The 144179-nt window shown below is 38.9% G+C and overlaps 3 protein-coding genes across 13 annotated transcripts; 2 read left to right on the forward strand and 1 right to left on the reverse strand.

Annotated features, from left to right (window-relative positions):
• The first annotated feature begins 14171 nt into the window (after window positions 1-14171).
• UTP3 (UTP3 small subunit processome component) lies at window positions 14172-15922 on the forward strand. The gene has a single exon (XM_058547232.1). The coding sequence runs from the start codon at window positions 14435-14437 to the stop codon at window positions 15857-15859; it is 1425 nt and encodes a 474-aa protein (XP_058403215.1). The 5' UTR covers window positions 14172-14434; the 3' UTR covers window positions 15860-15922.
• Window positions 15923-26276: 10354 nt separating this feature from the next.
• On the forward strand, window positions 26277-113410 carry RUFY3 (RUN and FYVE domain containing 3). 10 transcript variants are annotated; one of them, XM_058547228.1, is made up of 18 exons: window positions 26788-26841; window positions 75451-75624; window positions 76694-76811; window positions 77664-77765; window positions 87590-87713; window positions 88865-88926; window positions 90167-90232; window positions 91499-91568; window positions 95077-95169; window positions 96473-96556; window positions 98829-98996; window positions 99486-99583; window positions 103976-104095; window positions 105164-105263; window positions 107000-107064; window positions 109722-109749; window positions 110528-110596; window positions 113069-113410. In XM_058547228.1, the coding sequence occupies exons 2-18, from the start codon at window positions 75465-75467 to the stop codon at window positions 113210-113212; spliced, it is 1671 nt and encodes a 556-aa protein (XP_058403211.1). In that variant the 5' UTR covers window positions 26788-26841; window positions 75451-75464; the 3' UTR covers window positions 113213-113410. The 10 variants fall into 10 exon arrangements, 9 of the variants coding, with proteins under 9 accessions (XP_058403212.1, XP_058403211.1, XP_058403214.1 ...); XM_058547223.1 differs by lacking the exon at window positions 26788-26841 and adding an exon at window positions 41323-42157; XM_058547222.1 differs by lacking the exon at window positions 26788-26841 and adding an exon at window positions 59467-59500.
• Window positions 113411-122201: 8791 nt separating this feature from the next.
• GRSF1 (G-rich RNA sequence binding factor 1) lies at window positions 122202-133811 on the reverse strand. Of its 2 annotated transcripts, none has more exons than XM_058547234.1 (10): window positions 133417-133811; window positions 130773-130935; window positions 129548-129703; window positions 129006-129149; window positions 128208-128343; window positions 126105-126289; window positions 125191-125312; window positions 123889-124024; window positions 123463-123538; window positions 122202-122480 (listed from the first exon to the last, which is right to left on the reverse strand). In XM_058547234.1, exons 1-9 carry the CDS (start codon window positions 133759-133761, stop codon window positions 123489-123491), a joined length of 1437 nt encoding a protein of 478 aa, XP_058403217.1. In that variant the 5' UTR covers window positions 133762-133811; the 3' UTR covers window positions 122202-122480; window positions 123463-123488. The 2 variants fall into 2 exon arrangements, with proteins under 2 accessions (XP_058403217.1, XP_058403218.1); XM_058547235.1 differs by lacking the exon at window positions 133417-133811 and adding an exon at window positions 133131-133177.
• Between the last annotated feature and the right edge of the window lie 10368 nt (window positions 133812-144179).

The following is a 144179-nucleotide window of genomic DNA, read 5'->3' on the forward strand; positions in this document are numbered from 1 at the left end:
AAATCAGCTCCAAAAACACAGCTTCTAAAATACGTTACAGGGTCATCAGGAACACAGCTTTTACACCTTCTCCATATATATCTCTACCTCCCATACCTTCCAGACACTAGACAATACAAAAGTAACTTTTGAATCAACCCAGAAAAATAAACTGAGGGAAGATCCTATGACCCCTGGAGGAAAGATCTTCTACCAAGAGAAGCTAACAGCAAAAATGATCTCCAAGAAAAGTGAGGCAAGATAAAATATTCAAAAGTGGAAAATTCTTTATGTGTACATATATACAATATAACGAAGATATAATTGTTACCAGTTTAATTTTAAACATCCTAAAAGTCCCAAAACATCCTATAGTCACTCAAAGTTCACAAATCTGTTGTACACAAAGTTACTCACAAAGATTAAAGAGGGAGTTTTTCTATGACAAAAGTCAGCTAAAGTCCTTGATCTGAATGGCAATCTATTCCTCCCTACAAAGGTCCTGGCTGGGTTGCTCTGGACTTCCCAAAACTCCTGTAGAGCGCTCTCTCTCCAATTCCATAAGAGCAGATGTAACTCACCAAGAATCATTATTAACAACAGTTGAAAGGTATGCTTAATAATGTTAAGGAGAATACAAGCAATTACAACTGTATTTATAATGGTTTATTTCTTAAACCGAGTAGTAGTATATGGGTGATTGCTATACTACACTTTACAACTTATATATTCATAATAAATTAAAAACAATTAAAGTCATCAAAAAAAAGGCCAATTATCACTCCAAACAATGCATGCCTATCCCTTCCCTTTCAGAATCTTAATCCTGGATCTGTTTTGTAGATAAAGAATTAAATAATGGCTCCACATTTTGTATAGTATCATAGGTTAAGCAAATGCTTAGTATTAAGTGCAGAATTAAGAACACTAAACTTTATTTCCAAAATAACTTTTTTTTTTTTTTGTAAGGAAGATCAGCCCTGAGCTAACATCCATGCCAATCCTCCTCTTTTTGCCGAGGAAGACTGGCCCTGAGCTAACATCCGTGCCCATCTTCCCCCAGTTTATGTGGGACGCCGCCACAGTATGGCCTGACAAGCGGTGCGTCAGTGTGCACCTGGGATCCGAACCCGGGCCACCAGCAGCAGAGTGCGCGCACTTAACCACTACACCATGGGGCTGGCCCCTCCAAAATAACTTCTAATTTTTAAAAGACTATATAAATGCATTTTACACAATCATACTTTTGTGCAAATTATTTTGTGTTCCTTTCTGTTACTTGTATATTTTATATACCAATTTCCAAAAATTGGTATAGAACACATTTTAACCTTTGAAATAGTTATGTAATATTCCATCATGTTGATATACCATAGTTTGCCATAAAGTCTCTACTACCCCAACTGGGGTTACCACATTTACTATTATATCAAAAACTATATTTCAACAAATTTATGTTGCAGACCTAATATGTGTCTGACATGTTGTGCCCTTGATGACCATGACCAAACAGGCCCTGCCTTCTCAGAGATTATACTCTAATGGAGAAGACAGATAAGAAAAATAAATAAAATAATCACAGTTTGTGATAAATGCCATGAAAGAAATAAGCAAAGTAGTGTGACAGGGAGCATCTGGGGTATGGTTGAGGTAGTCTACTTTAGAAGACATACCCGGGAAAGGCCTCTCTGAGGAGGTAACATCTAGGCTGAAACAAGAGCAAATGAGAAGGAGCCTGCACTGGCGCCATTACAAGTTACCACAAATTGAGTGGCTTAAACCAACACAGAGGTATTATCTCACAGTTCTATAACTTGGAAGTCTGGGTAGGCTAAGCTAATTCCTCTGCTCCAGTTGCACAACGTGGAAACCAAGGTGTCAGCCAGCCTCGCTCATATCTTGAGGCTCTGGCAGAGAATCTACTTCCAAGGTCATTCAGTTTGCTGGCAGAATTCGGTCCCTTGCACTTTTAGGGCTGAGGTCCCCAGTGCCTTGTCTGCTGTCAGCTGGAGGTTGTTCTCAGCTTCTACGTGCTAACAGCACTCTCTGGCTAGTGGCCCCTTTGATCTTCAAACCTAACGGTGGGTCAAGTCCTTCTCATGCTTCAAATCTCCCTAATCTCTGCTTTTGCCTCATTTTTCCTGCTTCCAGCTAGAGAAAGTTCTCTGCTTTTAAGGGTTCATGTGATTACTTTGGCCTATCCAGATACTCGAGGTTAATCTCTCCATTTTAAGACCCAAACCCTAATCACCAAAGTCTCTGCTGCTACATAATGTTAACATATTCACAGGTTTTAGGAATTGGGGCACACACATTTTGCGGGGCACAATATTCTGCTTACCACAGAGTCAGACAAAATGTGTTCCAAGAAGAAACGCAACAGCAAGGAAAAGGCCCAAGATGGAAAAGAGATTGGTCTGCACAGGACTGCAGCAGAGTGAAGGGGAGAACCACAGTAGATGACACCGTGCACTTCTTTATAAGAGTAACTTTTTTTCCCATTTGAATTGCACAAGATTCGTATCTCTTTTGAATTTTAGAATCAATTTTAGTTATTCTAAAGGTAAACGTGGAGCATAGGCTTCCTAATTTCCAGTCCATTTTACCTCCTACAATACCAAAAGCCATTAATATTATTTTTTTCACATCTATATGGAGAAAGTTCTTCTAATTGTTATTTTTTAACCCTAAACATTTTGGTTCTTGCATGTAGAATTTCTTCAAATATCGATTTTGTATCCAATCACAGTATATGTAAAATTATATTTAGATATCAAAAGCAAAAGCTAAATTTAAAAAGAACTCAAAACATGAGGAAGAAATTGCATCCCAAATTCTTCTTAAAAATTAAAAAATTAAGACACACAGAAACCTGAATTCTTTTTTTTCCCAACAGCTTTCCACGTAGACTTTTAGGGTAGCGTCTTGTGGTTAAATGTTTATGAGGAGAACTGCACCTGTGTTGCGGTCTGTTTTTAAATAAACTTGCACCTGCAAGGGCTTTTCATAGAACTGCTATTGGGATAGCGCGTGTCAGTCATTTGACCATCGTGCGGAGCTCTTTCCCCTCACCACACCACCTTCTGTGCAGGTCCTAATTCACAAACAGCCTATTTCCAAAAATTCATTTGAAAAACAACTGTTTAGATTTCACGATAATTTCTCTAGAGACACCATAGTAATCAAGGATCCCAGGAAACCCCTCAAACAGCAATATGCTCCTTTCAATTCATTAACTCCGATAGTCTGCTCCTTCACTGCTTTAAGAAAATTCGAATCTATTTTCAGGGGGAGGCTTCTGCTCCATGTCTGCTTTCCTTTTCCTGCATATGGTTTGCTAATTCCTGTTTCAGAATCTTTTTTACTGTGTCATTTTCCTCATCATAAATTTTTTTCCTTCCCGCCAATCCTTGTCAAAAATCCTAAAATCTTTAAAACCAATTCTAGTAAGTCTTCCCTGCTTAATGTCATCCCATTCTATTCACTCCAATACTCTGTGTCTTCATTGCTAATAAATTCATCTTATATCTCTGTATATCATTTTACATGAATTGGCATATTACTTCACATTTTTATCACTTTTCTTCATATGTGTATAATTTATCTCTGATACTAAATTAATGCTTTCTGGATGCAGGGGGGGTGGTTCATAAACAGCAGCATCAATTGGCACCCAAAAAAAGATACGAGAAAACACCAAAGGGGAACTATAAATAGTTAGGAAAATGGATGAGAAAACAAAATTTTTCTCACTCTAACTCTTCTATTTAGAGTTTTTACATCATATGTAAGTGCCATACTAACTCTGTTTTCCCTAATAACAAGGAGAAAGAATAAATCCATAGTTGAGAATATCCAATTACTTTTAAAATATTTTATGCATTCTTTCAAGACAATCATAGTAATTCTTCTGTATCTCTTTTCAGGGTTTCAAATAAGTTATTTTGACTCAAAAGATGTGCAATAATCGCTTATTTCCCAACTAACTTTGCAACATTATAGTTATAAATGTATCTTATAGTCTAATAATTTACAATACATAAAACAATACACTGTAAAGATATGTCTTAAGAGACACATCTACTCCATCTACCATCTTCCTACTGAACGAAAAGCAAAGGCTCTGGAGTCAGATTGCCTGAGTTCAAATGGGATTGTGGTAAATTATTGAACCTTTCTTTTCCTTAGTTTCATCTATAAAATGAGCATGACTGTAGTACATACTTCTTAAGACTGATGAGAATTGATAAATGTAAAGCACCTAGAACATGGCTGCAACATATAAACACTCAATAATTTTATCATCTGTTACGATCATTCTTTTAAACATTGAGAAAGATAGCATCTTCTTTCATACTGACATAAATAGTAGCTAAGCTATTATGGTAGGCAGAATAGTAGCCCATCAAAGATGGCCATGTCCTAATTCTCAGAACCTGTGAATATGTTACATTACACAGGAAGGAGGAATGTAGGTTGCAGATGGAATTAAGGTTGCTAATCAGCTGACCTTCAGGTGGGGAGATAATCCTGGATTATCCAGTGGGTCCAATGTAATCACAGGGTCCTTAGAAGGAAGGAGGCAGGAGAGTCAGTGTAAGAGTGAGAGAGACGTTTGAAGATCCTGCACTGCTGGCTTTGAAGTTAAAGGAAAAGACCATGAGTCAGGGAATGCAGGCAGCACTTGGAAGCTAGAAAAGTCAAGGAAATGGATTCTCCTCTAGAGCCTCCAGGAGCACAGCCCTGCTGACACTTTGATTTTAGCCCAATGTCAGACTTCTACCAAACTGTAAGGATTAATAAGTTTGTATTGTTATAAGCCAATAAGTTTGTGGTAATTTATTACAGCATCCATAGGAAATTAACGCAGTTAATTTTTTGACTCATAATTTTCTTGTACAAGTGAGGCAACCACGTGTTTTTATTTAAAAGAATTTCTCGGGGCCGGCCCGTGGCTTAGCGGTTAAGTGTGCGTGCTCTGCTACTGGCGGCCCAGGTTCGGATCCCGGGTGCACAGCGACGCACCGCTTCTCCGGCCAAGCTGAGGCCGTGTCCCACATACAGCAACTAGAAGGATGTACAACTACGACATACAACTATCCACTGGGGCTTTGGGGAAAAAAAGGAGGAGGATTGGCAATAGATGTTAGCTCAGAGCCAGTCTTCCTCAGCAATAAGAGGAGGATTAGCATGGATGTTAGCTCAGGGCTGATCTTCCTCACAAAAAAAAAAAAGAAAAGAACTTCTCTTTAAGACACTGCAATAAAGTTGCCATTATGTATATGTGGTTTATAAGGCTAATGCTGCTTACCTGGCCCCTAATTCAAACGGTCATTCATTCATTTATTCTTTCTTTCAACAAATATCTACTGGCATCTACTTGATGTGGCCGGGGTAGTACAAGTGAACAAGATAGGTGTGACCTTTGATCAGACAGGTTTACAGTCTATAAGGTAATGATAACATATAGTTACATGATGACAAAGTACAATGTGCCACAGGAGCACAGATGTGTGTGTGGGTGGGGGGGTGGCGGGTAGGCAGGGTCAAGGAAAGCTTCCCAGGGGAAGGAATGTCTATGCTGACATTGAAAGAAGAGTAGAAGTCAGGCAAAAAAAGGGACAAATATGGTCTAGGAGAGAATATAATAACAACAACTTGGAGTTGAGAGAAAACATGACTATTTGAGGAAGTGCAAGTTCAACACTGCAATATAAGTCCAGAGACCATATATTTTATGTTTCAACACAACTACCCTTAAGCACCTAGTACAGTGTTGTGTGCTGTGCAAAATTAAAATATTTTACATGGATGTAAATTCGGCATTGTTATACGATGCGGTTGTAGGTTATTGATTTTGTATAGATAACTATTATACTTGATTATTAAACATCTTCATTCAGTCCAGTTCCTTAGCAACACGAAACAAGTTTTCAAATATAATATCAGAATATTACCAGTGATTTACATTTATATGAAAGAAAACACTTAAGTAATGTGTTCATTGTTGTTTTAAATATGGTAAAACAGAACATTAATGGTAGTAGTTAGTAATCACAGTGTGAAGTAATGCTCTGATATGCCAATCAGGGTAGACAAAAATAAGTTGAAAGAAAATAAATAGTAAATAGACAGTTTACCAAAATCACAGAAGAAAAAAAAAGAATAAATCTGCCCAAAATTAGTCAATGAAGGAACAATAGACCAATCTCTGAATGATATCCTTTCATTATACTTTATGATTATTTGCTCATACTCTGAACATACCTACTGCATTCATGCTTTCTCAAGCCCTAAAACAAAACTGGAGAGACGCAACACGGCTGACGCCTCCTGATCCTCCTATTTTCCTACCCTTATATTGGTTGAAATTGATACCATATCTCTGAGTAATCACAGTCCATCAATCTGATGGTCCAAGTATTTTCCAATACACTCTGAAGCAGAAATGCATGTCTCTGGGCCCTACAAGTTTTTCATTAGTGATAAAACATAGACTATGAAACAGTATAATACAATGGTTGAGAAAACCAACTTCACAGTAAGACAGACTTGGGTTTAACCACCAGTTATATAACCTTGGGCAAATTACTTCACATTTCTGAGCCTCATCTGTGAAAGGAGGATAACAACAGCACCTGTCTCATAGACATACTGTGAGAATTAAATAAGATAATGTACTTAAAATACCTAGCACAGTGCTGATACATAATTAGTATCTCTCAATATATTCAATGTTATTGACAATAGCAAGTAGAGAAAGCCTAGACATGATAAAAATGTAAGTCGAGCACACATATAGCTCATTTATCAATCCAAACCTTTTAAATTTGACTCTTGATGACAGATAGTCCTATAACTGTAGTGGCAGGCAGGCAGTATGTCCTTTCTGGTCTACCAGTTCATGTGTGCTAGCTGCTTAAGTAAAAACAATCCAAAATCTTATTTTGTTTGTTTTTAGTTAAATATCAAATACAGTCCCATGTTCTGACTGAATGTGGAAGACCCCCAAATCTCTTTCTCTAGTTCAGATTTTTCTGCCAAGCTTCAGACCCACATATCCTACTGTCTAGAAGACATAAGGCACTTGAACCTCTTCAAAGACACCTGAAATGCAGCATGTTCAAAACTTATTTTCCCCTGTTTCCTGCACCCTGCTAACCTCTTTCCTCCTGAGTTTTCTCTCTTAGTGGAGGTACCATCCTCCACTCAGTTGACCAAAAACACCCGGGAATCACTGTAACTCCTCACCCCTCATACTTAATCAGACACTAAGTCCTCTAATACCATCTTCTAAATAGCTCTTAATCTGTCTACTTTTTATATCCTTATTCCCAGGGCCCTAGTATAAACACTAAAATTCATCACCTAGATGACTGTTGCAGCCTCACACTAGCTTCCTATGTGTAATCTTATCTCTTTCCATCAATTCTCTAATCTTGCCCTGTTTAAAATTCTCCAATGGTTCCCCTTTGCTCTTAGCATAAAATCTAAGTTATCTCTTAACACCAAAAATAGATATAGATCAATCTCGCATTTGCAGACAGCTTATTAAATTCTTAGGTTGTTTTTATTAACTTCTAATACCTTGTTGAAATTTAACGGAGCTTAATTTAACTCTCATTATTTGATTAGCTATTTATCATTACTTACTATGTATAAGTGACTGTATTAGATATTATAAGGGCTACAGAGATGCATGGTAATATATCTGGTCGAAAAGACAAGTATATAAATAGTCAACACAATAGCGAAAATGTCTAAACATAGGAAGAGTTAATGTCTTAACATAGGAAGAGTTAAAGGGCTATTAGATGCCGATGGAAGGAAGCATATCAGAGAATACAGCCTGGAGAAGATACGATTTTAGCTGGTCCTTGAAGGCTATCTAAGAATTCAGATGTGGTCCAGCCTAAGCAAAGGCCAAGAGAAAGAAATCTCAAAAAAAGAAAAAAAACAATGAGTATTTTAGTTTGACTAGAATGTAGGATTCCTCAACGAAAGTTGTAGGAAAGCAGCTGGAAAAATAAGTTGGGGCAAGATAAAGGCAAGCCCTGAATATAGGCCAAGATCTAAGGATTTTATGCTACAGAGAATGAGGGATGAGTGAAGAAAAAAATTGTACATGAACTATGTTTCAAAAGACCTTTACCATCAAAGCTATAATTATCATTGAATCAACAGTTAATATATAAATAATTGTATCTACAAGGTTCCTCATGACAAGAAAAAATCAAAAGGAATTAAAATAATGTTCAGAAAATAATTACAGTATTTAGTTGGATTAGAGTTTGGAAGTGAAAGCAGTGTTACAATTTCATTAAATTCTTCATTTCGTAATTAAAGCTACCAAACCAAGTCATTTTTAACTAAAAGCTATATTTCAGTAGAAGTTCTATATTTTACTTCTAAACCACTTTTAGGATTTCTGTGTCTTTAAATAGACACAGACCTTAGTTGCAAAAAGAATCTGTAACCTACTGGTTTCAGAGTAAGTGGTTTCCGACAGTAATGAAAGCAGATGGCAACTCTACTTCATCTCTTCCATTTTCCTTCTTACATCTAAAAATAATCCTTTCTTTTCTTGCACCTAAAAATAGTTCAAGGAGTTTCTGTGATTATATTAAATTACCTAAATAAGTTGATAGCTACTAACACCAAGAATATATTTTCCCATTATTACTCTCACATCAAATTGTTTTTACTGTGACTATTTCTCTGAGCGTAAAGGAAAAAAGCTGCTTCTTTGACAACTTCAGTCGTCACAATCTAGTCTGTGACGCTGGGATAAAAAGTAAGCATGCATTTAACTATTGGCTTAAGTTCACAAAAGCCATTTATTAAATATTTCATCTTTTAAATGTTACTTTCAAATTAAAAAAAAGAAAAAAAACCTGTGCTGAAGAATAGAGCAGCACAGAAGACATTGCAATTCATTGTTAAAGGCTACTATTTTGCTATGCTGACACTGAGTATAGAAACATATTTACTCAAGTACTGACCTAGATTCTAGGGAATTAAAAAATGACTACTTGGATCCAGACTTAATGGTGCTCCTAGACTTAATGAAGGGAAAGCAGTAAGTACAAATAGTGATACGTATGAAACATCATGGAAACAAAAAAGAAGTTCTTCACCCTGTCTGAGGAGGCCAGGAAAGGCTTTTAAGGCGACATTTAAAATTAGTCTTAAAGAATGAATGAGTTCTCTAGAAAGTAGAGAAGAAACAACATGTGCAAAGGAAAGGAGGCAAGAAAGAGCATAGCCTGCACAAGGTTCATGAGGAAGCTTGTAGATACAATTATTTATATGTTAACTACTGATTCAATGATAATTATAGCCTTGATGGTGAAGGTCTTTTGAAACAGTTCACGTAAAATTTCTTTAGTCAGCTCTCATTCTCTGTAGAATAAAGGCTTTAGCTCTTAGCCTAATATATTTTATACATATGTACGTATACATATGTATACATATGTGTATATATACCCATGTGTGTGTGTGTGTGTGTGTGTGTGTGTGTGTATATATACACACAAGGCTATGCTACACATGGTGGCAGTGAGAGTGTGGTAAGACATAAAATTTAAGATGTGTGTGGGAGTCAGGTCATAAGGAACATGAACTTGATTCTATAGAACCTGGGAAGCTTTTAAGAGACTTTAAGTTAGGGACCTATATGGTCATTTTTTGCCTGCTTATTTGCTTTTCAACTGAACCTCAGATGCCAACACTTAATTATTCTCCTCAGTTCCTGGCACATTACCATTATTGGTTCATGGAAAGTTCTCTCCTATTCCTTCTCATCTCCAAGCTTCACCTCATTCTTTGCCCCTCCATAAGCAACTTTCTTTTGTATTTAATACACATTATTTCATTTGTATATGTTCTTACAAAATGCCTATTGTATTGTTGTGCATGCATTTCTAATTTATGTAAATGGTATTGTATTACATATCCCATATTTTGACTTTTTTCCCTAAGCACATTGTTCTTAAGATTCATTCATGCTGCTATGTGGATATATAATCCACTGTTTTCAATTACTGTGTAGTTAAGATGACCATATAATTTATCATCTAAATCATTAGAGTAAAAGGGGGTGCTATTAATGATTACACTAAAAGAACAGGTTAAATAGGGCTGTACTAGGCAAACCAAGATGTATGGTCACTCTCTGCTCCTAAATTCATGCTGTTCATACATGACATTTTACTGATCTGCTTTTCCAGGGATGGCATCCAGGTTGTCTCCAACTTCCTGCTATTAATAATAGCTTTTCAAACAGCCTCATACAGGGCCCACTATGGACCTGTGTGAGAATTTTTCTGTTAGCCAAAAAGATGTCCGTAATGACTTGTAAATTTCTGACATAAGTAATTATAAGAACACTGAAAAGATGAGCAAAGAGACAGAGGACATTGCAAAGCAATGTTTGGAGAATAAAGAGTGGCAGAGCACTTAAGTTAGAATGGACGGTTTTAGTAGGGGGGTAATGAAAGGTGTGCCTGAAAAGGTTGCTTTGAGGCAAAACTGTGGGAGGTGATATATGTTGTGAATTTTATCTTGATAGCAACTTCATTGAAAGTCACTGCCAGTTTTTGAATGAGGGTGTGAGATGATGGAAATGGTATTCTAGGAAGATGTATCTGATGATGCTGAATGCTGGAAATGAGAGGACCTATTAAGGGAATATTTGAAAGCCAGTATAGCATAATAGTTAGCTTTAGTAGAATGTGGATTCTGAAGCCAGACTATCTGGGTTCAAATCTAGTTCTACCATTTACAAGCCTTATGACCTCATTTAAGCTCCAAGTGCCTCAGTTTCCTAAATTAGACATTATGATGTCTATTATGTCTAAATTAGAGGGTTGAATGTCAAGAGCTTATAACAGTACTTGGTACACAATAACTGCTCTCAGTGTTAACCATTATTGTTATTGCTGCAATAGTCCAGGAAGAAATTGAGATGAGTTTATGGTAATCTAGTGGTAGAATAACTTCAACACCCAGAACTCATGCCCCAAAGAATGTATCCTAATATCACTTAGTGTGTCATTCACAAACCCCCATATTCCACAGTAAGAAAATCTCACAAAGGGCTTAGAATAAGGCAAAAAGAGTATTTTTTTTTAAAAAAACCTGTTGGCCCTCATTATGTGTAGCTTGCTAACTCCCGAGCCAGGCATCACAACAATGTAATGAAGATTCAAGTTGATGACAAATTATACTCGCCACAAATATAATGGTTAAATGTCAAATGTTATTTAATATTTGTTCCTTTTCTCTGGGGACTCAGTGTTTTTCTTTTTAATTGGCATAGGTTTATAATACAATAAAGCCATTAATCTGTCTTTTTAGCAATACAAATTTTTAAGAAAAAAATTTCCTCACCTAATTCTAAGATTAGGCTATGGGAGCTGCTGGAATCGAAGAAATGACTTCTGAAATATTCTTTATCGAAAAGATATGTTAGAGGGCCGGCCCTGTGGCTTAGCGGTTAAGCGCGCGCGCTCTGCTGCTGGTGGCCCCGGTTCGGATCCCAGGCGCCCACCAACACACCACTTCTCTGGCCATGCTGAGGCCATGTCCCACATACAGCAACTAGAAGGATGTGCAGCTATGACATACAACTATCTAGCGGGGCTTTGGGGGAAAAAATAAATAAATAAAAATTAAAAAAAAAAAGATATGTTAGAATGTTAGAACACAACACTCTCCGAATATGCACTGGATATTGCAACTCTATTCTAAATAGTTCAGAAATGTAATGTTTACTATAAACTACTATTATAGTCATGTGATCATTCCCATTAAAAACATCCCAAATATTTTTCTAAATTCTCTACAAAAATATATGCATTTTGGTCCTTAAGTATAAGTTCTAAAATAATTTGCAATAAAAATGAAAAGAAAAATTGGGATTTATGTGCCTAAATAAAACAATGTTTAGATATGATGAAAATTTAATACATTTAAAGCAATGATATAATTACAGTCCCAGCTTAGATGCAACATTCTTTAAGCAGTATTTTCAGAATAACAATCCAGAGGCCATCTCTCACCCTTCTGATCTCTCACAGCACTGGGTTTACATCACACACTGGCCAGTATTTTAGTAATCTGTATGCATATGTTCTTTTCTACCCAATTATAAGCTCCTTAAGGGAAGAGACTGTGGCTAGTTCACCTTTGGATCTGCAACAGTTAATAAGCAATTAATATCTGCAGAATGACAAAAATCTATTAAAATCTACATTAAAAAAAATTAATTCTGTTCTTAACATCAGGAAAGATTTTTATCCACACCTTTTTTATTCATTAAATTGTATTTCCTAAAATCTTCTCAAGGTTTTTAAATGCTTAAGATAACTTTTAGCACTCTGAAAATATTTAGTTCAAAATATCACTTTTCTAAAAATTTGTATTATTTTTCTTAATCTAACGACTCTATACTTTCCGCAAAGAAATTGTAACTCACGATTAAAATTTTAGCAACATATTAAAAGTTCAGCTTCCAACTACTTACATTTGAAGATGTCATAATACCTATCATATGTAATGTAATATGAAAACTTAAACCTTGAATTACTCTAAGACTGTAGGACAGTCCTTTCACACTTATAGCCCTAGTAATACTTCTAAAGACAAGTTTGACTAGTTCTTCCCTTATTACCACCCTCTTCCTCAAATACTTTAATCCCTGCCCTTGGTTTCTTTCATCCACCCAGCATAACCTACTCTCTGGAAAAGGTCTGAAACTCATTCACACAGAAGCAGCAAAGGATTGATAAAGCTGAATGTGAAAGCCTGGTGCCGGAGCCCTGTCCCTGGTTTCTATGCCAGATTTGCTAATGTCATCTCCCGAGTCCCATTTCCACATGTATAAAGTGAAAGCAGTTGGAATTAACGATTCCTAAAATCCATTCCAGCTTAGGTTATCTCCTTTAGGGATGTCTGTAGTCTTATGTATCATTCATTCACGCCGTTTATGCAGCACTTGAGATAAACAAGTAAAACTGTTAAGTTCAATACTTATTCATTAAACAAATATTGATTGAACACTTATTCTGTGCCAGTTACTGTACTGGGTGCGTGCAATACCAGTCTTTGTCCAGATCTACTAGGTGATACAGAACTGAGAAAAAGACAGCTAAGGGAGTTAAAGAGATCAAAGAGGTGATGCTGAGGCTGTCTCTTCAACACAGTAGAAACTTCCCAAGTTGGGGCAGGAGTACTAAACCCTTTTTAACTAAGGGGGATGGCGTGCACAAAGAGAGCGATGTAAAAGGCATGTTGGGTGTTTTCAGCAGCTGAAGGCTGGGTAACACAGGACAAGTGTTCACAGTACGTCTCCCAATTATAATCTGGCACGTTTGGGTGATTACTTGATTAACGCCTGTCCCTCCCTAAACCACAAGTTACACGAGTTGCGGGTACCGCGCCTGCTTCTGCCCATCATTGTTCTCCCAGAGCCTAACACGCTGCCTCGTGCTTATTAAATGTAAAATAATTAATAAAGGGCCTCTGAGAGTTAAAATGTGTCATTTCCACAATACCTTGAAGAATGAGCCTTTTCCACTAAAACCAAGAGAAATCGCGGTGCCTTCTGCAGCCAACTTGAGTTCCTCGGAAAGAGTCAAACCCGGGAGCGGGGCTCTACCTTCCCACCGTCGCCCCTCGGGGACACAAACACCCGTGGAGTCACCGAGCCCCGAGGTCAGGGAGCCGGAGACGAGCGGACACCGCCCCGAGGCCCGCCCTGCCCTCCCGCTCGGACGCCGACGCCAGGATTCCCGAGGCCAGCGACACCGCCGCCCTCTCAGGCTGTGGTGCTCAGAAATGTATTATTTGGACGCTGCGGAGAGAAAAGCAATCTGTTTCGACTTCCGAACTGATAGGCGAAGAAGATGAAAACAATGCCGTAACCAGGACAATCTACACACCCGGACTCGGATCCCGGTCGGAAGCGCCCAGGACATGCGCAGTACAGCTCACAGGACCGACCCGTGCCTCTCCTACGCGTAGAGGTGGAGCGCCCTCTACTGGCCTCCGCGACCTCGCCTCGCAGCCACGCCCCGGCTCGCGAGAGTAAGAACAGACGTCTCTTTACAGGCCACTGCGGAACGGAACTTCCTATACCTATTGTTTCTACACGGAGAGGTTTTTCATTCACCGGAACCGATTGGCGTTAAAGGGCAAAGCGCAAAGAGAGGCGCTCTTAACGTGACTAGGCCTACGGGACCGAGCGGAAGTCCTGGGTCGCACGCCACACGGAGAGCATCTTGGGGGCCGGAAAGAGGTGGAAACTCGTGCGGCGGAGCGGAGCACCCGCGAACTCGCGTGGTGGGAGAGCGCGCGGCTGTCTAAAGAGGCTGTGGTGGAGCGCGTGGCTCTTGCGCGGAGGTCAGGGGCGGCCGGAAGCCGGACGTCGGTGTAGAACCTGAGGCCGCGCGTGATGGTGGGGAGGTCCCGGCGGCGCGGAGCGGCCAAGTGGGCAGCCGTGCGAGCCAAGGCAGGCCGTGGCCCAGGGGACGACAATGAGGACGATTTAGAATTGCCACCCTCTCCCGGGGACTCCAGCTACTACCAGGATAAGGTAGATGATTTCCATGAGGCCCGATCTCGGGCCGTCTTGGCTAAGGGCTGGAGCGAAGTGGAGAGTGGGGACGAGGAGGAGGACGGCGAGGAGGAGGAGGAGGTGCTAGCCCTAGATATTGCCGAGGAGGACGACGAAGATGGAGAGAGTGCGGGGGATGAGGAGGATGACGATGGTGGGAGCTCCGTGCAGAGTGAGGCCGAGGACTCTCTGGATCCCAGTCTGTCGTGGGGTCAGAGGAAAAAACTGTACTATGACACGGACTATGGTTCCAAGTCCCGAGGCCGGCAGAGTCAACAGGAAGTAGAAGAGGAGGAAAGAGAGGAGGAAGAGGAGGCCCAGCTCATTCAGCGGCGCCTCGCCCAGGCCCTGCAGGAGGACGATTTTGGCGTCACCTGGGTGGAGGCCTTTGCAAAACCGGTGCCTCAGGTAGATGCGGCTGAGACACGGGTTGTGAAGGATTTGGCGAAAGTTTCGGTGAAAGAGAAGCTGAAGATGCTGCGGAAGGAATCACCAGAGCTCTTGGAGCTGATAGAAGACCTGAAAGTCAAGTTGACAGAGGTGAAGGATGAGCTGGAGCCGTTGCTACAGTTGGTGGAGCAAGGGATCATTCCACCTGGAAAAGGAAGCCAGTACCTCAGGACCAAGTACAACCTCTATTTGAACTACTGCTCCAACATCAGTTTTTATTTGATCCTGAAAGCTAGGAGAGTCCCTGCACAAGGACATCCTGTCATAGAAAGGCTTGTTACCTACCGAAATTTGATCAACAAGCTGTCAGTTGTGGATCAGAAGCTGTCCTCCGAGATTCGTCATCTACTCACACTGAAGGATGATGCTGGAAAGAAAGAACTGAATCCAAAAGCAAAATCCACCAAGGCCAAACCAAAATCTGTTTCAGAGTCTGCTGCTGCTGGCTCTGCTGTTACAGAGCTTTCTGATGATTCTGATTTTGATGAAGAAGCTGCACTGAAATACTATAAAGAAATGGAAGACAGGCAGAAGTTGAAGAGAAAGAAAGAAGAAAGTAGTACTGAAGAACAGGCTCTTGAAGATCAAAATGCAAAGAGAGCCATTACCTATCAGATTGCTAAAAATAGGGGACTTACACCTAGGAGAAAGAAGATTGATCGCAATCCCAGAGTGAAACACCGGGAGAAGTTCAGAAGAGCCAAAATTCGCAGAAGAGGCCAGGTTCGTGAAGTTCGTAGAGAAGAGCAGCGTTATAGTGGTGAACTCTCTGGCATTCGCGCAGGAGTTAAAAAGAGCATTAAGCTTAAATAGTTTTTGCTTAGCTTAAATTTTTTGACAATAATTTTAGATCAATAAATTTTTATTTTTAACTGGTGAAGTGATTGTATTAATATATATTACCTAACCTTAAATTTTAAAAATTCTTGTTAAAAGGGAAATTTGTTTGGGTTATTGATCTATTTGTCCTTTATGTTAAGGTCCTAGTAAGAACTGTGGGAGCAATATGAAGGTGCTTGGGAAAAGAGATGGTGTTGAAAAAAGTTCTCCGATATTCTGTCAAGTAGTAGCCTAGGAAAATTTCACAGCTAGTTGTGGAACAACAGTCAAACTTAGAACACTTTTATAATTTTTCACGTGAAGAGAATGTACCTTTGGCAATCATTTTATTTTTAAGACAGCCTTAAAATAGTTCTGACATTTCATTTACCAAAGTATAATTCTTGAGCAGGATACTTGTTAACAAATAGGTTTAATGTTAACTCAAGGATTTTGTACATTCTATGTGGTAAAAGGTTGGGAATGAAGAGGACCATTGGTTAAAAGTAGAAAGAGATATGCCTTAATTACATTAATCGTGAATACTTTCTAATTCCTTAAGGTGGTAAATAAGGAAAAAATTCCACTTCCCCTTCTGTACTAGTGATTTGTAGCAGTTTCTGTTTGTATGCTCCATTTGCTGAAAATTTGGTATTACTACTACTAGGTAAGTGACAACTTCAAATAGTAACAAAGTTTAGTTACTCTTGTCTTTACAGTAGGAGAGGGATGTTGAGATGGTGAACTTCAAAATACTTAGGATGATGCCAGGGAAGAAAATTAGAGGACTAGTGAAAGAAAGCACAAAAGACGTCTTAACTGTTGTCACTGTTTATTAAACATTGTGCTAGCTGCTAGAGATGCAGAGGTGATCAGCGGGTAATATTTATTAAACAATTGCCGTTTACCAGTTGTGCATCACCTCATTTAATCCTTAACAATAATTTTGTGATGTGGCACTGTTCTCTCTCTATCACTAATGAGGATGCTGAAATTCTGGGAGGTTAACTTTCTAAAGCACACGTGCTTGGGATTTGGACCCAAGCCGGCTTAATTTGAGCTTCATTCTCTTAACCTCTGGCTTACAGCTGCTTCCTCAGAGTAGCACACACATCAGATTCTTTTATTTTTTGTTTTCTTATAAACAAAAGAGGTAGGTTGAAAATAAAATTAACACTTACTGAGTGCTTAGGTACTTTTGTAAGCACTTTATTTGTACTAATTTCCTTATTCCTCACAACTCTTGTGTGATAAGCTCTATTATCCATATTTTAAAGATGAGGAAGCTGACAGAAGTTATATGTAACTTTCTCAAGGTCATATAGCTATTAAGTGGCAGAGCCAGGATTTCCACCCAGCCTTTCTGGCTGCAGAGCCCTATCCTATACTTCTTTTTCTGATATAGTAGAAAAAGTACAGGTTTTGGAGTTAATTTACTAGGGTGATTTTGAGTTAATTTCTTGATCTCTGACTCATTTTATTCCTCTGGTACAATTATTACACCTTCCTGAAAGAGGCAATATAACAATGGTTAAGAGCTGTGAGATAATAGAAAAAATATATATTGGTCTCTGTCCCAGTTCCTGGCACAGAGCTCCTAAAACCCATGTAAATTTCTGTGTGATAAGAGCACTAGGAACATATCTTTCTAATATTTGGTCTTTGACCCAGGTTTCTAACACAGAGCTCCTGAAACCTTGTAAATTCTTACATAATAAGAGCCCTAGGAGCGTCTTTTGTTCTGAGGCAATTCTGGGTGGGCTCCTAAATGGCTCCTGGATGGGGGCTGGTCACCAGAAAGACCAAGCCATGATTAGAAGCTTGAAATTTTCAGCCCCACCCCCCATTCTCCAGAGAGGGGAGAGGGGTTGGAAATGGAGTTAATGATTGAGTATGCCTATATAAGAAAGCCTCCATAAAATCCCAATAGTATGGGGTTCAGGGAGCTTCCAGGTTGGTGAACACATCCACACCAGGAGAGTAATGCACCCCAACTCCATGGGGACAGAAGCTCCTGCGGTTGGGACCTTCCCCAACGTTGCCCTAACTATCTCTTCATTTGACTGTTTGTCTGTATCCTTTATCATATCCTTTAATAAACTGGTAAACATAAGTGTATCCAAGAGTTCTGTGAGCCGCTCTTGTAAAATTGAACCTGAGGAGGGGGCCGTGGGAAGTTCAGATTTATAGCCAAGGTGTCACCAAGCACAGGTGACAACTTGGACTATCTCCAGGTAGAGTCAGAATTGAGTTAAATTGTATGACACCCAGCTGGTGTTACATAGAATTGCTTGATAGAGGAAAAAGCCACACACATCTGGTGTCAGAAGTGTTGTGAGTGTGGTAGTGTGAGAGTAAAGGAGAAACGCAGGAGGAAAACAGTTTTCCCCAATTCAAGGGCAGACTAGACTATCCCGGTTCCTAAGCCGGCTCCATCACTTAGTACCTATGACCTGGGGCAAGTTACTTGATCTCTCTGTTCTTCAGTTTTTTCATCTAAACTGGGATATTAGTAGTAATACCTACCTCGTACAGTTACTGTGAGGATTAAGTGAATTAATATATGTAAAGCGCTTAGAACAATGCCTGTTGCACAGTAATAAGTGTTGGCTCTTACTAGAGGATTGTGAGAATCAACATCTGGCACATAGGTGCTCAATGAATTGTAGCTAATAGTATAGCGATTCCTATTTATTACAGGCGTATAGAGAATAAAGTGTAGTCATATATGTAAAATGCTTGAGAAATTAATATCCTAAGTTTGGAAGAAGAGGGGAGCATTGCATGAGCACATGAAGGGATACAGAAAAGGTGGGACATGACAAAGCAAGGAAATGAAGTTAGAGGTTGAAAGTATTTGATGTCCTATGTCAAATCCTTGCCATAGGTATAAGTTGTGGTGAGAAAAAAATGTTTTAAAGGAAAGAAAACCTATTTAGGAAATTAGAAAAAAATTAAGCCTGTATATATTCATCCACATATATCAAATATTCCTTCAAAGACTTCACAACGCTTTATAAATATTTATTCTGGAATAGCTAGGATATGGATAGTGGTATCCTATTTTATAAACATAAAGTTTGTTTGACATAAATTAGTAGCAAAAGAAGTGACAAATTGCTGGACTTAAATATTACATCATCCAAATTTTGTAGGTACTTAAACATTTAAGAGCACTGAGATGTGCTGGGTACTATCCTAACACATGAATAATAAATTGTTAACTACTCAATGTGATTATTTTTCATAGAGACTCACTTTGTGAACTCTGGAAAGTCTGACAGATAAGAGTTCCAATAAAGCAGATTACTGGTATTGGGCAACAATACAAAGCAACAACCTGTTAGTTTTATGTCAGCATGTTAAGCTATGGGCAACTACTGAAAATACAAAATACTAAAAATTAAAGTGGAAGAAAGTATCAAATTAGTGACTTACTCTGCCACTAACCAGCTAACTGGCTTTGGGCTAGTCAATTTCTCCAAGCTGCAGTTTCTTACCTACATTCTTATCTATAAAGGAGTTAAATAAAATAAACATCTTTTAATTTTTTTGTAGAAATAAATTTGCTTATCAGACCTCTAAAACTACCTTAATGGTCAAAGCTTTTGACAAACTGGGAAATTACGTTTTATGCTCTTAAAGATAAAAGCTAGCTTAGATAACTTGAATAATTGTATTCACATATCTGACACAAATAAAATATTTGATATATCTGAGGAATGGCTGGAGTTGCCTTTTTCCTTGCTGGTTGTATGAAGTAAAAGAATTTTAAGTTGATATTTAAAGTAATATGTTAACATTACCAAAATGATTCAGGAAAGGTGAAAATCAGTATAATTTACATCTCAGGGATGACAATGATGAACAAGTACCACTATCTAAATAGTAGATGATCCAAAAAAATCATGGAGGAGTCCACTAGAGTTCCAAATTATTCAAACTGAATTCTATTGCTTCAGGTAATAAAATCAGGATTTTAAAAATTCTTTTACATATTCTTTTAAAAACATTTGTATTTTGCCATTGAAAATTTAAGCACAAAAACAGTATAGAAAATTTAACACCACCCAAATCAACAAATGTTAACGTGTTTTAAATTTTGCTTAAAGTGTATTTTCTCATGTCAAAGTTTTTAATTTGATGTAGTTACTTTAGCCATGTATTCCAGATATGTTCTCTTGATTCTTTCAGCTATTCATTTTTTAAGAAAAACAATGTTTTTTTTACATTTGCTTCAAAGTGAAGCTTTAAATGGTAGTAAATATTAAGAATCAGGCCGGGCCTGCGGCCAAGTGGTTAAAGTTCCACACACTCCGCTTCAGTAGCCCAGGTTCGCGGGTTTGGATCCGGGGCGCAGACATGGTCCGCTCATCAGCCATGCTGTGGAGGCATCCCACGTACAAAGTAGAGGGAGATTGGCACAGATGCTGGCTCAGGGCTAATCTTCCTCAAGCCAAAAAAAAAGAGGAAGATTCCCAGCAGATGTTAGCTCAGGGATAATCTTTCTCACCCCCCCAAAAAAATAATCAACATTTTTTTTTTTTGGGTGAGGAAGGAAGATTGGCCCTGAGCTAACATCTGTTGCCAATCCTCCTTTTTGCTGAGGAAGATTGGCCCTGGGCTAACATCCATGCCCATCTTCCTCTATTTTCTATGTGGGACGCCTGCCACAGCATGGCTTGATAAGCAGTGCGTAGGTCCCTGCCCGGGATCCGAACCCTGGAACCCTGGGCTGCTGAAGCAGAGCTCGTGAACTCAACCACTACCCCACTGGGCTGGCCCCCAGAATCAACATTTTTTAAGCTATAAAACAAAACAAAAAACCTAGAGGAAACTAATAAAATGTTCTTCCTTAAGAGAAACAATATAGGGTAGCAATTAGGAGCTTGACCTCTGGAGCCTGAATTTAAATCCCAGTTTCACCACTTACAATGTATCTTTAGTCTACTTAACCTCTCTATGTCCCAATTTCCTCACATTGAATAATACATGATTTAAATAGTTAAACCATATAACACATTTAGGACAGCACCTGGTAGGTAGTAAGTGCTTAGTGTTAGTTACTATTAATCCCTTAAAAAAAACTACTCCATTGAAAGAGTTAATTTTCTCCTTGGTTCTGCCATAATGGTTCTTCAACCAGAATACCTAAGGATCAGTTGGTAAGTTTCAAATGCAGCTTCCTGGGCCCTTCTTCCAAGATTCTGATTTAGCTGGCCTGGTGTGGACCCAGGGATCTCTATTTTTAACAGGTACCTCAGATAATGCTTATCCAGGTGGTCTATAGAACACATTTTGGGAAACACTGCTCTGTGCACACTGATTTCTAGGTTTCTCTTAGCTAATCATGTAGACATATGAATGAATGAAAATTACAAGAATGAAATATGATGTAGTATTACCATGGGACTACAAAACCTCGAGGGTAGCCCCACAAGAATCTGTTGAAAGCAATGGACCTTCCCCTAGAACAGTAACATAGGTCTAATCACATTTTACATACCACGTTGGTGGGTTCCTGGACTCTGAAGCCAGGAGTCCTTAGACCTCAGTTAGGAAACCTTGGACTAGGGGACTTTTCTTTTTACCATTAAGCATTGCTTTATATGGCCTGTGTTAATACATAAACTAGGAGATCACCTTACCATGGGTGGGATGGGATTATTCAAAGTAGGTAGATGACTGAACAGAATTTTATTGGCGTCTAGAATTTTTTTACATTTATTAAATGAGCTCTTTTAGATATACTTAAATTTCTAATCACACCACACTTGAACATACACAAAAAGCGAAATCAATGCCAAATAAATAAGTGTATTCCTTAAACTTTATACTCAGTCCAACTTCTCTGAATCAGTTCTATCCAGGGTCCCTGATGGGCGCCGGGGCCACAGGATCAAAGAATTTTGATAGGATTTTAAAAAAAGGAAAGGGATTTTTAATAAAAAGGTGTGGGAGGTGGGGTCTGAGAACTACTAGAAGAATAATCTGTTGTGTGTTGTAAAAAGGAGAAACTCAAAGATGTCAACTTTGGGAATAGACACATTGGTAGAAGAGACAGACACACTACAGTTAGAGTGATTAACTGCTTAGTTAGGATGCTATGGGACCCCAAAAGAGGCATGGACCTCTCTGTATAAGGAGGGCAGAGAAGATCTGTGTGAGTAGAATCTTGGGGGGAGAGTGGGTGTGGCAATAGGGAGTGCCAAACACGGTCAAGTTTATCCAAAGGCAACAAGGCGAGGCAAGGTAGAAAGATAATACTGGAAACCTGGGGAGGGGTTAGATCCTGAAAGACCTTAAGGAGCTTAGATTGTATCCCAGATATGCAGAAGGCAACCAAGGTTTTTAAGAATCAGTGTGACATAATTAAATCAACCTTCAGAAAAGTAAATTACTCATTCTAGCTGCTGCAGAGCAATGGAATTGGAATAGATTAAAAAGAGAGGCGGGAAAACAGCTAGGAGTCCTTTGCAATAACATAGGCAAGAAAAGATGAAGATTTCAATTAAAGCAGAGAGGAAAAATTAAGGGACAAATTTGACAGATATTTAGAAGAGAATTTGAAGAAGAGCACATGAGAATTAGAACTAACTGTGGATAAACTCATAGAGGGTCAGCAAAAACAACTAACCAAATAGTTTCAGCAACACTTAAGATATTAAAACTCTAAATAGACACAATATATAAGCTCCTCTAGGGTAGGCCTCTTTTTTTTTAAAGATTTTTATTTATTTATTTTTTCCCCCCAAAGCCCCAGTAGATAGTTGTATGTCATAGCTGCACATCCCTCCAGTTGCTGTATGTGGGACGCGGCCCCAGCATGGCCAGAGAAGCAGCGCGTCGGTGTGCGCCCGGGATCCGAACCCAGGCCTCCAGCAGCAGAGCGCACGCACCTAACCGCTAAGCCACGGGGCTGGCCCTAGGGTAGGCCTCTTGAATGCTACTTCTCCACAGTATACACAAGGAACACAACTTGGCTGTTAGCTCTTCATAAAAAAGATATAATTATCAAACTATAAATCAAAATAGTCCCTCAACATGTTTTGTTTTCTGTTATAAAGGTAACACATTCATTATAGACTATTTGCAAATACAGAAAAGTAGAAAAATGGAAAAAAATCCATATTTCTACCACCCAAAGAAAACTGCCATTGTTTGATCTAGACTAAATATATTGCTTAAGATAAATATATTTCTTAAGGGTGCATTGTACTCTTAATAAGAGTATTGCATTAAGAGTAGTGGTTATATTTGTTAAGAGTATTATAGATACAGTAAACATGGAGAGGAGGTATATATTGACTAAATACTTTTGTAATTAATGTTTTGGAAAAATAAGTCAACAGTCATCAAAACCTAGTACATAACGCAAAAGTAAGAACAGAGGACTCTTCAGAGAGCTTTCACACTGAGGCTTTGTATTAACTAATTAGTATAAATAAATTTCTGCATTTATTAAAATCAGAAGTTTAACATGAAGTCTTAAATTGAGTGTCTTGTTTTCAAATAAGACTTTTCTGAAGTACCACACAATGAAAAACAAACAGCTCAAGAAAGCCATTATTTTAGCATCATAATAAGCGTATGTACTATAATGAAAAAGAAATATCAAAAAAAAGGTATCTTTTCTCTGATTACAGCTCTGAGAAGCTTATGCTAAAAGTACATCTATGACATTGATCTCTAAAAAGTTTTGTAATACATTCTAAGTGTCCATCCTTAAGATCACCAAAAGGTTTCAAAAAACCAAACGTGGATAACTAAAAATAAAATGCAGATAGAGTTGAAAAGCACCTCTGGCTTTATTTCACAAGAAAATTAATAGAGCTTGATTCTTATAGTAGCTTGGCTTTTGTCACTTTAAAACAGTATAAGAAGATGATCTGTGCATTTTCAAGAAGGAGCAACATGTTTAGGCTTGTTTTAATAATCTTGGCGTCCCTAAACGTGTGTAGCAGCTGAATCAGCCCTTTATGTCACTAAGGCTTATGCAGGGCTGTGATCACAGTATTGATCCAAAAGCTAAAAGCATAAGAAACTAGGAACTTGGAGTACCATCTACCTTTAAAGAAAATGCTCATAAATAGCCTTGCCTGTAAATTTTAAAGGACTCATATTTCAGCTGATTTTCTATATTCATTACACTGTCATTTAATTAATGACATAAAGCATAAACAGAACTCTTTTTAAAAGTAGAGAGGCATAAAAAACCCAACATACTGCAAGATTCCACAGTATGTCAATGTTCCTAACACCTATAGGTATCCTGGCTAACTAGAAAGGAGAAAGCTGGCAGTTTAGACTCATACTTTGCTACTCATGGCATTTCAGACTTTAATCCAGTGACTCCCTTGGCTGATTATCAGCCTTTCTCAACAGTGATTTGTGAGGACTCTGCTCTCCTTTCTTCTGCCTACAGTGGAATAAGTGTATATGCTTGTCAAATTCTTTACAAAAACATTGCAAAATATCTGTGAAGGAAACTGACAAGAATATAATGATACTTAGAAATTTCTGCATGCAAACTCAAGGTAAAAGATCCAGTTAAGGATGGGTGTTAAAACCATATAATACATCTAGAATCTTTTAGTTTTTCTCTTCAAGGTATTACACAGTTCATAATTTCTAAAAGGCAAATGTTTTTGGATTCAGCCTCACAAAGACCAAAATGAAAAGGCCCAAGAAACTTCCAAAATGCTAAAGATATGATGCAAATGCTTTTTTTCTCAATTGATTTTGTTTTTATTATTGTAAGTTATATGCTGTTTTGCCAAAGTGATAAAATATAGCTAATAATAATTTTACCCTAGGCCAGACCCTGTTTTAAAGGCTTTACTTAGGGTCTGACCCAGTGGTGTAGTGGTTAAGTTCTCGTGCCCTGCTTAGGCAGCCCCGAGGTTTGCAGGTTTGGATTCCAGGTGCGGACCCGTGCGCCCTCTGTCAAGCCATGCTGTGGCGGGGTCCCATATGAAGTAGAGGAAGACGGGCACAGATGTTAGCCCAGGGCCAATCTTCCTCAGCAAAAAAAGAGGAGTATTGGCAACAGATGTCAGCTCAGGGCTAATCTTCCTCAAAAAAATAAATAAAATCTTTACTTATATTTCTTATGTAACCCTCACATCTCTATGAGCAAGTAACATAATCACTTTTGCAAAAGAGAAATCCAGGCTCAGAAGACAAATAACTTACTGAAGTAGGCAGTAGCGCTGGCATCAACAGGTTAGGGAAATCACAGAAACTGAAAATAGACCAAGAAATTTTCTGACTGCTTGAAGTTAGCTTCTCGTAAACATCTTTTTAAATACTTCTTGTTTAAAAGATTTAGTGAAAGTATTAGAAGTCCCGTGGTAATTTCTTGTAATTTCAAGAGTGATTTTCAGAGAATAACAACAATAAAAAGGTCATCTTTTCCTTTCAGAAAAGTACTGTATGACTGTCTCTACAAAGGGAAAGACAGACTAGAGAAAGAGGGAAAAGCAGGTGGGCAAAATCTAACACAACAGTGATTTTTAATTATGAGTCAACATGGATTCTATGCCAGCATTCTGCAACCCGAACACAAAGCTAATCAGGTAATAAATGCGGGGGCACTTTCACGTAATCTAAAGTGAAGAAAACAATAGTAACTGGAAATTATCCTTATTGGAGAAAAACATGTTTACTTATGAGAATTACTAGATCAGCAATCATTGATTCAAATATTCAAAATAAACCAACAGTGGCCAATTACTAGCGAGACATAGGCACTATGAAAGTGAAAACTGGGGACCTGTAATAGACGCTTGTCATATAAATACTAAGCTGTTTGGCTTCAAATGCACTCATGCGCACCCGGAACGCCGGAAAACCAGGGAGTTCGAGTCAAAGCAAATACAAGATTTCTATACAGCGCACACGACAGGGAACAAAAGAGGTGGTGGAAAGAAGACACCCAACTCTGGTTTCTCGCATAACAAGCTCATGAATCAAAACCGGGAATCAACGATTCAAGTTCTGGTGTGTGAAAGGCAAATGATACAGTTTAATACCCGGGGGGAGGGAGGTTCCTTTTGAAATTAGCTTTCGCCTCTTCTTCAGCCCAGATCTTTGTGCCTCCGTGCTACCGATGAAGTTAGGCGGTTACACACCAAAACGCCACTAGATATTTCGCCAGGTCTCCCACCTTTCAAGCACCAGGGGTGGCAAACACACCCGACCGCTTAAGAGGGCCGTGCCGGGGGCGGGTAAGGACGCAGCGCCAGGCGCCGTCTCCTACCCCAGGGTCGGGGGAGAGATCGGCGCTGCCGGAGGGAAGCGGAAGGTGGGAAGTGGGAAGAGGAGCACGCCGCCCCCTAGGGGAGCCGCGCCACAGGCCGGGGCCGGGGCGGGAGCGGCAGTCGAGACGAGGCGGCGGTAGAGAGACCGCGCCGTCGGGCGGGGCCGTCCCTCCAGCTGGCTCGGACCCCGGCGGGGCGGGCTGGAGACGGAGCCGCGGAGCCCAGACGCCGGCCCGTGGCCAAGGAGAAAGGTGGCGGCGGCGGTGCGGACAGGACGGGGCGGCGGCTCCCCGCCGTGACCCTCCGCTCCCCCGCCCAGGCCCGGGCGCGAGTCGGCGGCGGCGGCGGTGGAGGAAGGAGCGAGCATGGCTGAGACCTCGCCGCCGCCCACCGCCGGCGCGGAAAGTTGCAGCGGGGAGCCGGCGGGGGGCGGGGAGCAGCGGCCGGAGGAGCCGCGCCGCGCCCCGGCCGGGGGCGCGGACCCGGAGGGCGAGGCAGGGCCGCCGCCAGCCTCCCCGGCCGGGCAGTCGGAGCCCGACTCGCCGGTGGCCGCCCCCTTCTTCCTGCTCTACCCGAGCGATGGAGCCGCCGGCTTCTCAGCGCGCCCGCCGCCGCAGCAGCAGCGCTCCTGGAGGACCCCGCCGTCGCCGGGCTCCCCGCTGCCCTTCCTGCTGCTGAGCTACCCCAGCGGCGGCGGCGGCGGCGGCAAGCACCGTGAGTGGCGGGGGGAAGGGGGGCCTCGGCCGGGAAGGGGGGCCTCGGCCGGGAAGGGCCGGCCCGGCCCCGCGGAGCTCCGCCTCCTGCTGGGTCCCCGGAGCGGGGCGCGGGGCCAGCGGGAGGCAAGGGTGCTGGGGGCGGCTCTCGGGAAGCTCCTGAGCGGGGCCGCAGGGGGTGGCTGGGGTCCGGGCGCTGGATTATTTACCTCCGACTCTCCCCAGGCCGCAGGCTCCCGCCTGGCCCGGCCTCCCCTCCCAGGCCGGGCCGGGCGCTTGTCCTCGCCAGCCTCCCACGTGCTCGCCGGCTCCCGGCCCGGGGCCCCCGCAGGGAGCCTTCCCCGGAGAAGTCGAGGAGGGGGCGGCGCCCAGAGACCCGGCAGCCCCGCCGGTCCGCCGTCTGCGGGCTCCGAGCGCCGCGGCCGTCAAGTAGGTGTGGCTGCTGCGCCGCCGCCGCCGCCGCCGCCGGGGCGGCCTCAGTTGCACCACTGAATTTTTACGAGGATTCACTCCACACCCGTAAATATCACAGATCCGCGCCCCGGAATGGGAAGGGAAACCAGGAACGGTGCGGCAGATGACGAGAAGGGAATGTGTGGTTTTGGAAGGGCACCTCCCAGGATTATATCGTTTGGTAGGAAGAGGCCTCCACCTTTTAAAACCACTATCACGGGAGCCCTCTGAATGCAGCAGACCCCACTTTGTGCTGGGTCAGTCAACAAATGTTTATTGCTGCTTGTAATGAGCAGGGCAACGTGTATAAAAGACTCTTGGAGGAGTGGTAAATCTCGTTAAAAACAAAGACAAGATCTTCTAGTATGAAAATGTCACTGAAGATACAAGGCATAATACAAATGCCAAATAACTTTGCTGTATGAGTTCTGAAAAAGGAGAGAAACTTGCCTAGGGTGATGAGGGAATCTCTCTCTCACTTTCTCTCAGAGATAGAGCTAGAGATTCTTGTTTAGCTCCAAAGCAAACCTTTTAGCTGCTCTGCACTGCCAAGAAACTCTGACTTTGCCTTTTCTGCCCACTGATCCATCCCCTAGAAAAAGATTAACATTAGTTGACTGCTTCCAGTGTACAAGTGCTGTGATTTTCATAGTTAAGCCTCACGTCTCTGTGAGCCAAATATGATGCCACTTTTTCACATGAGGAAGCTGAGAATCAGCATGATTAAGTGATTTGTCCTGAGTAACAGGGTAAGAGAAGGACTGAAGTTGACCCCGATTCTTCGCCTTCCAGGTTCATGCTCTTTAAGCGAATACCAGACGTCCAAAACTGTCGTGGGGTGGTTCCTCCTAGGTTAGGGTCCATTGGATTCAGCTGGAAGTAGTCCAGTGTCACGGTTTCTTTATTGCTTACCTAGAAAGAGGGCCAACACTGACCGTGGACTGAGTCTTAGTACAACCTTAGTTTATGTGTTGGAGTGGTCTGCACTAATCTCCAGATGGGAGTGTCTAATCATGGCAGAGATGAGTCCTTTTTTATAAGCAGAGGAGGTAAAGATAATATTCTCAACACTGCTTTTCATTTTCTAAGAAATCTGCTTTCTACTTTTTGCTTTAAGCACAGCCTCTTTTTTCTCCTTAAAATTTTTTATTTCTGTGTAATCTGCTTGTTAACCATATCACTATGGAATGAAGACGACACTCCTATCAATTCTTTGTAACTCTGTGTAACAGTTCTGGTACAAGGTTGAGGTAGAATTTTTCAACTGTTGGCCAGTATCAGTTGTGGGGATTATCTGAATTTCAGTTAATTTTGTTTGATTCCTTCCTCTTATTAAGAGTTGGCTTTATTTTTTAAGTATTGTTAGAAAATTGGAGCCTAAGCATGATCAAGATCAGGAATAGAAGACTTAAAGCACAAGTTTCATGGGGTGATCTCTTAGTCTCTACCATAGTAGCAGATGTCTGGCACCATTTGTTAGCACAGAAAGTTCTAAGAGTTCCTCATGGGCCTTATGTGTGAAATAGTTGGTATGTAACTGCTCAGAAGAATTACGGGAAAAATACACGTGTCCCACTTCCACTGTTTTTAAAGACCAGTCACTGAGGACGTTTCATATTAGTAAAAGATCACTGATAACATACTTTATTCAAATATAAAATTGACTTAAAGTAGTTCCTGTTTTGGACTGTGAGTTTTTGTTTTTACCTGTTATTTTTATATGTACTTTAGAACCATGCATACTTAGAAAAAGAAATACTTTGGATATTAATAAAAATACTTCCTTGCTGCCCTGCAGAGTCAGTGCAATATTGCTTTCTAGGATGTACCTGGATATCAGAACTCCAGGTCTCCTGACTGTTCATTTGAACAACCTGAGACCAGACAGTTTTAAAAAGACTTCTCATATCAGCTACCAGGACAGTGCTTGGACTCAACCTCAACACTCAATGATTATTTGCCTCCTCACACCTAATTTTCAACTCTCGCTAATGTATTTGCCAAAGATATATAACAGATATATTAACTTTGAGAGACTGTATATTAAGGCAGTATTATCTTTTTTATTTTAGAAATCTTGATGTACTCAGAGATTTTTAAAGTTAACCTTTACAGTTGAGTTCAGAAGCTTTGTTTTAAATAACACTGATGAAGAACAGCAAAAATGTGTGGAGAGGAGGTACCCTAACTTTTCAGGGTTCATGATGTATACTGTTTCGGTGTAAAATCCTGTGGGAAACAATGTCCATAAAATATTCAGCGTGCTTAAATGCAATGTCAGAGAAGGCTTCTGAGGTGCCTTGTTGGATTATGTCCCTTTTTGAGTCTTTGATTGCTGGTAATCTGCTAAGTTTTTATGCTTCTAGCTTTTAAATCTCATATAAGTTTCTACCATGCCTTTTTTCCCATTGATTTATAAAAATTACAAGTAATGCGTAGATCTATTCTCATTGTTTAGATATTTTTATAATACATTGAGTCAAAGTGAACTTTCTTCTTTGTCCCCCCGACCCCCATCACCACCGTTTATTATCAGAGGATACTGCTTTTAAGTTTGGTGAGTTTTTTCCAGAACTTTTGCATGCGTTCACAGACGTGTGTGTTCATATTGCATGGGGGCTTTTCCACCTGGGTGTATGACCCTGCACACCAATTTCTCATCAACGTATGAGAAGTAGCTACTTGCATGTCACAGTGCGATACTTTTTTTTTTTTTGAGGAAGATTGGCCCTGTGCTAACATCTGTTACCAATCTTCCTCTTTTTCTTTTTTCTCCCCAAAGCCCCAGTACATAGTTGTGTATCGTAGTTGTAGATGGGACGCCGCCTCAGCATGGCTTGATGAGCAGTGAGTAGGTCCGCGCCCAGGATACGAACCGGTGAACCCGAGACTGCCAAAGTGAACGCACAAACTTAACCACTGTGCTACCAGGCCAGCACCCTAGATGCAATACTTTCTTTTTGTTTTGTTTTGTTTTGTTTTGTTTTGTTTTGTTTTGTTTTGTGAGGAAGATCAGCCCTGAGCTAACATCAATGCCAATCCTCCTCTTTTTGCTGAGGAAGACCGGCTCTGAGCTAACATCTATTGCCAATCCTCCTCTTTTTCCCTTTTTTTTTTTATGTCCTCCCCAAAGCCCCAGTAGATAGTTGTATGTCATAGTTGCTCATCCTTCTAGTTGCTTATGTGGGATGCCGCCTCAGCATGGGCGGACAAGCAGTGCATCGGTGCACGCTCAGGATCCGAACCCGTAGCGGAGTGCACGCACTTAACCGCTAAGCCACGGGGCCAGCCCCAAGATGCAATACTTTTAATGCCTTCCTTTTGCGTCCTAACTTAGAAGTCGTCTTGTGGATGGAAAGGATAGACAAGAGATAGCTTCTCCTTGGTGGTGGAGGGAAGAGGCCCTCCTGCCATCTGCACAGTTACCAGCTTCTATTGACAGTTTTTCTTTTCTTCTACCATCTCCCAGAGCTACAGCAAACATTTATGTTTAAGGCAATGCCTTGCAAATAGCCCATATCTCTGCCCTTGTCTTTTCTCTCCCAATTACAGCAGTGTACAAAAAAATTTGTCCCACTCACAAAGAAGCAGCTTTCTTTCTGTGTTTGTATGTGTTGTTTTGAGATAGGAGAAGGGCTAGGAGAGGAATAGAAAGCAGGAAAAAAACCCTTAGGAAGGACTAGCAGCGTTACTATGACTACCCACTTCAAAGTGGAGTGTACCTAACAGTGAGTGCCTTGACTGAGCCCTGGGAAGTGCAGAGAATGAGGCTTCTAGAAGCAGTCAGCTGTTTCTCACAGACATACTTGAAGAATTCATGATGTGGAGGAGCTTTTTCATTTAAATATAAACCCAGGAATGAATATTTAAGGGGAGAAAATCGATTTTATGTTCACGATTTCATACACACAGAAACAATATAAGGATATGTATATGTTATACACATATGTATGCATATATAATTTATGTGTATATGTATATATTTATGTGTATGTGTATATATTTATTCATTGATTTTGGTTTATTCTCCATGGACATTTCTGTTGTCTTTCTCTCTCTCTCTACCTTCTTTTTTCATTGTTTAATAGTACTGTAGAAAACCTTATACCTGGTCAGGAGTTGAATACACATTAATCAGTTCAGCTACTGTAGGCTTCTTAAATTTTGAAAGTACTTTATTCTGTTTTGTAAATATAGAGGTATCTGCCCAAAGCTGGGAGGTATCAGGGGAAGGGTTGAACCAGCAGAACCCGAAACTTCTGAGCATTCACCTTAATACTAGTAGTTTTCGAAACAGCAGATTGATTTGTGACTTTTTTGAGATAGCTTTTTGGTATAATTAATGTAGAGCAGCCTCCCCATTTATAGTACTCTGATTCACAAATCTGTTAGCCTACAGTTCTTTTCCAATTGTGTCGAGAATGCAGAGAGCCACTTTCTAATCCATTAAATGCTGTTTTGTCAAATAGCAGATATAAAGGCCTATAAAAAAAAGGAAAAGAGCCGGCCCTGGTGGCCTAGCCATTCAAGTTCGGCATGCTCCGCTTCCCAGCCCAGGTTCCGTTCCCGGGCGCGGAACCACACCGCTCATCTATCAGTAGCCACGCTGTGGTCACAGCTCACATAGAAGAACTAGAAGGACCTACAGCTAGAATATACGACTATGTACTGGGGCTTTGGGGAAGAAAAGAAAAAAGAAAAAAACTGTCAGAAACGTAGCATCTTCTGACAGTAAGTAATTGTAGATTAGTGACTACCAGAACTGGAGTTCAACACTTAAGAGTACAGATGGCCCCAACTTACAATGGTTTGACTTATGATTTTTCGGCTTACTGATGGTGCAAAAGTGGTATGTATTCAGTAGAAACCGTACTTTGAATTTTGAATTTTGATCCGTTTCCTGGGCTAGCGATATGCGGTGCATACTCGCTCGTGATGCTGGGCAGCAGCAGCAAGCCATAGCTCCCAGTCAGCCACGGGATCACAAGAGTGAACAACTTATAGACTTATATCCATTCTGTACCCAGACAACCATTCTGTTTTTCACTTTCAGTACAGTATTCAATAAATTACATGAATTATTCAACACTGTATTATAAAATAGGCTTTATGTTAGATGATTTTGCCCAACGGTAGGCTAATGTAAGTGTTGAGCACGTTTAAGGTAGGCTAGGCTAAGCTATGATGTTCAGTAAGTTAGGTGTATTAAATGCATTTTGGACTTAATGTTTTCAACTTATGATGGGTTTATCGGGACAGAACCCCATCATAAGTCGAGGAAGATCTGTATCTAAATGCAGGTAGGTCCTTTCCACACACAGCTGAAATGACTTGGGACATCCTGAGCTGCTGAGGTACCTGAGCTGGGTCATGCCCCCATTTCCTGCCTCATGACTGAACAACCTGTCTGCCGCTTGCCTTCCTGATTCGGCTTTTATCACCACTGCTGCCTAAACTCTCATAGTTTGTCTTCCCAGCCAATTTCTCCCCTTCTGCCTCCTTTCTTTTGTTTTTACCTACTCTAATGGCCTGGCATTGTCAAAAAGTCACATCACGCTTCTGATTGACAGAGTAATGATTTCAGAATATTAAATGTAATCTTTGAGTCTGACTTTGTTTTGGCTGCTCCCCTTTGATAATCATAGGTTTATTCTTTATAAACGGAGTTTTCTTTTCTCTTATTTCTGATCTTCACTTCATTCTGGATACCAGAGGATCCTAAAAGGCTCTTCATTAGATAACAAAACTTTTACTGTAGTTCTGTAACCCAAACAATTACGAATAAAGAATGTGACTAATAAGATAATAATAGTACTTAGTGGCTACCATTAATAGAATATTTTTATGTGCCAGGCAGAGAGCTAAAAACTTCACATGTATCAGTGCTTATCAATTTTTTGTCATATTTGTAAGAGGTATTTCTTTAAATTTCAGTAGATAGAAGAGCCAATACATAAAACTACTCCCTTAACAATGAAAACTGAAAAAAAATATGGGAAGAAGGAGTCCATATAGAATTCATATAAGTGGATGGATGCAACATATGTTTTTCATCAGAATATTTTGTTCAGAGTCTCTAAGTGACTTACCTAAGTTATTATAAAATACAAAAATTCTGATAATCTTGTTTGTATTCTGGAGATACAGATTCTGTGGTTTTAGGAAAGGTCTTATCTCAAATTTGAGCACATATCAGAATCACCTGGAGGTAACACAGATTTCCGGCCCTATCCTCGGAGGGTTTGTTTTGTTTTGTTTTTATTGAGGTATAATTGGCGTGTAACAGTATAAATTTCAGGTTTACAACATAATGATTCAATATTTGTATATATTGCAGGTTTTTTTTTTTTTTTTTTTTTTTGTGAGGAGATCAGCCCTGTGCTAACATCTGCCAGTCCTTCTCTTTTTTTTGCTGAGGAAGACTGGCCCTGGGCTAACATCCGTGCCCTTCTTCCTCCACTTTATATGGGACGCCGCCACAGCGTGGCTTGCCAAGCAGTGCGTCTGGTGTGTGCCTGGAATCTGAACCTGGCGAACCTCAGGCCGCCACAGCGGAGCATGCGCACTTAACCGCTTGCGCCACCGGGCCCGCCCCATTGCAGTTTTTTTTAACTGAAGGACAGAATGAATTCATATTCCTGAATAGTTGGACTCCAAAGCTCATGTTCTCAATCACTGTATGCTCCCCCACCAAAGCCTTAAAGAAACCAGTTTGGGTGGAGGCCAGTAAAGGTCCCTGGGTGGGAGAGCAGAGGAAAGGTGGCAAAGAAAGCAACTTTTCAGACTTAAAGACTAGTATTGGCCTCAAAACATATTCCCCTGACTTATTCTGTCTTGCATCTTTTTCCCTTTTTGACTTTTTTTTTTTTTGTGAGAAAGTTCAGCCCTGAGCTAATATCTGCCGATCCTCCTCTTTTTGCTGAGGAAGACTGGCTCTGGGCTAACATCTCCACTTTATATGGGATGCGGCCATAGCATGGCTTGACAAGCAGTGCATTGGTGTGTACCGGGACCTGAACCCCGGGCCACCACAGCGGAGCACACACTTAACCGCTACACCACCAGGCCAGCCCCCTTTTTGTTTGACTTTTAACAGAAATCTGTGTGTTCAAGAGGTAGAGTTTTATAAAGAAGCAAAAAAAGGCATATTTTTCTAGTGTAGGTTATAGGTAGTAAGAAGTCTAGGTGGATGATGATAAGAGTGTAGCAGAATTAACTGGATGAAATAATATTTCCTTGTTGGCCAATATTTTTGAAAATTCCTTAAATAATTAAAAGAGTTGCCGAAAAAATATGCTGCCTCTGTATTATTGCAGAATAGGTAACCTGTAGCTATCATAAATAAAAGTAGAATACCATTTCAATGAATTTTGCAGGACACCACAATTGTTATATTTCTACCCAAACCTTATCAACAGTGAAACTTCTTACAGTGCAAAATGGCTCGTATGAGCTTTAAAATTTATTTTGGGAAGTCAGTAGTGCACCATAAGCATTAAAGAATTGGCTTGAAATTATGTAAAAGGAAATGCTTTTAGAGTTACAAAGCAGTGGTACTTGAGAGGGTAAGTATCATTATGGGCATGCCCCCTGTGTAGCTATGTTTGAGTAATTATGAAAAGTTCGTAGTCTTCCTAAAACATCAGGAGGTGAAGGCTGGTGGCCAAGGTGGTATTCCTCACAGAGCCCTTCTTGGCGACTGTCTGGTTCTAGACTTGCTCCATACCAAATGGAGATGACACTCAACATGTGTCAGAGGAGGCGGCATGGAGGGTGGGGTAGAGGCAGGAAACTTGGAAATCTCATAATCCATAGGAAAGGCGAAATTGGCAGGCTGTGACAGCAAGAGGCACATAGAAAGCAGAAGTTGCTTTAACATGTTGCCTTTTAGAATGTGGTTGCTCTAACTTGACAATCTGTTTAGGGACTCTCCACAGATGTTTATCTGCGTCTGCTGCCTTTTTTATGAACTTAGGAAATCTGTGAATGCTTGGCAAAATTCTGACCGATCTCTCTTCTTCCCTCCTCAAGGCCCAAGAGATGCCCCAGCATACCCTTTGCTCAGATTCCCTTTTTACTTTCCTCTACCTCAGTCCCATGAACATTCATTCTTGCTGACTTTCATTTCATGTGATGACAGGGTTTTGGTTTTTTGTTTTTTTTCCCAGAACTCTCGAAGGCAGATGAACTTATTTTAATGATGATAATGGCTGACATTTACTGACTGCTTACTTTGTGCCGAGCACCATACTAAGCATTTTACTTACATTACTTCATTTAACTCTGAAGTAGTTAATACTATTATCACCATTTTGTCAGTGAAGAAACAGGCACAGAAACAAGTAATTGGCCAAGGTTACTCAGCTTCTAAGTGGTGGATCTAGGACTCCCTGTGGGCTTGCTGACCCCAGGGTCCACATGCTCTCAGCCTCCTTCACCATATCTGTAACTGGAATCACGTCCTGATGGGAAGCTCCTTTTCGGGCAGCAGCAGGCCTTTAGTTCCTTGTTCTCCTCAGTAAAGCCCTATTTGCTAAAAATGAATCAATGAATGTGAAATTCACAAGTCACCAATTTAATAGAGAAAATAGTGATGTATGTAAACAACACTGAATAGCCATCTGTGTAACAGGACTTAGGAATTTCTTAAACACCTGTAATTGTCTGTTTCGTGTCTATTGCCTTGCTCTTCATATCCCTAGTGAATATGAAGTTGGTGCCTTATACATGTTAAAGGAATCAGTCTGTTATGGACAGATGAGTAAAGCCTGTGTTAGAATGACCTGTTTGTTGGTGCATAAATATAGCTTGATTTTATAGAACTTGGGAGTTTTTATGGTTGAAGTGGAAGAGGAGAGTGCAGATATACCTTTGTATACAGAGTGCTTTAGAGTTACATATACCAACAAGTGTCTATTGAGAGTCAGGTACGTGGTAGCTACTATTTTAAGCAAATGTACAATGGTGGGCAAAGCAAGCAAAGTTCTTCTCATGGAGCCTATGATCTTTGTGAAGCTAGTTATTTAGTTTCATTTAGTTTCATTTTATAGCTGAGTAAATTGAGACGAGAAGGATAAATTTTCCAAGATGATCTACTAAGTGATTGGTAGCTTTACATCTGCATTTCATTGCCCACTGCCGCAGAGCCATGAAATCAGTTTTAGTTATTAAGGTAGGAGTTATTTCTAGTCTTATGCTGGTTAATTTTAACAGGTAAAAAGATTATGCATTGTAATACTCCTGGAGGTGTTTGTTTCTAACAAAATAATGGTAACTCAACTTCTCAGGTATAATCATTTTATCATACTTATTATCATCCTTGGCTAATATCTACAAAGTAGTACTGAGCCTGTCAAGTGTATAAACCTAAAATTGTAGAATTCTCAGCATCAGAGGTAGACATAGTAGAAGTAGATTTTTGTCTGAGAAAGGGAAGGAAGTGAGAAGGAAGGAAGTGGGAGGGAGGACTGAGCATGTGAAAAAATCATGATCATTCAATTGTATAATCTTATAATTTAGCAGAAACATCTGGGCTTTTCACCAATGTCATCATGATGATAATTCATCAAGGAAACCCTTTTGTGCCAGCAGCAACTAGTGAAATAGTGGGGTTTTGGGGGATGAGATTTTTCTTAAATTGTCAAACCAACTTGTGAGCTTTACAAACTGATTTATTTAGAAGAGTTGATAAGTTTTAAGAAGCACCATTATGTACAGAACAGGAACTAGGTAATAGGAGGAGACAACTAACTATAAAAGAAAGAAATGAAATAGTCTCTTACCCTCAAACCTGTTAAGAATTGGCATACCTGCAAGAAATCTATTTCTGAAAAGTATCTAGTATCATTTACCAAAAAAAAATAAAATTAGAAATAACTCAAATGCTCACCAGCATGAAAATGGATCAGAAAATTGTTTATACATACAATGGAATATTACCTTATAATACAGCATCCAAAAGGATAAACCACAACTGCACACTATGATGGAGAGGAATCTTAGAAAATGCAGTGTTGAGTGAAAGGCTTAGAAGGTTATATACAGCATGAATCCCTTTCTATAAAGCTTTAAAAGAATGAAGGTAAATATATTGTTTAGGCATCCATATATTTGTAATAATATTTTAAAAATGAGGTAATAATTTACACAAAATTTAGAAGTGGTTGCCTCAAAGGGAGAGGCAGGAATTGAGAAGAGAGGAGGAGCACATGAATGTAAGTTGTTGGTTCATTTCTTCAGTTGGGCAGTTGGGTATTGGTTACATTTTTTAAGAATTAAAATTATACATTGAAGTTTGCTATTTAAATAAGTCCTGAATTGAGTCATTTGAGAAAATAATTCCCCTCTTTTATCTTTTTGCACTTCTGAGTGTATCAGGTGTTCTTAATATGTCCAACTGAGTAAGTGAATGTGGAGGGAGCTGGGTAAAGGGCTTTCTCAGCTCTCTCCTCAGAGTGGTAGTATAGTGAGCAAGTGACCTTGACCTTCACAGGGGTCAGGAAGAATTGGATTCACCCTTTGCCAGCACATAACAGGAAAGATCCACGCTGGCTTCTCAGTTTCTCAGAAAATGCCCACTTATAAAAACCTGAACTAAATGTATAAGGGTGACTAAGTGGAATATATGGTTTGTAACATTAAGGTGTAAAGTGTGAAAGCTGATAAAAATTTCCTCTTCTGCAAATCTTGTATTTGTTGAAATTCATGTTTAGGAAATTTCATGAGGACCTTGCCTGTGTTATTTTTTGGCTTTTGTTTTGTTTCTTCTTTATTTTCCCTGAGTAAAATTCAATCTTTGGGGTGGAGTGCTGAAGTTGCAAAGTCTAGAAGAAAACGTGGACTTCGGGGGCATCTAGACAGAAGCAGCTTGGAATCCCAGACCTGCCGCTTGCTGATTGTGTGATCTTGGGGCATTTGGTTCAACTTGGTTCGACTTCGGTTTCCTTGTATGTAAAGAGGGGATGTCGATATCTGCTTTGCAGGGATTCTTGTGAGGGTTTGATGTAGTATTTATAAAGCACCTCACAAAAAGTAGAGATCCAATAAATGATAGCTACCTCAAGTAATCATTTTTCCACATTGTGTAACAGGGGCATTGGGTGTGACAAATCAGTCTTATAATAGTAGCTGAGTAAATATTCTTTAAAAGGAGTGTAACTTCTAACTTTGAAATGTGAATCTCGCTTGCTTTGAATCATTCATAATGTGGAAAATTCGGGCTGTGTAAGCATCTAGAACACAGTATTATTCAGATCATCATCTTGGATTTGAACTTCACATAGGCCTATTAATTCTGTTTCAGGGCCACAGACTGTACCCCAGCCCTCCTCACAACTGTTTTACAAATATGTGTCATTATTCACAGGTGAGGTCAAATGAGAAAATAGTTCAATACAGCTTATAATTAGCGTATTTATGAGAATATGAGAAAAAAGTTCAAGGTTTATATGTCTTGCTGACTTAATATTACCTTTATATTCTAAGCTAACCTGTTTATTTAGTAAAGACCCAAATGTAAAAAGACTAGTAAGCAATATTTAGAATTACTTTTGTTCGTCTTCTACAAATAGCACTTGTTTTCATAGTAAATTCATTGCTTATGAACAATGAGTAACCGTTTGTGATGAAGTCTCAAGGGTGTTTACCCGCAAACAGGTATAACTGACATAGTGGAAGTACAGGTTTTCCTGCCCACCCATGGTTCTTAGTTCTGAACGGACTGCTAACACCTCCTCAAACTGATAGATATGGGAAACTTGAGGATAACCTGTGTAGGCAGGTGTCTCTCTGCTTGGCAAAGTTTTAGTTGCTCTGGGCTTCCCTCCCTGTGCCCTCTACCTGGAGAGAAGGACCTTTGGAAGGAATGTTAACCAAGTTTCTCTGCTTATTGACCTAGATGTCCTTGTTGTGCTGGTACGTTGTAATCAACCCCAATCTCCTGTTCAGGGTCAGTGAATGTTTACTGGTTGGTTGGTGGAAAGATTGTTTGTCATGGTTTGTGACAGGCTGAATTCAGGTATCGGGACCCCAGGCTGTCCCAGAGCATTCAAATTTATTCGTGTGTTCGCTGTTCTATATTTTAAGAATATATCAGTGACCTAGAGTCTTGATGTCTGTCATATGTACAGATAGCCAGGGGTGTTTGGTGTTGTGGTTCCAGGAACTATTCAGTGTAAGTTTATTTATTTTTTTTTTTTTGTGAAGGAGATCAGCCATGAGCTAACATCCATGCTAACACTCCTCTTTGTGCTGAGGAAGACCGGCTCTGAGCTAACATCTATTGCCAATCCTCCTCCTTTTTTTTTTTACCTGAAGCCCCAGTAGATAGTTGTATGTCATAGTTGCACATCCTTCTAGTTGCTGTATGTGGGACACGGCCTCAGCATGGCCGGAGAAGCGGTGCGTCAGTGCGCGCCCGGGATCCGAACCCGGGCCGCCAGTAGCGGAGCACGCGTGCTTAACCGCTAAGCCACGAGGCCGGCCCAATTCAGTGTAAGTTTAATTTAAAGGTTTTAATGACTGCTTACTATGTTTTGAAGTATTGCATGGCTTAAAGTGAAACTATAAACTATCCCCTTTAAGATTTAATGTATTAAGTTGGAAATATGTCTGGCTAGAAATGAATTGAAGTGTAATTAAATGTGAATTTGTTAAATGAAGGCTTGTGTTCAGTAGTTGGATATGTAAACTCTGCTTCCTTGAAAAAGTGATCTTGTCTTCCTGCTGCATGCCCGGTGCCTCTATGGCTGCGTGGCACTTGGAGTGCTCCCAGTGAATGTTTACTGAATAAATGAATGAATGAATGAATTCTGGGTCCGGATGTCGGATGATGTTGAAAGAGCTTTAAATAGAAATGAATAAACCTGGAACACTTTATTTTCCTTAGTGACGTGCCAATTTTCTTCCTAATTATAAATAAGCATATACATACATGCATTCTTACATTGTACCAGTTTGCCTTCCCTTTAACAACATGAAAATGCCTGTTTACCTACAGAATCTGGTTCTTAGCATGTTTTCTTTGAGCTCAATCTCAAGTTAGGATGAAGCATTTATGAAATTTTAATAATATTCAAGGAGCATGTTTTTCTTTTAGTTTTCAGAAATTGGTAAATCAAGGTATCCCTCTGATAAATCCCTAGAACAGAGTAAATCATCTTGGGATATATTTTTTGAAGTTGTGTGTTCCTCCTTAAAATCAGACCATTAAATAGAAAAAACACTTGTTTTCAATCGTCCAAAACATTTTCAAAGAAAATCTTTATCCTCCCTTATCTCCTTGTCATTTACGTAGCTCAGAGAGCAAGTACCTAACTTTTTGCCACCAAGGTGTAAATGCCTCATTGGATAATATAGATATGTGTGTGGGTGGGTGGGCAAGTTGGTTGGTTGGTTTAAGAGAATATGATAATGTGCTCTTAGGATATTCCAGGAGGGGAGAATTTTTAAAATATAACATAGTTTTATCTTCTCATTAGAAACATAATACATGCTTAATGCAGAAACTTAGTAAATACAGCAACATCAAAAGCAGGCGGGGAGGGGGGGTTGCCATTCATTGGGAAGAATTTTACTTTAACTTCAAGTTTTTTCTTGCACTTCTGCCCAGTCTAAAAAGTCAGGTGTTTGTACCTTGGAGAAGCAAATTATAAATGCCTGAAAATATGATATTTAAATTGAAAATCTGTTTTAACTTTTCTTAAAACACCTTTGACAGAGTAAACAATTTTAATAGCTGGGTATGTGTAAGGATAAAAGAGGTGATTATGTGCTTGTTAAATTAATCTAGCTGCTTCTTTCACCATCTTTGCTATGGAATATTACCCAGTATTAATTGTCCTCCTGTTATCCAGCTCTTTTATCCCAAAGTGAGGAGAATTGATGAGGGTGTGTGCATTGTGTTATGTCTGATCACAGTTTGACTAGCACAGTCTGGAAGTGGGTTGTGCATGATGAGAGCAGCAGCCTAATTGCTCTCCCTGCATCCGCAGCATCTATAAAGCATCCTGGGAATTGCTCGCCCTACGTTCAGAGCAGCCCTGCGTTCAGAGCAGCTGGTCACATGAGCCTGAATTTTCAGTTCAGTTCATTAGTCAGCCATTTTGGTCAACACCCTGCTTACTGCGCACAACCAATCCTATTAGAACTCAGCATCCTGGCTCATCTGAGCAGATCCTGGAAGTGGTTTCTGCAGTTCAGGATTTTTTTAAGCTAAATTGAAAATATTGGCTTATTTTTCATTCATTTTTTTTTCTTGTCCTGTTTTTTTCCTGCACAAAGAAGAAGGATTTTTCACTTATTCATGCAGAGGCCAGTTTTTTAAAGCCAGCTAAGGTGGCATCGGCTGTGCAGGATTTAAAGCCTATAGCTCAGCTGAAAAAGAAGGGAGTAGGGAAAGGAAGATAAAAGGAGAGAAGCTGGGAGAAGACAGCATCATCTTATTTTGCTATGTGGTAGGAACTGTCTCAGAGAAAAGATAGTATAGAATTATTTGTCTTGAACAGTTGATTCTTAAACCATAAGATATTTTTCCTTGTGTTTTTTTTTTTTAACCTCCCACAACCCTTTTTTTCAGAGCTTTGTTCCAGAGCTTTGGATTTGGGGTTTTTTGGTGAGGAAGTTTTATTTATTTTTGTCAGAGGTGTGTGTGTGTTTGTGTGTGTGTTGTGGTCCCAGCTGAGTCATCATGTCTGCTCTGACGCCTCCGACCGATATGCCAACCCCCACCACTGACAAGATCACACAGGCTGCCATGGAGACCATCTACCTTTGCAAATTCCGAGTGTCTATGGATGGAGAATGGCTCTGCCTGCGAGAGCTGGATGACATCTCCCTTACACCTGACCCAGAGCCTACCCATGAAGGTATGGTCAGACCCTGTCCACTAGTATCTCACCAGCATCCTCATTGTTACGGCGGGTTGGGAGGGTCAGGAAGAGGTAGGAGGAACCGATACTCTAAACTGTTAACAACCCCTGAAAACCTTTCATCCTCACCTACCACCCAGCTCCCCTTTCTTCTCTACTTTACTGGAAAAAATATTATTTCCCTTCCCCCTTAGGTATCCTTTCAAAAGACGCTGGTGCTTGTTTAGAGTTCTTTGTCTTTAAGCCTCTAAAGAGAACATTTGAGGCCACTTATCGCATCTAACCCTAATTGATAATGAAAAGCTGTTAATTTTGATTATACTAAAATGTTATAGAAATTGCAGTGATTCTTAATAGAGTAAGTTAAGACAGCATGACTATAGTTATAGGATTGTATATGATATAGTTGAAACAATCGAAGGGTATCCCATCATCAGAATATGATATTAAACAGGCTATGATATCTAGAAAATATTTGGTCAAACATTATCTTTTTCAAATAATATTGATTATTGGGTTAGATGAGAAAGCAGTTTTACATTCAGTGCTTATTTAATGAATATGGACTCTTAAAAAAGCATAATGCCTTGAAAGGTTAAACATGATTAATAAGGTAATCTCTACCCATGGAATCTATTGGCCATTGCTTTTTATGATATATTTGGTAACTATGATGACCCATTTGAAATTTCCACTGTCAGTACCTTTGAGACTTTTGTGGTTTCTTGACTTGTGACTTTCTCCCAGAACCTTTTCTAAATTGTGAGAGGTTTTCAGCTTCTACCCCTTAATTCTCTTAACTCAATACCATAAGGAAGAGAATTAATTTGAGTTATAGCTGCAAATTGTTTTGTTTTTTATGTGGTGGCCTCTTAGCTAGCCTTATAAAGCTAGAGAGCTTTATTCTCTAGCCTTAAAATAATGAAGACAGAAATGTTCACATGAGGAAAAATTCTTCATAAACCTCTGCGTGCTGTTTAGGCATAGCTGCAGGACAGAGGGCATAAGGTGAATTGCACATAGCAGATCTGGTTAGGAAAAGTGATTCCTTGCCCTTGACCTTGTGTTGCAATCTTATTATGACTCAGATTTCACCCTTTGTGTCTGAAAAGGATTTTATTTTTCCGGATAGACTTAGCCTTGAGAAAGTTTTAGAGAAGGTTAACATCACAGAACACAAAGAAGTCATTTGGGGTGTGTCTTTAAGGGCAATGTTTCAGTAGTTTTTAAGACCCTTTGCATCTTTTCACAATTGGTTTGTCAGTTGGACAGCTTCCTTTTGCCCTTTCAGAATGTGCACAAGGGTTAGAAGACATCAGCTAGAATTCCATACAATGCTGGTTCTGTTTAAAACAGCCTCCGAGGCTTTAAGAATCTTTAGGGAAGAAAACATTTTTAGAAGGCTACGGAGAAGTCTTTTAGCAAATGCCTCAATTTGCATATTTTGTTCTAAAAAATATTCCCATCCATTTTGAAAGTCACGCAGCATAAATTATTCCCTTAATTATAAAATCCTGTGTATCAGTGTCTCAAAAATAATTTTTACCAATTTTCGTACCTTGAATATATATTTGTTTTTTGAGTAAGATTCCCATGAGTGAGCAAAAGTGAGCTGTTTGATTCATGTAAGCATTTGCAGCAGTGCTGTTTCAGTTCTTCATGGGGAAATCTGTGACTGAAAATGTATGAGGGCTGCAACCTAAGCTATAAGTGGCACATCCTTTGAGGAAAATAGACAAATAGGACGTTCCCAGCACCTTAGAATCAACTATAGAGGTTATGGAGGAAAATAGACATATACTGACAAGGAATTTTGGAATTTTGCCTTGAATTGGTCAAGAGAAGCAATAATTTCAAATGATTAGAAATGGAAATAATAAAAGAAAGCCCAGGCCCAGGCAAGCATCTGTAGGTGGGGTGATCTAGGAAACCAGATGGTGCTTTACAGGGCTTCTATTGCCTTGCTTCACTGGCTAACTCTGGATGTCTGAGCAGTCGTTTGGACCCAAGAAATGTCTGCTTTAACATCAATACCAGTGATAATTGTTAGGTTTAATTTAGCTATCAGCATTTAAGTGGTAATTGCCAGGCCAGTGACAATGTGAATCTCATGTTGTAGACAAAATGGAGCACCTGGTGCCTGGACACTCAGGGGTATTCACAGAATACTTCCTGGCGGATTCACAGAGGGAAAGACATCTGACCACATAAATCCTGCAGTGGGGCCCCCTGATTCCCACAAGAGAAAATGGGCAAAAAGCATTACGTACCCTCTTAAGACGATAACATAGCCTGTGTGTGCAGCCCCCAGTGTAGGTCTGGACCTAGAGTTTCTGCCTAGCTTAACCTTTAAATACATAGGAATAAAAACATTCGCTTCTTTATGTCATTGCTTATTGGTGGTCAAGGAGGTGATCTCTCTCTCTCTCTTTTTTAAATACACTTTTTTTTAAAACCAGGATCAAATCTACAAATCTTTGATTATAAGTAGATTTCCTCTAAAGAGAAGAGCCTTTAGGATTGATTCCACAGGAGAGGAGAAGGTTCAGGAAAGGGTTCATCCACTGAGACTTGACTGGACCTTGTGCTGGAGTAGGTGATCGCCAGGCAGACATGGGGCGGTGCCTTTCAAACAGAGCGTGGTGAGGTGGCCGAGCTGGGGAATAGCAGGTAGTTAGGAGTGGGACCTACCTGATAGTAGGATGGAGAATTAAATGAGATAATTAATATAAAGTACTCTGTAGACATTAGTTATTTGTGTAATAGTTGCTATTCATGGAGCAGTAGTTTGAGCTGCAACAGTTTAAGCCACATTCTTAAATATATTACCGTTTTAATGTATATATCTGTTTTTATATCTAACTTTCTGGAGCAGTCTAAACTAGTTGTTTACCAGACAGACTAAAGGTGAACATTAGTAGCTTAAATTCATGTTTTAGCATTGTCTTTTCTTGGACCTCTATAGACAAGAAAATAATTGGTTAAAAATAAAACTCAATTATCCAGAAATACTTGTTTTCCTGTTAACCTTTTAAAGATGGGGAATCTGACGTTGAGAGGTGATGCACAGGTGATCAGTTTAATACAATAAAATATGCCATTTGGTTACAAAGACAACTATAAGCTTTGAAATTTCTGTTTTGACTTAGAAAACTTCCTTCTCAAATACAGCTAGTAAGAGACAGACTGTGAAGAGATGATTATATTGGAAAGACACACTGAGAAGAGACCCTTTGATTTTAGGGTTACTGTAGAGAACTGTATGTGATGGCTGACTTCATACATGCTGTTATGGCATAACTCTGCACTTTCCCCTGGTAGCTGCATTTTGCGTTAGTGTTCATTTAGAAGGTCTGGCACTTATACTGTAATGTATAAAGAGAGCTTACATGACACATCTGTGAGTATAGTAATGATACTGCACTACGTGCAAGGAATGTGTTTTGGTCTGTCACTTGGTTAGAAATATTTATTGGACATCCTTTGATGCAAAGTCCAGCTCTAGGGACTGAAAAATAGATGGATCTTGCCCTCAGTGAGTTCACAGTCAAGGTAAGGAGATGAAACAAAGATGTCAGAAGATAGTGTAAAGCAAGTGTGAATTACTTCGTTGCTAAAGAATAATCCTGTTTCTTAGGAACTGGGACATGGAATTCAAAGCCAGATAGCACTAGGAGTGATCACGTTTCCCAAAAGACTGTATGGGTGCAGATTTGGGATCAGGGAATCTTCTACTCATGTGATATAATAAGCAAGGGAAAATCCTCTGAAGATGAAATGCAAAGTGTTACTCAGTGACTGGGGGAAGTGTCTTGTGCTGAGATAACTCCATTGACATTTACTAATGGACTTTTACTTGTTAATATCACTACAGGCTAGTATAACCCCATCTTGCCTGGGAACTGCATATGTTTTAATGAAAATAGTGCATGTCCCAGTAGGCATTTTGGCAGGGGAAGGCAAATGGCTGTTTACCAAGACACTTCAGAGCATGAATTCACTACAGTGTAGTGCAGCGCTTCTAAACCTGGGATCCATGATCCTAAAAGTTATATATAAAATTTTATACCTGTACTTTTTTTTTCTAGGGGGAAATCCTTAGTGTCCATTAGAACCTCCAAAGAAAAAAGTCAACTGCTTAAAAAACATGCAGTTTTTATCATAAAATCAGATCCTTGGCCCTTCATTCAACATACAGTTAAGTATCCTGCTTAAAATATATACCCCACACTATGCTGGGTGCTAAAGTACAGCACAGTGACCAAGCCGGGGCCTCTGTATGTTGTGAGCTTAGTGACAAGTGGGAGGTGGGGGTACTTCAAACAAGTAACATGGCAGTCATTGCAATGCAGTGGTACAGAGCCCAAAATCTTACCCTAGGACTTCCAGGGAAGGTTTCCAGTTGAAGTAATGTTGGAGCTGAGCCCTGAAAGATGTGCAGGAGTTAGCTGGGCATCAACTAGAGGCAAGAAGTGTTGAGGGGGAGGAGACCCAAATACCAGAACTGAAAGATTATCAGTATATATTTTCAGCCCCTTTCCAAATTTCCTTTCCAATCAATTTTCACCTCTTTGATCAGAAATATTAATAAAGCCACAGGATCTACTAGGGACAAAATGTTAGGGGTAGTGGTAAAATAGATTTTTTTTTTCTTTTCCGGTTGTGCACAATATTAATGTTTTAACATTAAAATCTGAAGTATTTTAACACTGAATAAGTTTATTCTGTGTGTGCGCTTCATATTTTAATAAAATAAGCATGTATTAAATCTTGTGAATTTTAATAGCCCTCTTGAATAAGATGTAATAAGAATCATTTCTGCCAATTAATAGAAAACTAAAACAACTATTACTCAATATTGAATACCAGTAACATGCGAATTTGTGATTAGAGTTTCTATTTTCACTTATTTGTGTGTGAACCATCCCTTATCTTTTTGATGTTGAGCATGTATTTCTTCTACTAAGAAAATTATAAGCATGTAATGCTTACAGGTTCTTAAATAACACCACTTTGAACTGAAGTTGATGAAAAATCAAGGCTATAATTATTTTCATAAGTAAACATGTTAATGGTATCAAAAGTATCATTTAGCTATATATAAATGACTTTTCTGCATTTAATGCAATACCTGTAAACTGTAAACACACACAGGTCTGTGTGTGTTTGTGTGTGTGTGTGTGTGTGTGTGTGTGTATGAAATTATATAAACCAGATTTAAGGCATCTGGCTATTATAGTTTTCTGTTATGATTAAACAAACAAACAGTGCTACATGTGTTGGAGCATAAAAGAGGGATATATGTGCTCTGTTCCACAACAAAATCTCAATTTTGTCTTTTATTTTCATTTCCACGTCTACCATTATCTAATTATGTCACATCCAGGTTTCCACATCTACTTTCAGCTTTCTTCCAAACCCGTTTCTCTTCCCATACTGATTCATTCTTCATAAAATTGCCAAAGGAGTCTTCATGAAAGGAAACTTTTCCTTCTTGTCCAAGAGCCTGTTTCAGGCAGCCTTCTATATTGAATGTAGAATGTTCCTGAAAAAGTGGTGGTGGTGGTGGTGCTAGGAGGAGACGTTACCATTTATTGAGCAGTTACTTTGTGCCAGGAACTGTTTCCTCTAAGTAATATGTATGTATTATCTCATTTAATCGTTACAACAATCTGTTGAGCCTAAGTACTATTATTATCCCCATTTTACAAATTGACATTCAGGGATGTAGTAAGTGGTAGAGCCAGGATTCGAATTCGGGCAGCCATGGTTCAACCCATGCAGGGCAGTCCTGTACCAGAATTCAGTGAGCGTAAGTCCAGCAAGAGACTTGCATGTAGTAAGGGACATCTTCATAGTCTCTGATGACATATTTCCAGCAGTTTTGTACACAATTGAACACAGCATTGGCCAGCTTAAGTCCAGTGAGCATCCAAATGAGGCCAAAAGCAGGCTATTTGGGGCATGCTTGGTGGTTGCCATCGATTAAATTGGGGACCTCAGCTTCTTATCCACTTGTTTTCTTTTTCCTCTTTCCACTCAATTTTACAAAGTGTGTGAAAATATTTACAAACAGCAAAAATGGCGCAGTGCTGAAACCGACCTGGCTGGTAGGCAGCACCTTTATGTGCTAAATTTAAATTAGCTCTTAGGTGGATGTACAAAATGATGTGAAAGCTGTTTGTGGTGGCAGTAATGTTCATGATTATGGATTGTTTGAAATAGTGACCACACTGAATCCTTACTCTTTAGCCAAGTATTTCCGTGCCCTCTTTGGGTAATTTTACTTATCCAGTGTTTCTTCTAACTCCTTTCAATACTTATATTTCATCCAGGCTGTTGATTCTGTGCTTCACCAAAACCCTGATTCTTCTTCTTGTTACACTATTCCTTCCTGAGATTCTTCACGCTGACATTAAATCAGCAAAGGGAAAGGACCCTTGACTCCTTTCATCCACAGGCCTTCTCAAACTAATCCAACACCCTTCATCTCCTGAATCATTGGGTGCTGTCTTTGCCACTTGGTTGAATGCACTTGGGATCATTCTCCAGTGAGTGAGTGAGTTATTTATTTATTTATTTATTTATTTATTTATTTTGGTGAGGAAGATTGGCCCTGAGCTAACATCTGTCACCAATTTCCTCTTTTTGCTTGAGGGAGATTGTCGCTGCACTAACATCTGTGCCAGTCTTCCTCTATTTTGTATGTGGGACGCTGCCATAACATGGCTTGATGAGTGCTGTGTAGGTCTGTGCCCAGAATCCAAACCTGCAAACCCTGGGCCGCTGAAGCGGAGCACGCCAACTTAACCACTATGCCACTGGGGTGGTCCCACGAGTGATTTATTTTAATGTATATGGTTCCTCATTTATGAAATTATATAGAAAGTTCTTTGGGGCAAAACTTTTTCTTGCATCTTTAGAAGGCCTCACAGTACTGTGTACTGATTATGGTAGATATCTAACACACTGTAGGTGGACTCGGTAATGCCCCATAACCCCAGAAAATAATCAGTTTTAAAAGAAAAGCTTATTGGAATGTCTTCCCTGCATTACACACAATTTATGCTTTCTGGGTTTTTTTAATTTTCTTTTTTTTTTAATCATTTATGTCATATTCCAGACTCACTTTATCTTATTTAGAAAATAGAATTTTAGTATAACATAGTAATTTGTTGTTGTTGTTTAATATATCCATGAATAATATTCAGTGCTGATGAGAGTATGGGAAAACTCCGGTGGGGGCTCTGCAAGTAGGAGGTACAGCCTTTTTGGAAATCACTTTTTTTTTTTTTTTTTTTTGGTGAGGAAGATCAATCCTGAGCTAACATCTGTGCTAATCCTCCTCCTTTTTTTTTCGCTGAAGAAGACCAGCTCTGAGCTAACATCTATTGCCAATCCTCCTCCTTTTTTTTTCCCCAAAGCCCCAGTAGATAGTTGTATGTCATAGTTGCACATCCTTCTAGTTGCTGTATGTGGGACGCAGCCTCAGCATGGCGGGAGAAGCGGTGCGTCAGTGCGCGCCTGGGATCCGAACCCGGGCCACCAGTAGCAGAGCGCGCACAATTAACCGCTAAGCCACGGGGCCGGCCCTGGCAATCACTTTTTCAGTGTGAATCAAGAGCCTTAAAAAATTAAGTCCAGTGATTATACCAGACGTCTATCTTAAGAAAATCATCAGAAATACAGGCAAAAAATTTACACATGTGTATTTATCATAATGTTGTGATTTATAATAGCAAAACCTTAAAAGCAACTTAAATAGCCCAACAGGAAAATTATTCAATAAACTGTAGAATATCTATACAACAAGCACTAAGAATGGTGTCATGGAAGAATGTGTGATGGCATAGGATGTTGTTTAGAATATAGTAAGTTTTAAAAGCTGTCTACCAACTCACACGCACTATGGTCACAATTTGCTTTAAACGTGGGTACACATACACACAGGCAAAAAGAAATGTACCAAAAATGTAAAAAGTGATTATCTTTGAATAGGGGAACTACAGGTGATTTTTATGATATTTGTCATACTTCTTTATGTCTTCCAATATTCTACAAGAGGATATATTACTATAATTAGGAAAAAATGCTATTTTTTTAAAAAGAAAATAGCTTTATGAAAACTATAGGTGTGCAATCATCCATCCATCGGACTCATATTTATTAAGTGCCTTCCGTGACAGAGTTTCACACAGCCATGAATAGGAGCAGTTGCCTAAAAGTGGAACTACTGCTTTGGAGTCAATTTCCAATATAATTTTTTTATATTTCTAGGCGACATTTTGAGTATTTCCAGGTTACAGGCCTGTGTCTATTTACTGGCACGCTTTGTTGTCGAAGCTGTCTAAACGCTGCATGCAGTGGCCAAGGGCGACCCACAGAGTCTAGACTTAGATGCATTGGTACTGTGTTTGATTTATTCCTTTCCTAAGTGTTCTGAAAACAAATCCTGAGTCGTTAGGATCCTTTTTTTCACAGAATTGTGTTATTGTTCTTTGCTTTTGATACGGCCCGCCTGCTTTTGTAATCTGCCTTTAGTGAGATTACTGGAACGGTTGTTGCCACCAGCCCAGTTTGCCTCAGATTTACGATGTCAGGTTCTACGAGTTGTGATCACGTGTGCACAAGGCAGTCTTTGTGAACTTCTCAAAGTGAGAAGGTTGTTGCTTTTCATACAGTCTCGGAAGCCTGCCGGGCAAAGTTCTTTGGACAAGGTTCATCCCCTCTTGTTGCTCTGCCCTGGGAATAGCCTGGCTGGTCACCCTTCCAAGGTAAGTTTAACCCCCTTGCCTCCAGGATTTTATAAAATCCTAAATCTGAGGGAGAAATGTCAGCAGAGTTGCATTTGCACCCCAGTCAGTATTTAAACCACAGAAGAGCTGCGTGTGCCTCTGAGCTGACCGCAACGTGCTCTCCCTAAGATCAGCTTTCTCCTTCCCATTTCAGGTCTACTTTCAGTTTCTGCCCAACTCCATAATCCTCCTGCACTGCTGTCTGCTTTAGTGCTCTGTCATTCATCACAGTGCCTCACTGTCTTCCCTCTCTGTTGGCGAGCCTTTTCTGGACCTTTCTTAGGACAGAGCTTTTCCTTTAATCTTCAATTTGTGCCTGTCTTAATGGAGTTCACGTTAACTTTTCTTTGGGTTATCAGCTTCCAATGCCAGAAGGTCATTTGTCCTAAGCTCATCACTGACATATTTATCATTTTCTAGAGGTAAATGCTGTACCAGATTAGATAACTCCTACTCAGTGGTGGAGCTCAGATTGGAATTCAAGTTGTCGGATTTCAAGCCTGGGCACCTGTGAGACCTGGCTGGAAAGAGAGCAGTGCTGTCATTTGAGAGCACCCACAGTGGTCTCTGCTCTGCAGTTGTGGGTCTGTATTGTTTTGCTTTTTGGCAGTGCCCCTTTTTGGGGAGGTGGGGAGTGTAATAGGGCATGATTTTCCATTGTGGTTCCTCCAACCCCCACCAATCTACTGGGACTGCTACGAAGTGCTTTTGAGTACAGGAGAGTAAATACTAAAATCTGTTCCCTTTGCAACTTTTCGTATTTTAACTTTGCCAGAGAACAAATAGAAGGATTGATGAGCTTAGAATTAGAAGCACATGTATAGAGGGACAGTAAAACAGACTTGTTAGCAAAATGACCCCTAAGTAATTATTTATTTTTCATCATAATTAAATATTCCCAAAATAAAATGTATATGTCTGTGTTGAAAATAATGAGGTTCTTTTAGAAAGTATATTTAGTTTTGTTATGTATAGATGTATTTTGTTTTTCTAGTTATAGAAATGATATATTTGCATTGTAAGAGTTAAAGAATACATAAAAGTATAAAATACAAAATAGTAGAATTCACCTAAAATTCTAGCACCTGTTGGTAACGACTGATAAGATTTACTAACCAGATTCTCTTTTTTAAATATATACACGGAGGTCACTTAGAAGCTCACATAATTTCATGAGTAAAATCATGCCATACCTGTGTTGTGTGACCTGCCTTTTTACCTCTGTGGTATCTTTCCACATCACTAATAGAAATCTGTATCACCTCGTTTAATGTCTTCAGTTGTCTGGATGTGCTGTAATTTCTTTGACTCCCTTATTACAGACATTTAGGTGTTTTTCTGAATTTGTCTACGACAGACAGGTTTGGTACATCATTATGTTTATAACTTGAACACTCTACCAATTTTCATTTTTAAAAAAAAGTGGAATTTCCGGGTCAAATGGTAATGTATTTTAATTTTTTTATACACATTTCCAAGCTGCTTTAAACATTAAAAAAAAAAACAAAAAAAAGTTTTTTTTAATAGCATGGTATCCTGAACTTTCATATTGGCTACTTCTTTGCAACTCGTTTTTGTCTTTCACTGCTTTCTTTGCAACTCGTTTTTGTCTTTCACTGCTACAATTGGTTGTGGTTTCTCACACTGTGTTAAAATCTGAGCTTAACATAGAAAACAGTTGTGGTTTTTTAGGACAGTTGATTCAGCAGCTGTAAACTGCATGATGATGTTTTATCTGTTTTTTTTTTTCTTTAAGCTAGTGACAATGTCCTAAGAAGAGAATGAATTTTACTCTTCACTGTACTATGAGAAATTTCACGCTTTTCTAAGATTGCTAGAGTTTGCTCTCTGGGATGACAAGGCTGTAGGGATTTCTTTTTTCTTTCTCCTAGAGCTGTAAAACTTAGGGTGTGTGTGAGATGTACTAGGTTTCATCTGAGAAGCCCACAATGTCCAGTCCCGTGGGCAGCAGCTTCCCAGCTGAGGTGTATCAGAGACGTTATTTCTGCCATTGCAGCCATTCAGGCAAGAAGGCAAAGGGTCTACTGAGGTTGGGGAAGGCCCCCTTTTCTTCATCCCCTCACTCCCCATCAGGCCCTGTCCTCCCAAGCCTTCCCCCGCTGCCTAGCTGCTCACTTGACTTAGGAATCTAGTTTATCCTGTCTTATCTCTCTAATACCAATCCCTTTTTACCTTGTGTCAGAGTTACTTAATTCTCGTCAAGGGCGATGTCTATGGATATTTTATCTTTGTAACTTCTGTACAAACTAACTGTACTGACTGCCTTAGTAAAGTCCGTTGCTCACCGTACATGCTCAGTAAATATTAAATGGCTCAAGTGTTGATAATTGTATTGGAAAAACCTACAGATCTCCTCCTCTGTCTTTCTCTTTTACTTTCACACACAACACTTCACTTCTCACACTTCTGGTCACCAAACATGTGAGGAGGGCTTCAACGCTAAGCAATTCTGTGACATTAGCTGGGTCTCCTACAGTTAACTCAATTCTGAGTCTATCTGCCTGGAGATAGCGTCAGATCCCGCAGGTTAAGGGCTCAGTCCCACAAGACTGCCGCCCACCTCAGATGCCGATTGCAAGTTGTAGATCCCCTAGTTACCCACAACTTCTGTCTTCTTTGGCTACAAATCGAAGGTTCCCATGACTTCCTCCCCCTTGGGTTCGATTATTTGCTAGAACAGCTCACAGAACTCAGGGAAATCCTTACTTACATTTGCCAGTTTATTAAAGGATATGATGAAGGATACAGATGAACAGCCAGATAAAGAGATACGTAGGGCAAGGTCTTGGATGGTCTGGAGCGCAGGGGCTTCTGTCCTCATGGATTTGGGGTGCGTCACCCTCTTGGTATGGATGTGTTCACCCACCTGAAAGCTTTTGAACCCCATACTATTGGGATTTTATGGAGGCTTCCTCACATAGGCATGATCAATTATTAACTCCTTCCCCAGCTCCTCACCCCTCTCTAGAGAAGTGGGGAGTGGGGCTGAAAATTCTGAGCCTCCAATTATGGCTTGGGCTTTGTGGGCACCAGCCCCCATCCAGGAGCTCATTAGAATAAAAGATGCTCCTAAGGCTCTTATCACTTAGGAATTTACAAGGGTTTTAGGAGCCCTGTGTCAGGAACTGGGGACAAAGACCAAATATATATTTATTATAAATCACAGTATCGTAATAACTTAGTTACTTTTGCCAGGACCATTTATATTTTTTTGCTGATATTTTTGTTTTTACTATACTATAGGGCAAAGATGGACCTTGTCCTAAATTACTGTTGTTAGAACAGGACCTCTTAGCATATTTTAAAATTAGCTTGACAGTTCCTTTGCTAATTTTTATCATTATGTTACCAAGCAAATTATATTATTGTTAGTTTAACAGTTAGTTAAATTATATTTAAGAGCACCTCAGCTCTTAAACTTATCATTTGGTCTACTTAAGTTGACTTATTTTTTTTCCTGTGTTTAGTATTTAGTTTGCTTTTTTTTTTTTTTTTGTGAGGAAGATCAGCCCTGAACTAACATCCGATGCCAGTCCTCTTCTTTTTTTTTCTTGTGAGGAAGATCAGCCCTGTGCTAACATCTGCCAATCCCCCTCATTTTGCTGAGGAAGACTGGCCCTGGGCTAACATCCGTGCCCATCTTCCTCCACTTTATATGGGATGCCGCCACAGCATGGCTTGCCAAGCAGGCATCGGTGCACGCCTGGGATCCGAACCAGCGAAGCCCGGGCCGCCGCAGTGGAGCGTGCGCACTTAACCGCTTGAGCCACCGGGCCAGCCTCAGTCCTCCTCTTTTTTGCTGAGGAAGATTGGCCCTGGACTAACATCCATGCCCATCTTCCTCTACTTGATATGGGATGCCACCATAGCATGGCTTGATGAGTGGTGCGTATGTCCGTGTCTGGGATCTGAACCTGCGAATCCCGGGCCGCCGAAGTGGAATGCACGCACTTAACCGCTGTGCCACCATGCCAGCCACATAGTATTTAGTTTAGTTGGGTTTTTTTTTTAACCCTATTCCCTCTATTGTCTTTGAATAATTAAGGCAAATATACTAATAGGAATCCAGTTTGTAGCCAAATGAGAATACAGGGCACACATTGGTTTCTTGTAAATGTAAAGTTGACATTGAGTACCTATGATGTACTAACTATTTTAAATTCATTACTTTATATTTTCACAGGAGTCCTTCAAGGACTTCAGATTTGTGATCAGTAGCGGGGGCTTCAGGAAGCCTTTCCCCTAGGAAACTGTAATAAACTTTTAAAAAGTAACACTCAAAATCAAAGACACCTAGCCTCAAGGAGACAATGTAGCTTGGTTACATTTCTCTCTAAACTTGACTGTAACTTGGTTGTCTATAGTAATACTCCTGAAGAAAGAGTATATCGAGAAGTAGAGGGCTGGCCCAGTGGCATAGTGGTTAAGTTCGTGCTCTGCTTCAGCAGCTCAGGGTTCGCAGGTTCAGATCCTGGACGCAGACCTACACACCACTCATCGAGCCATGCTGTGGCAGCATCCCACATACAAAATAGAGGAAGATGGGCACAGATGTTAGCTCAGGGCCAATCTTCCTCACCAAAAATAAAAATAAAAAAAAGAAGTAGAGAGATCTCACAACCATGGATGCATAAACAATGGAGAGGCACTTTGAGCCCATTCAAGGACTTCTCAGAAGGGAGGGAGCTTCAGCCAGTGCCCTCATCCAGGGAAGACAGAAGTAATTCCACAGGCACAGGGCCTTGTTACAGCAGCAGCCCCACTCAGACCTGTCTCAATGTCAGAGACAGGGCCCCTTCTGCCAGACTGCACTGCTGTCATCATTGAGTCACCATGTACCATAGGAGCAGAAATTTTACAGTACCACCTAATTAAATAGTTCCAGAACTATGTAAATTAGTCTGCTGATTTATGCATTCTTAGACCTGAAACAGAATGATAGCTAAGAAAATAGTTCAGTGAACCTCAAAGGAGCTGTGCTTCCTAATTCAGGGCCCATGTGCAGTTCCAGCTTTGTCTCTTACCTCTTGACTTTAAAAAATGTCTTTGTTCATGTGTATCTTAAAAATAAGATTATAGAGTCAGTTAAGTGCAGTGTTTTTAACTATTTAAAGCAAGCATGTGGATGGAGTGGTGGTGCTGATGTTTCGTTGCCCGTCTCATGGCAACACACACAGTGACAATCTTCTAAGCTGTGCACTCCTATCCTTGTGAGTCAGTGTTTTGAGGGGGAACTGAGGCTAACCGTTTAGCCAGAGTAACTTTGGAAGCTAACCCTTTACTCTTTGCTTTAACATTTAGAGTGCATGTCTGGCACAATTCTCATTGGTACAACTCTGAATTATGCATTCATTGTCGGTAGCAAAATTTTAATCAGACCTATCTTCTGTATCAGCTAGCAAGCCTGGGTTACTCCTCTCTGCAATTTGTGAATGTGTATTATTATGATAAAATTAAAGTTCATCTAGTTTTTTAGACCAGGCAAAACATGCTCAAGGCAACAAAGTATTATCTCTAGAAAAATGAAATGTTCTAGGAAAGAGATCAGAATTGTCTGTGCCACCATCTACCTCTTTGACTCATGTTTTAGATACTTTTGTTGTTGATTAATAATTTGAACATATTCCAAAGAGTACATCTTTAAAAAGTGTTTCATAAATCCTTCTTTGGGGGTTATAAAAGAACAACATAGTATCCATTCTTTATTACAATAAAATCCTGAGCATGCCAAGGTAAAATGGAGATTCTCAACTTTAAAAGGAGAAAACACACCTTTTACCTTCCAGAGGAGGAAGGCTCTTTTAAATTGATTCCATCACTCTGACATTCATAATGTTAAATTTTGTTTTAAAAGTTTTATTTTCTATTCCAACCGGACACATTTTCTGGTAAATGTGTCCGGTTGGAATAGAAAATACCTCTAGGTGAGAAGGGGAAAGTCAGAGAGATTCCTTGTCCTCACCACCCATTCCTGCCCAGAAATGCACTTTCCAGAACTCTTCTCTGCACAAATCTTGGGAGATCTTTATATTTTGCTTTAATAAGGTAGACTTTTATTTTATTAGGTGACATAGTTTCTAGTTAAAGAAAATAAAGAATAAAAAAATAAAAAATAAAATGAATTAAAAAAAGAATAAAACCTTACTCACTTTCACAAGGTCACATAGCAAGTCTATAGAGCAAACTAATGTGCTGGTTAAATGAGTACATTTTTGTGAATCTATAATCCTGCATAATATAAATCTGTAGCATATTGTATTGTCAGAGGATTACGCCTGAAAATGATATATGCAAATATATCTATACATAGTGTATTTTAACACTTATTTGCTATAAAGTAATAATAGCTAACATTTACACTGTGCTTTTTCTGTATGAGATGCTTTCTAAGTGCTTTACATATACAGATCTACCATTGCAAAATCCAAAAAACTCTAAAAGCCAAAAGCATTTTTCATAAATTTGCCTGGACTCATTTGGTGCTAAAACATGACGTGAATTTACTTGAGGCTATTTATAGTCTTTATTTATCCCATTTAATTTGAATATTCATATATTTCCTCCAGAAATATTAATGTGCTTATTTGTGAAGTGCTGCTCCAGGCCCTGCTAGTTCTGCATGTTTGTTGGCCTCAGTATGTACCATTTTACCTTTCTAAAATTTAAAATATATATACATATATATACATGAATTTCAAAATACATTTGGCCAGAAAATACTAAGATAAAGGATTTTGGACCTACGTTTACTCTTTTACTCCTCACATCAGTGCTGTAAGACGGGTACGTTCTTTTCCCTGTTTTATAGATGAGGAAACTGAGGGAAAAGAGATGAAGTACCTGGACCAGGGGGTCCTACAGCCCGTGAGGGGTGGAGCTGGGCTGCGAGCCCCTGCCGTCCAGCTCTGGAGGTCATCGTGCTCTCCTACCTCTGTTTATGAAGTGACTTGCTTGGGGTGTTGATGAAAGTTAGGAATTTAATCCTGGTTTTCTATGCTGTACTCCTATGCTTGGTTTTCTAAATCGTTAATTTCTAAACTTTTGAATTGGGGGACATTACGAGTGTAATAAGTTATCATACTTGCCTTCTTTTTATGTTACCTGTCCTTGTGTCTGACCTAACCAGGTAATCTACATATATCTACATTTATCTGGTTTTTAATCAAATATCACATTACTAAATCCCTATCTGCTTCCCTGTTTTCTGAACTTAAATTTAAATTTTAACTTTTTATATATTTGTATCTTTTTTGCACATCTTTGTAGGATAAATGACTATATATTTGACACTAGAATGTACCCTTACAGCCCACTTGCAAATCACTGTACGACAGCAGAACTAAAAATTATCAAGTTTAATTAGAGTGATAATTTAATAAACTAGTGAGAGAGTAGGACAAATGATAAATTCTTTCCTAGATGATGATTCCAAGTTATTGCTTCAGACGCTATGCTGGCTTCTGTGATCAATTTTTCGAGAGGAAAGCTTATCATGGACAAAGTATTCTTTGCCCATTTTCTCATCTTTGTTATGCTTCATCCTCTGAGAACTTCCCTTTATTTGCTGTGTATTGACACATGAAATTCACATGATTTTTTGAGTTTAAGTATGAATATTGCATTTGTGTGTAATATAATAGTTTCAGAGATACTGAAGAGTGAAGCTAATCCATTTTTTTAAAGATTTCTATAGGTTCTCAACATTTATATCAAAACAGTGATCTTACAGCTTTAAGACACAGAAGTATCTATTATATTTGTAATCTTTGCATTCTTTCCTGTCCTTTTGCCTCACATGGAATATTCTGTGTATGAGAACATTGAATTTATAGTAAGAGGAGAGAGTACATACTTTTAGCTGATTAAACATCTGTCTATTGAATTATAGGTGATTTATTTTGTCTGTCTTAAAAGCAGCATCTTTTCCTTTATTTTTGTTCTGGGGAAGGAGAATTGTGGGGTTGGAGGGTGTTGAGAAAAGGTATTTAAGAGTTTTCTTTGGTTACTTTAAGAAAAGTCAGTCATTTGCATCATGATATTTGGCCTGAGTCTAAAAAATATTCCACATTTTTCAGCTTCACTGAAGTGATCAAAATAAATATTGAAGGAGATCAATGTTGTGTACACTTAGAATACAAAGAGCCTAACCTTGATTTTCAATGGAAAAAAACCTGTGTTACTTTTTTATGGGATATACATCTTTGTTTCCTTTTATTAGAAACCTTGAAATCATTAATCTTAGCTTGAAACATATTTAATAGCCATAGTTGATGCCTGCTTAGTTAGTGTCATATTCCTCCTTGGGTGTGTTCCCAGGCTTTTCACTGTCAATCTCTGGGTTAAATGGAAAGAATTTTAGGAATCTCCCTTTCAGTTATCCCTTTTGAAACCTTGTTTTTAATAGCACTTTTCTTTCTTGGCTTGCATGACATTTTATCTTTCTTTTCCTTTCTTTTTGCCGTTTGCAAAGACTCTTGGGAGGATTTGACAGATTTGGTGGAGCAAATGCGCGATGATACAGAAGGTGCGTGCCACACCAACATCTTTCAGCTCTTTTTCTTTCTTTCTTTTTTAAAATTTCTAACCACCTTTTGATTGTTTTCTGTAAGAGAGAGTGTCAGCTTTAGGTTTTATTTCCCCTGGCAATAACTGGACCAGTAAGCATATTTGCCAGATTTTCCACACAGGTACCAAACAGGATTAGGGTTTTCAGAGTCTTGTGTTTAAAATCATTATCTTTGTGGTTTCAAGCAAAGTGGCATTAGTATTTGTTTGTGCTGTTCCTTTAGGGTATTTGTTAAATGACATGTTCAAAAGGGACTTTATTTCAAGATTATATCAAGTTCCTCAGTGGCTATTTTTTTCTTTATTTGTTTGTTGGGAAGTTGTACATTTTTTATCATTTGTTTATATATATATATTTATATTATATATATTTCTGTGAATTCCACAGTAGTCAAAAACAGGTCCCAGGAATGTAAAGTATTTGGTCTCGAATGTTGCTCTGATGTGCAGATATCCACGACGTTAAGCACCTTCAGCTTTGTCACATAATAGCAGTCCTTTCTGGGTGGAATTACTTTGAAAAGTAGCCACATATGTTCTAACGTATGAAGGTTCCCCAAACCAGTAATTGTTCCTTCTGTACTTGGCACCTAACTTTAGGGAGCTCAGGTGATTTATGCGTTTTATAATAAAAATAGAAAAATTGAAGCTTGGTTCCACTTTACGTCATTTTACTTTCTCCCACTTTGCCTGGGCAACTGAAGGCGGGTTCTCCCGCTTGAGCGCACACTCCCAGCACACACGTCCGCCGCTCTGCCCAGACTGGCCTTTTCACTGACTGCGTGTGCTGCCCTCAGCCGCCTCTCCTACCTTGTTCCTGTGACATCCCACCCAAAACGTTTACTCCCCTTCCCCCTCTGCCTGTGCCCCCTGAGCCCCCCTTTAAGTCCAGGTGAGAGTCCACGAAGTGCTCCTTGACGGCTTTGGCCCACCTTCATTTCTCCTTTCGCTCAAGTGCTGCAGAACTTGGAGCTTAAGGCTTTTTACTTATTTTCTAATTCTTGTGTGTTTGTCATCACACAAAGCATAAAATTCTCAGGAGCAGAGATTACCTTAAACTTCTCGGTATCCGCGTCAGACCCGGAGTGGTCCCGTCCTTAGTAGATCTGGTCACGCCAGACAAAACTAAGGCAGTTTTCTCTCTCCACTGATGCCCAATAGTTTCTTCTTCAGCACTTTACTTTGAATGAGTAAATAATCCTCAGTTCCATCTCATTTCTTAGAGTCAAACTATCTTTTTATTCCATTTTTTATTTTGCTTTTTAATATAACTAGTTAAATATAATTCTATGAGAAAACAAATCAGTATTGTCTAGTTAATTGACAGTTTATAGAGAAAAAAATGAGGAGGGTGCTGATGCATTCAATGAGTAGTGTTTACTATTATATTAGCTGCTATTATTATTTACCAGGTACCATACAGCTTTAAGGTTTTGATTCCTTTAATAGACTGGGTACCAAAGACAAATGCTACATAAAAGCCAACAAATCTATGCCCTCCTTAAGGACTTCCTCCTTGTGGCTCAACCCTGGCAAAATTTCATTTCTTTAATACAAGTGCTACTGCGAGAATCAAGCCTACTGTGAGAGTCAGCCTCCTTTTTTTTCATTTTGTTTTTGCTGGAATTTTTGTGACTGATTATCATGGGTGAAATCAAAAAGGAAGATAAGATGAACTGCAACAGTATAGCACATCAAAAACCCACAAAATGTGAATTGTATCAATACTTTGATGATTTTAGTAGATTACCAGTCAAGTGGTATATGGTAATGCTGGCCAAGAACCTATTTGCACACAAGCCTTTCTAGAATGTGATTTAAAAAAGAAAATCAGAATGGCGGGCGAGAAATGGCTTTACTTGTTAACTCGTTTGAGTGTTTTCTTTTTTTTTTTTTTTAAAGATTTTATTTATTTATTTTTTCCCACCAAAGCCCCAGTAGATAGTTGTATGTCATAGCTGCACAACCTTCTAGTTGCTGTATGTGGGACGCGGCCTCAGCATGGCCGGAGAAGCAGTGCGTTGGTGCGCGCCCAGGATCCGAACCCGGGCCACCAGCAGCGGAGCGTGCACACTTAACCGCTAAGCCACGGGCCGGCCCTGAGTGTTTTCATCCTTGTCTTTTTGTATCATTTTCGACTTCTCTTGTCTCATTTTAGTTATGTGAAATGCTAGAATTTTACTGTATTACATAACTTAGAGTTTTTGTAAATGAGTACCTATAACAAGAATAAATGTGAGTTATGGAATATTACCCCACATAACACACATAGCAGCTCAGGGTCTGGGGAGGATCCTGGTTTCCGACCTTGAGAAAGCTGATGACATTTGTAGGCTCAGATCTTTTCAGGAGACTTGCACTGCTGAGCTGTTGCAGTTTTATTTCTTACCTATTATTATGGATGTCATAACAGTTGGCTTTTTAATAGATGAAGTGTTAACACTGGCTTCCAGCCTCCTGAAAAGTTGCTTTTTAAAATAACAAACTTTGGGGCCGGCCTGGTGGCTTAGCGGTTGAGTGCACGCGCTCCGCTACTGGCGGCCAGGGTTCGGATCCCGGGCGCGCACCGATGCACCACTAACTACTGTCTAGTAGAATATAAAGTCTCTTAGAGTGGAACTGTATCATGCTTACAACATTGATCAATTATCTTGCATCTCATCTCATTATATGCTATTAATTTGTGTGTAGGAGTTTTGAGAGGCCGGCCCTGTGGCGTAGCGGTTAAGTGCGCACACTCTGCTGCTGGTGGCCAGGGTCCGGAACCCCGGGCGCGCACCAATGCCCTGCTTGTCATGCCATGCTGTGGCGGCGTCCCATATAAAGTAGAGGAAGATGGGCACAGATGTTAGCCCAGGGCCAGTCTTCCTCAGCAAAAAGAGGATTGGCATGGATGTTAGCTCAGGGCTGATCTTCCTCACCAAAAAATAAATAAATAAATAAAAATTTTGAAACACACTAGAAAATTATGAAAAGTAAATGAGATAATAGGGGCCAGCCCTGTGACATAGCTGTTAAGGGCACGCGCTCCGCTGCTGGTGGCCCAGGTTCGGATCCCGGGCGCACACCGACGCACCGCTTGTCAGGGCATGCTGTGGTGGCGTCCCATATAAAGTGAAGGAAGATGGGCAGGGATGTTAGCTCAGGGCCGATCTTCCTCACACACACACACACAAAAATGAGATAATAAAAAGCACAGTTTACTATCTTTAGTTTCTCAGTAAATATACTCATTAAAAGCCTTTTAAGCAGATTCTGTGAATTTGCAGTTGCCCAGATTGCTACCTATCTCTCTGAGCACTGAAATGGTTCAGATATTACTTGAATTAGAAATAATATACCTGTGTGAAATATTACCTGATCAAGATTGCTTACTAGTTCCTTGACATATTTTCTTTTGGATTAAGACTTTATGTCCACCATCTTGAAAAATCGAAGGAACAAATCTAAGAGATTTTCTTAGCATCTAGCACTGTGTCATACAGTCTATTCAATAAAGGTTTATTTTAAATTAAATTAAATTGTTACACTTATATTTATGGAAGACCCATAATTTTAACTGAGGGTACAGATTATTCCTGTTTGTTTTTTGTTTTTTTTTTTTAGTGAGATCTGGGGTTTACCCTACTTACAAACTAAAAAACTAGCCTGTTACTGCTCTTTCTTGGATGCTGGCAAAAGACACATGACTCCTAGGTCAGAGACAAAGGACTTTATTACTCATGATATTGCAAGCAGCCTGAGCATCGACACATTTGTGTCAGTTCCTCTTGCATCAGAGTCTCGCCTGGAAGACACTGCATGGCTCAGCAAGACGCTCTGCATATGGTGGGTTTATGTTGCAGCTGAGGAGCACTGAGTTTGGGGAATCCATTGCTTTTATAGGAAGCAGTAGGAAAACCTCATCTCATGATTGTCAGCTGCATAAACAACGCTGAGAAATGGCCCGGGTAAAAGGGTGTTCAGGGCCTTGCAGTCTGGATACAGCTCAGTAAAGACAGGTGGTAGCACAAGAGGTCTAAGGAAGATTGTCTCTCCCAACATTTTACAGGTGAGAGATAAAGAAATGAGAAATTTCCCCAATATCACTCAGGGAATGTGAGAGAAACAGAGAGATCTAACTGTTCTAGCTCACAGTGTTGCCCCCTAACATTTAAATTATTTCTGTGGAATAAATTGAGCAAAGCCAAGAACTCTTGGATTTGTACTTATCATCTAAATTTCTTATGTTGCATCAAAACAAAGACTGACTAATTTCTAAATGTTCCCCAAAATTTTCTAGATATTCTTCTATGGTGTGAAATTCTTCAGATAAAGGTACCTGCCGAAGTTTGGGAAGCTTTCCAAAACGGAAATTGATTATATTATGGTATGGAGCCCAATATAGAAATCAGTGTGGTTTCATAGGGAACTCTTGGACAAACTTGGATTATAAAAAGACATCTTTTAAAGATTATAGAAATGGATACCTAAAAGAAAAACACTGTTTTTTCCTCTACTACTCACAACATTTCTGACTTTAAATCTGTGGGGGTGTTTCAAACACCAACCAATTCTCTGACACCAATTCAATTCTGACACTATTTACCTGGGGTTAGTGCAGACTCCACAGGTTAAGAGCTTAATCCTACAAGAGGCCCCCTCACTTCAGATGCCAATCACAAGTCCAGGTTGTCACCTGTGCTTCTGACTGACCAGCTATAAATCAGGTTTCCATTGACCCCTTCCTCAGGTTTGATAATTTGCTAGAATGGCTCACAGAACTCAGGAAGAGTTTACGTACTAGATTACTAGTATATTATAAAAGAATACAACTCAGGAACAGCCAGATGGAAGAGATGCATAGGGCAAAGTATGTGAGAAGGAGCACGGAGCTTCCATGCCCTCTCCAGGTGCATCACTCTCCTGGCACCTCGATGTGTTCACCAACCCAGAAGCTCTCTGAACCTTTCTGGTTAGGATTTTTATGGAGGCTTCATTACATAGGCACAATTGATTAAATCATTGGTCATTGGTGATTGCACTCAAATTCCAGCCCCTCTCTGCTACCTGGAGTTGGGTGGGGATGGGGGGAGGCTGAGAGTTCCAACCTCTAATCACCTGGCTGGTTCCCCTGGCAACTAGCCCCTATGGGCTTTCCAAAAGTCACCTCATTACCATAAACTATGTGGTTGAAAGGGGCTTCTTATGAGTAACAAAAGATACCCTTTTACCTTTTGTGTGTGTGTGAGGGAGATCAGCCCTGAGCTAACATCCAATGCCAGTCCTCCTCTTTTTTGCTGAGGAAGGTTGGCCCTGGGCTAACATCTGTGCCCATCTTCCTCTACTTTATATAGGATGCCACCACAGCATGGCTTGACAAGCTGTGCGTTGCTGCACGCCAGGGATCTGAACCCGCGAACCCCAGGCCGCCGAAGCGGAGTGCTCGCCACCACTGTGCCACTGGGCCAGCCCCTCTTAACTTTAACTCGAGCTATTTCAGGAACTGGGAACAGAAACCAAATATAAAAAAAGATGCTCCTCTGGCTCTTATCACTTAGGAAATTAGTAGGGTTTTAGGGGCTCTGTGTTAGGAACCAGGGGTAGGGGCCTGGTTCCCCTGGTCTTATTATTTCTTATTATTTCACAATGTCTGACCGAGTATGAGTTATATAAAAGAATGGTTTTGGAATGTTAAATCACCAAATAAGCTCACTCATTTCAATGCTAATGCCAATCAAAAGAGTTTTTTTGGTTATGTTCAGAGGTAGAAGAAAATAGCACTAGATTCTTATTGGAGGCTAACGGTTAACCCTTGACCTGAAGCAAGAGAAAGCAGAACCTCTTATTATTTTTAATTGTGGAATTTTTCAAGTACATAGAGAGAATAGTATAATGAACCCTAATGTTTCCATCACCCAGCGTCAATAATTATCAGTATTTGCCAATCTTATTTCATCTCTCACCCCCACATTTTTTTTTTTTTTTTTTTTTTTTTTTTTTTTTGTGAGGAGATCAGCCCTGAGCAGACGGCCCTGGGCTAACATCGGTGCCCATCTTCCTCCACTTTATATGGGACGCCGCCACAGCATGGCTTACCAAGCAGTGCGTCGGTGCGTGCCCGGGATCCGAACCAGCGAACCCCAGGCCGCCGCAGCGGAGCGCGTGCACTTAACCACTTGCGCCACCGGGCCGGCCCCACCCCCACATTTTTGATTCTGGAGTATTTTAAAGCAAACTTCAAACATTATGTCTTATCACCTCTAAATACTTCAGTATCGCACCTAATGAAATTAATAATAATTTCTTAATGGTATCTAATATTCAACCCATTTTCAAAGTCTGATTGTCTCAAATATGTCTTTTTTCAATTGGTTTATTTGAGTCATGATCCATACAAGAGATACATTATTATGTCTCTTAAGTCTCAGTTTTTGTTTTTGTTTTGTTTTATTTATTTATTTTTTTTGTGAGGAAGATCAGCCCTGAGCTGACATCTGCCAATCCTCCTCTTTTTGCTGAGGAAGACTAGCCCTGGGCTTGGGCTAACATCTGTGCCCATCCTCCTCCACTCTACATGGGTCGCCACCACAGCATGGCCTGACAAGCGGTGCGTTGGTGTGCGCCTGGCATCCGAACCGGCAAACCCCCGGCGGCCTCAGTGGAGCACGTGCACTTAACCGCTTGCGCCACCAGGCTGGCCCCTCAGTTTTTTTTAAATAACAGCTTTATTGAGATGTGATTCACATACCATTAGGGTTACCACTTTAAACTGTACAGTTCATTGGTTGTTAGAATATTTACAAAGTTGTGCATCCATCACCACTACCTAATCCCAGAATATTTTCATCACCCTATAGAGAAATCCTATACCCATTAGCATTCACTCCCTAGTCCTCCTTCCTTCCAGTTCCTGGCAACTACTAATCTACTTTCTGATTCTATAGATTTGCCTGTTCTGGACATTTCATATGTTGACTAAGGAAAAATCCACTACAATTTAAACAACAGATAATTATTTGGGCAATTAGAATTGCAAGTCTGTACTCTGACAGGAGAGGGACTTAGGGTTTTTATGGGGAAAAGGGAGGAAGATGAGGCAAGTTGTATTAAAGAAGAATTCATTGGTTCTAGCTGAGGTAAGACTAGGTTTGTACTTCATAGATTGGCTCGAGATTCGGTCATCAGGCAAAAGGCTAGACTTGTGCTTCATTGATTGTTTTGCACGGTCATCAGTCAAGTCCAGTTCCATCAGTCTTTATGAACAGGATATTCTCGTCCTTACTGACTTCTTGTAATGTTGGTGGTTTGGTCCAGTTTGGAAGATAAAGAAAACAAGACGTGCAAGGCAATTCCTCTGAAATGGCTGCTCTGGTTCAATTTGAGTGTGGCTCCACTCATATTATCTTTCATATATATAAACAAAATCATTAGATATGGGGCCTTCTGTATCTGGCTTCTCTCAGCATAATGTTTTCAAGGATCATCCATATTGTGGCATGTATCAGTACTTCATTCCTTTTTATTGCTGAATAATATTCCCTTATACATACCACATTTTATTTATCCATTCATCAGTTGATGGACTTTTGGGTTGTTTCCACTTTTTGGCTATTATGAATAAAGTTGCTGTGAACATTCATGTATGTTTTATGTGGCCGTGTGTTTTCATTTCTCTTGAGTATATACCTAAGAGTAGAATTGCTCTCCTATGGAATATGCTCTCCAAACCATATGGTGACTGTGGTGTAACCTTTTGAGGAACTGCCAGACTATTTTCCCAAGCAATTGTACCATTTTACATTCCTACCAACAGCGTACGAGAGTTCCAGTTTCTCCACATTCTTGTCAACGCTTGTTATTTTCCTTTCTAATTTTTTATTATATCCATGCTAGTGAATGTGAAGTGGTATCTCGTGGTTTCGATTTGCATTTCCTTAATGAGCATCTTTTTATGTGCTTATTAGCCGTTTGTATATCTTTTCTGGAGAAAGGTCTATTCAAATCCTTTCCCCATTCTTTTTTACTGGATTATGTATCTTGTTGTTGAATTTTAAGGGTTCTTTATATATTCTGGATACTAGATCTGATTTGCAATTTTTTTCTCCCATTACATGAGTTGTTTTTTCATTTTTTTGATGATGTTCTTCGAGGCACAACTGTTTTTAATTTTGATGAAGTCAGTTTATTTTTTTCTGTTGTTGCTCGTGCTTTTGGCGTCATCTAAGAAACCATTTGGTCATATTGTATAATCCTTTTTATATGTTGCCAGATTTGGTTTGCAAGTATTTTGTTGAGGGTTTTACATCTATATTCATAAGAGATATTGATCTATAGTTTTCTTATGATGTCTTTGTTTTTGGTCTCAAGGTATTATTAGTCTCATAGAATGAGTTAGGAAGTGCCCACTCCTCTTCTATTATTTGGAATTGTTTGTGAAAGATTGGTATTAATTCTTCTTTAAATGTTTGGTAGATTTCAATAGTGAAGCCATCTGGTCCTGGCCTCTTCTTTGTGGGATGTTTTTTTAAATTACAAATTCAGTATCTTTACTTGTTATAGATCTATTCAAATGTTCTATTCCTTCTTTTTTTTAATTTTTTTTTTGTTTTTTGTGAGGAAGATCGCCCCTGAGCTAACATCTGCCAATCCTTTTTTTGCTGAGGAAGACTGGCCTTGGGCTAACATCTGTGCCCATCTTCCTCCACTTTATATGGGATGCCGCCACAGCATGGCTTGCCAAGCGGTGCATTGGTGCGTGCCTGGGATCCGAACTGGCGAACCCCAGGCCGCCACAGTGGAGCATGCACACTTAACCGCTTGCACCACTGGGCCTGCGCCTCTATTTCTTCTTGAGTCAGTCTTGGTAGTTTGGATCTTTCTTAGAAATTGTTCATTTCATCTAGATTGTCTAATATATTGGCATACAGCTTCCCATAGTATTCCCTTATAATCCCTTTTGTTTCTGTAAAGTCAATAGTAATGTCTCCTCTTCATTTCTGATTTTAGTAATTTGAGTCTTTTCTCTTTTTCTGTTGGTCAGTCTAGCTAAATTTCTGTCAGTGTTGTTGATCTTTTCAGAGAACCAGCTTTGGGTTTCATTGATTTTTCTCAATAGTTTCATTCGTTATTTATTTCTGCTCTAATCTTTATTATTCCTTCCTCCTGGGGCTTTCTACTGATATATATATTTATTGGTTGCCTTTGAGGAAGCTGTCTATGAAATCATGGAATATGCTAGAGCTAGAAGAGCCATCTAGGTCAGTACTTCTCAAACTTTAATGCACGTAGTGATTGCCTTGGGGTCTGGTTAAAGTTCAGAACCTGACTCAGTAGTACCATTGGAGCCTAAGGTTCCCCATATCTAAAAGCTTCCAGATGGTGCCAATGTTGATGTTCCAGGACCACACCTACAGTGGCAAAGATCTAGTTCATTTGTATTCAGAGTCGTATGTGGGATTTTCCAGACCATGTTGTTTCTCCCCATTCCAGAAATAGTAATGTGCCCCTCCCTTGAGAATTAGTGATGCAGTGAATCATATGATTGATAAGGGCATGTGTTGGTTCCATCAGATAAAAGAATTACTGAACAAGTTTAACCCTCTCAATTTACAGCTGAGGAAATTGAGGCCACAAAGAAGTGAGATTCCTTGCCTGGCATCATATAATAAGTTAATTGGCAAAAAAAATTGATTAATAGCAAGCAGATTAAGAGTAGTGGGTGGGTATAATCTTTCTGATGATAAGGCTTAATTTTAGCAAAGTACATCTTTAATTATGCTATTACCAAGAAAAGGTAGCAATGAGGATATATAAATTTGTGGTTAGGGCCAGCCCCATGGCTTAGCAGTTGGGTGCGCGCGCTCCGCTACTGGTGGCCCAGGTTCGGATCCTGGGCGCGCACCGATGCACCGCTTCTCCAGCCATGCTGAGGCTGCGTCCCACATACAGTAACTAGAAGGATGTGCAACTATGACATACAACTATCTACTGGGGCTTTGGGGGAAAAAAAAAAGGAGGATTGGCAATGAATGTTAGCTCCCAGCCTGTCTTCCTCAGCAAAAAAAAAGAGGAGGATTAGCATGGATGTTAGCTCAGGGCTGATCTTCCTCACAAAGAAAAAAAAATTGTGGTTAAATTTTCTTTGACTAACTCTTTTAACAGACTGCAACCTAGAGAAAAAGTTACTTAAGAGAATTTTTACTCTTGAGTAGAAGTATTTATCGTATCTGAAATGGCATTAAGGAGAATAGATAGATAAGGATATAGATAATCTAAGATTTCTAAGACTAATGATTATTTTTAAATGAAGATTGAGTAAAAGTTCATGGTTCTCTTGTACAAATAAGTGTCATCAGAATAGTTAAATGATGTTTTATTACAGATCTTTTTAGTACTTTCAGTAATTTCTTTCACTGTTGGACGACTCATTTTAGGCCCAATTTTATATTCTTAAGAACTATTTCGGGAAAAGTTCAAAACACGCTTATTTGGCAATTATTGGTCTTCAGTCATTCTGAACATAGAGTAGGCTTTCCTGTCTGTATCTTCCTGTTAGCATGTCATTTTAAATCTCTTAGCAGTGCTCTTAGGTATCATTGGAAAATCTCCGTATGACAACTGTTTTGTTTCTCATAAGATAAAAGTTTTGATCTGTCAAATAACCAGGAAATTCTGAAGAGTAACTACTATTGTGCTACATAGGAATTATTCCTACTTTACCAAGAATTGTGTACAATGTGATGTACTTAATATTAACATAATGTTAAATATAACTTACTTTTCCTAAAATTATTCATAAAACATTTCAAGATTTCTCTTTGCGAACATCACTCGTTGCACGCTAAAGAGATAACATGGGGTCTTGGTCAGATGATTGGTTTGCAGAACAGTGTGATTCACTGTCACTCTTAGCTGTATGACTTTGGGTTCACTTTTCTTATCACTATTAACCAGTGAGCCACATGACTCTGTAAAGTTTATTAAAATTTCCTCATATGGAAATTAGCAGTCTTGAAGAAATAGTGAAAACCCCCACGATCTTGAAAGAACTTTGATTTGAAAACAGTCGATATAGTTTATTATTGTAACTATAGTCATTTCTGCACAGTTTCTTTAGTCCACGGCTCCTTCTGTGTTCCCCACCAAGATGATTTGCACCACCATCCATCTAAGCACCAAAATTAGAAACATGGAAATTACTCTCCATTGTTTCTCCTTCTTCCCTCACATCCAAGTGGTCATCAAGTCCTGATTCCTGACATTCTACCCCTAGAACATCTCTCAAACTAACTCTCTCTTCTCCACACAGCAAGCACCCACTGCTCTAGTTCCATCCCTTAGTATTTCTTATTATTTCTCTCCTCAACCCTTGCTCCTCAGCCTTGAGTTCTTGCATCCTTCCCATCCGTCTTCCACAAGGATGCTAGGATGGCTTCTCTAAAATTCAAATCTGTGACATCACACCTCACATATGAAAATCTTTACTGACTTTAAAGTAAAATCCATACTCCTTAAACAAAGTCCTTAGCAATCTCTTCCTTACCTTCTTCCCTTATCTCACAACACTTACTCATGAGCGTCATAAACTTCTGGCATTTTTTCAGTTTTATTTTTATTAGTATGCTGTGTTCTTTCATACCTCTGTGCCTTTACCCAGGCTGTTCCTTGCATCCTACTCCTTTCACAGCTCTTCTCCTACCCCTTCCTTGCCTGACTAATTTCTTCTTGTCCTTTAAGATTGAACTCAAAACTCTCATCCCCTGTTACTGAAATATGTGGTACCTACTGATTTCTATATATTGATTTTGTACTCTGCTACTTCTATGAATTATCGTATTTTTGTACAAATTTTAATTTGTTTTGTTTGATTTTCTGGGTATAAAATCAGATCATGTGAAAGCAGTAATACTTGATCCACTCTTTCATAGTTCATATGTCTCAATTTCTTTATCATCTCTAATTGCACTGGTCTATCACCCTCAGTACAATGTTAAGTAATAGCCATGTTAATAGATATTTCTTAATTTCCTTAAAATGCTATAGTGAATAAACACATTTTATAAGTTAAAAAAAAAAAAGCCTAATCCTCTCAGAACTTATATATACATACCTGCCCCTTAAATTTGAAGAAGAAAAATAGGGGTCAGGTAGCTTTCTACTGTGCACAGTCCCACAGTATCCTGTGTATACTTTTGTTAACCTTCTTATTGCAGTGTGTTTACAGTGCTTCGCAGACTTTTCCACAGAAGTACATCCAATGGCAGAGGACATTGTATTGGACTTACAGCCTGCCTGAAATCCTACATTAATATCATGTCTAATATCTCAGCCTTAAAAAATATATAAAATTTACATTTGATTCCATTGAGTGGGTGTATTTGGTTTAATATAAAAACATTTTAATTTATTTGTCCTGGAATAAAATTGATCTTTGTCAGAGATGATAATGTTTATCCTGAAATTCCAAGTGTTCATTGTAAGCTGCCCTGTTTTGTTCTCCAGACATCTCTGTTACCCAAGTTTGATAAATAGTAAGCACCTCAATGTCAGGGCCTAGGTCTTTTATCTCTGGATTCTCAGCATTAACTACAGTATCTGACACCCAGTAGATGTTCAATATTGATTGAAAAAATGAATGAACAAATGAATGAATGAACAAAAGTTCAGTTTTGGAATAGTAGTGTTAAATGTTAGCATTTTGAAAAATTAAAATTTTAAGTATTTTTCTTATAGAAAAAGTATGACTGACAACATTGTGAAAGTCATGCATTTTTAAAAATCATTTTCTGGCCTTATACAATGTAACAAAACTTTTTTTAAGTATTTAAAGTTAAAAGTATAAAATATACAGAAAAGATCACATAAGTATTCAGCTCAATGAATTTTCACACACTCAACAATTTCACATAACACCTATATCAAAAAACAGAACTTTATCTGCCCCTCAGGAGTCCCTCCATGCTCTTGTCTGGTCATTGCCCCCTTAACAGCATGTATTGATTCCACAAAATCATTTTATACTTGAGTACAATTCAAGACAAGTAGCAAATTGAATAGGGAATTTCTTATTCTATGATAAATCAAATTAATGATTTTAGTATTCATTATTAGTAACCAACATTACAAAATGAAAAAATAAATAATTTTAAGTACTAATTATTTTTGGTAGTTTAATTTAGTACTAACCAGGAAACATAATTAAGATTATTTATAATGACCATATTCTTGTTATTCAACAAAAATGTTGATAATAATAAGCATTAAATAAGAATCATATTAACTGTTGTATTAATCAATCAATAACGAGCAGTAAATTCTTTTGAGCTCTTATGTCTAATTGTCAAATTACCCTGATTTTTGTTTCACTTTCTTTTATTTGTGTAGAGTAGTAGTTCTCAATGGGAGGGAAGCCCGATATTGTCTCCCCAGGGACGTTCAGCAATATCTGGAGATATTTTTGGTTGTAATAACTAGAGGGTGCTACTGACATCTAGTGGGTACAGGCCTGGGTTGCTGCGAGACTTAATTCACAGAACACCCCCCACAAAAAAGAATTATCTGAACCAAAATGTCAGTAGTGCCGAGCTTGAGAGTAATATTTTCTAAAGAATAGGTTGGTTGTTTGTGTTTGATGCAGGTTAGTTCAAATAGGTTATAGCACCATAGTAATGGAGTCCAAGGTGTTAGGAATTTAATTTCCCTAGGCACTAGTTCATCTTTCTGTAGTCTCTGCACCCCAGACCCCAACCAGATGTCTTGAACATTTCTGCTACTGATTACAAGAAGAAGGAGATAAGGCAACATAGAAGAGCTGATATAAATCCATCACCACTTCTGGAAAACATCTCAAAGCGTGGTGTTTTGTACATATTCCAAATCCAGCTCTCCCCATGTAGCTAGTTCCAGTAGGTTGGAATCAGATTGTATACTTTGACTAGCAACATTGTTTACTTTTGTTATTACCTCCCTGAATTAATGGTCCACAAGCGTGAGGCAGATGGAATGGTTCCTTATGGGCAGCCGGTCATCCAGCTCCAACCACGTTTTCTTACTGTCTATTGAGAGGTGTTAAATGGAGAATACAGTAGCTGTCCACAAACCTTCATGCATACCCAGACAGCCCTGCCTAGTCCTGTCTCTCAGTGGTTATGGGAGGTGAAAAACACTAGCGCGCACATAAATGCTGGTAATCAAGTTGTTCTTCACGGCTGTTTTTCAGGGGGTAGTATTTTGTGTATTTCAGTGTCCCCTGTGAGCTTATTCTAGTCTTGACAAGTTGACCTACCCTGAGCAAAGAGGAGCCACATTTGAGGCTTGGCCCTAAAACATTTGCTGGTATGCAAGAAAGAATTAATAGCAACGTACACCAATTCTGACTTTCATAATAAAGTATTCTCTAAAAACATTACCTCAAAAAACACTACAACAAACCAAGATTTGTATAGTTGTAACTGTAAATCTACAAGTCCTTAAACTTATTAGAGAAGAAGGTTAGCTTAGAATTTGGCCATTTGATTCTGCTCATTTAACTGTGAAAGCAAATATAAATGAAAACATTGTGTGAAGAAAATCACTTGGGGCAATTTGAATAAAATAATCTCTATTTTGTGTTGTGGCTTGTTTGTATTATGAGAGCGTAGTTTTATTAGTATTTTTAGTCTCCCTAAGAAGAGGTAAAATATTTCATAGATCTCTAGGCCTTTTTCAGTTTTTATAGAAATTTGACATATTTGATGTTTGGGAGCATGCACATGTCATAGTGGAAAAGGCATTAACTTTCATGTGAGATCCCGGTCCTTGGACTGCTTAACTGTTATGGGCCTGCTTTACCACCCAAAAAGAAGGGACAATAGTTAAATGATAGAGTCACAAAATTAAATAAGATAATCATGTAGAAGAATGGTCAGAAGCAGGGAAGAATAAACATTATTTGAAGTCATTGATTCATTTGTAAGTGGATTATAGTGGTCAAATACATGGTTTGGAGTCAGAAAAACAGGGTCTAGAGTCTGGCTCTGTCGTCTATTACTGGCTGTGCCCAGAGGCCAGCTGCTTTACTCTCTCAGCCTCATTTCCCTTCCTTGTAAATTGGTGCTATTGGTAACTGTCTCATTGGATGTTATCAGGAAGGATTGAGATCATAATTGTAAGAAGCAGCCCTCAGTACCTGGCACAGGATACATACCAATAAATGAAGGTAGTGAGTCCCTCGATTATTCTGAATTCTGTCAGATAAAACGTGGTACGTAGTCCTTTTCCTCAAATAGTTTATCTGTGTGGTTGATGAGAGCCACACACTCTGTGCTAAGTCTTAAAAAATTTGGGATTGATTAAGTTCTGATACTGCATTATAGTGATAATGTTCATTTTTTTAGTTTGTTTAATAATGCTCAGTTTAATGATGCCAGTTAGTATAAATACTAATGATGCAAATCATATATTTGGAACAAAGTTTGTTTTTAAGTACTTTATCCTTTGCTTCTACATTGCTTTATCTTTTAGAGCACTTCGTAGACTTTGTAGAGACTGAGTGGAGCAGGGTGGGGGTGGAAGCGGAGAGACCAGTGTGGAGGGTATATCACAGTGAGGTATGACGGGCACCCAGGTTAGGGTGGTGGCAGAGGCGGTGGTGAGGATATTAAAAGACTGTATTCAAGGCTCAAAATTTGATAATTTGTACTGTTTCATCAAGGATATTCCTAAGGGAAACTGGCATCATTTTTAACAGCAAGTACATGGTGGAGAAGAACACAAGAACTAATAGTACTATTTGGTGCCACTGCCTTGATTCTTGCCAAGACGCCGACAGTCTTACCCACCATTGCTGTTGCACCATCAATGCAAATGTCAACACAGTGAAATTATGCTGAATTTTAAAAAGCACTATTTCCAGTAACCAGGCTTCATCCTCCCCCCCTTTGGCTGCAGATCCTAATTATCTCATGGCTAATGAACGCATGAATCTGATGAACATGGCCAAGCTGAGTATCAAGGGCTTGATTGAATCAGCTCTGAACCTGGGGAGGACTCTGGACTCTGACTACGCACCTCTCCAGCAATTCTTCGTGGTGATGGAACACTGCCTGAAACACGGCTTGAAAGGTAGGCCACGGCCTCAAAATGCAGATGTGTATGTGGCTATTTCCTAGCAATATATGCTCAAGAAGAAGAGCATTCTTTGTGAATCCAAAGAATAAGAGGCTTGAATTAATAATATTAATTTATTCGAATGCAACCTGTATGGCTGCAGGGATATGGTTGACTTAAAGGACTCATAGGTCTTAAATAACACTGATCAAGGGCCGGCCCTGTGGCGTAGCAGTTAAGTGCGCGTGCTTCGCTTTGGTGGCCCAGGGTTCACAGGTTCAGATCCCGGGTATGCACCGATGCACCGCTTGTCAAGCCATGCTATGGCGGTGTCCCATATAAAAGGTAGAGGAAGATGGGCACGGATGTTAGCCCAGGGCCAGTCTTCTCAGCAAAAAGGAGGATTGGTGACAGATGTTAGCTCAGGGCTAATCTTCCTCACAAAAAAAAAAAAAAACACTGATCGTTAAACGCTAGAGCTGGAAGGGCCATTACAAGTATCTAGTCCAATATGGCAGTTCTATTTGACAGTTGGAAACAGGCCTGGAATGGGACGTGACTTGCCCAAGGTCACACAATGAGTAGGAACAGAGCAAATGCTAGAGCTCAGATCTCCTGACTCTTGCTTCCGTATTCTTCCCACTTAACCATAAGCTTTTGAGGGCAGGACCTGGTCTTGTTGGCCTTGCTTCTTTTCCTCCTCCCTCCCCAATATTTGATAGCCTATTTCTGGATTACATATTCTTTTCCATTGGATTGTTTTCTTCACTAAAACCACACGGCTTTAAGTACTGTATTTTTAAAATGTTTTATGATATTATAGGGCTAGTCCATAAATTCTTCCTGAAAGAGAAAGGACTGAGTCTTGGGAAGTAGGGTATTTTTGATTTTCACAAAACGTTATCTATTCTGAAAGCATGAATAATTTTAGAAGTTTCTCATAATGTAGGATTAGTTCCCTGAAAAGAGCAATGAATAGATGGGAGAGGTTGTGTGTGTGTGTGTGTGTGTGTGTGTGTGTGTGTTGAGGGCATGTTTATGTTGTAAAGAATATTAAAATATTGCTTTATTTTTATCACCTTAGCTAAGAAAACTTTTCTTGGACAAAATAAATCCTTCTGGGGGCCTCTAGAACTCGTAGAAAAGCTGGTTCCAGAAGCTGCAGAGATAACAGCAAGTGTTAAAGATCTTCCAGGACTAAAGTAAGTTTAAGGTTGAGTTCTGTTTGTCAGGGAAAACATTCTTACTAACTATCTCCTTGAAGAGTGAGACTAAAGACAATGATGATCATAATAATTTATTTCATCACAATCCAAAATGCATAATGTTGTTGTGAATAGGCACTGTTATGAGAGAACTGGTAATGTAGAGTATTAAGAGAAGTCTGCCTATGAGTGATAATTATTATTAATCTAAGAGAGGTGGTCTTCTTGTTAAAATACCAAACATTTCCTTATTTTTTTTTAAAGCACTTATGGAAATCAATGAGTCTCAAGAGTTAGATCTAAGGATGTGGCATGCTGGACTTGACTTAAGAAAAAGAGTGTGTTCAGTGGAGTTTGAAAAGCAAGATTAAAACAGTTGTTCTGTGAACCTCAAGAATTGACACCTAGAACTTGCCTTAGAACTTGAAAGAGAGTAAGAATCACCATCCCAAATTAGAATGGTTTAATTTTAATCAGATAGAGATCTAAGTGGCCTGTGTCTGCATTATTTTTATTTGGGTGCTTATGTGATCCACACTAAATTTATGAGGATTTATCGTTACTAATCTGATGGAACATTTTTAGTTGGGCCTCCCAGAGATCTTGTATTCAAATTGTAGTCTCATTCCGTAATTATTAATTCTTCACAAGAGCATTTGTCTCAAACCACCCTCTGGATCCCACTAGCCCACACAGAATTCCTTCCATAAGAATGTGATGGGAGAAGTTATGAGGAGCACCTCAGTGTGCATGTTATACTAGGGGACCGTTAGCAAGAGTAAGTGAATCTGTCCCACTGTGGCCCCTATCTCTGCTACTTTTAGTTGTTTGGTTTCTTTATTTTTGTAGGACACCAGTAGGCAGAGGAAGAGCCTGGCTTCGTTTGGCATTAATGCAAAAGAAACTTTCAGAATATATGAAAGCTTTGATCAATAAGAAGGAACTTCTCAGGTATGAACATCTTGTTGAGCTTTTTTCTTTTCCTACTATGTTGTACATCATATGAAGTCAAATCATATAAATTTACCATTTTGTAGATCAAAAACAGTTGAATCATGACAGTTTCACATAGTTCAACTAATACCTTCTCCCCCACCTGACACATGCTCAAGAATAGATGTTTTCATATTACATGTGTTCAGTGTATCACTGTGACATATATATAGTCTTTTGCAGGGCAGGCCAAAACTTAACATCTCCAGAAAACAGGAAAGGCTTTTGACACCTTAGCATGTATGCAGGCTCAGTAAGACAGGAAGTTGACTTGTAACATTAAATTCAAATACAGCACACAGAAAAAATTTCCAAATGGATCATAGATACAAATGGGAGTGACAAAACGATAAAAAAACTTTTAGAAGAAAACATAAGATAGACAAAAATTTCTGAAATAGTACACAAAAAGTTGCACCTGTAAAGGAAAAAAATGGGTAAATTGGTCTACATTAAATGAAGAACTTTGTTCATCAAAAGACGCTCTTAAGAGGCCAGCCCCACGGCATAGTTTGGGGTCCATGGTTGAGTTTGATGTGCTCCACTTCGGCAGCCCAGGTTCACGGGTTTGGATCCCGAGCATGGACCTACCCCACTCATCAGCCATGCTGTGGTGGTGACCCACATACAAAACAGAGGAAGACTGGCACAGGTGTTAGCTCAGGGCCAATCTTCCTCAACAACAACAACAACAAGAAAAAAGACACTCTTAAGATTAAGAGTAAAAGGTAACGCATCGAGTGAAAGGGGAGATTTGTAATACATAATACACATATTCAACAAATGATGCATATTCAAGGTATGTAAAGAACTCCTTCAAACCAATGAGAAAAAGACATACAAGCAAATATAAAAATAGGTAAAGGGAGTGACGTCAGCATCATGGCGGAGTGAGCTTTCCCGTGAATTCTTCCCCCACAAGATACAACAAAAGTAACAGCCACAGACCAACAACGGAATCCCAGACAGTGAAAAGCTGGAGCGGAGGGATCCACATTGCCGCACATCTGAGAGCGGAACGTGCTGGGCCCCCGGAGGAAGTGGGGAGAGGTAAGGAGAACTCCGCTCCCTCCCCATCAGATCAGCGATCCGGTCTGCGCGGCTCCCAGAGAGGGGGGAGGGGCGGCCCTCGGCGGGAAACTGTAGCTCTTCGGGCTCTCTCAGCCAGTGGGAAACTCCCGCACAGAGGGCTCAGAGGAGCCACAGGGCTACCATCAACATCTGAGCAACCCAGAGAGCGGATAAAGAGGGGCAAACGAGAAGCCTCCCACGTCAGGGACCCAGAGGGCAAAAGAGAGAGCTCCCCCCTCCCCGCAACCCGGAGTCTGCAGCTCGACCAGATCTAGCGGTCCGAGGCAGACCTGAATAAACTGGACTGGACCCGTGGATCGCAGTGGGGAAAAGAAACAAAACAAAACAAAACAAAACTGCGGATCGCAGCAGAAAAACTGGGGCAGAGCGCAGGGGGCTTAGACTACACAGCCCTTTACCACCAGACAGTGGCGGCAGGTGGAAATTGCAACCAGAGACTTCCAGGATGAGGAAAATCAAAACCAACACAGGAACCACAATGCAAAAATATATGAAATCACCAGACCAGAAACAAAATGACAAGCACCCAGAAATCAACCCCGAAGACACAGAAATCCGTAAACTAAATGACAGAGATTTCAAAATAGCTATCATAAAAACACTCAACGAAATACGAGACAACACAGACAAACAATTAAATGAGATTAGGAGTTTCTTCACAAAAGAGATTGAAATCATAAAGAAAAACCTATCAGGGCTGATGGAGATGAAGAACACAATGGAGGAGATAAAGGAGAATCTGGAATCTTTAAAGAACAGAGCTGACAATATGGAGGAAAGAATTAGTACTTTAGAGGATAGGAATACAGATATACTCCAGATGGAAGAAGAGAGAGAACTAAGACTAAAAAGAAATGAAGAAAGACTCCGAGAAATATCGGACTCTATTAGAAAATGTAACATAAGAATTATAGGTATCCCTGAGGGAGAGGAGAGGGAAAGAGGAACAGAGAGCCTATTCAAGGAAATAATAGCTGAAAATTTCCCAAATCTGGGGAAGGAGCAGGAAATACCAGTAAGCGAAGCCAACAGGACTCCTATATATATTAACAGACAAAGGCCTTCACCACGACACCTAGTGGTAAGGCTAGCCAGGGTCAACGACAAAGAAACAATATTAAGGGCAGCTAGACAAAAACAAAAAATAACGTACAAAGGAACTCCCATCAGGCTCTCAGCGGATTTCTCAACAGAAACTTTTCAGGCTAGAAGAGACTGGAATGATATATTCAAAATACTAAAAGACAAAAACTTTCAGCCAAGAATACTCTATCCAGCAAAAATATCCTTCAAATATGATGGAGAAATAGTAACTCTCCCAGATAAACAAAAGCTAAGGGAGTTCATGGCCACGAGACCGCCACTACAAGAAATACTCAAGAAGGCCCTCAGGCCTGAAAACAAGAAGAGAAAGGGAACACAAAGCTTGGAGTAAGGAGAAAAGTAGGTAGACAAAATCAGAGAAATAGTAGATCTTTACCGGAATAGGTTAGCAACCACTTAAATACTAAACTCAAAGATCAAAGGAAGAAATTCACCAAAAATAAATTTAACCTCATCACTGTAAACACACAGCCACAACACAAGATAGAATAAGGTATAACAAGAGCAACTTAGAAGGGGAAGAGGAAAGTGACTGAATTGACTTAGTATAAGGAAATAGGAGGCTATCAGATAATGGACTATCTCATACAGAAGATTTTTTGCCCAAACCTCAAGGTAACCACTAAACAAATAATCAAATTAAAACCACATATGATAAACAAAGAGAAAACTAGAAGAATCATAAGACAGAACAACCAAACTGAATTGGCAGTCCAAAACAAATGGGACAAGAAACAAAGGAAATGCAAAAGAACCAGGAAATAAGTGACAAAACAGCAACATTCAACCCTCATATTTCAATAATTACCCTAAATGTAAATGGATTGAACTCTCCAATCAAAAGATACAGAGTGGCAGGATGGATTAAAAAGCAAGACCCAACAATATGCTGCCTTCAGGAAACACATCTTAGCACTAAAGACAAGCACAGGCTCAGAGTGAAAGGATGGAAGACAATACTCCAAGCTAATGGCAAACAAAAGAAAGCAGGTGTTGCCATACTCATATCAGACAAAGTAGACTTCAAGATAAAACAGGTTAAGAAAGACAAAGAAGGGAAATATATAATGATAAAAGGGACACTCCATCAAGAAGACATATCACTTATAAATATATATGCACCCAACATAGGAGCACCAATGTACATAAAACAACTATTAACAAACCTAAAAGGAGAAATCAACAACAACACAATAATAGTAGGGGATCTTAACACCCCACTTACAGCAATGGATAGATCATCCAGACAAAATGTTAATAAAGAAATATTAGACTTAAATGAAAAACTGGACGAGATGGACCTAGTAGACATATACAGAGCACTCCACCCAAAAACAGCTGACTACACATTCTTCTCAAGCGCGCATGGAACATTCTCTAGGATAGACCATATGTTGGGGAACAAAGCAAGCCTCAATAAATTTAAGAAGATTGAAATCATAACAAGCATCTTTTCAGACCATAAGGCTATGAAACTGGAAATGAACCAGGAAAAAAAAACTGGGAAAGTGACAAAAATGTGGAGATTAAACAACATGCTACTGAACAACCAATGGATCATTGATGAAATTAAAGGAGAAATCAAAAACTATCTGGAAACAAACGAAAATGATAACATGCCATATCAAACCATATGGGACGCAGCAAAAGCGGTCCTGAGAGGGAAACTCATAGCGATACAAGCCCACCTTAACAAACAAGAAAAAGCCCTAATAGGCAACCTTAAATTACACCTAACAGAACTAGAAAAAGAAGAACAAACAAAGCCCAAAGCCAGCAGAAGGAGAGAAATAATAAAAATCAGAGCAGAAATAAATGATATTGAGACCAAAAAAACAGTAGAAAGGATTAATGAAACAAAGAGTTGGTTCTTCGAGAAGATAAACAAGATAGACAAACCCTTAGCCAGGCTAACTAAGAAAAAAAGAGAAAAGGCTCAAGTAAATAAAATTAGAAATGAAAGAGGAGAAATTACAATGGATACCATGGAAATACAGAGGATTATAAGAGAATACTATGAGAAATTATATGCCAACAAATTGGACAATCTAGAAGAAATGGATAAATTCTTAGACTTATACAACCTCCCAAAATTGAACCAAGAAGAAATGGAGAATCTGAATAGACCAATCACAAGTAAAGAGATTGAAATAGTAATCAAAAACCTCCCAAAAAATAAAAGTCCAGGACCAGATGGCTTCTCCAGTGAATTTTACCAAACATTCAAAGAAGATTTAATACCCATCCTCCTCAAACTATTCCAAAAAATAGAGGAAGATGGAACACTTCCTGAATCATTCTATGAGGCCAACATCACCCTGATACCAAAACCAGACAAAGACAATGCAAAGAAAGAAAATTACAGGCCAATATCGCTGATGAACATTGATGCAAAAATCCTCAACAAAATATTGGCAAACCGAATACAACAATATATTAAAAAGATCATACACCATGATCAAGTGGGATTTATACCAGAGACGCAGGGATGGTTCAACATCCACAAATCAATCAACGTGATACATCACATCAACAAAACAAAGAATAAAAACCACATGATCATCTCAATAGACGCAGAGAAGGCATTTGACAAGATACAACATCCATTTATGATAAAAACTCTCAATAAAATGGGAATAGAAGGAAAGTACCTCAACATAATAAAGGCCATATATGACAAACCCACAGCTAACATCATAGTCAACGGGGAAAGACTGAAAGCCATTCCTCTGAGAACAGGAACGAGGCAGGGCTGCCCACTCTCACCACTCCTGTTCAACGTAGTACTGGAGGTTTTGGCCAGAGCAATTAGGCAAGAAAAAGGAATAAAAGGAATCCAAATAGGTAACGAAGAAGTGAAACTCTCACTATTTGCAGATGACATGATTGTATATATAGAAAACCCTAAAGAATCTGTTGGAAAACTGTTAGAAACAATCAACAACTACAGCAAAGTTGCAGGGTACAAAATCAATCTACAAAAATCAGTTGCATTTCTATATGCTAATAATGAACTAACAGAAAGAGAGCTCAAAAAGATAATACCATTTACAATTGCATCAAAAAGAATAAAATACCTAGGAATAAATCTTACCAAGGAGGTGAAGGACCTATACAATGAGAACTACAAGACATTATTGAGGGAAATCTACGATGACATAAAGAAATGGAAAGATATCCCATGCACGTGGATTGGAAGAATAAACATAGTTAAAATGTCTATATTACCTAAAGCAATCTACAGATTCAATGCAATCCCAATCAGAATCCCAATGACATTCTTCACAGAAATAGAAAAAAGAATACTAAAATTTATATGGGGCAACAAAAGACCCCGAATAGCTAAAGAAATCCTAAAGAAAAAGAACAAAGCAGGAGGCATCACAATTCCTGACTTCAAAACATACTACAAAGCAATAGTAATCAAAACAGCATGGTTACTGGTACAAAAACAGACACACAGATCAATGGAACAGAATTGAAAGCCCAGAAATAAAACCACACATATACGGACAGCTAATTTTCGACAAAGGTGCCAAGGACATGCAATGGAGAAAGGAAAGTCTCTTCAATAAATGGTGTTGGGAAAACTGGACAGCCACATGCAAAAGAATGAAAGTGGACCATGTGCTATCGCCATTCACAAAAATTAACTCAAAATGGATCAAAGACCTGAAGGTGAGACCTGAAACTATAAAACTCATAGAAGAAAATATAGGCAACACACTATTTGACATTGGGTTTAAAGGAATCTTTTCGGATGACATGCCTACCCAGACTAGGGAAACTAAAGAAAAAATAAACAAGTGGGACTTTATCAGACTAAAGAGCTTTTATAAGACAAATGAAACCAGAATCAAGATGAACAAACAACCAACCAGCTGGGAGAGAATATTTGCAAAACATACATCTGACAAGGGGTTGATCTCCATAATATATAAAGAACTCACACAATTGAACAACAAAAAAACAAACAACCCAATCAAAAAATGGGCAGAGGAAATGAACAGACACTTCTCCAAGGAAGATATACAGATGGCCAATAGGCACATGAAAAGATGCTCAACATCACTAATCATCAGGGAAATGCAAATCAAAACAACACTAAGATACCACCTCACGCCCATTAGAATGGCTATAATCACCAAGACAAAAAACAACAAATGTTGGAGAGGATGTGGAGAAACAGGAACCCTCATATACAGCTGGTGGGAATGCAAATTGGTGCAGCCTCTATGGAAAACGGTATGGAGATTCCTCAAAGAATTAAAAATAGAGATGCCCTATGATCCAGCCATCCCACTACTGGGAATCTATCCAACGCACCTGAAATCAACAATCCAAAGAGGCTTATGCACCCCTATGTTCATTGCAGCATTATTCACCATAGCCAAGAAGTGGAAGCAACCTAAGTGTCCCTCGACTGACGATTGGATTAAGAAAATGTGGTATATATATACAATGGAATACTACTCAGCCATAAAAAAAGACAAAATCGTCCCATTTGCAACAACATGGATGGGCCTGGAGCGTATTATGTTAAGTGAAATAAGCCAGAAAGAGAAAGACAAACACTGTATGATCTCACTCATATGTGGAATATAAACCAACACATGGACAGAGAAAACTGGACTGTGGTTACCCGGGAAGTGGGGGTGGGGGGTGGGCACAAGGGGTGAAGGGAGTCATATATGGGGTGATGGACAAACAAAAATGTACAACCCAAAATTTCACAGTGTTAGAAACCATTAAAATATCAATAAAAAAAAAAATAGGTAAAGGACTTGAACAGGAATGTCACAAAAGAGAAAATTGAAATGACTAGTAAACATATAAACAGATACCTGACTTCACTACCCATCATGTAAATGCAAATTAGAACAATAATGTGATGCCACTGCACACCCACCAAAATGGCTGAAATGAAAAAGACAGAGAATACCTAGTGTTGGTGAGGCTATGAAGTAACTTTAATGTTCTGTTGATGGGAAAGTTAATTGATACAGAAACTTAGGAAAACTGTCATTGTCTGTTAAAGCTGATTATAAGCATACCTTATGACACAATGATTCTACTTCTAGTTGTTATATCCAATAAAAATGTATAGTAAAGTTCCACAAAAGACGTGAACAAGAAATTTCCTAGCTATTACAATGTTTGTAATAGCCCCAGATGTTTGTAATAGACCCCAAGTGTCTACTCACAGTAGAATGGATAAGTAAATTGTGGTATATTCATACAATGAAATACCATATAGCAACTACACACAGCAACGCGGATCAAGCTCACAAGTGTCATGTTGGGTAAAAGAAACCAGACACGAAAAATACATTGTGTATTGTTCCATTTATGTAAAGTTCAGAAACATACAAAACAAATCTTTCAGGATGGAAATCAGGAAAGAGGCTCCCGTTGACGGGGCAGGGGTGGTAAATAAGGAGGAGAAGGGAGCACAAGGTGGCTTTTGAGGTTCTAGTATTGTACTGTTTCTTAATCTGGGTGCTGGTTACCTGAGTGTCTTCTCTTTCTGAACATGCATCTAGCTGTATTGTGTGATTTGTGTGCTTTTCTATGTATACTTTATAGATCATTAATATTTACCAAAAGAAACTCAAGTATGGCAGATTGCCTCTAAAAAATAGTATAAGTAGGAGAACAAGTAACAGAATTTAAAGACGTAGCTGGATTTCACAAGAACCTAGTTTTTACAAGAAATTGCCCCGCAGATCCTAATATGAAGCATTGTTTAATATTGCTGCAGCTATGTGTGCCACTGATTGCTGTTTTCTTACAAATCGGTAGAAAGAGAAATAAGAACCGTTCAGGGGAGCTTATTTATTTCCACAGAGGGAGGGCTCAACTTTCCAAGGGTTAAGCCGTGAAGTGGTATAGGGTCTAGTGTCTAAGCTGTAGGTGGCTCTAGGGCTGTAGGTGGCTGTAATTTTGATGAAAATTGCCTGATTCGAATTGAGGTGTGAAGAATTAGCTCTTTGTCCAGCAGAGCACCAGAGTAAATGGGTTCAGTCTCGTGAACTGGGCAGAGTTCACTTCCTTATACATAGCTTCACTCACTTTGACCCAGCAATTTCACACCTAGGTGTGTCTGACAGAAATGCATTTGTATATGTACCAAAAACCACATGCAGTAGTGTTCACTGTAGCCTGCACAGCTGAAACCATAAATAGGATGGATACAATTGTGGTATATTCCTACCATGGAATACTGGCTATCAAGGAACAAAAATAGCATGTGGGCAGTTATTGAGAAAGTAAATTTGCAGATTATTCATGTGCTGTTTTTGAACTGTTTTACATTTGTTAATATTTTTTATAATCAAAAAAGAAAGAAGAAACTCTTATCAATGAATTGTATTGATTGTTACCAATGATTGAGGTTGACCATGAACAGTCCCAAGTGACTTTGTTGAAAACAATAGATTGCAGTGATGTTTCAGTCACGATGTCAAATTGGTTGAAAATAAATAATTTAAAGTCACTGGGTTTTTGTGTATTGATAATTTGGGTGCATCATGAAACAGTATTTAATCATCTGTGGGTCTTCTAGAATTTGTATCCATTCACAATTATTCAAGTACTTTGTTTCTCTTTTGCTTTTTTATTTCTCGGTCATTTTCAGCCTGTTAGGCCTGGCCGGTGGAATTTGTCATGGTAAAAAGCTAAATACAGCCTAACTGTTCATCAGAGAGCAGTTGGCTAAGGAAAAGGAAGCTTTGGCTAAATAACGTTTATACTACATTCATACAGTGGGATGTTATAAAACCAGTATAAATGAAGCTGCAGAAAATTACGTGTTGAAATAGAAAGATAATCACAATATTGTTAAGCCGAAAAAAGAAATTCAAGATAATGTTAATGATATAATGCCTTTTTAGTATTCCTCAAAAATATGTATATGTCTCCATAAATGATCTGAAAGGTTATATGTCAAGATCTTAACAGGTCATTGGTTGGTAGAATTATAGGGTTTCTTGTGTGCTTCTTTTTTTTTTTTTTTTTTCCCTGTAATGAAAACTGACTTTATTAAACAATAAAAGGTAATGATCCCTTAAACATTTTAAATCATTTTTAACCTATTATACATGTTGCTTGTAAGGCAACTTTTGCTAATTAGTCAAAAATGAATATACGTAATTCAACAGATCACATTTTTAAAATGTTTATTCATTACATTAAAGGAATGTGGTACTTAATTAGAATTAAAAATAAAAGCAGATCAGAAAAAAATCAAATTTTTAAAAACAAACCAAATGATTTCTTAAGATGCGTAAAAGATTGAAAAATTATCCCGTGGTGCATCACAGATACAAATATGTGGGAAAAGCATGAATACTCTCTTCAATGAAAATATCGTTCTGATCACTTTTCAGCTGGACTGTCTATTATTCATGCACCTATTATCTAAAATAATGTATGTATCCAAGCCACCCCTTTTTTTACTTTTTCGCTAATTTCATAGACGACCATATTCAACTGCGAGGCAAGCATTTTTCTCCTTGTCTCATGATTACATCCTTGGATTCTTGGGGTTTTATTACAACAGAGCATTCCATGGATTTCTCTTACAGCGAATTCTATGAACCCAACGCCCTCATGATGGAAGAAGAAGGAGCCATAATTGCTGGTCTGTTGGTGGGTCTGAATGTCATTGATGCCAATTTCTGTATGAAAGGAGAAGACTTGGACTCGCAGGTATGAGAAAGATACTCAGTTACCAAGTGTGTCACTCGGAGTTGTATCATCTCAGAATTTGGATTGACCAGATTATACCAACCCAATTAGGGGAAATTCTGTGTCATAAATAGGATTTTCTTTCATTTTGATGTGAATATAAAAATTTAGTTTGTTTTTCCTTCCAACTTGGCTCATTTATGTATTAGGGATGTTTTTCAGCAGGCTAAAATGTGTACACAGGCTGAATACTAAAAGCCGGTGTGGCTTGTAGTTGAGTGAGGCTCTGAAGCCAAACTGTTTAGGTTCAGATTCTGGCTTCTTCATTTTCTAGCAGAATATATTTTGTAATTACTTAGCTTCTGGATGCTTCAGATTCCTTATCTGTAGTGCAGGGATAAAAAAGAGTATCTGTATCTACTTCATAGGATTTTTGTGAGGAAGAAAGGATTTAGTACATGTAATGTACTTAAAACAGGGCCTGGCACCTGTTAATTGCCCAATAAATACAGCTGTTGCTTTCACTATGACTATTTCTCACCCCTTCTATATGAAATACTATGACCAATTTCTGTTACATTTTACTCTGAGAAAATGGGAAAGGAAGTACGATATTTCGATCTGTATTTTAAAAAAGAAATAAACTAAATAATAAAATAGCAATCTTGAGAAATTTAGACATATGCATCAATGAAAGTTTGGAAGAATAGATACAAAATGTCACAGTGGTCATCTTTGGGTGGTTGGGATTATGGGTGTTTTGCTTCATTTTGTTTATCTGTATTTTTTAAACCTCTATAAAGGAATGTGCATTATTTTTGTAATTATAATTTTTAAAAGTTATTCCTAAAAGTGAATAGGGGTTCAGTAGCAGAATACTTAAAATAAGCAAAAGAGAAAGAAACTTTAAACCTTAAATTTATGTTAAGTATTCTGTTGACTTTCTTAGTCTTCATCTGGTCTTCTAGTCCTATTGACTTAGTCTTGATTCTTTACTTACTTACAACGCTTGTCAATTCTTGGTTATAATAAAAGTAAAACATTATTTTCATCAACAATTTCTCCTAATGGTCATGACTATTTTACGATTTTGAGTGCCTAGAAAGAGACATTGTGTTATATCTTGAAAAAAGTATCTACTTTTATATTAAATTCTGAAAATTCTCTTGTAGGTTGGAGTTATAGATTTTTCAATGTATCTCAAGGATGGGAACAGCAGTAAAGGTAGTGAAGGGTATGTACAAAGAAAGTTAGGTTTCTTTTTTCTTTAATGTGCTTCAATAGGATTTAAAGTTTACAACAATACTGCTTTAACAGACTTGCTGAAATATTTCTGATGATATAGCTTTAATAGAGTCTTGCCAAAAATATCTGACTATTGTGTCTGCTAAACCCTAAAAGGGGTTTTAGTTAACTGTAATCTTCCTGCTCTGTGGTTCAGGGGCAAACAAAATAAAAAATTTTAAAAAAGGAATGCAGTGCTCCATCTCTTAAAGTAGTGTTTGAAAACGTGGTTTCCTGACCAGAAGGACTGCATTCTCACTTTGTTTAAAATTTGAACTATTAAATATGCATCATGGGATTATGTAAATGTTAACATTACGGGGACCTGAATGAAGAGTATATGATAACTCTGCACTACTTTGACAACTCTTGTAAATCTAAACTTATTTCAAAATAAAAATGTTTTACAATATTCATTTGGTACTTAGAAATTAGAGATCAGAAGTGCACCTTTGCCTTTTGTAAATTTAGCAGTTGAAAGCATAATTAGTCTGAAGTTTTTAACCTTGGACATTGAGCTAAAATTATGGCACTTGTTCTTTAAGTAGTTGTAGAGGTGTGTGGCCTTGATTTTGTCTTTCGGTTGAAAAGTCTGGCTGTTTGACTTTTGCGTGTTATAGATGAGTTGGTTCCAGAAGTGAACCTCCTGTTTCCACACTTTATTCTCTCATGTGATAATAAACACTTGATCTTTCTGAAAGCCTTTTATACCATTCACTTGGAGATATAAATAACATTTAAAGGCAAATATATAGCCTTAGAGAATAACTATTATTATACCACAATAAGCTTAATGCAATTCCTATGACAAATGGAAATTTATTATTATAAATAATACCAGCTAAGCTAAAAAATCTATCAATTGCAAGAAGAAAAATTTTATTCTTTAAATGCCTCTGATAGATTGTAATGTTATACCTACAACCTGAGTTATTAAGGTGTGTATGCTATAACAAGGGCTTTATTAATATGAGTTTTTGGTTTTTGGGGGGTTTTTTTTGTTTTTTTTTTTCATTTTTAAACCTCTGAGTCTTTCTTGTTGATATGTCGAGGGGATTATACATCAGGTCTGTCTTCTGGTTCAGTGTATCTATGCCACAATTTCCTTTCTATGTTTTATGAAAAGATTGGGGGAGGAATCTTGGTATTTCTAATGTTATTTTATTTCTTTTTTTTCCCCCTCCCCCCAGAGATGGCCAGATTACTGCAATTCTGGACCAGAAGAACTATGTAGAAGAACTCAACAGACATCTGAAGTAAAGAATGAATAAATGCTATTACTTTAGTGGGGCTTTTGTTGTGGGGAAAGGGAAGGTTAACTTGATGAGCAGTGAGGATAAGTTCAGACAGTATTCAACAAATATACATAGAATTCCTGCTTGCCAGGTACAAGCTAGGCACTGGATAAATGACATTTAACTGTTTTGGTGACCTTTAGTGAAAGGCAGTATAAGGTTAGTATGTAATTATAACTCTAGTGATTAAATAAATAAGTTAAGAATTCTTCAATATGTGACATATATAGTTGAAATTGGCAGGCCTCTTGGTTCTGTAGATCCAGCCACGTATTTCAAGACTAATCTTGAGTAAACCACTTATTGCCTTAGTGTCTTTAGATTAGTTATATCTTGTTGGTCCCTTGCATTTCTCATTTATACATTGAATTGATAGTATTAATTTACCCTCTCTTTGCCATCACTACCATTAATTTACCAAGCACTAAGTATTTTTTAGAACTGTGCAGAACAAAAAGCAATCTTCTCTTTCCTGAGGAGAGCCATCCAAATTCTATTGGTATTCTCAAGTACATTGATGTTCTCGTATGCTAAAGACTGTTGAATAATTCAGAAGAATTAATGTGTTCATTAATTATTACCTTGTTTATAGTTCTCTTGTAAATATTATCATTTTAAGTAAGACCTACAATATGATTATATCAATATCAGTATCAATTTTGAGTAATCTTAGTTCCAGCTAGAAAATTCAGGAACAATTTAAGTACATTTTTTCTGGGGATGGAAAACTAATAATGACTACCATGAACTATGGAGATGTTAGTGAGGCAAAGATATGGTTACAGTTGACAATGAAATATAAACATGACTCTATTATTTATTCTTTTCATGCCTCAAGTTTCTCTATCTGTGATTGGGGATACCTAATGCATAGGGTTGTCAAAGGAGTAAATGAAATAATGCAAGTAAAATAATTTAGAAGAGTGCTTGCTGTATGGCAAGGCTTAATTCATGTAGCTTATTATATACAAGTAAACCTTACAGTTTACTGTGTAGCATATGAGCTCTTTTATTTCATTCAACCAATGCTTATTAAATACAAACTTCAATGCCAAGGATGTAACTGTTAAGAACCAGGCCCTTGTAAGCTGTCTTAGAACCTGCAAGTCTGTCAAGAATTGTGGACATTAGACCAGGAATGATAAGTGTGATGGGTGTTTAAATGGAGAGTACAGATATTGTTCTGTTTTTCAAAGGAAACCATTATGTTTTTTGTTCTCTTGTTAGTGCTACTGTAAACAACCTTCAGGCAAAAGTGGATGCATTAGAAAAATCCAACACTAAACTGACAGAGGAGGTAAATGTTTTAGAAATTATTTGATTGACACAGAATTTAATAATGTGCATTAGTGGAACCAATAATTTCTATGGAACATGGGAAATAAAGGACTTGACTTTTCAGATAATATCTACTATAGGGCATAATTCCTTGTTCTGACTGAGAATGGCCAGCTGGCTTATTTCAGGGATCTCAGTTATCCAGTTGGACTCTGTAGGCATAGAACCTGGGCTGCTAAATATCTTGCTTTCTTTTGTGTGAATGTTTTATCTGGGTTAGCCTAGAGTTAATATTTAGCATATAGCATGATTATTCGTTCAGCAAGCATTTTGGGTACTACTTATGTGCTAGAGCTAGACATAGATTTCTACATGCCGGGCATTGATTTATGAATGCCAGATTGGCAAGCTCCCCACCACCACGGGTCTTATTTTCCTCTTGTGGGGGGCGGGGTAGATAACGTAAAGAGCACTGGTCAGAAGACCAGTATTCCCTGTTCACATGTCATGTGCTCCTGAGCAAGTAAGTCACTTGACCTCCAAGAGGCCCAGCTCCCTCACTGGCAGATGAGGGTGTTTATACTTCCCCTTACAGCTTCACAATTACTCTGAAGATCAGATGAAAGTATATACGTGAAAACTCTTGGAAAAGCCCCTAAAATAAGAATAAAATTTAACCTCATGTTTTACTTCTGATTAGTAGAGATATTTTTTTCGTAACTTGCCAAAGGCTAAGCTACATATTTTTTTCTTCAATAGCATTAGATGTTTCTATGAAAAATCTTAAATAAAATTTTCTAGGTGGCAAAGACTTTGTTTATCCTCTCTATTTCTAATTATAACTCTCCTGTCACATTTGTTGTTAGTGCCCATTCCAACTCCTAGGGACCCTGTGTACAGCAGAGCAGAACCTTGCCTGGTCTTTTTGCACCATCCTCTCACCTTCCAGGGCTATATCAGACCATGCTCTGCTGCTATTCATAGGGTTTTCATGGCCATTTTTTTCAGAAGTGGGTGGCCAGGTCCTTCTTGCTAATCTCTCTAGTCTGGAAGCTCTGCTGAAACCTGTCCACCATGGGTGACCCTGCTAGTATTTGAAATACCGGTAGCCTAGCTTTCAGCAACACAGCAACACACAGCCACCACAATACAATAATCGACAGATGGGTGGTGTGGTTTCCTGACTAGGATGTCAACCCGGGCTGTGGTGGTGAGAGCGCTGAATCTTAACCACTAGACCACCAGGGCTGGCTATCCTGTTACATACAGGGAGATAAATTTGGTTTAAATAAAACCAAGTTAAAGCACTAGTCAGGAAGATGCTGTTTAATCGGTTTTGCATCAGAATGAACATTTTCATTGTTTTAACTTTAAAACACCTTCCTTATTACTCAGCTCTGTGGGCTTCATTTTTGGATATAGATTGTTAAATAGTATTAAAACTTTAATTTATGGATATGATCCTTAGAATTTTATCCTACAAGCCTTTTGAAATATTCTGTGTGGAAATTTTCTCCTGTGATTCCGCTGCTCCTGTGTTGAGGCAATGTGGCATAGCAATTAATCATGGTCTCTGAGTAGACTGCTTGGGTTCACGTCCTGGCTCTGACGCTCACTAGCTTTCTAATCCTCGGCCAGTAACTTCATCTTCTATTCCTTGGTTTACTTATCTGTAAAATGGGGATGATAAGAATAATAATAAATGGAGCTGGCCCGGTGGCGCAAGCGGTTAAGTGCACACGCTCCACTGCGGCGGCCCGGGGTTCACCGGTTCCTATCCCGGGTGCGCACCGACGCACCGCTTGGCAAGCCATGCTGTGGTGGCGTCCCATATAAAGTGAAGGAAGATGGGCACGGATGTTAGCCCAGGGCCAGTCTTCCTCGGCAAAAAAAAAAAAAAAAAAGAGGAAGATTGGCAGATGTTAGCACAGGGCTGATCTCCTCACAAAAAAAAATAATAATAATAAGGTTTTTGTGTGAATTAAATGATTTAATACATATAGGCCTAGACCAGTGCCTGACACATTGTAAGCACTCAATAAATGTAGTTGTTGATTTTATTCCCTCAGTCACAAGACTTGTCCTCCTGACCTAGATTCATTTTACTAATAATATTAACTTATTCATTCATTTACTTATTTATTTTACCAGTAACATTTATTTTCAAGAAACTTTGAACTTTTAGAGTAGGCACTGGGTATAGGCTTTATAAAGAGCAGATAAAGCTAATCAGGTCTGTCTTTTCTCATTTCCATCTATTTTGGATTTAAAAGGGCCAGTAAAAAAATAATAGACCTCTTTTCCCCTCCTGAGTTCTGAACCAATATGACAAAATGAGCAGATGAAGATCTACAAATATCCACATTGTTATTGGTAAAGCTGAATTAGAAAGCCCACTTGGATCTCAGTCATTGTTTCCTGAAACTTTCTCTGATGTTGGGATCTCAGAGTAGGCTGTCTGAGGGTGCACTTGGATCTAGAGAGCAGAGCCACTTGCCCAGAGTTACTTCTTTACACATTATTAGGCCCATGGAGCAGACGTGCCTCTAGAAAGCGTGCCTGAGCCCTAGCTCCTCTGTACTTACACGTTAGAACAGGAAGCACGCAGAACCTGCACCTGCTGGCAGTGAGGAGATGGTAAAAAGGGAGACCAGCCCACCTGAGAGGAGCCCACTCAGTTCCTGTCCCAGCCTCATTCAGGCATCTTCACATTCTCTGTGGGGAATTGAGTTCAGTAGGTGCAGAGAAGGAAACAGTGTTTCCACTTTACTTTTCTCTCCTGTGGAATGGAGATATAAAGGTTTCCCCTTAGCAATATACTGCTAATAACATTACCTTATCTTTTTAGGTGCTCAAATGAAAAATCTCTTCAGTGCTTAATGACATCCTTTAGAATGAGAACTTTGGAGTTCATTTCTTGACTCTTAAAAATCATCTATAGGGTGGCTGGCCCGGTGGCATAGTGGTTAATTTCGCACTCTACTTCGGTGGCCCGGGGTTCACAGGTTCAAATCCCAGGCTCAGACCTATGCACCACTCATCAAGCCATGCTGTAGCAGCATCCCACATACAAAATAAAGGACGATGGGTACGGATGTTAGCTCAGGGCCAATCTTCCTCACCAAAAAAAAAAAAAAAAAACCTTCTATAAAATCTCTTATGGAGGGTTCGTAAGATGGCTCCCAAGGCGAGGTGACTTCTTGAACGTTTTAGAAATAGGTATTGTAACTAAATATAACTACAAGTTATCCATGAGGACACCCTTGAAGTAAACTAGTTAACATTTTGGTAATAAAAAAATGTTTACATAAAAAGCAACAATAGGAGATATTTTTTATTTGTATCTAACCTACTTTAAAAATATTTCTCCTAAATTCCCTATAGGAACATTTTTATGGAGTTATGATTAGCTTTCTTTCTTTCTAAGACTATCTAAGCCTGAAAATCATGTCCTAGCAGACCATGAATTATCTTATCCTGTGTTAATAAAAGAAAGATAAAAGATTATCTTTTAAATTTTTCAACAGCTTGCAGTTGCAAACAACAGGATTATTACCTTGCAAGAAGAAATGGAACGAGTTAAAGAGGAAAGCTCCTACATATTGGAATCCAATCGGAAGGTTAATCTTACTGGATTTACAAAATATTCCTAGAGAGCGTGTCAGTGTGTTAGCAGTGGATGGAACCTCTAGGACTATTTGGAAGCAGCAAGTATTTGCATATGTCAAGCCCACTGTTTTTACTGGACTCCGTGCAAAATGGAGTGAATGATGAAGCTTGTGGGTGGGCGATGCTCCTTCTACAGATGCTGGTTGGCTTCACTGCCACCTACATCTGTTTAGAGATTTCAAGAAACAGTCTAATTCACTTTCTTGTTTTTATATACTAATGATTTATACTGTGTTTAAGTGTTATATTTGTTATATTAAATATGCCACTATTTTTAGACCATGTTACTGTTTTGTAAGAAGTGTTTATCTGATACCACTGGGAAAGAGTTACCATATAAATGAATTTTCTAGATAATTTAACCCTTAAAGTACCAAACTTTTTATATTTGTCTAAACAGATATTTTGCAAACCTTTGATGTGTTGCACTATTCAAGACTTCTTAAGTAGAGGATATAATTTAACACAGTTACACTTTTATGATGACTGAAGATCATAATATCAACATTGGCAGTTCTGTACTAAATTATAATGGTGCTACTTTAGGGGGCTATTAAAATTGATAGAGCTTCTAGCACCTAGACTTAAATATTCCCAGATTGCTGTGGGTGGTTTTTTCTGCCTTTTATGATTTCACTGGCATCTCTTACTGCTGTTAGTATTGCCATATCTAGAAAGCTCTCCTCCCTTTTATTCTGATGCTTCTAACCTACTGTGACCTAGGAATCCAGTTTTCCACCGTTATTAAAATTGTTGCTAAAGAGTAACTAGGCTCTGAATGGAGGCTAAAGTAGCTTTCTATGAGTAACATATTTGATTTTAATGCATGGACTTTGTGAAAACTGTGACTGCTCAGAAGAGTTTTCCGATGACCTACTTATTTTTAGCTGTGATCTCTCTGGATGGTTGGACACACCAGATGTGAGAGCTCTGGGGAAGGAATATATTACCATTTGAACCTTTGGCCCAATTCATAGTTTACAGTGAAGGCTATTTTGTTTTTGGAGGCTGACTTTTAAGAGTTCTGCCGCTTGGTTTGGTAAACTCTCTTAGAACTTGAAACAAAATGGCAAGAAATCCCCAATTCAGCTTAATTTTTATTTACTAAACCTCTTCCATTTCTTTGTTGTCTTCATTCATTGTTATACCTGCTTAGGTATGATCATTTTTTCTTTCTAAATAGCAGTGCTAGTGTCAGCTAACTGTATAGATTCTTTAAATCCTTAAATATGTACTGTTTTATTTATCTTCAAGGGTCCTAAGCAAGACAGAACTTCGGAAGGGCAAGCACTAAGTGAAGCAAGAAAGCATTTAAAGGAGGAGACACAATTACGACTGGTAAACTTTGCTTACGTTCTCATAGTTCAGGAACACATTAAACATAACGGCCTACTTAGGAGCTTCATCTTACAGACTAAGATCAGGAATATCAGTAGTGTTCTAAAAAATTTTTATGGATCCTATAAAGCTGCTTCTCACTCTTTTTAACCCACATTCCCTATAATCCTTTCTCAATCTATTTTCTGAGTCTTCTCAACAGCCAGTAGGATTTTGCCAATCTTTATTTTTTTACTTTTATAGTTTGTATTGCAGAAACATTAGGTATATGGAGCCTACTTTTTAAAACTATGCGATCCCCCGACCTCAATCCTCACCCCTGCAAAGATTCTGATTTGTCTCCTAGGAGAGGGGAGCTCCTCTTCTCCTTACTAAGAATCGTTAATGTAGAATTGTTCTCTTTTACTTTTAGCTGTTATTTCTGAATTTATTCTTGTTCTTATACGTAAATGGAAAAAGGTGTCATCATATTAGTCTTAGATATTTTTAGAAATTAAATATATATATATATGCATGTATAATAATAAATAATGCTCCTGTTAATAGATTTTATCCAAGTATTAGTATATTAATACACCCCTGGTATTAGTATATTAACTCTTCCTGCAATTTAGATAGTAGGACAAACAAAAGGATTCTCTCCAACAGTGTCTCTAAAAATAGGAGAAGCCTGAAAATAAGGGGTGACCTGATTTGTACTAAAAATCATCACAAACTAACACTGTGTAGAACAGAATTTCAGGTTTTCTGAGAAAACAACAGTTATTTTAATATCCTTGAAATAATTACCATTTTCCTTCTATGTGTTTGTGAATTAGATCTCAAAATACTTTCCATAGGGAAAGTCCTAGAAATAGTTCATGTCAGCATTTTAAAAAGCAGTCTGATCCATTTTCTCTCATGCTAACCCTGTCAAAGGAGTGCCTCAGTTAAGTGGCACGTGACACAAAATTTTCCACATCCTTGTATCACAATAAGATAAATGTTTGTTTAAAAAGGAATGAAACCAAGCAAGTAGGCAAGGTCCTGGGTGTGCCCTGGGCACAGCATGGATGCACAAGAACCTCAGGTCTTTGTATCTTTGATCATCCAAATAATTTTGCAGTAATAATGGTTGAAACAAAAAGGGGTTTCATGTTAAGAGAATATAAAAATTCAGTTAGCCGTATTGACCTTCCCAGTAATTAAGATGTTTCCCTGGGGGGCCGGCCCCATGGCTTAGTGGTTAAGTGCGCACGCTTCGCTACTGGCGGCCCAGGTTCAGATTCCGGGCGCGCACGACGCACCGCTTCTCTGGCCATGCTGAGGCCGCGTCCCACATACAACAACTAGAAGGATGTGCAACTATGACATACAACTATCTACTGGGGCTTTGGGGGAAAAGAAAAAAAAAAGAAAGGAGGAGGATTGGCAATAGATGTTAGCTCAGAGCCGGTCTTCCTCAGCAAAAAGAGGAGGATTAGCATGGATGTTAGCTCAGGGCTGATCTTCCTCACAAAAATTTAAAAAAAAAAAAAAAAAAAAGATGTTACCCTGGGGACCCAGAGTATCTTTTGGATTCCTTGGGCTCTTGACTATGTCAACAGCATCCAAATTGAAGAAAATTGAAACTGCTTCATTTTGTGCTGGCTACAGTAATGCTTTATATATATTTCTATAGTAGTCATGACATCAATTGTCTGTCTTAATACCTAACAAAGTGCCTCAAGTATGTGCATATTTTAGACATATTAAATAGCACCATCTTTGGCCTACTGAGTTTTTCAGATTTGTAAATTACTGAGTAAATGTTACCATAATTATCCTAATTATTATTATTGTTGTTAAATGTCTCTGCATTGGATGATAGCTTATAGCTATTTTGCAAGACTATCCAGACCTGAGAGTTTTGGTCTACCTTCTCTATGGAATTTTTTTTTTTTTAATCTTTTTTTGGAGGGAGAAAATATTTTCTTTTTTGTTTTTTATTGAGGTAACATTGGTTTATAACATTATATAAATTTCAGATGTACATCATTATATTTTGATTACTGTGTAGACTACATCATGTTTACCACCCAAAGACTAATTAGCATCCATCACCATACACATGTGCCCTGTCACCCGTTTCGCCCTCCTCCCTCCCCCCTTCCCCTCTAGTAACCACCAGTCCAAACTCGGCATCTGTGTGTTGGTGGTAGTGGTGGTGGTGGTTGTTTCTTGTGGAATTTTATGGTTTTGTACTTAGTAGAGGAAACAGAGAGTAAGCGATTTATTTACCTTTGGGGGGCAGGATGTTGAAAAAGAACTGGAGATTCAGATCAGCATGAGACAGGAGATGGAATTGGCTATGAAGATGCTGGAGAAAGACGTCTGTGAGAAGCAGGATGCCCTGGTGTCTCTGCGGCAGCAGCTGGATGATCTCAGGGCTCTCAAGCATGAACTTGCCTTTAAGCTGCAGGTAGGGCAAATATGAGGAATAGGCTCACTGGCTCTCAAGTCCCAGGGCTTCTCTCTGCCCCTCTCGTTCTAGCTGCCAATAAACTGCTTTAGGAATCAGACCATCGTAAGATCCTGTGTTGCTGTTCTGGAAAGCCATGGCCACTTTTCAAATAGTAATGGGGAAAGGGGGTCTTTATTATCCTATAAGTCAATTTCTACTCTCCAGCCTAACCTGCTAACTGAGATATATATCCCATTAGCTTTTATACTGGAATAAGATAAATTGATGAACCTTCTGATGTTGATTTTTGTGACAAAGCTGCATATAACAATACTAATTTAAACATTGCTTTTTGTTTTTTCTCCATTTGAGAATTAACTGATACACAAATATATGAGCATTTCTATTTCTGTATTTCCCACCTACCATTTGGTTCAAAACACCTATGTGATTTATTTTAGGATTTTATCTTCTATATACATCACTCAAAATTCTTTTCCATAACAGAGTTCAGACTTAGGAGTAAAACAGAAAAGTGAACTAAACAGTCGCTTGGAAGAGAAGACTAATCAGATGGCTGCTACTATCAAACAACTTGAACAAAGGTAAAAGTGCTATTTCTTTAGTGAAACTTTCGGTGGACTTTCAGTGCTGGAAGTGGAGAGAATGTGCTATGCATTTGGCAAACAGAAAGTATGTGAAATTCTCCCAGCTTAACACCAGACATTGCCAGTAGAAAGAAAGCCAATTAGATTTTGTGTTTTCTAAGATTTCACTGGAAACATTTTAAGAAACGTCAGGCTTTCATGACCATTTTGAACAGCAGAACTCTAACCCTCTCACTTAACCCCATTTCAGTGTCATGTGTTAGAGGAGAGGTACTTATAAGGATGAAAGGACTTTTAATATGTTTGTGATTCTGTTATTTTATTGTTCATCACTAAAGTTTTTGATACTTTGGTACGAGGTGATGTAGGGGTACTGCGGGCCCTTCTAATAATTTTAACCCCTTTCTCTCCTCTCTCTCATCTCCTTTTTCTCTCTACTTTCTCCTGAACGGTTCTATAGCTTCCACTGTCACCCCCCACCCACACTCTTAGATCTGTCCATCTCCAGCTCTGTCCTCCATCTGGAGACGAGTCTTGCGTTTTCATCCTCTGACCAGCTGTTTCCCACCACTACCTACAATTCAATCTGCCCAAAGCACATCCTCTCCCTATGCTATGCTTTTGTTTCTCTGTTTGTCCGAAACCACCATTTTCTTCCTGGTGACTCAGCAGCCAAGAGAAATGGCTGAGACTTCAAGATTGAATATGCCACGGCACCCATGGTCTTTCAGTGTTGCCAGCCTCTGTTGTCACTTTTTTTTTTTTTTTTTTTGGTGAGGAAGATTAGCCCTGAGCTGACATCTGTTACCAATCCTCCTCTTTTGGCTGAGGAAGATTGGCCCTGGGCTAACATCCGTGCCCATCTTCCTCTACTTTATATGTGGGACGCCTGCCACGGCATGGCTTGATGAGTGGTGCAGAGGTCTGTGCCCGGGATCCGAACCCGTGAACCCTGGGCCGCCGATGCGGAGCACATGAACTTAATCACTATGCCACCGGGCCAGCCCCTGTTGTCACTTTTAATGCCCACTGATCATCCTTCTTGCCCTCGAGCAAAACTAAACTACTTACTGATCCCTGGACATGCTTCTCATTTTCCCATCCATTTCTTTCCTTATTCTTCTACCAATTAGAAATGCCCTTCCTCTTCCCACTCCCTTGTTCTTCAGATACATGTTTTACGTTCAGGCTCAAGTGCGACCTACCCAAAGCTTCCTCTCATACTTCTTCCCAACTAAAAATAATCCTCCCATCTGTCCTTCTTGGAATTCCCATAGCCTTATATCCATACCTATCCGTACTGCTTTTAGCACTTCTAACTTTCTGCCTTACCTTACAGCCCTTTATATATGTATCTTACCTTCTGGTGAGAGTGTGAGCTCCTTGGGCTTAGTTAACTAATCTTTTAAGTTCCCTCATTGGATCTGTCATAGTACCTTGACCGAACAAGGCATTTGTTTAGTAGATGCATGAGTGAATGGATGAAAGGATGACTTCTTTTATTTAGATGATTCTTAACCAGGGAGGGTCCTGAGCAGCACTGCATATTAATGTTAACTCAAAAGTCAATTGCAAATAATAAATAATCTTGAAACCTCTGGTTTGGCTGCTTTTAAATAAAAAGGTATCGGTCTATCCTAGAAAGTTATCTAAGTGCTTGCTCATAAGCAGTTGTATGATTTAACAAATCAATTTTAGTGTTCATAAATTGTGTTTTTGAAATGTGTCAAGTTTTTCAGTGGTTTTTTGACTTGGCATTTAAATCAGACAAGTAAAACAATGACATCTCTTCAAGTATTAAGCTGACTTATTCTCTTGCTGTTTTGTCTTTTCTATTTATCCATTTTCTCATTCCCCTTTCACTCCATTTTTATTTTTATTTTATTAACATAGTGAAAAGGATTTGGTGAAACAGGCAAAGACCTTAAATAGTGCAGCAAATAAACTGATCCCAAAACATCATTAGGGATTTTATAGTTGGTCACCTCGCAAGTCTGATATCACAACTTAATTGTAAAAGGAAGAAATCTGAAAGTTATTACATTTAAGCTCTGATTCTATATAAAATGTCACCAAAAATTGACTTTGAATTTGTTGGACTTTTAAAAAGACAGTTTGATATGTAGGTTGTGGGGTTTTTCCTTCTTCTTTATTTTCTCCCCAGAGTTAGAAAATTTAGTACAAGTTCTTAATTAAATGCCAAATAAACTTTGAGAAATTACTTCTGAGTTGACCAATAAATAAACACACCAATAAAAAAAAAGCCTAGGGAATTGAAGCTCTGTACATATATCATTGATGCCTTTACAACCCAGTCCCTGACAGTACCAGATTCTAGGTGCATTGTCTGTATCCGCGAGCCTGTTCTGCCATTGCAGTGTAATGAACTAGAGGTGACTACCGTATGGACTTGGACTCTTCTAAAGTAGTTCTGTGTCTCTTAGGCCATGACCCCTTTTCACTTTTGTTGTATAGGTTTAATCCCCAAGCCAAGGATAAGTACTTAGTATTTCAATACAGTTCTATTCTCAGTAACCAAGATTGCTTGCAACTTTTCTGCCTTAGTGACTGGAGCAAAAAAAACCAATAGCATCCTTACATTTCTTTAAAGTACATAGAGATAAAGTTAGTGATTAGGTAACTTATGATAACATAATAATGCGGAAGCTTGGGAAAACTCTCCTAATATTTGTCATCTTCTACCTCTGCCATTTTCCTGCAATTCCACATCCTATTGAGGTAGCTCAGAGAGAATAATTTTAGTAAAAACACTGCTCTCCTATAATAAAAATACACTACACATTTTTCACATCTATCCTGCTTTTCCTTTTGGAGTAAAGACGACAAGGTATAGACATGAGTGATGATTTCCTGCCTGTGATTCCTTGCTGGAAACATTTACTTAAGAGTTTCTGTTACTTTTTATTCAGATAGAGATTTGCTAAAGTTTCTAATTACAATCTAATTATTAGAAAACCATTTCAGAGTAGGAAATAGATAAATGATAAACTTACATTCTTTATTATTATTTAGCCTAAAAATAAAGATTCCCAGTAGATATCCACAAACAGTAATGAGTAGGGCTTCTTTTTCTAAGTGACCACAAGATCTAACCCTTTCTAGGATTTACATTGTAAATAATCCTATAAATACTTTGATTTTTTTTAATGACTTTTGATTTGGGGGGACAGGCTCTACATAAGCCTTCATTCCTTTGAAAAGTCTTGGCAAAATTTTGTTTTTTCTCTTTTCTCTCATTCTGGTATGATTTGCAGCATTTCAGCTGCTTAAGTGGGGACAAAGATAACCCCTTTGCTTCCAGCTCTTGAAATTCTTTACCTTCGTCTTGGAAAAACCAGAATTAAGAGAGTAAGGTAGATTTCATGTGTGCTTTTATAGGTCCTTGCAGACTTGAACCAAAGTCAAGTCAAAGAGCATATGACCAACCTCATGGAAGATCCTGTGCTCTTGAACTTATTTTAGTTCTTATAATTTTGCACCTATTCTTATCCTCCTCAACCTTTTGTGGTGATGAGTTGCCTTTTTTATGAGCATTTCAAAGGGGTGCTCAAACACGAAAATAAAACATTTTAAAGACTACACATAGCACGCTTCCAAATTCTATTATATAGAGCTCCGGATGTTTTACCTTTTAGAACATGCTTTTTTATAGGTGCAAAGTTATAGGATATGTAGAAGAAGACATTCATCAGAATCTTCCAGAGAATATGGTCGAGAATCTTATGCAAGCCTAGTGCTGAATTGTTTGTCCCCTTAGTAGGAATGGAAAAGGAAAGAGATGGCCAAACTCTAGCAAAGGCTTTTCCTTATATAATAACCTGATGCCTGGTAAGGGTTGATGTATAATGTCCAATGATTTACTATAATTTGTGGTTTAGGGAAGGGACCAGGAAAATGTTCTAGTTCCACATATAAGAAGGTAGTTGCCCGTTTGCAAGTTGCAGTTATGTGTGTAAAACAGAAATACAAGGTACCAAACCTATTAGGAAATAAAAACAAACAGAAAAGTGGATTTAATTACTGTGTACTTGAGGTTGGCTTTGGATATGGATTTTCTAAAAAGTGATGTTTTATTGTTGATCATCTAATGGCTGTAAACTGTAGTACTAGAATAAAAAAAAAATGGAAAATCAACTTTTCCTCTGCCTGGTTCACCTTCATCTTGCTTTTCTTTAGAATTTGTTTCTTCTCCATCTTTTCCCCCCCGTAATTTCTTCCCCTGTGTCCTACAAAGTTTTTTTCCCCTCTCTCTGTCTCTCCTTGCCTTCTTCCTTGGGTTGTTTTATTTTGTGTTGTGAACTTGGTCTTCCTCCCCGCCCCCCCCACGGCTTTTGTTTTTTATCACAAGTTCATGTGGCTCACATCCAGATTGCGCCAGGCTGAGCGAGGCCGCCAGTCTGCCGAGTTGGACAACCGGCTCTTCAAGCAGGACTTCGGAGACAAGATCAGCAGCCTGCAGCTGGAAGTGGAGGAGCTCACCAGGCAGCGGTGAAAAGAGGGCGGCTTGAGCTGACGGGGTGGTCGTGGCTAATTCTAAGGCCGGGCAGCAAGAGAACGGGGTCTCATGATCCCGCCGTCTCCATTCTTCTTTGCAATGTCCTTTCCCTGGAATTGGAATTCAGAAAGTTTCACATACATCAGCATGCCCAAAATCTTATCAACATCCTTTGCGGTCAAAGAATTAGGAAATTAGAACCCAAGGTCCCAGACAAATACGAAGGAGTAAGAGAATTAATAGCCAACATAACACTAATAATAACAGTATTTGCTGAATTCTTACTGTGGGCCACATACTCTGCTAAGTACCTCACACGCATTCTCTCCTAACATCTTCCCATCAACCTTATTAGTAGGTGATCTTATTACCCCCACTTTCAGATGAAGTTAAAGCTTAAAGGGGTTAAATCTGCCCACATTCACAGTAAAGCTAATCAATAGCAACACTCCAGTTGAAAAGCCTGTCTCTAAGTCCTTAACCAGTCTTCTGTATTGTCTCTCCAATGAGACGCGATTCTGTAATGAAGCCACTGACTTCAGACAAAGAGAACTTGGTTGTTGGATAAAAAAGCACATGGCTGTTAGGGAAACCAGTGGTCAAGGGTGTAACTGGGGATTGAACTCCTAGCTGTAGAGAGACTGGCTGATGAATATGGAATGAGACTACAGTGTCGGTGCTTTCATACTCTTATCTTGCTGCAAATTTGTGAATACTGTCTCTCAGGTAAAGTAAACCCTACTGATGGTCATTCAGTTGACCACCACTCTTCATTAACAGTTAATAGTAAATATTGATATTCAGAGTGGTGATCTGCAGGCACTGGGAGACCCTAAAATACATTCTTAATCATCCAAGAAAGATGAAACATGTTGTATATATTTTACTGTTACTGGTTTTATTGTATTTTAGTACTTTAAAACCTGGTTGTCCATATGTATCTGGTAACTTTTTATTAATTAAGGATTAAAAGTTAGTTACTGAACTTTAAGAAGAATACTTCAGAGAATATGAGTACAGAAATCCAAATTTTCATCCTTTTCCTCTCCCACCTATCCCAGGAACCAGCTTGAGTTAGAACTAAAACAGGAAAGAGAAAGAAAGTTACAGAACAACAGGAGCATCCCAGGAAAGGGTTCTCAGAAGGCAGAACCCAAAATGGTAATATTTCTTGTTCCCTTGTTCATTTACTTAATTTTTAGGGGCTGCCGTGATGGGCCGGACAGTTTTCTCTCATGGAACACATGCATAATTGCTGTGGCCTTGAGTATGGAGACAGCAGGCTGGAGAAGGAGTGAGCACAGGAAAGCTCGATTCTGAGTCTACCTCTAGGACATTCCCTCTAACTTGATTTCATTTGGAAAAGGGAATTAATAACCACAATTTCCAGTCACCCTCTTATCCCTTTCAATTCGTTAAGTAAAATTATATTGGTATCTTAACAAAAATTTGTGTTTCTTGGACTTCTGCTGGCTAATGTTTTTTACTAATATGGTATAGTAATCTCTCTCCAACCCTGAATTCCCCTTTAATAGAATTGTCTTAAAGGTGGATTTGCTTCTGTACACCTTTTTCAAAATCTTGAGGATTTCAGTTTTAGAATACTCAAGGTACTTCTCTTGGGAAAATTAGAAAAAGAGGGAACTAAGCTTTGGGAAGGGAAAGTAATGTCAAGTGGTTTAAAGAGCGGGAGTAGAAGTTTCTACAGAGCAGTCTTAGGAGAGAGACGTCCAGCACCTGTATTGGTGGAGGGAGCTGAAATTGGGTAAGATCAGCTCTGGGACCCAGGAAACAGGAGCCAGCCTCTTCAAATAATAAAATCAGAAAATCATGGAATACTTTTTCTGTCAAAGACAAACACTGAAAAAATTACTTGCGTTGTATATATATTATATATAACAAAGCAGGACAAATTTATAAGCTTATTTAAAATTCTAGAGAGTGAACTGCTAATTTGCTGGAGATTAGAAAAGAATGGTAAATGGAAATTTATTATATAGTACCCATTACTACTAATTTAAAGTGTGCAAAGTACCACTCTATTGTGTCTGTCTTTATTATTTTGGTTTAGTGAACATAAAATCTACTTATAAGGACTTTACTTACAGAGATTTACTTTAACTCTTGGCCTATCTTATCCTGTTTTTTCCAGTGAAGCCTTAGATTTCTTAATCTTGAATTGCCCTGCAGTAGGGTTTCCAGGAGGATAAAGATTGCATTGACCTCCCTTGCTTGATATTTGAGTGGTCTAAGAACATGCATTCTGCTTTTGGAGGCTGATGGGCAGCAGTTCAAGGCAGGCAGCAGTGTGTGTACCACAGCAAGAATTTGTCCCTAAAAACTGCCCAGGCAGGTCTTAAAAGCACTGGCAGAAATGCAGTTTAGAACTTTACATTCGTCCTTCAGAGAGGAAAACTCCTCGAACTGTAGAGGCTCTAGAAGTTGCCGTGGCATTGAGGCATCTGCTTGACTGAGTGTCCAGAGGATTTGATTATACAGTCTGCTGGATATGGCCGTGCTTGGTTTTACCATTTTTCCAGAGCTCAGCTGGGAAATAATAAATATATATATATTTTTTTCTCTTAAGAAGTAACTGATAACTTGATACCTACTTTGCAAGTAAATAGGATACATTCTGAATTTCATTTGAATATCAAGAATTAAAGAAAATATCTATTCTGAAAACCATTGTTGCAAACTCTATCAGAATAATTTGTTAAAAAACTACTTAGAGCAAAAGAATGAGGAAAAACAAGTTGACAGTTAAATTCCTTCCATAATAAAAAAGCTGCTTAACTTTATACCCAACCTAGGACGATACAGAAGAAAATGTCTGCAACATCATCATTGTTTAGCATTCTGAATATTTAATAAATTGGGCTGTTTTCTTTTGGCAGGATGGGAAGCACAAAATTCAAGAGGAAAATGTTAAGCTAAAAAAGCCCCTGGAAGAAAGCCACAGGTGTTTGTTAATAAAGTCTTAACTAAGATATAAAGTTATTTTGGGGTGGTGGGAAAGTGGGAGCTTTTGATATACATTGGCTATGACACAGACCAGACACTGCCTTGTAATATTAATATTTCAGAAAGACATTTTGAAGGGAGAGTAAATAAATAATAAACTAGATAAGACATATTAAATCAAACCCATTTCGTCCATTACACAAGAAAGAAGGGTGATCAAGCTGTCTTCTTGACTCTTCCCTGGTTAATCCCCAAACTCAAATGATGTCTAATCTTTACTGGATTGGCATCACAAGGGAATGAAGCACAAGTCATAGCATTTCTTAGGTTCTTAAATGTACTTGAGTATGACTTGTTTCTACCTGTGTGCTTAGTGACAGGCAGGTATGTTTCAATAAATACTCTAATTTCCTTTATTTCTTTTCTCTTAAGAGTCTCAAACACCTTAACTCTATTACTTTTTCTTAACTCTTCATCTGATTTGCTCAGTGTGAAGAGCATAAGATCATTTCAAGGAAGTTGACTTTTAACAATTATTTTAGTAGGTAGAAATATAACAAAATATTACATCATGCCACTGCAGTAAAAAACAAAGGAGGTCCCAAGTATATGACATTCTGGAAAAAGCAAAACTGTGGAGACAGTGGTTGCCAGGGGTCAGAGAATATGGATGGATGAATAGCCAGAGCACAGAGGATTTTTAGGGCAATGAAAATACTCTGTACGATACTGTAATGATAGATACATGTCATTATACATTTGTTCAAACCCATAGAAGGTACAACACCAAGAGTGAACCCTAAGGTAAACTATGGACTTCGACTAATTATGATGTGTCATTGGAGGTTCATCAATTCTAACCTCATCGTGTACCACTCTGGTACGGAATGTTGATATTGGGAGAAGGTGGGAGGGCAGACAGAGTGTATGGGAAATCTCTACTTTCTGCTCAATTTTGCTGTGAACCTAAAACTGCTCTAAAGAGTCAGGTCTACTATAACACCCTTCCTCAGTAACAAGGAAGGATACCACAGATGGGTTTTTAGAGAACTGTACAGTGTACATTCTTGGTAACTGTCCCTGTCCAGGCTTTGATGCCTTAAGAATGAGGTAGTGTGTCATCTGGAGCAAAAGCAGCTGCTGGAGGAGATCAGTCCCACAGTCCAACAGTAGGCTGCTCATGCAGGTACTCAGCCTAAACGGCCCTTCCTTGCCTCCAAGGCCAGAATGATTCCAAAGCCTTGAAGTTTACTCCCAAAGAGAGTATGGTCTGATCCAGGACCAACCTTAAACTACAGCCCATCCCAGCCCATCCAACACTATAGATCAACATGGGCCACAGAAGGGAACTAGAAAGACTGTAAAATTAACCACGGCTTAGAAATGCCTGTCAGGGTCAGCCTCCTCCAGACTAAAATCCAGTCATTTACAATCAGGAGTGTCTTACATGCCAACGTAAGACAATACTACATTACATCTGTACTGTACTCTGCAGCTTAAAAAGCATGTTCCACGTTCATTATCTCCTTACAAATTTAATTCGTTTAATCGTCTATTTCTACTTTATGGATGAGAAAACTGAAAAGCACTGAGAGGGGAGGCGGCACACCCAAGTTGCCTTTACTTATCATGTCTTCTGTTTTTAAGTCCTTTGTCTCTGCACTACATAATAGCTGCTTCCAGGTCTTGTCCTGGCCAGAACTGCAATCCTAAGACATACCCAGGCTTCCTGGGATTGCGGTCCAAGGAACAGCTGAAAACCTGGTCACACTGCTAGTCACACGGCCACACAACTGAAGACAACTGGAACCATTGTAGATTCGTGGTGCATTTTTCCCAGGACCGAAAGTGGCCTTTGCTTCTCCTCATTTAAGTTCTATTCCAAGTTGGGAAAATCAGGGTGAGCTCAGCTGGGTCTCATGAAGAAATATTTCAGCCTGAAGGGGTACTCCTGTGACAGTGACATTCATTTCCCTTTCCCTGATTAATTTGCTAAAGTTCACATTTTAAGAATATTTGGGACAGGGACTGATACATGACATATGATAATGGGTAGATTTCCATAATATCAGATAGGAAAAAAAGCTATTAAAAAGTATGGCATTGGCCATTGGAGTTTTACAGGTTGGGAAACATAAATGCTAACTATTTTCTTGGTAGTAAAAAGGAAACATAAGGGGCCGGCCCAGTGGTGCAAGCGGTTAAGTGCGCGCGCTCTGCTGTGGCGGCCCAGGATTCGCCGGTTCAGATCCCGGGCGCGCACCGATGCACCGCTTGGCAAGCCATGCTGTGGCGGCGTCCCATATAAAGTGGAGGAAGAAGGGCACGGATGTTAGCCCAGGGCCAGTCTTCCTCAGCAAAAAAAGAGGAGGATTGGCAGATGTTAGGTCAGGGCTGATCTTCCTCACAAAAAAAAAAAGGAAACATGAAAAAAGGCCAAATCTATTTTTAAATAGGAACCATAATGTGGGTCAAGGATCCAATTCTAGTAACATATTTAACAACCAAAATTTCCTCTCCTTGGAGGTCAAGATTAATAATTAATTGGTCCCAACAACGTGAAAGAAGCTTGGTGTTGCTTTTTCTGTGCTTTTGAAATGATACAAATGAAAATGTAAGTTGCTGTTGGTTACCGTCTTTAATTTTCCATTGTAGGCTGCAGCCTCACCCTGTGGATGAACAGGTAACTGATCTCCTGTTCTAAAACATCCTGTATAAATTATGCAGTTTATGCCTAGCTGTAAACAGCAGCGTAGGAGGTAGATGAATGCACACAGGCCTCTGTCTCCCATCCCTTTAACGTCGTTCTAAACAAACAGGCTTTTGCCTGAAACTCTCACAGGAAGTAGCACAGCTTTGAGCAATTTACTAAGTAAACAGCAGTTCTCATTTCTTATTTGAAATTCTCTTTGACATCCTGTGAGACCTAAGAGAGCTCAGTGTACCTCTCTTTCCCTTAGTTTTCCCGGAAATATATAAAATGGGCAGAAAAAAATACTTCTTGATCACTTAGAAATAAGCAAATATAAATGGTTATAAAATACTTTGCAAATGTAATAGTGTGTGACAGCCCCATGAGAAAGATGACAAATGCTACTATGTCTGAATCTCCCTTGTCACTTATCTGTTAGGATGCACAATGAAGCCCACTGCTTTCCATTCGTGGTGGTAGAGTAAGGCAAGAGGAATGGGGCTTTTTTTTTTTTAACTTTTACTTTACACTTAGATGCTTGAATTTTCTTTTTATAAATAAAAATCACGTTACTTTATTACAAAGATTAAAAGAGCTCCAAGGATAATGATAGGATTATCAGTGTATTAAGGTAGTGGGACTGTATTTGTTTCCTTAGTTTCCAGATAGTCTGTTGTAGTTATATTAATTTAATTATAAAAATGCATATTCTGAAAGCATGAATATTTCTGGGGCTGAAGGAAACTAACTGGCTCCTTATGTGGTTTAGGATCAGCCGCTGCTTTCTGAACAGCCACAGATGTGTCAGCTCTGCCAGGAAGATGGCGGCCTACCAAAGGTAACGGTGGTGGGAAATGAGCAGGTTCTCCACAAGGATGCCCATTACCCCACTAGCCCTTTCAGGAATAGGGACTCTGCTGTGTAGAGTGCGGAGTGGGGAGAAAAGCAAAAGGAGCAAGCATTTCTTGTGTACCTATATTTTTTCAGTCACAGGAAGTCATGTCAGTAAATCCCCATTAAAATAAATATAAAAATAAATAAATATAAATATATAATTTTAAACAAAATAACATAAATTTATGAATAAATATTTCTTGAGTGCCTACCGTGTGGAACGTGCTTTTCCATGTGCTGGAGAAGGAGTAATGAATGAAGTGTAGACCAAATCCCTGTTCTTGTGGGATTTCTTTTTCTTTTTCTTTTTTTTAAATTCAACATTTATTTTTTTAAGAACAGCTTTATTGAGATATAATTCACATAACGTACAATTCACTCGTTTTTTTATTTATTTTTTTGTGTGTGAGGAAGATCAGCCCTGTGCTAACATCTGCCAATCCTCCTCTTTTTTTTTTGCTGAGGAAGATTGGCCCTGGGCTAACATCCGTGCCCATCCTCCTCCACTTTATATGGGACGCCGCCACAGCATGGCTTGACAAGCAGTGCGTCGGTGCGCGCCCGGGATCCGAACCAGCGAACCCCAGGATCTGAACCATGGAACCCTGGGCCGCTGCGGCAGAGCGTGCACACTTAACCGCTTGCGCCACTGGGCCGGCCGCTCTTGTGGAATTTCTATCCTTTGTGCCATCATTTTATAGATGAAGAACCTCGGGCCCAGAGGTGTCAAGTACGTTTCCCAAAGTTACTCAAGTCATAAGCGGCAAAGCCCAGAGGCAGCCTGACTTGGGCTCCGAGCTCTGCACTCCTTCCAGTACTCCACCCTGCTTAGGACAGATAAGTTTTGGGGAGGGGGCTCTTTGAATTATATGGGGAAACAGCCTCTGAGAGGAAAATGAGCTCTCTCCACTAAACCACGTCTGCCCCTCGGATCCTCACGGATCTGTGCCTGAGCACTTCCCCAGTTTGTTATCCTAGAGCAGACGGAGTTAAGGAAGCTTCCAGAGGGAATCGGTGTCTTGGACAGCCAGATCTAGGCCTTGCTGGCAGTAGCATCCCCCAGCATCTACTATGGTGCCCAGTTCATAGCAGATGCTCAAGAAATGTTATGGACAAATGAGTGTAAGAAACAGTGCTTAGCAGAGATAAGGAAGCACCCAAATTCCGGATTACAGCTTGCATGCCACCATTTGTGATCATGCTGAATTTTAACAAGCAAAATTACAATATGACCTAGTCTTAAATTCACAGAGTCGGGTAAAGATGAACCGCCTTCATAGAACTGGAAGTTGTCATTATACAAACATGTTCCAAAATAGAAGAAACTACTAATTTAATTCTGGCCTTCTTTTTTTGCTAAGCCATGCAAAGTAACTGCAGTATGTCAGAGGAAAATTCCTCCCAGGCTTTAAAATAAAAGCGGCCTGCCACCTCCACTGCACCCCCAGAAAGACGAATTATTTGGGCGGAAGTAGCATTATTCACCGGGGAAATTATTCTTCACATCCTTTATCTAGGGACCCTTGGAGCTATGTGTGCACCACCCTATCCCGGCCTTACCCATGACGCTGCCATAATGACCCACATGCTGTCCCACTGCTTGGCCACTAAAGATTCAAAATGCTTAATAAAGGACTACTTTCTTTATAAACAGGATGCAGGAAGCAGTGCTCCTCCTGCGCTGATATCCCAAAGGATTGTAGAGCATCACAAGAAAACATGAAGCACATCAGTGTATTAGGAATTATACTTTCAGTTCACGCTCAGCAATTTTTTTTTTTTTTTTTGGTGAGGAAGATTGGCCCTCAGCTAACCTCTGTCAATCTTCCTGTTTTTGCTGAGGAAGATTAGCCATGAGTTGACATCTGTGCCCATTTTCCTCAATTTTGTATATGGGATGCCGCCACAGCATGGCTAGATGAGCGGTGCATAGGTCCATGCCCAGGATCTGAACCTGCAAACCTCAGGCCGCCAAAGCGGAACACGCGAACTTAACCACTACGCCACTGGCCCGGCCCCCATGCTCAGCAAATTTTTTAGTCTTAGGCTGGCTACCCAATCCATTGCTGGGTCACTGCCTGCCTTATTTGGAGAATGCTTAGGTCCTTCCAAACTAATTTTAGAATCAGCTCACCTAAAAGTGAATATAGTGAATGAAAGTATGTCTTCTCAAGATAAATAATGTGTGTATTATCTGTTCTTTTGACTTCTGTGGCACTGCTGCCCTTCATTTAGATCTAAGAACTAGACCGTCATCTTCTTTGTGGACAGAGATTGAGTTTGGCCAGATCCTACCTGGCACACAGCAGTCAGTCAGTCAGTACTTGATCAGGCATTCAGCACTTACCATAGCTGGCCTGTTTTATCCCATGCCTTGCTCTTCTATTCCCCACCTAACCTCCTCTTCTTCTTGTAGTACGTGTGTAAGAACTGCAGAGGAATCTTCTGTAATGCCTGTTCAACAAACGAACTGCCTCTTCCTTCAAGTATCAAGCCAGAGCGAGTTTGCAATCCCTGTCACAAGCATCTGATGAAACAGTATTCCACCAGCCCATCGTAAGACTGGAGGCCACGAACCTGGGCCAAAATGTCTCTACCTATATCAGGATCCCTGAGAGCCCAGACCTTAGACTCAACTCAAGAGTTGATAGCAGTGATTTAAATAAATTAGGTGCAAGGAGAAAAGGCAGTGGTTGGGGGTGCTGGAAACTTTGCTCGTTTTCCCTAATGACTGTATGAATAAAGGTTACTCAGTTGAGCCTCTCTCTTCGAAATCTGAACAACCCCACTTTGAAGGGTTTGTTCTCTAGCATGTCTTTGGAAGGGCTATTCATTTTTATGAATAGTGATGATAAAACTGAGGTGGATATAATGAGAGAGAGGGTCCTTAGAAGATAAGAATAAAAAGGAAAATGATCATCTCCCTCTCTTACATTTGCAGATTCAAGAGGGAACGATAAATGCTAACTGAAATCAAAATGACAGATGTTAAATATTTTCCCAGGTGCTGCTAGACATCAACATTGTTTCCTCTTCACCCCCACTGACTACCTCTTCTTATTAGTATCTCTACCAAGCTGTGAACCCAAACTCAGGGAAAAGAAATTAAAGAGTAATATAAATTCTGAATGTACTTAAAACAATATTGTAATATAGTGTCAGGACCAGAATTTTATGGTCCTGGCATACAACTGTTTTCATTATCAGAACAAGGAGGAACATTTGCCATTTTTCTACTTAATGACTTCAAAAGTAAATATCTGCCCTTTTCAGAATCTCCTACAAAACAAGCCAACTCTCTTCCCCAGTCCCTCCCTCCTCTCCAAGTCATCATGGAATTGTAAGGAGTTCTAAAGATAAGGTTTGACTTTTGCAAATAGGAAGTATTGAAAGCAAAGCTAAGTCAGGTGTAAAGTAAAACAAATTTAAATTGTCTGTGGCTGAGAACAATTAGCTCACAGTATTTATTAAAATCTTTCTTGAATAAGCATCAGAATTGGTAGACAGGTTTCTTGGAAAGTATGATACTCAAACATCTCTAAGTAAGAAACCCCTTGGCGGAAAAGAGAGAAGTGCATTCAGCAAGAGAAGGAAAGAAATGGTATATGCTATTTTGATTATGTTATGTGTTTCTAGATTGTTTGATTCCAGTTAAGACCTAAGAAGATATGATTCTGTAACTGGTTTAGAATTCTGGGGTGGAAACATCCTGGAACCACGGTATTTGATAAATTCTCTTAAATTCTGTAACCCTGAAAAAGGGTTACAGCCCAGGAAAGAGTCGTTATTCCAGAAGTCTGGCCTGTTACTTGGTGAAGCTGAGTATTAACAGTACTAGGGAAAAATAAAATCTAATAATTCTAGCCTAGTTTGTTGTCTTTTTTTCTCTTTAAATAATATTTACTTTTTGTTATTCTTCATTCTCCTTCTTTTTGGCCACCAACATGTGCCAGTACTGTTCTAGGTGCTACGTATACTGTGGGGAATTATCCTAAATTAGCAAAAATTATTTTATAATTAGTTTTGAATTAAATTGAAAAGCAGCTCTGTACATAGAATGTAAGGAGGAATAAGTAATCAGCCCCTCGAAATCTTATTTTAAATTGCACATAAGCTAGTTAGTTAGTTTTTTTTTTTTTTTAACAAAGCTCCAAAGATTAGTGCAGCTGCCCACAAAAGCAAGGGGACCAAGTCATGAATACCTTGACTTAATGTTAGGGCTATCTTCCTTAAAAATTGTACTTTCCACCATTTACAATAGCATCCATGTATTGGAAGACGTCAATACTTCCCAAAGCCATCTACAGATTCACTGTGATGTCTATCAAAAATCCAAGTATTTTTTGCAGACACAGAAGCATCCATCTTAAAATTCATATGGAATCTCAAGGGATGCCCAAATAGCCAACACAATCGTGAAGAACAAAGTTGGAGGTCTCATACTTCCTGATTTTAAAACTTACTACAAAGCCAAAGTGACCAAAACAGTGTGATACTGACATAAAAACCGACATATAGACCAACAGAATAGAAGAGAGAGCCTAGAAATAAACTCTCATGTATATAGTCAAATGATTTTTGACAAGGTGCCAAGACCATTCATTGGAGAAAGGACAGTCTTTTCAACAAATGATTTTGGGAAAATTAGATATCCACATGCAAAAATATGAAGTTGGACCTTTACACCATATACACAAATTAACTCAAAATGGATCAAAGATCTGAACTATAAAATGCTTAGAAGAAAATATAGAGGAAAAGAGTCATGACACTGGATTTGGCAATGGTTTCTTGGGTAAGCCACCAAAAGCACAGGCAACAAAAGAAGAAAATAGGTAGGTTGGACTTCATCAAAATTAAAAACTTTTGTAGAGAAACTGGAATCCCTATGTACTGTTGGTGGCAATGTAAAATGGTGAAGCCACTGTGGATGGTGGTTCCTAAAGAAAGATATTAAATATAAAATTACCATATAATACTGCACTTCCACCTCTGGGTATATACCCAAAAGAATTGAAAGCAGGGACTTCAACAGATATTTCTACACCCATGTTCCTAGTAGCATTATTCACAATAGGCAAAAGGTGAAGTAACTCAAGCGTTCATTGACCAATGAGTGGATAAACAAAACGTGGTAGATACATACTATGGAATATTATTCAGCCTTAAAAAGGGAAATTCTGACACATACTACAACATGGATGAACCTTGAGGACATTACAAGTGAAATAAGCCAGTCACAGAAGGACAAACACTATGATTCCACTTGTACGAGGTACCTAGAGTAGTCAAATTCATATAGACAAAGTAGAATGGTGGTTGCCAAGGGTTAGGGGAAGGGGGAAATGGGTAGTTTCAGTTGGAGATGTAAAGTTCTGGCGATGGATGGTGGTGGTGTTTGTGCAATATGAGTGTACAGTCGTGCATCGCTTAATGATGGGGACAAGTTCTGGGAAATGTGGTGTTGTGTGAACATCATCGAGTGTACTTACACAAAACTAGATGGTATAGCCTACTACACACCTAGGCTTTGTGGTACTAATCTTATGGGACCACCGTCATATATGTGGTCCATGGTTCACCAAAACATCATTATGCTGTGCCTGACAGTATAGTAAAACATCTTTCAAATTTCTTAACCTAATATACCCCCCCCCCCGGCCATGTTCTCCCAGGTCAAATCTTAATGATTCTGTAGCCATTTGTTGGCTTGGGGCCTGTCAATTATTGAGGTCTTCTATTCTCAACATTGTGAGGACAGCTGATTTCATTAACATTAATTACTTTTGTATAAGAAATTTTTATAAGCAGTTCAATCCACCAAATCAGAAAAGTACCTGACAAGCACAATTTCTACACCTAGAATAAATTTATTTATTCAAAGCGTATTATCTTGAAATGCAAAATTAGTTAAACATAGAACCAATGACCAGTTGTAAGCATTGCTGAGGATATCAGATTCCTAAGAGTTAATAATTCAAGTTTGGTAAAGAGAGGTAACTCAGGTCTCCAATGGGCAGGTCAAGTAGAAAAGCTCCAGGCGGCAGTACTGCCTTACCATGTTGGGGTGCTGCTGTCTGGCACAACAGTATCATTCACATTCAATTATAAAGTCTATCACAGATAATTTATTCTTGTAAATTCAAGCAGGTTAAAAATTAGCCCAATATCATCACTTGTATTTCTTCATTTGCCTCCTTGAGGCGGCAAGAAATGGATGGAATTACAGCAAGCCTATCAGAAATTGTGAATAACTCAGTTTCTCTTTAGCTCTTGGTTTTTATTCCCAAATGTCATTATCAAGTGGCAGAAAGAAAGGTTAAGAGCCTCTTTATTTCAGTTAGAACCCAGGTATGTTTTGGGATCACAAGTCTGAATATACTTGTAGGGTTCAAATTTAGTCTGGATCATTTGAAAAGGTTATTCTTAAATGTATCTTGGTGATTCTTGTGAGATTCACTGAGTCCATCCATATTCTAGAGTCTACCTTCACTACACACCCTCATGCTTTATCACCAGGTGCTTTCAAAATCATTTTACTGGGATGTCCTAATTCTGCAAAACTTAATAAAAGGGGAGATTTAAGAATTCCACCATATAAAAATAATTTCTGCCATGATAAGCAAAGTGACAAACTGGGGGGGAAGGGTATTTAAAGCTAGCTCATTGCAAGAATAAAGGGCTCCTGCTAATTAAGAAAAAGACCAAACACAATAGAAAAGTGGTCAATAAACATCACAGAAAGGCAATCAACAAAATTCAGATTGTGGAAACCTCTACAGGTTAATCTTATTTCTTCAACAAATAAAAAAGGAAAAAGAAATGGAAGGGGAAACAGATTAAAAGAAATAAGAAAAAGGAACTTCAGCTTCACTAAAGAAGGTATTTGAATGGCCAATAAACTTCTGAAAAAATGCTCAACGTCGATTGTCAGGGAAAGCAAATTAAAACCACAATGAGATACCACTACACACAGAATGGCTAAGATTACAGGCTGACAACAACAAACGGTGAGGACGTAGACCTACTGGAACTCTCATATTGTTTGTGGGTGTGTAAAATAGCATGACCACTTCGGAAAAAGGTATGTCAATTTCTAGTAAAATTAAAAATATATCAACCTTACAACTCAGGATATTCTAAGTACTTACCCAAGAGAAATTAAAACATGGGTCCACAAAAAGGCTTGCACAAGATGTTCATAGCAACTTTATTCATAACAGCCCATTGTCCATCAGTTGTTCACCTAACAAGTGAAAGGTTAAACTGTGGCATATTCATACAATGGAATACTACTCAGCAATGAAAAGGAACAAAGAGCTGAAACACATCAATGAATCTCAAAACGTGCTGAAAGAAATTCACACAAGAATACATACTGTATGATTCCATTCATATAAAGTTCTAGAATAGGCCAAACTAATCTATGGTGAAAACAAAATTCTAACAAGGGATAGGAGAGATGCAAGGACTGGGTAAAAAAAATTTCTGATGTGATGGAAATGTTCCACAGGGATTTGGGTTACACAGTTGTACATCAAAACTCATCAAATGGTACACTTAACATGTGTTCACTTCACTGTAAGTTCTACCTCAAGAAAAAAACTCTAACAATATGTATACCAAAAAGCTTAAGAGTCAAGTATAGATGTCTACAACTTTGACACACATCAAGAAAAAAGATAGATGGATGGATGCATAGGTACATAAAAGAAAATACAGAAAAATATACCTTGTAGAATCTAGGTGGTAGATTTAGGCATGTTTATAATTCAACTTCTGTATGCTTGAAGTTTTTTTATTAAATGTTGCAGGGGAAAAAGAGGCACAGTAACCAACTGCAATGTGTGGACTGTAGTTTAGACCCTGATTCAAATAAACTTTTTTTTTTTAATGACATTTCAGACAGATCTTTGGTGATTTAGTATTTTTAGGAATGACGATATTTTTTTAAATATCTCTTTTAAAAGAGATGTATATTGAAATATATACAGATAAAATGATACTATGTCTTGGATTTGCTTTAAAATTAATATGAAAGAGTAAGTAGATGGGGATTATAAGAGAAAAACAAAAATGAGGAGAGGACATGAAGACAATTCACGGACAAGGAAATCCAAAAGCTCTTAAACATGAAGAAGTGCTACCTCTTACGAGAATACCACTGTGGTGTTTTTTTAACCTGTTAGATTGGCAAAGAATAGAAGCTAATAGACTATGTTAGTGAGGCTATGGGGAAAGGGGCACTTGCATTGCTGGTGCAAGTTAAGAAAAAAGTATAGAAATTTAATTTTAGATATAAATTACAAGTGCACATACTCTGACCATTTACCCTACAGAAAAATTTATGTATGTACAAAATGACATAAATTTATACAATGTAATGCATTTCAGCATTATAATAGCAAAAGAATGGAAACAATTTACATGTTCATCAGTAAGGGACATACTGTATATATCCATACTGTACAATTATTTTAAAAACTGAAAAAGGGTTTTATATACTGATATAAAATGATTTTTAGGATGCAGTAAATGGAAAAAAAGGTACAGAACAGTATGTACAGTATGCTGTAATTTACATTTTTAAAATAAATGAAAATGTCTATTACTATTTGCTTATCTATACAGTAAACATCACTAGAAATTTCCATTAGAAACTGATGACAGAGTTGCCTGAAAAGGGGAACTAGTGGCTGAAATACAGGATGGGAGGGAGACTGTTTACTATATACCCTTCGTATCTCTTGAATTTTATTTTCTTAAAAAAATAAAATATAAACAATTTAAAAATTACCCCACTGTTTATTTTCATATCATCAAGGCTTAAGAACCAAACTAAACCTTCCTATATCCCCTTCCTAAAATCCAATAAGAAAACCACCCAAATAAAAAACTGGGCAAAAGATCTGAACAGATACCTCACCAAAGACAACAGGCAGATGCAAATAAATATATAAAAAGATGCTCAACCTCTCATGTCATTATGGAATTGCAAATTAAAATGAGATACCACTACACACCTAGGAGAATAGCTCAAATTCAAAACACTGACACACCAAATGTTGGCAAGGATGAGTTGCTATGGGAACTCATTCACTGCTGGAGGGAATGCAAAATGGTACAGCCACCTTGGAAGACAGTTTGGCAGTTACTTACAAAACTAAACATAGCCTTACCATATGATCCAGCAATCGTGTTACTTGGTATTTACCCAAATGAGCTAAAATCTTATGTACACACAAAAACCTACACATGGATGTTTATAGCAGCTTTATTCCATTCCTACAAACTTCAGAGATTATTCTCTTATCTGTTGAATTCAGGGAGGAAATGTATTCCCATTACATTAGAGCAATTTTTTTTTCAAAGCCCCTGGAACTTAGGCCTGCCTCTACATTACTGCTGAGAAATACCATTCTACTCTATTATAATATAGGCACTACCAATTGCATGGAAACACGTTCACATAGTTTAGGGGGAACTCTCAAAACAATGCAATGTTTTAAATTATAAAATGAATAGAAGGTAACCCAGAGAAAAATCTCCAAATGAGAATCCGCTAAGGGGCTGTGTAGGGCAGAGGATGCCAAAAGAGCATGTTAACTAATAAGCAGGGTCATTGTCTCAAAATGTCAGGTAGATGGAAGTGGCTTTCTCCTGCTTCCTCCTCTCCACACTGCAGTAGTGAGAATTTAAAGCCTTCCACTCCATAGTGGACTCAGTCTCCCTTCTCACCTGGCAGAAACCTCATTCACCCAGGCACAGAGGGACAAACACTCTGGTTCTGCTTTGTTCTCTGATATCAGTCAGTATAGCAGATCAGATCACAATCCTTAGCAATCTCCTCCTTTGTTGTCTTGTCAGCCATCATTCATTTACTAGCCTAAATTATGAGCAATAACCTAGGCAAGGGAGTATAGAAAAGTATATGAATTCTTAAGATGACTTCCCAAGAATGGCCACCTTTTGCACTGAGAATTCAGCCACTAGTGCAACAAGAAGATACACCCCTTCAAGCTTACCTACCACGTAATATTTTAATGCTTTTGCTCTCATTCTTTTCCCAGAGATGTGCAAATGCAACTCATTAGCTTTAAAATAAAGTAATTGCAAATGAATGAATTCCTCACCAACCCCAATCCCAATAGACCCTACAGATTTTTTCCACAGCAAATTAGCTAGCTATTGTTAGAAAGAAAAGATCACATTCTAATAGATCATACAGCTACAGACACCAGTTCTCATAGCTCGGTACACTCCACCATATATGAAAACACATTTCCATCTAAGTAGTAATACTGAAGATGTTAAGCTGGTTGATTAAGCCATGTTCTTACAGGATGATAAAAACACACACAACTGAAAATTAACCATTTCTTATAATAATAATATACCAGGACTTGATATAATAAAAATATATTTGGTTGATTCACACACTCCAAAATAAATACTCTTAGGTAATCTTCAGCCTGAAACAAGCCTTCATTTATTGACTACTTACAGTACAGTGATTCCGTATCTTAGATGGTAATCAAAGATGGTTATGTATTAAGTGAGAGAAGACATAATCTCTCTTGCAGATATCACCTCTCAGAAATCTGGGCTAATTCAATTTTAAGAACTAGAATTGCATCTCCTGGTAACTACATGGCAGTCGTCACCCTGAGAACAGGAACAAAGCAAACAAAGTATACAGGATTTGGATTCTCCTACATAGGTGCACATAAAGTTAGTTTATTAATGACTACATTTTGAAGCCAGCCATTTTGATCCAATATTTAAATAACAAGCTGTTTAATATTAAAGCAGAAGGTACTGCCACAATGTGACATTAGTACAGCTTTATCCATAAACCTTTCACACAATTATACATTAAATGCTATTTTTATTTAAGCAAGGCACCCCCTACTTGTTCTAAAATATGGGATGTACTACCCCACTGAAAAAGCAAATGAGGAGACAAATTTTTCCCTATCTAGAGCTGGTTTAAATTCAAGTGAAGCCATCAATGTTCTTACCAGTCGCGACTGTTCTGATATGTCACTTCACAGTTTTGAGATTAACAAACACCCTTAAGGTTTACCCAAAACCACAAAAAGGGGGGGTGTCCAGATGACTTTTGAGACTAAAATTCCCTCAAGTATACAGGAACTAGGTGTTAATGCCTTTAGCACAAGGCTTGGAAAGGCAAAACATTTCTAAAGACATAAAACTGCCAAATTGTTGTCATCGACACTCGCTACCCTGTGGTATTTATTTTTTGTTTTGATTCTTTTTTAATTCCTACTCCTATCTAAGTAATCAAAGACACCTAAAATTAAAACTATTCTGCCAAACCATAATGGTTTAAAGGTCTGAAACCTTTCCTTGCTTTGGTGAGTATTTGGTTAAAATAAATCAGTTTTTATTTCATGAGAAGTTTTACATCAGAGCTCTCAATTCATAGGCAAAAGACAAAAGCTCAAACGGATCATTTTTAAAATGGGAGAAAGATTTTAACGGACAGTGCTAAATAAAAACACGTAGTCTTTACAATGGGTAACATATCCTATATGAAAACATACTGTTTAATCAAATAAAATAAAGACCAGATTTTTAAATCAGATCCTAGACAGTTTAAACAAAAATTTAAATTTGTGGTTTTATTTCATAATCCCAAACTGAATCTTTCCTTTTTCTTTCTAAACAGTCCACTATGGAATTTCTCTTATAACCGATTAAGCCCAAACTCCAAAATCCTTTTTCTAGCAGTTGCTGCTAAAAAACTGGAACTTTATATCCCATGTCCAAGAAAGGTGTGCAAATGAAATGCTTCTTGCTTCGTCCTGAAAACAAAACGAAAAATGTTGCACATTTACTCAAAAGCACTGCACATATTCCCATACCACTTAAAATTACAAAATCAGTGATTTTTTTCTTTCTGATTTAGTACAAGTTATCTGACAAATCAATTAAGTTAAAGTGAAGAAAATTAAATAGTTAAGCATTAGTGTTTGCAGCCTAGTAGGAAGATAGATTTTCAGAGTTGAGCACAGAATATATTTTCATAGATTTTAGCTAGTATAAATATTTAACATCACAAGATTGTAGGACTTTATATCCAAAAATAGCCTATGACAACTATAGTAAAGAAATGCCCCATGTGTTTTCAAGAAATCATTACAGTTAAATGTCTCAAAGGAATGCACCACTACATGCAGAAAAATGATTACAGTACATTAAAAGATTTTAGGGAGGGAAAAAGACACCACATGACATTTAGTCAAGGGAAAGGACACCAAGATATATTTAGATTTGTCACAGGTAAGTTAACTCTATGAAATCATGTACTTCCTAGGACAACCGTTCTCATAACACCATTTCAGGAAAAGAAACAGCAGTACATTCAGTGTATATATTGATGATATGCCCTGGTTTCAAATCTATTATCCTAAACATCTTAATATCTTAGAACTGAGGAAATGTGTTTAAACTTTATGGGAAGAAAAGCTAATGCGAGGCACATTTTTAGTGTATTACAATTTATAGCTACAAAAAGGTGAAAAACTATTTTTAGGCACACAGCACGATGCATGTTGGGAATGAAGCCAAAAGATTCTATATGGGAAAAAGACTCAAAGGCACTATACAATCATAACACATTCTATTTCCCAGGAGAATTTCATTCCTTATACTGATGCTTCAATTATCACGATCAGTTTGATCTTTATTAAAAAGAGAATGGTTTCCACCATATTACAAATTAGTGAGTTAATGATTAATTTATCAATTGAAAATAATTTCCACAACTGAACCTTTTAAATTTACCTTATCATCTGGAGTCCCTGGAAGTCTTATTTTCCTTTTGGACACGAATTCAGAAACAATTCAATATACCTATGGTCTGAGAATGACAAAAAAAAAGATACACTTTAAAAAGATGAAAAGGCAGAAATAATATTGTAGCCATTTTTCTGGTAGTTCAGATAGAAACTCAAATTCTTTGCCCATTCCTTTCCCTAATTAAAAACAAACAAACAATCCTACCTAACTCTGGAGAGAAATATTCAGGATAACTAGCAAATAAATGCTTTTCATTATAATATAGTGTTTTGTCCTTTTTACATTTAATAGTATTAATAGAGTACAATTTTCCCATGGAAAAATTCTAGGCAAACTCTAAAAGAGAGAAAGGCATTTGTAAGCAAAGATAAGACATCAAAAATGACAACGAAAACCATGGGCAGCACTTACGAACATGGGACCGATCCTTGAGCATGGCTGCAACAGCATCCTCATGGGTATCGAAGTGCACATCAGCTTCTCCAGTGGCCTTCCCACTGGAACTGTATTCCATGGTGATTCTAACAGGCTTCAGTGGAGCAAAAAACTAAACAACGAACAAAGGAAGCCAAAAGAAACAGAATGGTACTAGGCCCAATTTCTAGAAACCTGGTGCTTCTGCATTTTTCTTTTAGACTTTGATTCATACATCTGATAAATCTGTTTTTAGGGAATCTCTTTAAGCAACAAAGTAGTTACACATCTATCATCTTTTCTGGCTTTTCTGATTTTCTTAGAACTCAGAGTTACATTTCAAATATCTGTTCACAGAGAACTTAAACTATAAATACTATACCAATAGTTCTCAAACATTTCTTTATACCAACAAGGACCACTTTTATTATTTCTCCCACACACATCCTTCTCTGTTTCTAAAGACTATCACATACACTTCATTTCTTAATAATTCATTTTTAAATAATTCATTTTTATCATTTTTTAATCAGACATGTACCTGATAATCAGTTTCTTATAAGCACTACATAGAGCTACCACACTGAGTAGTCATCATTCCAAACCAAAACAACACAATGTAATGCTTTAATGAGACTGTGCAACCTTCATTTGGGTAAAAATATGATTCCTATTAGGCTTTTTGAAATAACGAAGACAATTCTGAGGCCCCACTACCTACTGAAGACTCTAGGCTTGCATCTACCTTAAGTATATATCCTCAAGTTCATGAAGTCAATAACGGCTTTGTTGTTTTATCTTTTCATTTCATATAGTATCTATTTTAAAATAAAAATATCCTTAAAATTCTTTTTTCTCAAAAATTACAGAATCCTGATGCAAGAAGGCTACAAGGTCTAATGAAAGCTCTGGGCATTTAGGAGTTCTGGATTCTTGAAGCATATAACCACTCTGTGACAAACTCCCTCTGAGTCTCAGTTTCCTCAACTCAAAAATGAATGGGCTGAACCAATTCAGAGAACAACCAAACTTTCTACTTTGACTACTAAACCCACACCATGTCATTTTGCATCTATAAAATCCTCTTATCCATTATACATTTGACCTCAAAATGTAATAAAATCCACTTTTAGCTAAAGAAAATAAAACAAGCCACTACAACCATGGAGATGCCATCTTACTGTCCAAAGATGCTCCAGAAATACTGTATTTTCTTCTCTACCTTCCCCCAATTAATAGAAGTTCAACGTTAGAACTTTTGTTCAAACCTATTGAGATTGGTATCTTACTGCCACACACGTTTATAATATCTTGGGCATTGGCTTGGAAAGGCAATCCTCTCATGTGGACAAAATGTAGTGAAGACGTAGTTCCAAAATCAACAGTCTCTGGAAGCTTTTCTGACATCTCCTTAGGCAATTCTGAGAAGCGGAACAAAAAGTGCTGTCAAGAACATAAAAGCTTCAAGAGTTATTAACAGCTTATAATTAGGTATGACATACATGTCAAAATCCTCAATTCCTCTTGAAACAGTAAGGAAGAAGGGTTTTAATTTTAAAAGTCAAAATGATCTGAAATTTCTGCCACTTAACAAATATCACCTGAACACCCATAAGGATTTAGTGCCTCAAACCATTACGAGATTACAAAAGAATATATCTTTCTGTAAAAACAGAGAAAAGGAAAAATAATTATGAACAAAAAAAATAAAGGCAAGAGAAATTTTCTGGGTTAAAGGCACTAAAAAAAAAGAATAAATATGGTAACAAGATAATCCCAGGGCACCAGTTCAAAAAGGATTTTTCAAACTTCAAAGATTCCAAATGTTGCTTTGGGATTAGGAATCGAAGGAATACTTAAATACAGAGGCAAACAAAACTCCTTACTTTAGTCAACATTCCTACTCTCTACCCACATCTTTTCCCACCTTAGTTTAAATGCTGACATTTTACTTCCTTTATATTTGTGCCACCTATCTTTTGATATAGAATCTACAAAAATGATTAAATAAAAAAAACCCTTACAAAATAATTAAGCCCTTCTGCATATATTCAAAGTACATACTACACTCAAAGACATACGAAATCTTTAAGTCAATTCCCTTGTCTTACAATGTTTCAATTTCATATGATATGGTCATAAAAAAATATTTTAACAAATATGAAAACATACAAGATAGACCCGATGATTCTCAACAAGAGGCAGGTCCTTACCTAGTTCCTTTTCACTTTCAAAAGCTGTCATGGGCTGAATATCCTCATTTACTTCGTGTTCTTCAAAGACCATTTCTGGCTCAGTTATATACTTAGCAGTAGGAGAAGATGCAATTTTTTTCCCCTTGTGAGAACCAACATGTGTTCGCACTTCATTCCTTCTGCTTGGAAATATCTCTATATATCTATGTCAAAGCAAAGGTGAACAGGCACAAATGGTGCAAAGTAACTTTATATTGAACTCATTTAAAATAAAACATGCATATATAATATTTCCAACCACTTATGAAACACAGGTGTCCAAAGATAACAGGTGGGGGAAAAAGTAAGAATGGATATAGATATTACCCATGAAAAAGTACTCTCAACAGAACAGGTCACTGATTTAATCTCTTCCTCACCCCAAGATAATCGTTAACGATATTTTCTACCCTGTTTTGCTTCATAAGGACAACTAAGCTAAGGTTAATTGTGTGTATGAAAAGAATTAACCTGGCAAGAAGGGTTCTGTTTTGTTTTTTACAGTTGGTTAACAATCTCTTGAAGCCTCAATTCAATTCTGTGAAAATTAACCATATCTGTATAAAATATTAAAAGTCACAGTATATGAGGAGCTAACTCCCCCAGAACTTTGCTAAGAGGCTAATGAGAATTCATTAACTAAATGTCAATTCTGACTTGCTATCTGCTTGGCAGTGGGACTATTTATTAAATCCAAGCTTCTGGAACCAGTTTTCTTTTTCTTTTTTTTTTTTTTTATAATTTTATTTATTTATTTTTTTCCCCCAAAGCCCCAGCAGATACTTGTTATGTCATAGTTGCACATCCTTCTAGTTGCTGTATGTGGGACGTGGCCTCAGCATGGCCGGAGAAGTGGTGCGTCGGTGCGCGCCCGGGATCCGAACCGGGTCCGCCAGCAGCAGAGCACGCGCACTTAACTGCTAAGCCACGGGGCTGGCCCTCAGTTTTCTTTTTCTCAACACTGCTTTTCCAAATTAGGCTGTTGAGGTTGCACTGTAAAAATTTGTATTTACAGACCTATAAAGATTAGATGGGCACCACTTCTTAATTTATTGAAGATGTGCACACTGCTTCAACGCCCCACATAAAAACATAACACTGATGTGTTCCAAGATACATTATAAGAAAATATGAAGAGTGTTGAAAGAAAATGGGGAAAGGGGAGTGCTCTGCATATACACTTTTCATCAAAAAAAATTTAATAAAGACCTTTGAACTAATTCTATAAGTAGATCCTGAAATAAAATGGCTTTGGGATGACTTTTTGTTTATTTTAAACTTTAAAGGAATCGAGTAAAAAGGCCAGAAAGCAGCAAAACAGTAACTTAAAAGTGACACTTGAGTACTCCACTCCTCCAAAGTTAAAGTTAAAACACAAATGAACCCACCCACCTCTATGTGCATCCTCATGGGATGTGATATGCAATACACAGCATCACCTATAAAGTATCCATATAAAATGTTAACCTGAACCAATTCAAGACTTTAGCTCTACCTTCCAGTTTTCAGGAAATAATAGAGGATACAAAGCAACAAGTTAAATGACACTATGAGGAAGTAAGTAATAAGATAAACACAGAACATGAGACACTGTACAGGACAACTGACCCAATTCCTTCACAAGTGAATTGCATGTAAAAAGGAGGAGGGAATAAAAAAATAAAGGAGAGGACTTTCTCTAATTTAAGAGAACTGGAGACATAACAATCAAATGCAATGTGTGGACCATCTCTAGATTCTGGTACCCAAAAAAAAAAAAAACTGTAAAAAGACATTTTTGGTATAATTGGGAAAAAGTGATTTTGGAGTGGCATTAGATAATAAATTATTGCTAATTTTGTTAGATGTGATAATATTGGGATCATGGAACAAAATGTTTTTTAAAGATGCATAGTGAGAAAACAGATGCAGCAAATATAACAAATGTTAATAATTTGTTAATCTAAGTGATGGGCATTTGACAGCTCAAACTATTCTACTTTTCTGTGTTTAGATAATTTTACGTACAGTCATATTACAGTGTATTCATTAAAATGACCCAATGCCTGATACTTCCGCATCCTTAGTATCTGTTTCACTCACCGGTTACCGATCTCTTCCCTGTGTTTCAACAGGGCTTGGTTGGCCATTTCTGGTTCTTCAAACTGCACATAGGCTTCTCCTGTTTTTCTTCTCCCTCTGTAGTCCATGACAAAAGTAATGTCTACTATATTCAGTCCTAGGATACCAAAAAATTATTATAAATTAGTGCTGCTAACAGGAGCTTTTTTATCCTTAAAATTAACACATTCACTTACATACTAGTAATTTTTTTTATTTCTTTAGTAAAATTTGGGAGCTGTTTTGCCAGTCTGAAAGCTGGATACATGCCTGACGAGAACAAAATTATTATGCAGCCAAAAGCTAATAACACCTACACATCTATATTTCCAGAATGTTTAGAATCCAAGCAGTCCATCTAAAACACACAACTCTCTCTTTTTTTGCCATTAATTATATAGTAGGGGAAACAGAGACTTAGACTAACATCGCTACTAATGGTGCATATTTTACAGCTAAGAATTAGATGATAATGCTTTTCAATCATATAACTGCTATTGTCTTAGACAAATACAGCCACTCTCATGAGAGGATATCTTCCTCAACAGTAAAATAAACCCACATGAAATCATTCTGAAATCTGACATCCCCCAAAGATCAGTATGATAGGTCAAAACATTTATATAATCCATAATATTGGAAATCCGAGCGACAAGTTCTCCCCTAAAGAACCTAACGTAACTACATGTAGTTACCTAGGAAAAGCGTCACCTAAGATATAGAAGACAACAATGGAGAAAAAAAATATGAGGCCCCAAACATGGTATAACTGAAAAGCACCTTCAAAGAAGTCTACAATGTCTTTCTCATTGCAACTATAAGGAAGGCCTCTCAAACGGACCACGCCATCGTTTACCACAGGTGAAGATTTGACCTGCAGGCTCTTCATTAAGGCATCCACATCTTCATTATTTATCTCATATACTACAAAGAAAAAGCACAAAAGATATGCAAAACTTACAGAACAAACAAGCCATTTTTACAAAAAATCACACTTGGGTTATCCAAGAATTTAAAAACTAGCATATTTAATCCTTATGTACTTTTCTGCAGAAAATAACGAAAGACATTTATTGAACATTTACTATGTGCCAGGTGTAACTCACTTAAACATCACAACTTGTGAGGTAAACTTGGTCAACAGCCTCATTTTATAGATAAGAAACTGAGATTATCTCTGTGCTTCATTTTCACACCCTGTAAAAGGGTGTATTCATAATATCTAACTACTTCACTACTGTTAAGGATCAAATGAAACTGCCTTGGAAAGTATAAAAGTCTAATGTAATGATCCGGAAAAGCCAGACAGTGCCTTCACATACCTTCCACGTACCGCTGCCCCATGTACATGCGGTGCTTTTCTAAGGCTTTTTGCACATCCTGCTCTGACTCCATTTCAATTAAGGCATCACCTCTTCGCTTCCCATCTCTATTTAAGAGGAAGTGTATTCCATTCTCACCATTGCGGATTCTGCAGTCTAAAAGTATGTGAGTAAAATCAATTAAAACCAGAAATCAAACTTTTAGCTCAATTATACAAGTCACTAGAACGCAATCTTCCAACAACAAAGCAGGAACCAAAATGCCTGTCATGTTCCTTACACAAGCCCCCATCAGTTGAAGCCATCCAAACACTAACAAGGTGGTAGTCTCTAAAATGTTCCACGTGAAAAACAGAAGCAAACCTTAGCACATAAGCTTATGATCTCCTGATCATTAAATGGCAAATCAAACTAGACAACACAAAATGTATTATATCCTTCCCGATGCTTCTACAGTTTCAAATCACTTGAGGAATTTAAATATGGTTAGGTTTATGCATAAGTATCTTTTGTTACAATCATAACCATAAGAAATCTAAAATATCGCCTATAAGAATAATTTTGCTACCATAATTTAACTTTTCCCCCTTTTCATTACCAAGGAAAGGCATCCCTATAGTGCATACTTCTTATAATGGGAGCAAGCTGAAGACATAAGTGGCTTTATAAAATGCTTGACCCATACAATGTTATGCACGCTAAGGTACTTAATACATTTTTACATCGTATTACAACATTTAAGGTAGCATCTTCTAAAAGCCTCTTAAGAGGAAAATTAAAAATCAAAGCCAGATACAGAAACTTAAAAACTAACCACAGATATGTAAACCTTCCAAACATGTTAAGGGAGCTATACTACTTGATATCAAGTGATCTTGTATTCTAAATGTATGTATTCATAAAGAGCTACTCTTAGCCTATATTCTCACTAACATATTTCCACTAACAAGTTTGGCTTTTTGATACGTACATATCGAAACTTCAGAGAAACTGCTTTCATACCATGTAGTTTTAACGTTAATTTTTTTGTTGCATTCAAAGTCTTTAAACCAGGTATATATCACAAATGGTACACATGGTGCACTTGGTATGCACAGGTAACCAGCAAGAATAAGACAATTCCCAAGCATCAAATAAGATGTCTACAGCATGGCTTAACTTGGAGTTTGTGGTACTACCTTCTACTCAGACAAAATTACATATTTAAAACATACATAAACTATACCTGAGAAAAAGTGAAGCACATCTTCTACAGTGCACGACCACGGTAAACCTTGAGCTCGAATGAGATAAACATCATCCACATCCACTTCCTGCCCTAACTTGGACGGAGCCACTTCATACTCAGGGAGAGGTGGAAGGTCTTCCAGGTAGGTCGTTTTAGACTCCTTCCAAGAGAAATGAAGACAGTAAAAATATCTCTTTGACGACCTACTTAGAAAATGTTTATTTCTACAAAGTAACACTCTGGATGTTATTCTTAGGGGAAGTTACTATTTCAGAGGCAAGAAGTAAATTTCACAAACCTAACTCACCCTGTTTTGGCTTAAACTGTACATCCCAAAGCAACAAGCAGGTATATCCTAAAAGTTTGGCAGGACATAAATTTAATTCAGGGCTTGTTTTTAAATCCATCAGTCCCAAATTACACCTAATAATAGTTTTTTAGTTAAGGCAAGACAAGAGAGGTCCCTTCAATTTGACAAATATGTGAGTGTCTCCTAATTAGAGTGGGCCATATTAGGCCCTCATCTCAAAAAGCTTAACCATCTGGACTAAGACAAGCATACAAGACAAGATGCTTTAAGTGCTATAATTAAGATACAAGCTAGTATAGGAATTCAAAACAGAGCACTAACAGAAGAATTAAGACATGATATGAGATGGGCCTTGAAGTAAGGCTAGAATTCTGACATCAATATATAAAGGACAGGGCATTCCAGTTTGAGAGGTGAGGGGAAGAAGCAGCGTGAACAAAAGCCCATTTGCAAAACAGCAATAATCCCATTTGGCTAAACTGTAGGGTAAAATTAGGAGCCAAAGAAGATGAGCTGGCAAAGGGAACTCCGTACCGCACAGCAGAGGGACTTGAGAGTTAAGCTCAGTGTGTGTCCTTAACCTGGCAGGCAAAGGGGAGTTAATAAAAGACATTTAGGAGTGGGTAAATCAACAAGACAGCAGGAAGCTAGGAAAGATTCATCCATTAACTGGTTATGTCAGCCCAACTGCATAAGGGAAAGATCATAAAAGGCAATAGCAGCAACGTGAGGTAATAGGATCCTGAGACATACCTAAAAAACTCTATTTTACAAGACTAAGCAAAAACTGGATTTTAATAAGATTCCAACAAGCGCTACAACCATAACCAGGGAAGACAACTCACGTTTTAAGACTTGCACTCTGCTGGGCTAAGGAAAGAGATTTCTTTGTACCATCCCACTATCTACCTGAAGACCTATGTCTAATTTCAAGGAGTCAATGATAAATATAAACCTCTAGCAGAGGTCTAATACATATTTAATCAGAACGCAACAAGCACTACAATTATCAACATGGGAAGCCAACTCAGGCTTTAAATCAAGTGGCTTGCACTCCACTGGGCTAAAGAGAGAGAGACTTCACTCCTTTGTATGTTCCCATCATTTTCATGAAGACTCACATGGAATTTTAGAGATTCGATGATAAACGTAAGCACAGTGTGTAACACTAGTAGAGGCTCAACAGATACCATCATAATCAATTTCAGAGAAAAAAAATATTCAAGAAAAGAGAGTAGCCCCCTCGCAAACACTTATTAGAGATAGTTTGTGTTTTTAATAAAAACAACACTCCTCATTTTCCCAGAATTCCATAAGCCCCACAAGCTTTTACAGCAAAGGGCAGCAGAAAGTATTGGGCCAGGATTCAAATCAATTAGCTCGGCCACTGGCAGAGAGCAGCCATACTGATTAGCCTCCTAGGTTCCTTAAATTCAAGGAGAAACAAAAATTGAATTAAGATAAATATGACCCAAGGCATCAGGAGTCGGGTGGTCAAAGAGTGTGCTGACATTTCCCAGATGCCACGTAACAAGCAGAAAAGAAAGCTTCCTACTAGGCACAAAATATTCGCAATCTGATTCTTAAAGCACACACTGACTTAAAAAAAAAAAAACAATACTAGGCCCACTCCCGGGTCCCCCAATCTTGGCCTCAGCCCTAGACGCCCCCTCCCCCAACATCACAGTCTCCAAACGTCTTCCCGGTCGACAGCGACCTATGGTCCTAAAGGACCTTTTGTCAGAGGAAGCGGAGGTGCAGAGGTGACCTTCAGTAAACTGGGGCAGCCCGCCTTTCCCCAGGGACACGACGTAGAGCGGAGCGCTGGGGACGAGCCTCCGTCCCCACAAGCCCAGCCCACGCAACTGTGTGCGTGCACCTTCCCATCCACCGGCCGCGAGGCGCGCCAGGCCGCCCAGGCCTAGTGCTCTGGCTGCACGGAAACTCCCCACCATCCGCGGGGTCGGGCCTCCCAACTTCACAACCAGCGGGCGGAGAGCGACAGGGATGAGGGGGGGTGGTGTCAGCAGCCTCACAAAACCTACCATGGGCCGGCGGGAAACAAGGCCTCAACATTCACCCCCAGCCACACTTACACTGCCCAACCGACCAGAGACTCGACAGGAGAACAAAACAAGGAGCAAACCCGAGAGCTGGGAGAGCGTCCCTTGTTGCGGGGCCCAATAGCAGGACTGGGCGGGCGGGGGCGGGTGTGCGGCGCGTGCCGCGGATCCCCGGGCGCGCACGCGAGGCGCAGGCGGAGGGGCGCGGGGGCGCGTGCGCGTGGCCGCGGCAGGGTCCCGCGCGCGGCTCCTCGCGGCGCCCACGTACCTGGCTGTAGCCCCGCGCCGGGCCGGCGGCCGCCGCCAGCGACTGCGGCAACAGAGGGGCGCGCAGGGCCGGGTAAGAGGCGGCGGCCGCGGCAGCGGCGGAGGTGGCTGCGGGGGGAGGCCCCGCCAGTCTCCCGGCGGGCGCAAGCCCGGTCTGGAGGCCCCGCGTCTGAGAGGCGGCGGCCCCGAGCAGCAGCAGCAGGCGGCGACGGCCCGAGACGCCCGAGGGGAAGGAGCCGGCGGCCGAGCAGAGGGGCAGGCAGGCGGCACCGGTGCGCCGGCAGCTGCTGCAGTTGCAGCCGCAGCCCCGGAGCAGCGCCCCGATCACCCAGCGCGTCCCGGCCATGGACTCCGGAGGCGGCGCAGGGCCTGGAGGCGGCTGCTGCTGCAGCGCGAGCGGAGAGGAAGTGGAATCCAGGGCCGGGGAGGGGGTGCTGGGCACATGCGCCGGCGACACTGGGGGCGGTGGTGAGTCGGGAGGAGGCGGAGGAGAGCGCGCTGCTCCGCCCGGTCTCCACCCTCGGGGCGGGGCTGCCTGCGGCCCGGGAGGGGCGGCGCGGCCCGGTCCGACCTCCCGGTGTTCTTGCCCTAGCTGGAAACTGAGGCCCGGAGAGGACGAGGCGAGGGCCTTCCCGCTCTACGGGGGAGATCTGGAACGCCGGTCTACTGACGCCCCGCACCGTCCCCCGAAACGCGGGACGGGAGGGGCAGAGGGGCTGTTTCCGGAAGGAATTGTGATACTCTGGTTATAAAGAGATTGGGATAATATCGGGGGAGGTTTAGTACCCCGCAAGCTTGAAATATGTGCAGTTTGTTTTAAAATGAAATATATGGGCACTTAGTATATGCTGATAGTGTGTAGGACAAAGATAACGCCTTCCCTAATGAGTTAGTGTGTTCGCGAGTGGGGAGGCAGAGGTTTCAAAAGGACTGGTTTTGCAGTTTTCCTTCTCCCGTGGCCAGGATGCGTCTCAGATTTATAGGCAAAAGGGAGTTCTGAGTAAAAAATTTTAAAAAGCTAAAATTTTTAAACTTCTCATTGTGGAAAATCTCAAAAGTATAATGACCTTACAGAATTTCAGAAATTATCAGCATTTTTCAATCTTATTTCATCTATTGTCATCACCACCACCCCCAAACATTTTTTTCTTTGCTGGAATATTTTAAAGCAAACCCCCAAAATCATGGCAATCACCCTTTCAGTATTCATCTTAAACTGACAGGGACTTAAAAGAAGGAAAAAAACACCATGACATTCAGACTAGTTGTTTTGAAGTATTCAAAATTATTGCGTTTAAAGTTTGCGTTGTTTACTCTGGCCTACTTTTAGGGAAAGGAAAGTTCAGTATTTCACAGAAAATCCTTCCCCACCAAAAAAAGCAAAGAACAGGAAAAAAATCTGATTGGCTTGGCTTTGTGGACCTGGAGTATCATAGAGAAAGCGACTTCCTCATCTGCAAGATTTAGGAATCCTAGAGATTTCTTTTTTCTTAAATCTCCCTTTCAAGAAGGAAAATAGATTAGCCTGTCATAACATATTATCACTATAAATCACAATTTGTGGACATGTTGGGGATTCTGCCCATATTTACTCTTTCCTTGCTAATAGCCAAAGCCATCATTCATAATGTGTAAATCTGAATGGATTAGAAACCTAAATACATAGACTGAAACCTTGCAGATTATGATAAGGAGTAATGCCTAAGTATTAAAATGGAAAACTTTAATTTTTACTTAGAGAAAGTTGGGAGAATATAAGGGAGAAAAGAAACTAACTTCACTTTTAACAATTATTTATTCATCTAACAAACATTTATTAAGTGCTTTTTGTGTTTCAGGCACTGTGCTATGTATGCCGTGTGCATTCAAGGATATAATAGGCTTACGGACTAAATATCAAAGTCATGTTTAGATTTATATATGTCTAGATTATATAGAGAATAGCAAGTTTTGTAAATTGAAACTAATGACTTATAGGAATACCAGGTTTTAAAAGTTGTGTTAATAAATATTATTAAAATAAATAACTATAGCCCTCTTTAGTGCTAGTTAAACTTTTATTATGGAAATAAAAAGATTCTTGGACAAAAAATTTACATCGAGAGACTTTTTTGTTTTTAATCTTTTCTTTCAGTGAGGAAGAGTAGCCCTGAGCTAACATCCGATGCCAATCCTCCTCTTTTTTGCTGAGGAAGATGGGCCCTGGGCTAACATCCAGTGCCAATCCTCCTCTTTTTTGCCGAGGAAGATGGGCCCTGGGCTAACATCCGTGCCCATCTTCCTCTACTTTATATGGGACACCGCCACAGCATGGCTTGACAAGTGGTGCGTCGGTGCGTGCCTGGGATCCAAACCTGTGAACCCTGGGCCGCTGAAGCGGAGTGCGTGCACTTAACTGCCACACTACCAGGCCAGCCCCGTGGAGAGACTTTGACTAGGATGGTGACAATGGAGATAAAGAGAAGAAGGAAAATATGAGAGATTTTTTAGGAGGTAGAATCAACAGGATTCGAGGCTTAGATTAGACAGAGGGATAGTGTTTTCTGTTATCTTATTGTTATTTGGAGTTGGGAGGGGTGGATGGGGATGACTTTTCATTCCTTGGAAAGTTTAGAATCCAAAATAGATACATTGGAAGCAAATCAACCCCATTTGGTGTTAAGCCAGAGAAGTCTATCCTAGAAATATTCTCTTGGGAGTTGTCAGGATAAATGAAGCTGCTGGTTTGGTTGAGATTGCTAGGACCAAGTATAGAGTGAGAAGAGAAGAAGGCCTAGAAACAAGTCTTGAGGTACTACAACATTGAATGCCCTGCAGAGGAAAATGAACTTGCAAGGAGACAAAGAAGGAGAAGCAAGGGAGTTAAGAGCACATTAAGGAAAGCCAACAGTGCTTCTGGAAGGAAGTAGGGAGTATTCCACAGTGTCAAGTCCTTACTAGGATCAGTACTTACTCATCAAGCAAAATGAGAACAGGGAAAAATGTCTTGGATCCAGTGCTGTGGGAAGGCTTCAGTAACCTTATCCACAATTATTTGGGGTAGTGATAGCAGAGGCTAGAATAAAGCAGAGGTGAGGAAACGGAGATAGAAGTGCAAAATAAGTTTGATTTTGTAGGGGAAAAAAGGGATAAGGTAGTAAAGGAAGTATAGGTCAAAAGTGGGTTTTGTTTTGCTTCGTTTGGATTAAATGGGGTCAGAATAGAGCATACTGAAATGATGTTGGGAAAGGATTCAGTTGATAAGGATTTAACTGAGTAACCAGAAGAAAATAGACATAATTGATGTGTGGGTTCCTAGAAAGCTGAAAGAGGATAGGCATCAAAGTTCAGACACAAAGATTAACTTTAAATAGGAGAGAGCTCCTCCACCTTTTTCTATAATAAATTAATCACAAAGCATATTGTTCTGGTATGGCCATTTAGCACTTACTACAGCACTATATACAGAGGAGCACTGACAGTGTCAGCCTACTTCCCTGACAAGAATTTCTGAGGTAGAGTTGGTCGGAATTGGTGGAAAGAAACACTCTAGATTTGGGGGAGAGTAAGGAGAAGGAAGGAGAAAATCATCTCCCATCGCTAGGAAAGAACGTTCAAAAGAAGCCCTATTAGCTGTAAAGAGCACATTAATTATGAGCTGAGAGAGGAGCTGGAAGGAGATGATTGTTTTCATTACCAATAAATAAATGAAGGAACTCATTTTATTGTCTGTGCCCCTCAATTCTTAGAGGTGAACATACTTTTCCTCTGATATGCAATGAGTTTGAGTTAATCTCAAAGGATCCCACCCCATAGCCTTCTTTGCATTTGAAAGAAACAAAAAATCATGAACCATGGATGTCAATAGGCCTAGGGTGGCAAAAGGAAAAGGAATTGAAGTCAAGTACCATAAAGAAATGGTGCCCATTTGGGTAACCTGTGATTAAGCTGCCATTTATCACCCAAGATTAAAGGAGGAAGTTAATTACGTTGAATAGACACAAGAGAACTTCAGGAACTGGAGCTACCAGTTCCAAGGAAAGAGAAAGAAGTGCATTTTATCACGGCTATCACTGCTTCATTCTTTTATCTGACGAGAAAAACGGATCCACTGGAGCCACAAGCTCAAAGATTTATTTTTGATGCAGTGATGTGTTTTTTAGGTTAGCATCATGAGTTGGCTTATATTCACTCTTAACAAATCCACGCCAACCAATTTTTATGTCTCTCCCATAGAATGCATTTGGAAAACCCTTCTGTGAAGGAATAAAATATACCTATTTGTGATCAACACATGATAGACCAATATATCTCTAAATACTTCAGCTTCACTTGTTAAGATAGGTCTTTGGGAAAGAGAGTAGCTGATTAGTTATTTAAATGAAATGTACTACCAATAAATAGTAGTTTAAATAAAAATTAAAAGATTGTTTTATATTAATAGCCCACTTTTTTCCCATGGTAACTATTTTTAAATGAACAAGACTGGAAAAGTGAACTATATTCCTGAGGGAGTTTTCAAAATACGGTGTCAACACGATTATTACCAGGAAGTGATTTATTCCTGATAGATGAGGCAGCCACAAAACTGAATTCTCTATGGATGCTGAGTTGGTACTACTGTGTAAAGCTCACATTGAGGATATTTAGAAAGTGGAATGATGGGGCTATGGCATCCCCTGGCCATGTTTACAAAGATAAGGTGGTAGTGTTTTTCAGCTACTGAGAAGTGGTCACATCAACTAGCTTTTCCTAGGAGGGCAAAAGCTAGGATACAACCAGAGCCCAAGGCCCTGAGCATCAACTGACACAAGATACAAAGTAACCAAGAAGCCTTTGTTAATAGGTATCATTCTGAATAATCATCTCTTTAAAATAGGTAATACATGAACATAGTGTTTAAAAAAGTCAAGCCATGCAAGATTATATATACACACATGCACAGGCACGTGCACATGCACACACAGAGTCAGGTTTGCCTCTAACAGATAGGTACTGTTAGCAGTTTCTTGTGTATTCTTTCAGAGATGGATTGTGCAGTGTTTCTTTACTTTTAAATTTGGTAATTCTACTCTACTCGGGATTTTGACAAGTTTTCCACCTGCCATGAGAGGATGTTCTGAAGTGAGTGTGTTCCTAAATTGATAGCAAAAGGAAAAGAAAGTACAACAGATAAATGAGATCCCATGTCACAAGAAACAAAGGACACTGGGGAAAAAGGCTTGAAAGGAAAAGGTAAGTATACTGTGATATGTGGAAGAGTAATTTTTTTCCCTCTTTAACACCATAGCTTAATTAGGGAAAACATAAGACTTCAGAGTCAACACTGATAAAATCCTGGCTCTGGCACTGTCTAGCTGTGTGACTTTGGCCATTACTTAATCTCTCTGAGCTTTGTTTCCCTAAATTATGAAAATAGACAATATTAACTACCACGTAGAATTGTGAGGTATTTGGCACATAGGAAGAACCTAATAAGTGGTAACTATTATTATTTTCTTAGATATTATTTAAAGGAAATAGTTATTGTATTTTAATTCTGCTTCTTCCCTCTGATTCCACCTCAGTATCTACTTTTTTAATTGAAATATGACATATAACCACCTCAATATTTATTTGTTAATAATGTATCTAAGAATTTAAGGCAGCTTCCTCACCATAAAAATAAATTTTCCTTGGAAACAAATTCTATGGAATTAGAAAACACCAAGCTGAAGGTTAAACTCTAAGAGGCCTGTTCAAGCATATCCTAGGGTCTAGAGCAGATATATATCCTACTGGTCTGAAGAACATCAGAGGAATGAGAATCATCGCTGTAAAAAGATATTGGAGGGCCGGCCCCGTGGCTTAGTGGTTAAGGGCGCGCACTCCGCTACTGGCGGCCCGGGGTTTGGATCTCGGGCGTGGGCCGACACACCGCTTCTCCAGCCATGCTGAGGCTGCGTCCCACATACAGCAACTAGAAGGATGTGCAACTATGACATACAACTATCTACTGGGGGGCTTTGGAGAAAAAAAAAGGAGGAGGATTGGCAATAGATGTTAGCTCAGAGCCGGTCTTCCTCAGCAAAAAGAGGAGGATTAGCATGGATGTTAGCTCAGGGCTGATCTTCCTCACCAAAAAAAAAAAAAAAAAATATTGGAAGTGCCTATTTCTTATATACTGTATTTAGTCTATTTTCCCCACTACATTTTAAAAAGGCTCTGTATCATAACAAAATCTTTATATCTTACCTACCACCTACCTACCTATCTATATGTACATATATATGTGTGTATATAATATATTTGTATTTAATAATATATTTATAAATATATATAAATTATAAATATAAAAAAATATATATACACATACACATAGGTGTATAACATAGACCTACACAGGTTTTTGCTCATAACCAGTATTCAATAAATATTTTTGAATTAAAATCAGTAGACTGTTTTTATATGTATGTGTGTGTTAGGGGATATAATGCTAGTTTCATAAATAATACTTCTGTTTTGCCAAGAAATAACAAAAATGAAAAAGCCAGCGGTAAATTGGATATTGGATAGGACATTTTTCCAGTAAATATAGAGACCTATATTTTCTAATAATCTTCATATGTATTTTTAATTTGACTGGATTTGTAGGCTCCATTTATAAATACTAGAAGCTGCTAGAAGTACACATATGAGACCTAATTTATATTGAGGTCACTTAAGCAAATACAATACCATTACCATTTGTAGGTGGCGTGGGAAATGATTCACCTAGCATATAATTCCATTATGATCACTTGTTGTACTTCATTTACACAAAATTAATTCTACCTACTACTGCAATCACAAATTAATCCTCAAGATTTCAAGGGAAAAAAAGTTAACTGTAATCCATGGGGCCTGCTTTCTAGGTTTTTTTCTTCAAGTGAGAACACGGCATAGTTGGAGTCTAAGCTGTCACAAGAACTATCCCTAGAAAAACTCAAAGTTAATTGCATTTCCACCATCCCTCCAGCTCCATTCCCATTCCATGCCACTTCTTACAACTTCTTGGACATCTTTGTGAGCTTCTAGGTCTCCTCTCCATTCAGGATTAGTATGCTGGACTGTATTTCAATAGCATCCCCTCCCCCAGTGTGGTGTGGCCCTTTGAGATATTGCCCCACAGTTTTGTTTGTTTATTTTACTCATTACAATTTCTGTTGGGAACAGTTATCTTGAAGGCTGACCATGAATCTGACCTCATACTTTAGTAAGATCATGGAGTTAGGAGTCATCTATTCTGAAAGTCATTAATTTCAGAAATATTTATTAATGCATTCTTTGTACTAGACACCTAGAATATATAATAAAAGTAGTCCCCATTTTCATGACTCTCACAGTCTAATAAGGCAAGTGGATTTAAAAAAATCATCAATTGCAACACATTGCAATTACTGCTATAATGAGGTACATCAGGATACCATTGGACTTCAAAAGAGGGACAATTTCACACTCTTGTGGATCAAAGACGATTTCAAGTAAGTTGACACCAAAGTTGGATTTTGAAGGAATCCATAAAGATTAGCAAAATGAAGAAGGGAATAGTGTCCCAGGCAGAGGGGACAGTTTTTGCACAACCCCAGAGGTATACCAGGACCTAGAGAATTCAAGGAATTGCAAATGGTTTGTGGCAGGAATACTAGCATAATGGGAATTTTGAAAAGACTAATAGAAGTCAGATCATTAAAAAACCTTATGCAAGCATCATAAGAAAGTTGAACTTTATCTGGAAAATAATGGGGTGCCCATTGAAGTAGAAAAGTGATATAAGTAGATTGATATTTAGAAATTGGACTCTGGCAATAGTTTGGAGGAGGAATTATAGGAAGACAAGAGATCAGAGGTAGTTGGAGGGCAATGCAATAATTCACAGGAGAAAAGAGGCATGCCTAGACCATGAGAGCAATTTCAAGAGCTATTTGGACTGCCTTTGGAAATCTTACTATCCTGCAAGTGTCCTCTGTAAGCCTTATGACAGCCCTGGGCAGGGGCTGCCAGGTAAGGGTCAAACTGAAGGAGCCAACAGACTCCTTTACCAAAAGTAAAGGCTTTAATCCTACTTGTTACAAACACTGTAAATATCAGACCAAAAACATAATTTTTGCTATGTCAGAGGATCATAAAGTCTTTGGGTTAGAAAACAATTTTAAAGTTATTGAGAAATTCTAATCCAGTGTTTGAATCCCCTTGACAACATCCCTGCCAAGTGGGGATCCAGCCCACGCTTTTAACTCCAGTGAGAACAGTCCACTATTCCCTAAGAAACGTCTCAAACATTTATTCTAATGTAAAAAAAGAAAACAAACAAACAGGAAGCTTTGTAGGGACTTGCAAGTCAAGGTTCCAGGTGCTGTCCAGATTTTTCATTGACTTCACTTGCACTCTCTTCCTAAAATTCATCTCTGTGGTGATGCATAATTTATATGAAGGGCTGACTTTATGGGAAGGTAATAAAAGGAAGCTATTCCCTAAGTAATGTCATTTGGGGGGCCAGGAAGCAGAGCTTCTCCTCCCTCAACCACCCCACCCCAAGCTATCATGGAGTCTCAAATCCCACCATTAGCATTTCTGAAGAAATGGCACATTAAACTAAGTCACACTAGGGTGTTAAATGACATATCAGATTTCATCCTGACATTGGGGACCCTCAGAACCACTAGCAAAGAGCACTAAAAGTGGAGAGGAGAAAAGCAACACTAAGGCAAGATGAGCCAGAGGTTCCTAGTGGTCCACAGACAGAGATGGTTGATTGCATAAGAAGGACCTGGAATTTATTCAAAATATTGTTTCTAGGACTCCTCCTTGTATTACTGTGTCTTATTAGATCTGGAGTGGATTCTGGGAAATTCTGATATGCAGCTAAACTTAGGAACTGTTAGTTGTGAAGCCAAATCAAAAAAAACAAAACAACATGACCCCCACCTCACATAAACACACAAAATCAATGTCCCTATTCTGCCTAGGGCCATCTTGGTTTGCTCATGCAAAGCTTTTGTTCTAAAGTCTCTAAGGTACAGGTTATGGGGAGAGTCAATGGCACATTAGGTGCCTGATGAAGTGTGCCACTGACTTTTTAAAAGTTTCTACGTCTACTTCAACAACAGTAGGCTTTCAATGAGCAGAACTATGCTGATGAGTACAGATGATACGTAACACTTTGCCTTTAAAACTTCTTTTGGCTGTTGCAATATCTATGTCGCTGAGGATGAGAGTTTTACGAATTTGTAACAAACATTAGGCCGTTGCACCTCGTGATAGCTTTGTGAAGTAAGTGGCAAGTTTTAGCTCTGATTTTTCTTTAGAAAATGGACAAGGGGGTAAAAATGCAGTTATAATAGTGCAGTGACAAAGAAATGTTCTCACAATTATAATTGAAGCACTCAGATCGAAGATATAAAAATGATAATTAACATTTGTTTAGCACTTTACAGTTTATAAAACTCATTCACATATTTGATTCTCCTAACAATTCTGTAATATAGGTAGGATAGGTAGGATAGACTTGATCCCTCAAGTCTCAGCTTGAGGGATTTTCCCCAGGTTTGTAAGAGTATTCTAAGTTTTTTTTTTAAATGCAGCGATGAGACAGAATGTCATACGTTGTTTTCTGTTTTCTAAATAATTCTAGTAAACTCAATATATTAAATCAGAAGTTTTAATAATTTATACAAAGGCTTGTTTAATTACTCCTGGACACATGTAGTAAATAATAATAGAACTATCTTTTATTGAGCACCTACTCTGAGCTAAGCACTGTGTCAGGTGTATAAATTATCTCTACTCCTCATAACAATGCTTCAAGTTATCTCATTTTGCAAAAAAGGAAAATGAGACTCGGAGAGGTGCCCAATGCTTAATAACTAACAAGTTGCAAAGCCAGGAAACTCCCATCTCTCTGATTCCAAAATTCTTTTCATTATACCTTTCTTTTTTTTTTTTTTTTTTTTTTTTTTGTGAGGAGATCAGCCCTGAGCTAACATCAGCCAATCCTCCTCTTTTTTTGCTGAGGAAGACGGCCCTGGGCTAACATCTGTGCCCATCTTCCTCCACTTTATATGGGACGCCGCCATAGCATGGCTTACCAAGCAGTGCATCGGTGCGCGCCCGGGATCTGAACCAGCGAACCCCGGGCCGCCGCAGCGGAGCGCGCGCACCCAACCACTTGCGCCACCGGGCCGGCCCCTCATTATACCTTTCTTAAATGATTATAAGGATGTTTACTTACAGTCATCAATTTTTAGTCACTTTAGAATTACTCATTTATACACATGCAGTGTTAGTTTATTCATTTATACAACCACATATACTGAAAACATTTTTTTCCCAGCAATTTCTAAGACCTGGACATTAGCTGGGTACTGGCTATAAAAGGGGAAAAAATACGCCTGTATGGAGTTTAGTCTAGCCTGGGAACTATATGAGTGAACAAATAACTAGAATATAAAGTGATGAATACTGCTTAGGAATATCTACAGAGGGCTTTAACAACTAACAGGAAGCTGGCACTGCCTCAGCTGTGCCTTGGTATGCTAATTTGAATATGTAAATATTAAAACCTTTAGTGGACAACATTTAGTTGATTTATTTAATATTATGTAATGTGCTTAAAGGTAATTAAAAAAAGTAGACTTTAAAGAATGTTTTTCTTTTTAGAAATGGAAATTCCAGAATAAACTCAAATAGTAGGTAAATGCTGTAAAGCATTCAGAGGTTTGTGTAATCACTAATGTGGCTAGAGCAATTTTCTCAGTTTAATACTTA

This window comes from Diceros bicornis, chromosome 8 (genome assembly GCF_020826845.1).
Source record: "Diceros bicornis minor isolate mBicDic1 chromosome 8, mDicBic1.mat.cur, whole genome shotgun sequence".
In the NCBI taxonomy this organism is placed as follows: Eukaryota; Metazoa; Chordata; class Mammalia; order Perissodactyla; family Rhinocerotidae; genus Diceros; species Diceros bicornis.

Coding starts and splice junctions, on each gene's coding strand:
- UTP3 (XM_058547232.1), top strand. CDS start 14,435: ATGGTGGGGAGGTCCCGGCGGCGCGGAGCGGCCAAGTGGGCAGCCGTG.
- GRSF1 (XM_058547234.1), bottom strand. CDS start 133,761: ATGGCCGGGACGCGCTGGGTGATCGGGGCGCTGCTCCGGGGCTGCGGC. Junction 130,936..133,416: donor CGGCGCGGGGCTACAGCCAG/GTACGTGGGCGC, acceptor TTCTCTTGGAAG/GAGTCTAAAACGACCTACCT. Junction 126,290..128,207: donor AGGGAAGAGATCGGTAACCG/GTGAGTGAAACA, acceptor GCTTTGACATAG/ATATATAGAGATATTTCCAA.
- RUFY3 (XM_058547223.1), top strand. CDS start 41,980: ATGTCTGCTCTGACGCCTCCGACCGATATGCCAACCCCCACCACTGAC. Junction 87,714..88,864: donor GAGAAGACTTGGACTCGCAG/GTATGAGAAAGA, acceptor ATTCTCTTGTAG/GTTGGAGTTATAGATTTTTC. Junction 104,096..105,163: donor GAGGAGCTCACCAGGCAGCG/GTGAAAAGAGGG, acceptor CACCTATCCCAG/GAACCAGCTTGAGTTAGAAC.